General features: G+C 37.3%; 3 protein-coding genes across 4 annotated transcripts; 1 reads left to right on the top strand and 2 right to left on the bottom strand.

Moving 5' to 3' along the window:
- Window positions 1-22,841: 22,841 nt before the first annotated feature.
- On the bottom strand, window positions 22,842-29,612 carry LOC135155506 (uncharacterized). 2 transcript variants are annotated; one of them, XM_064104756.1, is made up of 2 exons: window positions 28,994-29,612; window positions 22,842-26,810 (listed from the first exon to the last, which is right to left on the bottom strand). In XM_064104756.1, the coding sequence occupies exons 1-2, from the start codon at window positions 29,456-29,458 to the stop codon at window positions 25,893-25,895; spliced, it is 1,383 nt and encodes a 460-aa protein (XP_063960826.1). In that variant the 5' UTR covers window positions 29,459-29,612; the 3' UTR covers window positions 22,842-25,892. The 2 variants fall into 2 exon arrangements, with proteins under 2 accessions (XP_063960826.1, XP_063960828.1); XM_064104758.1 differs by having other exon boundaries at window positions 23,226-26,807.
- A 30,933-nt stretch (window positions 29,613-60,545) lies between these two features.
- LOC129267690 (uncharacterized) lies at window positions 60,546-84,370 on the top strand. Its single transcript, XM_064104755.1, has 7 exons — window positions 60,546-60,746; window positions 70,196-72,909; window positions 74,627-74,720; window positions 75,662-76,083; window positions 76,416-76,523; window positions 78,505-78,732; window positions 80,978-84,370. The coding sequence occupies exons 2-7, from the start codon at window positions 70,243-70,245 to the stop codon at window positions 81,029-81,031; spliced, it is 3,573 nt and encodes a 1,190-aa protein (XP_063960825.1). The 5' UTR covers window positions 60,546-60,746; window positions 70,196-70,242; the 3' UTR covers window positions 81,032-84,370.
- An 8,692-nt stretch (window positions 84,371-93,062) lies between these two features.
- Window positions 93,063-103,612, bottom strand: LOC135155505 (uncharacterized). Its single transcript, XM_064104754.1, has 2 exons — window positions 103,476-103,612; window positions 93,063-93,950 (listed from the first exon to the last, which is right to left on the bottom strand). Exons 1-2 carry the CDS (start codon window positions 103,497-103,499, stop codon window positions 93,129-93,131), a joined length of 846 nt encoding a protein of 281 aa, XP_063960824.1. The 5' UTR covers window positions 103,500-103,612; the 3' UTR covers window positions 93,063-93,128.
- Between the last annotated feature and the right edge of the window lie 40,567 nt (window positions 103,613-144,179).

Below are 144,179 nucleotides of genomic sequence, written 5' to 3'. Positions count from 1 at the left end.
TAATGTAAAATTCAATAAGTCTGTAAATATTGTTTTAAGCATGAAGTTGGGCATGAAGTACATCATGGATTAAGAGGTCACTTTTATGGTGGAGTACTGATTGATTGTTCTGATAAACACAATTTTTCTGTCCCTTTTTCCTTCTTCTTTCTTTCCCATTCTCCCTCCCCCGTTCTTTATTTTTTCCTTCATCCCACGCGGCATGGTGCATTGTTCCGTTGAAATCCTTCATGGAGAAGTTTGCCCCCCTCCCCGCGCCACTGGGTGCAAGAGGTGTATTATTAGGAAAAAATCAATTCGATTTCTTTTTTTAATTTGATAATTATGGTGATCAGTGCACGAGTACACACTTTGATAGACGTGGACCTTACAATCTGATGCAGTAATAAATTATCAATGCTAACCTTTCCCTTCAGGCCCTTGGTTTCCTCAATGGATACAATCTCGTGACCTTCAAACATGGCAGACATCTCTTGGTGACTAGTTTGACACCTCTCACACAGGTACTTGTCGCAAGTTTTGCAGAAGGACTCAGCATCCCCTTGCCGTCTGCAAGCAGTGCACTTTGGATGCGTTTCAGTCTTGCAGCCATGGTCCTGGCGGTAGTTGTATACGATTCTGTTGACCGTCACGTTAGCGGGGAAATCATCAACGCCTTTCGTAGGAGTAAACTTGGTGATTTTCCTACAGACAGGGCATGCCATGTGACCAAGATGTCTGGATGACTGCAAATATTCACTGAGGCATCTCCTGCAGAATGTATGTCCGCAGGTAGGCAGCATAATCGCATCGACGAAGATACCTAGGCATACAGGACATTTCAAGTCTTCCTGCAAGGAATCTGAGGATTTTGCTTCTGCAGCAGCCATGTTATAACAGTATTTCACCTTTTCCTTGATAACTAACACGTTTGAAACCTATGAAAGATAATAAAAAGAGCTATAAGTTCTAGTTCTTAGTCACGATGTCAGTTCTCAATATCATGCACGTAAAACCCACATAGTGAACAACACAACCACTGCCAGTGTTATAGCGCAACATAATTTCCGGGTAAAATCCGGGGGGGGGGGGGCAGTCAAATGCTTTGTTGTACGCATGCATGACCAAATTATGTCCAAACATCCCCTATCTCTGTGTGCAAAATGGCCATCTAAACAAGCTTTTCGCGGGCTTGATTTACACATTTTGGCCCCTAAACAAGGTGTCGCAAGAATATGACCCCTAAACAAGTTTTGTACAATTGGGAAGAACCCGGGAAAAAGCTTGGGGGAAAAAATGCCCTAAACACGTTTGGCTCGTAAAAAACACCCCTTTAACGCGTTTTTTGTTCACGCATGTGTACAGCAATATATTAGACTGCCCCCCCCTCCGGGGGTAAAATGCAAATTAATGCGACTTTAATGCTGACGTATGTATCCAAATAGAAGAGAGTTTTTGCTCTGCAACGCACGACGGATTCAAGAACAGAGTAAATACATTTTATAAACTATATCTTTTAAATTATGACAGCAATCTTATATGACCTGAAACTCACATGAGATGTTCAGTGATACTTGATTACTCTTGTTTAAAAATTTTATGAACTAGATCAATTCACTTTCGGAGTTATGATGGTAATTCAACAATTCCCCCAACATGGCCAACGTTCATTGACCTTTGACCTTGGTCATGTGACCTAAAACATGCACAGGATGTTCGGTGATACTTGATTACTCTTATGTCCTAGTTTTATGAACCAATACACTTACAGAGTTATGATGGTAATTCAACATATACCCCCAACATGGCCAAAGTTCATTGACCTTTGACCTCGGTCATGTGACCTAAAACTCGCAAAGGATGTTCAGTGATACTCGATTACGCTTATGCCCAAGTTTTATGAATCAGATCTATACACTTTTGAAGTTATGATGGTAACTCAACAAATACCCCCAACTCAGCCAAAGTTATTTGACCTTAAATGACCTTTAACCTTAACAAGCATCATTCCAACCATGTAGCAACATACCTCATATGCCTAAAAAAATTATTCCAAATTATTATAATAATGTCTGCATAATAATCATAACCATGTAACAAACCTTGTTCCGATGTACATAATTTTATTGACACAGCTTACACACAGACAAAAAATCCCCGGGTCATTAAATGTGCTTACATTTTAACAATTTTATAGGATCTCTCCTGTTATGAAAATGAGACAGGATATTGTATCGGATGTCATGGGCGGAAATCTCTCCTCAAAGGTGGAAGGACACAATCTAGTTTGCATGGATCTTACACACACATCCTCACACACGTATGTGTGTAAATACAGTATATATATATACATATATATATATATATATATATATATATATATATATATGTATATATCGAGCTGTGATTGGCTAGATTGGTACCACGTGACTTCCCTTCAAACTGTTATATTTTACTTATGTACAATATAACTTTCGATTTTGGAGGGTAATACCCGTGTTAAATGAATGGGGAGAATATCTATTGATGGCGATGCGCGATTAGTCTGCATTTACTCCGCGCATGCAATGCGCTGAATCTTGATTTTTTTTTTTAGTGATGTCACCTTTTCCTGACCCGTGCAAGTTACATTATGGACGGTACATTTTGGATGTCGTGTGCGACGGTACGAATGTTTGACATTCAGCCTCCCATTTGCTAGCGTACAACAAGCTAAGTAACGGTTGTTAAATTTACTATGATAAATAGTTAACGTTCTATCATACAATATTACTGGACTATAGGAACTCCAAATTTAAAATCATACTTCGTGCAGGTTTATTTCACCTCGGCCTCGGTGAAATAAACCTACACTGGGGATAATTTTATATTTGTCTTAATATATTGTACAATAGATTGTACTATTTATATAAGAGATATATACATACATATATATATATATATATATATATATATATATATTTATATATATTGAAAAGTCTATATAAAAAATTGTTTCAAATTATGATATCTATATTTTGATGTTTATAGATGCTCTGAAATCTTATCTTTGAAATGTCATTAAAAAAAATGATTTGTTCATGTTTGAGCGAACACGGGACGGTTTTGTCGGGGGTTCAAAATGAAGCTTGCGCCAAAATGGCAGAAATTAGAAATTTGATGATTAGACTTCTTGCTAATCAGCAGACCTTCTCTAAATCTTTTCATTACCTTTGCCTTAATTTTCAAATTATGCTGTCAGATTTCATTTACAAATTCATTTATTTACTTGAATTATTATTTTTTGGTCATTTAAACTTTTTTTTCTTTGTCGAAAATTGGTGAACAGCAACAATAGTTTTATCTTATAAGTTTTGGGGCTGACGAAAAATTGAAAGTTTATCCAGAGACCAGGATGAAACTGCCGTTTTCATTTACCATTTTACTACTTGGATGTGCTTATGCATGAAGGGCATTTGACAATGCATTTTAAATAATGATGATGATGATAATAATAACAATAATAATATGCAACATTTATATAGCGCTTAATACAATGTTTCTAAGCGCTGCATAATTTATCACCCCTGCTTTAGCTAATCAGGCGCTCGAGCATTTAAGGAATTTCTTCCTACCGGGTACCCATTTACTACACCTGGGCGACGAGTGGCAAATGTAAATAAACGCCTTGCCAAAGGATGCGAGCGCTGCGGTGGGATTCGACCCCGGGACCTTGTGGTTCAAAGTCCGGATACTTATAATCCACTGAGTCACGACACCTCTACATTGTTCTTGAATCCGTCAAGCGTACACTCCCTAATATAATGGGTGATTTCAAGTTCAGTGTTGGCCTTTTGGTGTTGGTGTTAGGTCAGTTTTTACACGATTATAACACCAAACAAAATGAAGATGGTCCCGGAAAGTCACTATTAAAGTAGTTGTTGAAATGCCAATATTGTGATCTGGTCCCCGTAACACAAAGCTTAGCGATGAAGTAGCAATTATAAAAGAAAACTTCTGATTGGTTCCTGGTCAGTATAGTTTGAGCAAAATGCGCGTGTAATCTTGATATTGATTGGTCAGTTCATTTAGCGATTGATCGCTAATCTTTGTGTTACTGAGTCCTGGATCAGTTTTGCAAAATCTGTTTAAGTTTTGGAGCTAGGGGAAGCAATCCAAATTCCAACACCAGCACCAACACCAAGGCCAACACCGGACTTGAAATCACCCAATATATGTTCTTCCCCCACTCCTTACGTGGAATCGAGTCCATGGCTCCGTAACACAAATGTTTGCAATTAATCGCTAAATACCAATGACCAATCAAGATCATCGTTGCATGCAACTCTGTTTAAAATACTGACCGGGAGCCAATGACTGCGGTTCTTTCATATTTTGCAATTCATCAAAAATCTTTGTGTTACGGAGCCCAGGGCCCCGTTGTACAACGAGTTACGATTGATCCGATCAATAGCAACTATGGAAAGCCAGCAAAGTCAACATATGAAATGCATGTTTGTTCAAAACAAATTCTAGATATGAATGCATATCAATAAATTCATTAATTTCTTGACAATTGGGGTGTTTTCCTTTGATTACAAAGGACATCTTGCAAATTTCCTGTAGAAAAAATTATGACACTGATGGATTTCCATAGAGTTACGATTGATCGGATCAATCGTAACTCTTTGTACAACGGGGCCCTGGTCTATCGTTCAAACTTCTTCATTAAACTTGCATTCGTTGTTTTCCAATTTTTAGGAGCTGTCTGTCTGCAACTCGTGTAGTCTATATAGATTCTAAACGTCGGTGTACTTGTTATTTCTCTCCCCTTGCTTCATTCTCCCCTGCGCGCCATCCCCAGTGATCGCGCTCTTTCACGCCCCTGAGGAAAATCGTGTGGCTGTTTTCATTTCGGGCGTAGAGGTCGAGGATTGTGTTATTGATCAACTGAAAAGCAGAACAGTCCTGGCAAAGGACTACAACTCGTGCAGAGATGGAATTCACAAGAGGTTGTGGCATATGGCTAGGTCACAATAACCTCAACCACCTTGGTAACTGGTTGCAAGGGTACACCGGGGAAGACTTAGTGGGACTAAAGAAGATATCCATACAGGCTCCAGAGTTCTTTGGGAAACTGGAACGGGAATTCGGCTTTAAGTCATTATTGGATATGATACGTTTCAAGAAAATGCCCGATGGTATAGTTTAGTGACATAGACATTGAAACAAACGCATAATGAAAAAGAGCTAATCTGGGCTCCGTAACTCAAACTAGCGATCAATCGCTAAATGAACTTACCAATCAATATCAATGTTACACGCGCATCAAGTTTAAAATACTGACCAGGGACCAATTAGTGCGGTTCTTTTATATTTGCAATTCATCGCTAATCTTTGTGTTACGGCGCCCTGGTCCCTAAGCACACATTAATTTGCTTTTCGCCTCCCATAATATTAATAATAATAACATTCCTCTCGATCAGAGTGAGACGAGGAACCAGTCATTTTGGAGTGGGATTTACATTGTTTGAGAGTGCATTCTGGACAGAATAGTGTTTTTTTTTTTAATAGACATTTTCATTCCAAAGAAAAGAAGTCTATAAATCAACTCTCAAAATATTTAATCCTACCCCAAAACGACTGGCCCCTCGTCTCACTCCGACAGGAGTGTGATTCGGCATCATTTGGGACCAGATTAGCTCTTTTGAATTTATAAAATAAGAGAAAGAAGAGTTTGCACTTTTATTGTTCATGTAATGTGTGTAAACCGTTGTAGAATGAATCACTGGGAAGAACTATCCACTCAGCGTGTTAATTCATCCATTCAATCACGCATTTCAAATGTTGAAAATGAAATAAAGTAAATTGAATTGAATCGAAATGTTTTGAAGGGAACTTTTGTAGAGTGATTCACTTAAACTGTTCATGCATTGTATCAAAACCTAAACCTTTGTGAAAGAGGAATACACTTTGTCATGTTACAATTAGTGCTCAGTCTTAAAAGGAACTTGTTCTTGAAGTGTGTGCATATTGCATTAGATAGTATTCTAGGTCAATGCAATTCGTTTGATGTTTTATATGAATCCTGCGTTTTCGCTATTTTTTCTAATCAAACATGATAAAGTAAGGGATTGTTACTTGTGTTATAGTTATGATGACAGATTGTATCTTTAGAGTTTGGTAACATTATGATGATATTTTTAAGGAGATTAAATAGATCAGTCAGGTAAGTCCTGGGCCGTCCTTATCCAGTAGACCCGCCAATAGATCATTTCGTAGTTACTTCATGGGCAATTTTGGTCAAATGACCTTTCATTTTTTTCATTGCGATAGGCAAATTTCAAGGCAAAATGTCATGTAAGTATGCCTTACATAGCAGTATGCAGAAATTGAATAGACCTGGGCAGTGTTTCATCAAAATTTTCATCCGACAAGTTGTCAGATCTGACATCTTTCTCTGATGTTGATTGGCTGAGAGGTACTGTTACTATGGTAACTATCGGATAAAATGGGACTTGTCGTATACAACGTCCGACAAGTCCTTTCATGAAACGCCCCCCCCCCGGTGACTAGAATAGCACACCAATGAACACTCTCCGAGGGTATATATTGCATTTCTACTATGAATGCCTTAGCATATTATAACAATGTACTTGGCCATAACTGTGAAATACCAGTCGCCATAGTGGTCATATTGTTGTTTTTTGTGGATCTAATGATAAACACGATTTAAAAGAATATATGAATAATCAAGACATCAAAGTTGGTGCTGATCTTATTAAATATTAAACAACCGCCATGTCACTTAAGTACCAATGACCTTCTTCTGATCATGCGCAGAATGGAATCATGAAATGGCTTATGTTCAACAATAATTAACCAATCATGCCAATATTGAAGCCTGCAGAAACTAAATTTGCTTGGCGAAAGGGTACTAAGAAATTAATTGAATCGATGCACTGCAAAAACTCTGGTGTTGATTTAACACCAGCCCGGAATCTATATTCTGTCTACACCAGAGAAGTGTTAAACAGCACCAGTTTCGTTTTAATCTAACACCTGATAGGTGTTTATCATGTTTATACAACACCAATTAGTATCAAAACAGCATCGGTTTGATTTCAAACTGGTGTTGTTTTAATACTTCTCTGGTGTGGACATATATAGATTCCGGGCTGATGTTAAATCAACACCGGAGTTTTTGCAGTGTGGGAATTCACCTTATATTCACTACTATAATGATGTCAACTGATTAGGCCTAAAGGTCGAGTCCACCCCAGGAAAATGTGGATGTGAATCCATGTAGAAAAATCTAACAAGCATTATGCTGAAAATTCCATCAAAATCCGATGTAAAATAAACAAGTAGGCCTACATGGTTACACTTCGTAATTCCGAAGGTTCTTCATTCCGAAGGTTCTTCATTCCGAAGGTTCGTAATTCCGAAACACGTAAATTGCCTATACCTCGAAGTTCGTTAATCCGAAAACGTAAAAGGGTTCGTTAATCCGAATATTTGTAGCGTTATTCCGAAGGTTCGATAATCCGAAAACGAAATAAGGTTCGATGTTCAGAAGGTTCGTTAATCCGAAAACGAAATTAGGTTCGTTGTTCCGAAGGTTCGTTAGTCCGAAAACGAAATATATTTCGTTAATCATTTCGTTTTCGGACTAACGAACCTTCGGAATTACGAACCTCATTTCGTTTTCGGATCAACGAACCTTCGGAATTACGAACCTCACTTCGTTTTCGGACTAACGAACCTTCGGAATTACGAACCTCATTTCGTTTTCGGACTAACGAACCTTCGGAATTACGAACCTTCGGAAATACGAACATTCGGAATAACGAACCTTCGGAATATCCGAACCTTCGGAATAACGAAGCATCGGAATTACGAATGTATGCGGGCTTACATGACATTTTAAGTCTCGGTGATTTTTCACAAAACAGTTATATGCACAACTCAGTGACATGCAAGTGAGAGAGTCGATGATGTCCTTCACTCACTTTGTTTTTTATTGTTCGAATTATACAATATTTCAGTTTTTACAGATTTGACAATATTGACCAACTTGACTGAACCACAATGTGCATGTTTAAACAGTGGTATATCACATGTTCAGGGAGGAATAAAACGTTGTTTCACAATGAAGAGAAAATTGGAATAGTTCATATTTCACATAATATATAAAATACAAAATAAATAGTGAGTGATGCCATCAGTCCCCTCATTTCCATACAGACCAGCATGTGCATACAACTGTTTTGTGAAATTAAGCAATACTTTAAAATGTTCTTATTTTACATCCAATCTTGATGAAATTTTCAGTGTTATGTTTGTTGGATTTTTATCTTTTGATTCAAATCACCCTTTTCTTGGGGTGGACTTGTCCTTTAACTATTTGAACAGTACATTAATAAAGTCAACACAATATTAAAAAAGTAAGCTTTCACCTATAATACATTGGATCTTGTGACCAAACCTTCTTTAATAGTGTTTATATAATTCTTTCCAGTCGATAGTTACGATATAAAAATATGCAACGTATTGGACGTAATTGAATATAACTAGGGCCATATACCAGTACCGAAAATAAAATTATGAAGAATGAATATTCAAAGGTTATTTCTTGATTGTAATATTTTATTGTAGATCAATAGTCATTAATATTACAGAATAGGAAGTCAATGGCTCGTATTCTGAAGTCGGTTTAACTTAGACCATTGTCTAACCCTGTGCTAAAATTATGGGAAGCCAAAGGTGTCAAAATTTTTATTAAGTTGTCTGTTTCTTATATTCACTGTGCTCTTTCCTGATTCAACGATGGTGAAGACAATTATCTTTATATATTTTCTAGACAATTATGAATGATTTGAGAGCCAAATGAGCTGAAATATTATATATCTACTGTTAGTGATTTATGTAACGATTGGATATCCATACTTAAACCACAACTTTAAACCTGAGTTTAAATTAAACCCGACTTCAGAATACGGACCTACGTATTTAAGCACATAAATTGTAAAGCGTTTTAAAGAATATGCAACATAAAGAAATTAAATAATGTGAAATTTATTTAAAAGAGCACAGTCAAAGGAAAAAGAAAATATTCAAAATGTAAAATATAACATCGAGAGATAATATGAACAATGTGATTGCTAAAGAATACATTTATTGCTTATAGCAGCATATTTTTGTTATCGTTCTTACATTTGAATGAACAAAGTAAACACATATTATTATTATTATTATCATCATCGTTATTATGACAAAAATAGTAAATATTACAAACGTGCATTCTCGAGTGATTACCCACATTACAAAAATATGAACAATATTAACTTGAAGATTATTGAAGTCTGTGTAAACATTCTAAAAGTTAATCAAATACGAAAATAATGTGCATATAGGATCTAAATATACATTTCATGCGATAAAATAAAACTTTGTTAAACAATACAGGATAAACAACATGTATACAGTGATGGAAGTCTATGTACATAGTGTAGAATCTTTTGGTTAGATATACACCATGCGATCAAATCACACCATGCGATCAAATCACACCATGTGATCAAATCACACTTTGTTAAACAAGTATATACAGGGAAAACAACATTTATACAGCGATGGAAGTCTTATACATATCACAGTGTAGGATCTTTTGATTAAATACATACTCAAATCAAACTTTGTTAAACAAGTATGTACAGGATAAACAACATGTATACAGTGATGGGAGTCTTATACATATAATAGTGTAGGATCTTTTGGTTAAATACATACCATGCGATCAAATCAAACTTTGCTGAACAAGTTTTATATACAGAATAAACAACATGTATACAATGATGGAAGTCTTATACATATAATAGTGTAGGGTCTTTGGGCTAAATACATACCATGCGATCAAATCAAACTTTGTTAAACAAGTTTTATATACAGGATAAACAACATGTATACAATGATGGAAGTCTTATACATATAATAGTATAGGATCTTTTGGTTAAATACATACCATGTGATCAAATCAAACTTTGTTAAACAAGTTTTATATACAGGATAAACAACATGTATACAATGATGGAAGTCTTATACATATAATAGTATAGGATCTTTTGGTTAAATACATACCATGCGATCAAATCAAACTTTGTTAAACAAGTTTTATATACAGAATAAACAACATGTATACAATGATGGAAGTCTTATACATATAATAGTATAGGATCTTTTGGTTAAATACATACCATGCGATCAAATCAAACTTTGTTAAACAAGTTTTATATACAGGATAAACAACATGTATACAATGATGGAAGTCTTATACATATAATAGTGTAGGATCTTTTGGTTAAATACATACCATGCGATCAAATCAAACTTTGTTAAACAAGTTTTATATACAGGATAAACAACATGTATACAATGATGGAAGTCTTATACATATAATAGTGTAGGGTCTTTGGGTTAAATACATACTATGCTATCAAATCAAACTTTGTTTAACAAGTATATATAGGATAAACAACATGTATACAGTGATGGGAGTCTCATATAATAGTGTAGGATCTTTTGGTTAAATGGGTTAAATACATACCATTCGATCAAATCACACTTTGTTAAACAAGTATATACAGGATAAACAACATGAACATATACAGTGATGGAAGTATTATACATATCATAGGAATTCCAATTGAATTTTTTGTTGAAATTGATATAAAATGCGTCCCAGAAAAAAAGAGAAAAAAAGGTAATTCAATATCAGTGCTATATCAAATGCAGTCAATAATTATTACAAAAATAATCCTAGCATTTATGGAGTCTCTTCTTTTATTTGACACAACCTATATGATATCTGCTATTCATATGCGTGAGGATTTGTTTTCCTTTGGGGATATTATAAGACCCCCCCCACAAAAAAAAAAAAGTTTTCAGATGGGATTTGAATTTTAAAGAAAAATCACAATGATAGTACGGTCCGTATCCTCTAGTATGATATCTCAATAAAAACAATGCGTAGGAATATACATGTATAGAACAAAGTGATGTTTCTTTAAAATTACATTTGAAGAATTAACTTTAAATTAAAGCGACTTTGTTTTAACCGGTTGCCTACCGTTGGAATAGGGGGTTCTTTTTTTTATTGAGTAATACATTTGTTTTAATATTATTGATCCAATGCTTATACTACAACGATATTATTATTTTGTTATATATTACATTCGCCTTGTAAATTTATATCTGATGCAATTAATGCAGAAATAAAAGTAATCAATCAATCATTGATAAAGTTAATACAAAATTTCAAAAGTATGCTTTCACCTATAATACATTGGTTATTGTGACCAAACCTTTTTAAAGGGAAAGTTCACACTGACAAAAAGTTTATTATAAAATAGAAGGAAAAAAATCATAAATAATATTGCCGAATGTTTGAGAAAAATCCATCAAAGAGTAAGAAAGTTATTAGAATCTTAATTATTTCATTTGTGACCTCATATGCGAGCAGCTTTCTGACATATGGTAAAAAAAATAAGTGAAATGTCATGTTCTCAGAAACCTGAATTTCTTTTACTGTACCTCCAGTATATCAATACACGAATCATTTTGCACCCGTTTCTAAAAAGAAATAAAAAAATAGTTATCACGAACCATTACAAAATTGAAATGAATGCATTTTATATTACATAACATAATCAGCTGCTCGTTTATGATGTTACAAATCCAAAACTTTAAATTTTAATAACTTTCTTGTTCTTTAATGGATTTTCCTCTAAACTTCACCAATATTTTTTCTATCATTTTTAAGCTATTTTTACAACAAACTTTTCTTCATGGTGAACTTCCCATTTAAAAGTATATTCCATTCATTTCAATCGATAGTTACAAAATGAAAATATGCAACGTATTGAATATAACTAGGGTCATATAGCAGTGCCGAAAATAAAATTATGAAGAATAAACAATTCAAAGGTTATTTGTTGATTGTGATATTGTGTATTAATAAACATTAATTATTACAGATTTGTTTAAACACATAAATTGTGAAGCGTTTTAAAGAATATGCAACATAAAGAAAGTAAATAATGTGAAATTTAATTTTAAAAAGTCATGGAGGAAAATATATTTAAAATGGTAAAAATATAGCATCGAGAGATAACAGGAACAATGTGCTTTTAAGGAAATGAAATTTCTAAAGAACACATTTATTGATTAAAGCAACTTATCGTTATTGTCGTTCTTACGTTTGAATAAACAAAGTAAACACACATTATCATTATCATGACAAAAGGAGTAATATTACAAAAATGTATTTTCGAGTGATTAACCACATTGCAAAAATATGAACAATATTAACTCAAAGATTATTGAAGTCTGTGTAAACATTCTTAAATTTGATTAAATACGAACATAATGTGGTATAGGATCTTTTGGTTAGATACATACCATGCGATCAAATCAAACTTAAACAAGTATATACAGGATAAACAACATGTATACAGTGATGGATGTCTTAAACATATAAGAATTCCAACAGAATTTTTTGTAAAGTGTAAAATGCGTCCCAGAAAAAAAGAAAGATAATATAATTACAGTGCTATATCAAACGCAGTCAAAAAGGAATACAAAAGTAATCCTACAATTTTTAGAGTTTCTTCTTTAATTTGATGCAACCTAAATGATATATGCTACTCATATGCGTGAGGATATCGTTTTTTGGAGGGAAAAACCCCAGATTGTCAGGATCAGAATTTTAACGAAAAAATCACAATGATTTCACGGTCCGTATCCTCTAGTATGATATCTCAATCAAAAAGTGAGTAGGAATATATAGCAAAATAATGTTACTTTAAAATAATAGTAACATTTGAAGAATCCACTTTAATTAAATCGGCTTTGTTTCAACCGGTTGTCTGCCGTGGGAACAGGGTGTTTTGCCTCCATGGCGTACGACAGACTCAAGAACACAGAAAATACATTACAAATGTCCGTCAAATGACACAGAACAGCTGGAAGGACTTTGTCGAAAATGGTGTACCGTTACCATGGTTACAGGAGTTTTGTCCTAAATTTCGGAGCTGACGGCAAATTGCAAATATGTCGTTTGTCTCGACGAAACTGCTGTTTTGATTCGCAATTTTCGACCATGGAATCTTGGTTGTTGATTGTTATGAAGGGCATTTTAAAATAAAATCTTACGGATCTCGAATATCCGTCATGCGGCGTATATTAGAGCTAAAACTGCCATTATAATCACAAGCGTGCATAAAGCGCACGTGTTGCTTAAAAATCTCATTTAAAGGGATTATTAGAAATTCATTATAAGTTCGACGGACTTGCTTGGTTGAGATTCGATGCTATGAGCTAACCAAGTGCAATGATTTATTATCCAAAATTTTCAAATTTTGTGCAGTGAGTGGTCATCGAGCCAGACAGCTGATGATCTGGGGAAATATATAAATACAATCCAAGCTACCAGACTATGCAGCCCAGATCTATAAATCAGTATGTATGGGAGAAGGAAAGTTGGGTCATATGCAATAGATTTACCAACTAGAAGAAACAATTTTTTTCTCTATAAAACATAGGCATGATAATTGGTGTCAGTGTGGGTTTAACAATCATGAAACCGTCATGGTAACAGGACTCGCGAAAATTTCGAAAACCAGAAGTGATTGACGGCATGAATTCGATCAAATTCATGCTGTCTGAATTATTATCAAATATTTTTGTTATTATCTAGGCCTGTGTTAAACGAACTCGCATGACGAAAACAATGTAAGTACATGAGCAGTTATATTAATTGCAGTAGCGGATCAAGGATTTTCCAAGGGGGGGGGGGCATTTTCCCAAGGAAAATTTGACAAGCAAAAAATAAATTAAAAAGGTCATCATTTAAAAATAAAGGTATTTTTATCCCAAGTAAAATTTGACACGTAAAAAAAGAAGAAGAAAAAAAAGGTCCTCACTTGTGTATGAATGGCATACTCCAATTACCAATATTTGCTGTGACTCTCGATCGGGGGGGGGGGGGGGGGGGGGGAGGGGGTTGGGGGGTTGGGAGGGCTACACTTGTGTATGAACGACATTAAAAAATTGATTAATTATGACTCTCAAAAGGGGGAATGGCACGGGCCTGGAAATGCCCCCCCCTGGCTTGATGTTTTTGATCTTTTATGATGGAGGAAAATTCATCATTCACAATCAAAATAATACATGTAAAATGACCTTATATTTCGGGGTGAAAACCCCCCTTTTTTGGCTTGTCAATTTTTTGGGGGGTTAAAATGATAACTTTTTTTGCTTGTAAAATACAGTGGCGGATTCCGGTGGGGGGGGGGGCAGGTGCGCGCGCCCCCCTAATATTTATATATTTGCATATGAGTGTGTGTGTGTGTGAGTTTGTTTGTTTTGTGTGATCGACCGCCTTTGGAAAGTTGATTCATGATTTTGCCCCCCCCATCTGAAAAAAGGATCGACGCCCCTGTGTATATATATATATATATATAGTAAAAAAACCTTGTATATCAATATACTAAAGTATTGGCCTCATTGCAATAAAAGGGTTAGTACACGAGATTTTGAAATCGCACATAACATGCATAATTTGTGTTACTTTTTGCTTGTTTCTTAATAAGTTTTTTAATCTCCCTATATATATGTTTTAAAAAGATCATATGTTTAAATTGATGTATATTTTCTGTTATAATGAAATATGTTTAAGTGGACTTCAGGTAATGGTCGTACGCAGCAAGAGGGAGGGGGGGGGGGGCAAATTCCCGATCAGTTGTTGTGAAAACACATTTTTTCCTTAACATTTCATGAAAACTATGAAAAATATGTGCAAATGTGAGATGTGCACCAAATACTTTTATTACACTTAAAAAAAAATCGCCACATTGAGCAGCTCGGTCCGTTTACACTATCGTTTTTTTTCAAAAATATGTTCGAGCCTTGCCCCCAACCCCCGGAAATATCTGCGTGTGGTCATGCAAAATGGCATGACTTGAAATCCTACATTTTGAAAAGAGCATTTGACAGGGTCAGACTTTACCCCCTTTTCATCATTTTCTTTTATGGTGCCGGTGATTAAGTGCAAAAATATGTGCGCCGCTCGGCAGTGCGCCCCCCCTTTCGCCAAAAGCTGGATCCGCCTATTAAAAAACCAATTTTCTTAAAGGTAAATTGTGACATTGGTTTATTTCAAAACCTTCTTTTAGATTTCACTCTTCGCTTTTCAAAATACTCATAAACAAGTTCTGAGTCCATAAAATGTATTGCATTGGCCAAAAGAACTGTTTTTATTCTCAAAAAAATATATAAAGAAGAAAAATTTTGCCAAGTGAGCTTTCTTTTGATGCAGATTTTGAAATTGATATAAAAAATGAAGAGCGCCACCTTGAGACCAAATGACATCAATACCTGCTCATGAATATTCATATCCATCGCCTCTGCGCTTGTCTCACGTGCCGATCTGTATACCGGCTATACAGTACAGTATCGGATTGAACGGCGGAGTCTGTTTGCGACTTTTTCATTCATATCCTGTAGGAGCGTGTGCATTCGCGCAGTCCCTCGATAAATTAAATAACTTGGAAACAACCAAGGAACTTTTTTAAATGACCATCATAATAATTGTGATGTTATGCACGTTGTTTTTCAAATCGCGGAGAATAGGTCCTACGTACATCTTGATATCTGGGCAGAGTACCAGGTACCGAGAGACGGCTTCCTTCCCTTTCCTTGCTTTTCATCTTTGCTTCGTTTCTCTAGCTGTATTTTTTTTTCTTTACTTGTCCAGGGTATGAAGGGAGGGAGAATTATGGTTGCTTGTGAAAGGGCTATTCTTTTTTTTTTCCCCGTTTTTTATTTCTATTTTATAATTATATTTACATACGCATTTTTGTTTCGATTCCGATTCACTGAATTGTTATCAATTTCTTCAGGTTCTGTATTTTGATTTGTTCATTATTATAACGTGTTGTAACATTTTTTTTAAAGGAAAAGGAAATCATTTTGTATTGAACTAGCTTTGCCGCCATTCTTCATTATTTTGCTTTGTGCGTTATATAGGCCTATAAGATGCTCTTTCTCTTCCAGTGATTATTTGTCAATATACTGCCTCAATGTATTTATCACTAAAAAATGACAAATACCGCGTGGCCTATGCCTTTTTTTTTAAACAATATATTCTGGGGCGGATCCAGCTTTCACTAATAACGGGGCCGGGGTGAACAATATTTTCATCCACATTTTTCCCGATCGATCGGCAGCTCAAAGCTAGTTTTTGTTGGAATCTATAGTCGTAACAGTACTAAACCCTATAAAAAATGCGAGCGTGAGGTATTATTTTCGGACTGTGTATTGTGTCCTGAAAATTGATCTGAGCAATATGATCATTAAACAAGATGCACACTGACGGATAAGGTGCTCAAAAATTTGAATAAGTAAAGGCCTATTTAGTTCCCTTGTTCGTTTTACTATAAGACCTTCAACAATGTTTCCGTGTTTTGTATTACATTGATCAGTTAATATTTCTTTATGTCTCATACTATTTCGATATGAATTATACCTTGTCATTGTACTTGTTACTATGATTTTATATACTAATAACTCTGAACTTGTGAACCTGTTTAACCATGACTGAATGAATAAATCAATAAATGAATTGGTATAGATGAATAGATGTTCCATCGAACAGGCAATGCGAACACAAAGCGCGGGCTAAATTGTTTTTATACATGTGTAGTGACATGATTGGCTCCCACCCCTCCCCAAGTCTGAATTCCCCTCACCTTTTTTTATTCATTCTTCCTCTTATATTTTGCCCCCCCCCTCTGCTTTCGTTCATATTACTTTGCGCCGCCAATATCGGGGGGGGGGGGGGGGGGGCGTAACGTCGGCCTCCTGGATCCGCCTATGATACCGGTGCGTAGGTCTGTATGTTATAACCATGTAACATCGATCCCCCTCCAAGTTTCTCTTTGCATTTTTCTTTTCAACTTGTTATGGTAGTATACTGAACAAGAACAAGTATGACGTCTCCTAGGTGCCTCTCCCTCCACCCACTCCTCCTCGGTCCGCTGCATGTGCTCGGATAATAAAATTACGTACTTATCATGGTGATATATATATAATAAAATTGCAAATTTTATTGCAAAAACTGCATTACTCGTGAATTTGTGTTTAGCATTTCTGATGTCTTATTAAATATATATATATATATTCGAGGACATACAGCTAGGCGGAACTATTTGGGGGAAGGGGTCTTCCATCTCTGTGTGATTCCGAAGTTCCGATGATGGTTCAGAGAATGTACTTCATGCAAAATCACGTTTTGGCATGACCTCTCAGCGCTGGGCATATCGACGGACAAAAAAATGCAAAAATGTGATGGATCGAAATGGTAAAAAATATATATTTTAAAGAAAACCATCGTTATAAAATGCAGTCATACCAACATATTTTTGTTAATACCAGTTTGAACTTAGATAAAAATTATAACCCGAGGCTATATTAGCAGCAGGGGCGGCGGAACCGGGGGGGCGGCAGGGGCACTTAACCCCCTACATAAAAAAATCCCAGTAGGAAAAAATGCCTTTTTTAAATGGAGAGTGCACTTATTTCAAAATGATGTACATGAATGTCCCTTTTCAAAATAAAATACCCTTTTTGAAGTCAAACGATACATTTTAGGTTGGAAATCACAAAATTTTTGGCTCGCGCTTCGCGCCCACATCATTTATTTTTTAGGAAGGCACTCACTTTGTTTTGGTTACAACTTGTGCTTATAATGTTCAATTTTCAGGTTTAAATGTCACAAATCTTCAGCTCGCGCTTTCCGCTCGCATCAAAGGTACACATTATGTTCTTGGTTTCAAACTGCTTAGAATATCCAGTTTTCAGGTTGAAATATTACAAATTTTCGGCTCGCCGCGCTTCGCATCAATTATTATTTATTAAGACACACAATTAAGTTCTTGGGTTAAAAAAGTGCTTAGAATGTCCAGTTTTCTGGTTGGAATATCGCGCTCGCGTCCATTCTTCAATTAGATGCACATCTTTTTCATAACAAAATTGCTCGGAATGTTTGATTTTCATGTCTTATTAGTCATGTTAGTACAAGCAATGTCTAGAATTTATAGCTCGCGATTTGCGCTCTTAACACCTCGCAAGAATGCTCTTTTAACAATAATTTGCGCGATTTGACCAAAAAGCGGCGAGTTTCACAACTTCAGATTTGAAAATGTTCAAACTGCTTGCTTGCTACGCTCGCTCCCGGAAAAATAAAGCCTAAATAGATATTTTATCAATCAGAAAAGACTTTAAAAAGGTTTTGCTCAATTTAATTACTACAAAACGCACAACTACTTAACACAGATGATAATCTCATGGTGAAAATATAAGTTTGCATAAAAAATGCAATTTTTTGCATATAAGTGCCTTTTTTCGCTTTGTCCCCCCCCCCCCCCCCAAAAAAAAAAAAAAAAAAATTGAAAATACGTTCCGTCGCCTATGATTCCGTCACCTATGGCACTCGCTGGTATTTGAATATATCATCATTTACACCCTCTCAAAGAAAGCAGACTTACTTTTGCCCTTTATTTTGCCCACAATGGAACTTACAGGAAAGCATATCAAACAGGATGCAAATGGAGGTCTATTCAGCCGGACGTTATTATACGCTTTGGAGTTTGGATTCTTGTTTGCCTAGAAAACGTAAAGTATTTCAAGAGTTTTTATATTTTCATTACATCTTTGTCCTTATTTCTCTATATCCGTAGCTCTACCATGCGCGTATTCGGGGGCGCCAAAATAGGGAGAAAAGGGAAGGAAAGAAAAGGGGTTGACGAATTGCTGTTTGACATGGGAGGGGGGGGGGGTGGATGCGCCGAATTGATGTTCAACCTAGAGTATGTATATAGCGGGTGCCGAATTTATGTTTTGCTTAGGGGCGCCGAATTGATGTTCGACCTAGGATGTGCCAAATTGATCTTCATCCTAGGGGGGGGGGGGGGGCGAATTAATGTTTTACCTCGGGGCGCCGTATAGATGTTCAACATAGGGGCACCGAAGGGCACCGAAATGATGTTTAACCTTGGGGATGGGGCGCCGAATAATTTTTTTCTATATACGGTTGTCGAGTTGCTGTTTGACATATAGGGGCGCCGAATTGATGTTCAACCTAGGGGGTGCCGAATGGATATTCACCACACGCCAATTTGATATTTGTCTCGGTGCATCAAATTCTGGTTCAATTTACCTAGGGAGGGGAGGGGGTGCCAAACTCATGTTTGCTCCCATCAATTACCAATCATGTTCATGATTACCAAAAGTGCCTAGAAAGTCCTAATTTTAGATCAGAATATAAAAACAAATTCATCCTACTCTTCGCATTAATTGTTTAGTAAGGTGGCGATCCTGTTCATGGTAAGATAAGTGCTTAGAATGTCTGACTTTGTATCAAAATATATAGATTTTTATTCAGCTCGCGCTTCGCGCTCGCATAAACTGTTTTGTTACTGATCATCCTTTTCATGATAACCGAAAATGCTTACTCAAATGTCCAAATTTTAGGTAAGAATATGAAAAAAATTTCATCTCGCTCTTTGCGGACGCATCAATGTTTAGTTAGATGACAATCCTGTTCATGATTACCAAAAGTGCTTAGAATGTCCACATTTTAGGTCAAAATATCAATCACTTTTTAAGCTCGCGCTTCGCACTCGCACAAATTTACGAGGTCAGAATATCAAAAAATTTGAACTCGCGCTTAGCGCTCGCATTAATTATTTAGCTATATACTCATCCTGTTCATGGTTATAAAAAGTGCTTATGATGTCCAGTGTTGGATTGGGAATTCAAAAATTGTCAGTTCGCACTTCGTGATCGCATAAAATGTTGATAGATACTCATCCTGTTCTTGATTGCCAAAAGTGCTCATAGATTTTTTTCCCCTCAAATTTTAGGTCAGAATATAAAAAAAATTCAGCTCACGTTTCGCGCTCGTATCAATAATAATTGTTTAAATAATTCATATACATATCATGTTCACGGTTGCAAAAAGCGTAGAATGTTTGATCGGAAAACAGATGAAAATATCCCCCTCCCCTATTGGCGAAAGCTGGATCTAGCCCCGGTTAAGAAATTACAGCTCCCGCACATAATTTTAGTATGGTCTACCACTCTGATGAAAAGTTGAACTAAATTGAAACCCCAAAACGCTTAAAAATTCTATGCTTTCTGGTCGCATTTATTCTTTTCAAGAAGTGGATACAACTTTGATCTTTTTTTACATGGACACACTATGGACACATTAAAAAAAATGGTCTTCGATTGCCTTTTTCACGTGGTTGTGGAATAAGACAATTCAAAATGCATTTAGGCACTTTGATTGCCTGAGTGGTCGGGTCGGGGTGCAATTTTCCGAAAAGTTCACAGGGGCGCAAAAATAGTGACCCCCTCGTGGTGCAAAATCCTGGATATGCGCATGTCCGTCGGGCATCGTTTCCACTTTTGTACCTCTTTATCTATACCGGTGTGATACTATATAAGTCCATGGATCAGTTTACTTCCATTTCGTCTGATGCCAAATCGTCAAATTGCCAACTCGCCTACTATCATTAAAGTCTACCATAATTATGTTCATCCACTATCGTCTAGTAACCAGTTGGTCCAATAGCCATTCAGTCCATATACCATTTGGTCTAATTGGACAACGTGCTATTGTGCAAAATGAATGAAAATGAATTGGATACTGGACCAAATAGTTGTTCGACGAAATATTGATGGACGGAATGGATATGGACTAAATTAAATCAGACCATGTGGTGAGTGCAAGTTGGCACTTGGCAGTCGACGACTTGGCAATTTACCAATGGACCTACTAGGCCACTAAATTGAACTTGTCCGAGTGTGCCATAACACCTAAACTGCAGGCTTTCTCATATCCGATACCCCCCCCCCCCATCCCCGCCGCCCCAAGAAAGGGAAGGGGGGCATGGAGGAGAGAGAAGAAATAAAGAAAGAAGTAGATTGTTGAAAGGGAATCAAAATAATATGAATCAAAGGGAATGTAAACGCAATATCATACTCTGTTTGAATCGCTTCTCTTTCATGGAATTTATATTTTGAATAGATCGTTTCATTTCAGTCTTTCTCATTATTTTACTTTCAACCCTGTATTTCATCAGCTTTACTATCAAAAGCCTGCGTAGCGAATTACAAAACGTCCCATCCTTGTTTCACCACCCATGACATTACGTAATTATCATTTTATTATTATCATGTAATGAAATTCATACTGTGTTTACACGCTGCATCTGCTGTCAGTTTGACTACCTTGTAAATATTTATTTACAAGGTAAAGCTTATTTCCAAGGTAATATTTATTTACAAGGTAAAGCCTATTTCCCCACTGGAAAATAGCTTTAGAGCTTTCGTGGGTCATCCTGTGTAAGCCTGTTGTTTTTAATGCTACTGTATATATATTATGGTGACTTGCGAAATAAAATCAATCAATCAATATTTTTTGACGATATCCAGTTGAAATCAGTGGCGTTCAAAATAATGGGGAAGGATTGGGGCTATATGGATTCCCAAATTTGTCACGGCCAATACAAAAAGAAAGCGAGAAGGGGAACTAATATCTGAATATTATGTCAAAATCTATCACCGATAAAAAATGATTTGTGCCCGACACATATATCTGGCCCCTTAATTCATATATTTTACGTTTATTATTTACGCCAATAGTTCAAGCAAGGTTCCTAACATCTTTCTGTATTTTTCGATGTTTACACAATTCCTAGCCTTGGGTTGGGGGTTGTGTGTATTCCTTATGTTCGCATTTTTTAATGTTATTTTTCTATTTATTTCAATATTATCCTCTCCAACTTTATTATGGTATGACTATTCAAGGAATTATAATTACTCGTTTGCTTGCATGCTCCATGACCGCTTTGCCTTCACTCCGCGGGGGGGGGGGGGGGGGGGGGGGGCTCTTACATTGACGAGTGGATACCATGCGCGACCCCAAAAACACGTAAAAAGGATGTCTTTTTGTCAAAAACACAAAAATATTAAAAAAAGGGTATCTATGTTGCTAGGAAAGCTACGTGTTTAGGGTAATATTTTCGGGGATGATGAAACAAAATTAAAATGTTTTATAAAGGATGTCCTTTTTGCCCCAACACTACGTGTTTAGAGTCCGACTTGCGCGAGTTGTGGAAGGTGCATGGGGCCGTACTAAACCAAAATAATGATGTGTAAAGGTAAAACCAACGACCGACGGACCCGACATAACAATAAAATATCGCTGTACTTGTTTAGGGGTTCATTTCGGGAATACTTGCCAAGAGTATCGTTTTGTTTCCAATACTTGTTAAGGGTCGGTTTGAGACGCCAATACTTGTTAAGGGGTGCAGTTTGAGAATATGGAAAATACGTGTTTGGGTGCTTTTCGAGACCCCATGGTCGCGCATGGTATCCACTCGTCAATGGAAGTGCCCCCCCCCCCCGGCCTTCACCTCTCTCAGTGCGTATTCAGAACTATTACTGTATTCTCATTGATCCCCCTGTAGTTGTAAAAAACCCATAAAGGCAAAATATTATATTTTCATCGGCAGCACATGTGCATTAATTACATCATCATAAATTAAGTACATCAGGGTCCATGATCAGAAAAAGCGTATACCCATTAAACCTCGCGAGATGGGGCTTGTCCCAAAATAACAATTTTATTTTTGTCTCGTTTCGAAATTTCATTTTTATTTTGGCTGCTATATGCTTCAAGCACATATTTGCTTACTGTATATAGTTTGCCTATGCATTTTACTCATTATATATATATTTTTTTATATATTGTATTTCTCCAGTCACTACATATACGATTGTCACTTGTATTATGATCATGTCTCAAGCATTGTAAATTTGTTTTGTATATTATTCCAATAAATGCAAAAAAATCCTGCAAAAAAAGCCACATCACCACATAGTTGAACCATTCCAACTATTTATACGATCAATACGATCGCCTCGACTGATCTGATACGATTAATTATTCCGCGATTATAATTAAGGCCCTTGGAACCGGGGGTGCAAAGCACCCCCAAGATTTTACAATGGGGTGCGGCGTGCATTATTTTCCATGTAGGCAGCTCCCCCTGGAATTCTGGTATAGGTGTCGAATTGGATAAATGTAGGAAAATTACCAACATTTTGTATTGGAACCTTTTTTAATGTTTTTCTTTTGCTTTGTCAAATTTTCCTCAGCACCGCCACCAAAAAAAAAATCGTGACAGTGTGAACTTGGCACTTTTTTTTCAATCATAAAAAATGATTATATTATTTTCCCGCATGAGTTTTGAAATATTGACACGTACGCCAGAATCTCTTTGGTCCTAATATGAAGCATAAATTTCCACGTCTATAAAACAACAGTTATCATTCGTTTTTCCTATAGTTATAGCAGGGAAATGGGAGTTACAATTCCATTGATAAATAAGTCTAAAATGTTATGCCAATCAAGATGCAAGTCCCGGATGCAAGTAATGTCTTTGTCCTGCTCATGTCGCAGTCATTCACATTTTTTCAACGGTTGAACTGCTCGTGCACACTCTGTATGCGTATAGGCCTTTCCCGGAGGCCTTTCTTCCTCTCATTTGTTGCTATAAAATTTCATCTTTTTATCAATTCTTTCTACTTGTTTACTGTCTATGAAGGGGTAGCAAGTTGATCTCCCATGGGGTGCCCCTATCTATTGCTGCATCATTTGTATCCATTTCTCTTTGACCATCCATTTCTTGGGAAAATACATCAATTGGATGATCCATTTATATATGCCTATCCATCCATTCTTTCAGTCATCCATCCACCGGTCGTGCTGATGGTTTGATTATAGCATGGACGTAATAGGTCCATGATTGTATAAAGTATAAAGCGCCCTACTATATCATTATAGGCTACCCCCACCCCCTCCCCATACTACATAAAAACTCGGCGACCCATGTACACATTTCAAAGCAGACGTAATGTACATGCACAATTCCCTTGTACATGTTGCACCTTGCTGCTTCTCCAGGTTTGCTTAGTCTTCTTTCACATACGTTGTTGCACTTTGCCCCACGGCGTGCCTTGTAAAGTTCTGTTGTAAGACTCTACATGCTGGTCGGCCCTGGAAATCACAACTCTGAAGCACGTGCACCGCGCAATACTCAACTTCTCATTTTTCCATATCTCGATGCAAGCTTTCTTGTGTGGATGCAAAAATAAGAGTTTTCCCAGAAATCTTGTCCCTGACGTCATGTCTGCCCCCCCTCATTTTTTGACTCATGACGCCTTTACTCTGCTTGTTCGACCTTGAGCCGTTGGTCCCCTGGTTGCTTGCTCACAGGCATTCGTGCTTTCTTAGCAGTCAGGTAAAAACCTCGGCAACAGAAATAACAGAAATTAGCAACTTGATGCGTACGTTTGTCACATTCATGCTATCACGGTCTACACAATGTAGACTACACGTACGTACTTCGCATCAACAGGTTTCTCAGCTCACCTTTTGACCTCGCGAGTTCAATCTAAACAAACGAAGAGTAGTCAAGTGTTGCATTGGGATTGTATCTTCGTTATGTTTTACTATAGGCCTATATTTAACCCCGCATTGGGGTTGCATATTCGTTATGTTTTACTATAGGCCTATATGATTGCATCTTCGTTATGTTTTACTGTAGGCCTATATTTAACCCCGTATTAAACAAACCCTGTTTTATATCGTAGAACCTGCTCTGAAAGTAATCGTTTTTCTCTTCGCCCTTTCCCTTCATGCTTGGCTGTAGACAGAATGGTGGTAGCCGTCTGTTTAGAGTTTTAAATATTTTTGGTCTAACTTTTTTTTCCAATTTCTCCTCTGTACTTTGCGAGTGGATCTAAATAATCTGAAACTGACTGAAACATTCAGGAAAGATAAAAAAACACCAAAATATCAAATTAGGGTATGTTGTATCCATATCCCTTTATGATGGCTCTCCTGATTCTCTTTCACCAATCCACTTCTTTCTTTCTTCTCTCTCCTCCCTCCCCCTTTCCTTTGGGGAGGGCCAGGGAGTCAGTATACAGAGTATAGAGTATACATACAGTGAGCTGCGCTATAGCGCCTCGCTGTAGTTCCCGTATATGTATCACGCCAAGCTATACATGAAGGGAAAGGGGCATAAAAGAGCTACAATCCACATGAATAAAGATCAAACTCGGAACTCGGCCCTTGCCCATCTCTGGGATTCTCGTATCTCTTTTAGTCTTGGAGTACTTTCAGATTCATGACATAAGAGTCCGAAAGTAAGCCGTATTGGGCAATCCTTTGCTTCGTCATTCACGTCAGATAATCAACGTGTCTGAATCCTTTTTCACGCGTACGATACATTTATGGATATAGCTCAATATAGTATTCTTATCCTGTGTGTGCTATCGCAAATAGTGGATTATATCTGAAACTAATGCAGAGCGCAAGCATGTCGCTAGCCGCCTAGCATCGGCTCATTGAGCTTGCACGCACCGTTCGATGTTTGCTTTCTACTCAGCTACACACACAGAGTACTGCACTTTGTTGATACGGGGATTTCTTGATACTGCGCATGCGCCATGACGTATTTCATCAATATGCATGAGTCGTAATGAATATGCATGATTCGAACGGTGTTCTAATATCAATTTATTTTTTAACCCGAGAGGGCGTCAATAAGAAAGTTCAAACTTATATCGATTAACCGATATTTGTTATAATATATGTTTCACCCCTCAATATCATGAAAATATAAAAGTTATGCAAGTTTCTTTTCCGTGATAAAATAGAGCAATAATATAGGTATTTAATGAATGTAATAATTTCAAAATTGATTCATTGCCCTTGTCTGAGATCAACCAATCATACACTATACCTTTATTAAGTTCACTTTCTTTCGGGACAGATTTCCGCCAATGAAATACAAAATACCGCTAGAAGCGAATGCGAGCATGTCTCGTGAGAGGTAAACTAAGTAACACCAATCACTCCATGCACATCTGAAATTAGGTGCATTGAACCCAACTCTTTTCTTCAGGTTCAGACCAACGATATCATAGAGCCTGATCACCATGTTATTATTCTTACAATCAACACTCGCTACATACACCCTGTCTTGCTCATCCACGGCAGCGTACAGGTAGACATCATCTGGAGCTTGTAGAGACTCACCAGCGTTCCCATCCCTGTCATAGACCGTCACCATGCTTGCATCGGTAAATCCTTGCATGTTCCTTGTCATGGCATTACATGAACTTGTGACGATCAAACCCGAACTGGTGACAGATGCCTGACTTACAATGTGTTTTGTTGAAATATTGTGTTTGCAAGTGGATCCTGTGGAATTATATATGTAGAATCGTTTTAGAGCGTTAGTCATGATGATTTCACCTGACAAACCTCTGCTTAATCTCAATCCCGTGCCCAAACTGCACATTCCGCCCTCAACTGATTTCTTCTCTCCATATCTGGAATAAAAGTGTACCCCATTTCCATCCGATATGCAAAAAGACGAGTCTTCCTGAAACATTATACTCTCAAACCACATATTTGGTGGCAATATCTGGCGCCGACTCTGGCTACCATCGGAATCAATGGTATGTACACCACTTATATCTCCGTTAGAAGAGTACTTGTATCCTATAGCCACACTGTCACAATAGTACTTGGTCATTACCTTCATCTGTCCCGGTAGATCTACACTTCGAATGACTTCTAACTTGGGACTTGAGCTTAAGGTGCCCGATCTGAGGCCAATGCGAGGATCCCCAAGTTTGAGCCTATTCTGCTGAAGTGAAGAAGAAAATGGAAATTGATGTAATTCTTTCATCAAATTCTATGTGTATGAAATCTGTATTGAAATAAATAAGTTGCCTCAATGGTTTTCCCACTTTTGTTCAGACAAGGTTTGAATAAAAATAAATTCATATAATAAAAAAAACATGTGGGGTATATGATATCATCAGCATTGTATGTTCATAGAGATATGCATTTCATTGTTTCATCAAAATATTGCAAAACTTTAATTTGTCATATCTTTGTTATTCTTTGTCCATTAAAAAAAACTTTTTAAGTGCTTAATTATTTTGTCTGATTTCATCTGTTAAAGACATTTTCAGCCTCGAGAACTCCAATATTTATAATCCCATAGACCCTGTATTCTAAACCTTCATTTCCTAAGACCCCCCATTTCGAGTTTTCGTGCACAACCCCGTCAAAGAATCGTTTGACCCCCCCGTGCAGACCCCGGCCAAACTGTAAAAAATGTTCTTATCTAGCATGTTAGCGATGAGGTTAGAGAGCGATAAAATAGTGACTTTTTGATTCATAGAGAAAATCAATCAAATTGCAAATCCGCTTTGTGTTTAAAAGAAATCTTCGTTCTTCTATCAGTTTTGATTTTTGAGTTTTGATCTAACTTTTTAACCTTTTCAGGACCTTGTTGTAAAGCAGTGTTTTTTATACTGATCTTGTGTTTTTCCTGAATGAATATATTTCAATAAATAATTAAACATTTAATAAATGATTTCAATAAATTATTTGATAAAATTAATCGTTTCTCTTAAAATTACCAAGTGAATGTTTCATCAACACATAACCTACTCTAATGAGGTAACTGGGATTGAAGCCAATGAAAATTAGTTCAAATAAGTGAGCAATCGAGTGTCTCGTCTATTGGTGATTATGATTAATTTGTTTTAAATTACATAAAGAAAAGTGAGCGAATAGAGAGCTGATGTAAAAAATATCCGTAAATACTAGTTCTATTTTAAGCATGGATTCTGGGGTCACTCCGGGGGGAGGGGGGGGGGATCAGTATAAAAGTATGATACGGATATGATGCGGTTGAGACCCCCATTTTCAGCCTAAAATTCCGTTCCAGAGCATCACCAATTCAGAAAGCCATAGAAATTACTATTTGTCCCCGTTCCGGAGACCCTCAAAATTGTGATTTGTTATTTCAATGCACACCGATTATGAAATACTCAGCCGATCGAACAGCGCAGAGCCATAGCGTCGGGTCCCGGAAGCTCCCCGCGTCCCAAAATCGTTAGCTCAAACTTTTGGACATTTCAACAAGAAATGAAAATTAAACACGATGTTTATTTAACCAAATAATTAATGGGAGCATGAAAATTTATGAAATTTCAAACAAAAATATGAACATTCTAAGCATTTTTATAACCAGAATAAAGGTGAGTTCCTTTATATTATAATAATTGAAGAGACCGCAAGCGCGAGCAAAAAAAGTGATTATCTAACCTGAAATGTATTATGTTGTACTTCAAAAAAGTATTTGATTTCGAAAGAGCGCACATTTCATTTTGAAAAAAGGAATCTTTCTGAAAAAGGCATATTTCACTTACGGGGACTTTTTTAAAATAAAAACCAGCAGAAGCTGTTAAAAATGACACCCTTCCCTAAGAATCCCGTTATCTTGAGGTTATTCACATGTGACCAGCAACACATATCAGTCCCCAACATTCTTAATCCATTCGAAGGCAACAATTGCTCAGAGAAAATAAAAATAAAAAAGATGTTTGATCCAAGTGCCAATTCTTGATGCAATACATGCTTTGAGACCACAATACATACATATATATAATCCTCCGTTGAAACTATTACTGCGTAATATCCTGTTATCTTTTTTTAATTACAACACCGTTTTTGTTACAAAAATAAATCAATTTTATTTTCGGAAAAACGAACCTTCGAAATTACGAATCTTATTGCATTTTCGGACTAACGAACCATCGGAATATTCAAACCGATCGGAATAACGAACCTTTGGAATAACGAATGTCTCCCGCCACTGGTTGCCAGTAGTGTCACTTTATTTGGGGAAAATCAATTCTTTGATAATTGTGGTGATCAGTGCACAAGTAGACACTTTGACCTTACAATCCTGACAAAATTATCTTCATTTTGTTTATGGATGCAGTAATTCTAGGATGAATTACCATTACTAACCTTTCCCTTCAGGCCCTTGGTTTCCTCAATGGGTACAATCTCATGACCTTCGAACATGGCAGACATCTCTTGGTGACTAGTTAGACACCTCTCACACAGGTACTTGTTGCAGGTTTTGCAGAAGGACTCGGCATCCCCTTGCCGTCTGCAAGCAGTGCACTTTGGACGTGTTTCAGTCTTGCAGCCATGGTCCTGGCGGTAGTTGTCTACGATTCTGTTGACCGTCACGTTAGCGGGGAAATCATCAACGCCTTTCGCAGGAGTAAACTTGGTGATTTTCCGACAGACAGGGCAATCCATGCAACCAAGAGGTCGGTATGACTGCACATATTCACTGAGGCATCTCCTGCAGAATGTATGCCCGCAGGTAGGCAGCATAATTGCATCGGCGAAGATACCTAGGCATACAGGACATTTCAAGTCATCCTGCAAGGAATCTGAGGATTTTGCTTCTGCAGCAGCCATGTCACCTTTTCCTTGATAACTAACAAGTTTGAAACATATGAAAGATAATAAAAAGGGCTACAAGTTCTAGTTCTTAGTCACGATGTCAGTTCTCAATATCATGCACGTAAAACCCCGATAGTGAACTTACACAACTCAACCACTCCCAGTCAGTGTTAACGCAACGTAATTTCCGGGTAAAATGCAAATTAATGCGACTTTACTGCTGATAGATCCCTCCCAAATTAGGCCGCTGACGTATGTATCCAAATAGAAGAGAGTTTTTGCTCTGCGTCGCACGACGGATTAAAGAACACAATAAACATGGTAAATGTATTAAAACTGCCCGTCAAATGACAATGAACAGGTGGGAGGTCATTGTCGAAAATTGGTTATCTGGAAGAGCAATTTTGTCCCAAGTTTCGGAGCTGACGAACAATTGCAAACTATGTCCTCTGTCCAGAGTCAAGGACGAAACTGCTGTTTTGATTCACCAATTTTCGACAATGATTTCTCGGTTGTTTGTTGTCATGAAGGGCATCTCACAATTTACATTTTATAAGTTCTTGAATTCGTCGTGCGTCATGGAGCAAAAATTCCCTAATTATGTGCGTTCAGCCATGATCGAAAGGAATGCTACTCTTTTCAAGTCTATATTTGCATAAAATGATATAACAACAGAGCCAGAGCAAAGGCGTGCGGTAAACTTGGTAAATTGCCAATGTCATAGTCGTTTATTTTTTTAATCATTGAAGTGGGTTTTCCCCATAGGTTTTCCCCAACCAACGTTATAAAGAAATCTTAACTTCATTTCTTGAATTATAATGTTCTACAGAAATTGTTTTTGTTTGATGTTAGACTAGTGAGAAGAGGCGTAGAAGACCTTGTAAGTCCCCGTAAGTCCCCACCCCATTTGTAAGTGAGTATTACCAGAAAATAATAGTAAAATAATAAAGGGAATAATCAAGCTAATTATGAAAATAACATTGTTATTATTATTTGTGCCAAGCGTTGGTTCATATTTTGTTCAATGTCTCGCCTCAGTTTTTGAAATAAAAAATTATAGATTTATTTTTAATTTTAAGCTCTCGATTGGTTTAGGATTGGAACCCTCAACATTGCCATTGCAAATATAAGGATTATCCCAATCTTTAAAATTGTTAGGTATGAATAATATGAAAAGGAAATCGCTAAAAATAGTTTAAAAGTTGTAAATTAATGGCCTGGATTCAACGTAATTCTATGAATACTCGGCCGACCGACACTCGGGGACACTCATTTTGTTAAGCCCCAGTCACATTATAGACCCCGGACCATCGCGGATATGATCTGGGGTGGTCCGGGGATCGAGGGATCAGTGTTGGCGCTTTGGGCATCCTTGGAGGTCCATGGTGGTCCGTGTTGGTCCTTGAAAGTCCGGGAGGCCAACATGGCAGTTTTTGACTGTAATAAACATCCGGCGTCATCCGTGGACTGCCGGCTAGACAAGCAATCCGGGATGGTCCGTGTAGCTGACGTGTTGGTCCGTGTAGCTTGCGTGTTGGTCCGTGTTGCTGACGTGTAGATCCGTGCATGTAGTTGCCGTGTAGGTCCGTGTAGCTGCCTGGAGTATATTTAAGCCCCAGTCACATATAGACCCCGGACCACCCCGGATCTGATCCGGGGTGGTCCGGGGAGAGATCCGTGTTGGCGCCTTGGGCATCCTTGGAGGTTCGTGGTGGTCCGTGTTGGTCCTTGAACGTCCGGGAGGCCAACACGGCAGTTTTTTACTGTAAAAAACATCCGGCGTCATCCGTGGACTGCCGGCTAGACAAGCAATCCGGGATGGTCCGTGTAGCTGACGTGTTGGTCCGTGTTGCTGACGTGTAGATCCGTGCATGTAGTTGCCGTGTAGGTCCGTGTAGCTGCCTGGAGTATATTTAAGCCCCAGTCACATATAGACCCCGGACCACCCCGGATCTGATCCGGGGTGGTCCGGGGAGAGATCCGTGTTGGCGCCTTGGGCATCCTTGGAGGTTCGTGGTGGTCCGTGTTGGTCCTTGAACGTCCGGGAGGCCAACACGGCAGTTTTTTACTGTAAAAAACATCCGGCGTCATCCGTGGACCGCTGGGTTGGCAAAGCCATCCGGGATGGTCCGTGTAGCTGCCGTGAAGGTCCGTGTGGCTGCCGTGTAGGTCCGTGTAGCTGCCGTGTGGCTGCCTGGAGTATCCTTGGCAGTCCGTGTTCTTTTTTCCCATCAAATCTTTACAACGCTATTTACTTTATGAACTTTTCAGGAGTTGTTAAACAGTTGACACAAACATGCTTAATTTATTTATGATTAAATGGATGATTAAACGATTCAGGATATTTTCTTACGCTTTGGAGATTGGCCCCAACCTAATATTTGTAAACTTAGTGCATGTATGAATAATTCTTTTTCTCCTTTTTTAATATTTACCCCAACCTTTGTCTGTTATTATTATTTCACATTTCATTTTCTTAAAATAAATGTTATGTACCTGTTACATCAAAATTGTACATTAAGTTTTATACTACTGCCCTGCATCGACAGTTATGCGTCATGACCTGGGCCTATCTTAATTTTTATTATGTTTTCCATTGACTTTGTAAATTTCTCTCCTTTATTGTGATTTCAATAAAGTGATATCAAATCAAATCGAAATTAAATTTGTCGTTCAAGATTTAAAGTACTTAACAACTACTGTTAAAACAGTACACTGTGTTGTATAAAAAACAGTGTTTTTACTGGTTAAGGAAGTTTTAAGTTTTGATATCTTTTTTAAAAACAACATAATATAATGTTGCGACAAGAATGAGAAGAAAAAGGAATAAATAAATATATAAATAAATATCAGCACATTATTATGATCAGATTTTAATTGCCGTGCTGGTCAATATAGCTGCCGTGTTGGTCCTTGAGCTGACGTGTTGGTCCGTGTAGCTGACGTGTCTGTGACGTGTAGGTCCGTGTTGCTGACGTGTTGGTCCTTGTAGCTGACGTGTTGGTCCGTGTTGCTGACGTGTTGGTCTGTGTAGCTGACGTGTTGGTCCGTGTTGCTGACGTGTAGGTCCGTGTTGACGACGTGCTCTGCCGGCATGGTCCGTTTAGATCCGTGTAAAGATGCCGTGTAGATGCCGTGTTTACAGTCATCAACGTTCAATCCGGGGCAAAACGATCCCGGACCTCCCCGGATCATGCCGGCATTGCCGTGTTGATCCGTGTCTATATGTGACTGGGGCTTTAGCAGTCCGTGTTTTCCCCATCAATGTTATACAACACTGTTTACTTTATGAACTTTTCAGTAGTTGCTAAACAGTTGACATTGGCATATGCTTAATTTATTTAAGATTAAATATTCAAAATTGAATTTCTTGTTTAGGATTTCAAGAACTTGACAACTACTGTAAAAACAGTTAAGTGTGTTGTATAAAGAATAAAACAGCGTTTTTACTGGTTAAGGAAGTTTTGAGTTTTTATATACTTTTTTTTATAATTCACTCAGAAAACAATTACGATGTTGCGACAAGAATAAGAAAATGAATGAAATAAATAAAACAAAAATCAGCTCATTTTTATGAGCAGATTTTCATTTGTCGTGCTGGTCAATGGTCGTGCAGCCGTGGTGTAGTGGTTCTGACTCTCGCCTTGTAAACAGAGGGTCGTGTGTTCGAATGCCACCGTGGTCTAGCGTCCTTTGGCAAGGCGTTAATCCACACTTTGCCACTCTCGACCCAGGTGCTAAATGGGTGCCCGGTATGCGAAAGATATTGTATGTTTGATTTTGCCAGCACCATAATGAGGCTGCGATGAATGCAAGGAATGCTCCCCAGGGAGTGGAAATTGTGCACTTTTCGTGCGGGATTGAAATGAATCCAATGACCAGGGTAATAATATGCTGTAACGCGCTTTGAGCCATTCTGGGAAAAGCGCTTTATAAAAATTGGCTATTATTATTAATATAGCTGACGTGTTGGTCCTTGTAGCTGACGTGTTGGTCCGTGTTGCTGACGTGTAGATCCGTGACGTGCTGGTCCGTGTAGACCAACACGTCAGCAACATGGACCAACACGTCAGCTACACGGACCAACACGTCAGCAACGCGGACCAACACGTCAGCTACACGGACCAACACGTCAGCTATATTGACCAGCACGGCAAATGAAAATCTGCTCATAAAAATGAGCTTATTTTTGTTTTATTTATTTCATTTCTTTTCTCATCCTTGTCGCAACATCGTAATTGTTTTCTGAGTGAATTACAAAAAAATATAAAAACTCAACTTTCTTAATCAGTAAACATGGTGTAGGGTGGCTACTGGAGTTAGATTTAGGGTTCACTACACAGGTGTTAGTGCTATAAAAACACAGAGAAGTCTCTCTATTCAAGGCTAGGCTGGAACTGCCCAAGAGCACGTGGCTCACTTTATTTCTGTCTCCTCTCCAAAATCATAGACATCGAATTAACATAATCATTAACCAATCAGCAATCAGTGTGTAGGCCCTATACTGTATAGTCAATGTGTGTGTAACAGAACATACAGAGAATCAATGAATTGAAGCATGTACCGGTAATCCAGGTCAACTCCATGTCTTAACAAAGAAGTGAAATTCACAAAGACTGAGCAGATGAATTGAATTGCATCTAACATTCCAACTTGTTTATAAAGAAAGTTCTCTGACCTATAGAATACTGAACTGCATCTAACCTGTACATGAAAATATAAAGTTCTCTGAACTATGGAAATAAGGCTCTACATAATACTCTCTCTTACAGTAAAAATGTCCTCATTTTTCTTTAAATGGTCTATCTTCCCCATTTCTTTTTCTTTTAACCAACCTCCTTTTAAACCAAAATCAGTCTTGTAATGTATTATTAAACATCATCATACAGTGTACACCAGACAAATTTTAACCTTTTTTTTTTTTTTTTTAATAACAGCATTCATGTATTAAAAAAAATATCGTGGAAAGGTTCTTGTAAAAAAAAAAACGACTTTGCAAAAATATTTGATTTGTGTATTTTCTTTTAAATCATGAAAAATACTAGTAAACTAAGATGTTTGAGACCTAGCATACACAAATCCTCAAGATAACAAGTTCCTGAATAGAAAACAACAGCTATTCCCAAAATATGAAAATAAAATGCATGGAAATGAATCCCTGAAAGAATACTGCATTTTCATGTTTTCATTTTTTTTTTTTTTTTTTTTTTTTTTAGAAATTGGGAAATCTATTTAAGATTTCATTGTCAGAAGAAATTTTTTTTCTTTTTCCAAATGTTGAAAAATAACTCAATTCACTATGAAAGTTGTCATGAAATGAGATACGAAATCATCTTAAACAAGTATCCCCTTCAATGCAATCAAACATATGTACTGTGTACTGATAAAAAGTTGATGTTCCAAAAAAAAACTATGTGCAAGGGCACCATATTTATCATTTTGAACTTACCACGAAAATGCAGTTAATAAACATGTTTTCAAAAACACAAACAAATTTGCTATGACCAGGTAGCTTTCGCTTTCTACTATACTACACAGGTCAATGACCATTGTCAGTTCTGCAAACATCAGCTCCAAATTGGAAAAAAAAATATTTTAGTACAATTCAAGCTTAATGATGAAAATCTTATTGTTCAATGCCTTCAGAACTTGCTTTATACTAACATATGGATATTGAAATTTGCAACATCATACCATTGTACTCTGACGCTACCCTCCAAACTACACCATTGCAAGGCCACAAACCTTAAAACAAGCACTGTACATTCAACTCTGCATTTGCTAACTGCACCAGTGATAAATGTTTCTTTTGTAAAATCACTGTTAGCTGGCAAAGTACTAATCGCTGGTAGGTCATGTACAGTAAATTCTGCATTACAAGTAAATTCAAAATGTGTAGATATCCGTTTCCCCATTTCAAAATCCTTGATAATTTTCTAAAGAAAACTTTACTTTTCCATAGTGAATATTCCAACTTCTATTGTATTTTTCACCCAAAAAACAAAAACAAAATGACAAACAGTTAAATTTGTGCAACATTGCAATGGTATAAAATTTGGCCTAAAAAAAAAAGGTGAAAGGACCTATTCAGCAAGCCATATGTCTCTTTGGTATCTTACTAATGATTTTTTTTTTTAATGGCTTTCTGAACACTTGTCCTAGATGTGAAGTGATTTCCTTTCACAAAGCTACAAACCATGACAAGAACTTTTTTCTATTTTCCATGTATTAGAAATGGTTTTATACAGGTATGAGTTATTATATTTCGTTAAAAAAAAAATTGCCCTTTGGGGGATATTATGAATTCCAATTCACAGGGTCTGTCTAATGGAAATTTTCCTTTTGGCATTGTACACATAAAGACACATAGAGCAATTCCCATCTATATTTATAACTATGATGGCTCGATTTGAGATCAAATGTGCTAAAAACAGTTTCTCTACATTTGCTATGTATAGTATATTATATACCACTAAATATACCGTAGTCTCTACTGAGACTTTGTCTTGCTTCACGTCATCGTATACGCACTACAGTAGTGATGGTAGACAATAGACATCATGCCATGATACACAAAGGTACCACCGGAATCAAGCCTAATTAAAGCTGGGTAGCATACTATTATGTTGCAAGTTTACTTCCTTCTACCCTCCATCCTAAAAGTAATCATTTTGGGATAACATTTGTATTTATCTAAAAAAAATGTTTGTGCTATATTGTATTCTAAAGTAATGTTCAATAATTTTCATCCTGAAGTGATATTTTTCCATATCCAACAGCCGTTTTCACGCTTTCTATCCATATTCTTTGATTGACAATCATCATCCTTATTTTGATGAGAAAAAGTTCACGAAGACATTTTCGTATAAAATAACAGGTACATCCAATCAAGTTTTTATATCACATCATATGTTGAGGACGTTCATAATTATAATGTTAATAATTTGAAGAGTGGCCACCACTTTTAGGGGGATTAACCAAAATTAAAAAGAAGCTTTTATCCAAATACTATAAGTTGGCAATGTCAGGGATTACAAAAAAGAAAAAAGTATACCCGTTTCTGTAAATTGCAATAGAAAAACAGTTACTAAAGTAAAACGACGACTTCTCAGCCAATCAAAGTTATTCGCTTTTCCTTTTTGGTTTGGTGACATCACGAAGTATCATAGTCCTTGAATCTCTTAGGCGGTTTTAATAAGCGTCCACTTCGTGATCGTCGTGGCGGTTGCTCAACATTTGCCTGACATGGCGGTATCGGTAGTTGTTCTCCATCCTCTTGGGGGAAGGGGATGGGTATCAGGTTTCCCTCGTCTGCCTGGGGGGCAGGCATTGGTAATTGCTCTCCATCCTCTTGGGGGAAGGGGATGGGTATCAGGTTTCTCTGGTCTGCCTGGGGGGCAGGCATTGGTAATTGCTCTCCATCCTCTTGGGGGAAGGGGATGGGTAGTAGGTACCTCTCGTCCGCTTGGGGGGCCGGCATTGGTAGTTGTTCTCCATCCTCTTGGGGGAAGGGGATGGGTATCAGGTACCTTTCGTCTGCTTGGGGGGCTGGCATTGGTAATTGCCCCTGGTTTACCTGGGGGGCTGGCATTGGTAAGTGCCCCTGGTCCGCCTGGTTGGGTGGAATTGGTAGTTGACCCTCATATGCCCGGCGGGGTGGAATTGGTAGTCGACCCTCGTCCGGCTGGCGGGGTGGAATTGGTAGTTGACCCTCGTCTGCCCGGCGGGGTGGAATTGGTAGTTGACCCTCGTCTACCCGGCGGGATGGAATTGGTGGTATTTGTGGTTGCCACCAAATATCAAAAGAGTCTGCAGGCCTATTGGAGGATGTAGACCTGTTAAGGGAGGAAAATGGTATATTAAAGGGGGGAGAAAGTGTACCGAAGGAGGAAGTAGCTTTACCGAAGGAGGAAGTAGCTTTACTGAAGGAGGAAGTAGGAGTTCCCATCCTTGACCTGAACGGCTTCAAACGATTGTGGTGTACAATCTTTACATCTCCGTTCCTAGAAATCTTGTAGTTCAGTCCCTCAGTACATGATGATAGAACTTTATATGGTCCCTTCCAATTCGGCTCTAGCTTGTTCCGCACGTTCACCGGATCGTGTAACCAAACCAGGTCACCTGCGGAATAATTGATAGTCCTATTTCTCTTGTCATAATATTCCTGTTGGGCTACCTGTGCTCTCCTAGTATGCTCCTTCACAAATCTAAAGGCTTTAGACAGACGCTTATTCAGTGAATCTGTATAACCTTCTGGAGTAGAAGTAGGATGTGAGGTAGCTGCTGGCGTTGGGAAGTTGACGTTGGCTGGAGTCCTAGCCTCTCGTCCATGCATTATGAAGTAGGGTGATAACCCAGTGGTAGAATGCACACTAGAGTTATATGCCAATTGAAGTTGGTGTAAATGGCTATCCCAGTCTCCACCTTGGTCTGCAATGTACTTGGCTAGTTGATCTTTCAGGACTCTATTGGCTCTCTCCACAAGACCTGCACCCTGAGGGTGGTATGGGGAGGACCTTGTTTTCTCTATTCCCAGACTTTTACATAATTCTTGCACAAGTTTGGATTCAAACTGCCTTCCTTGGTCTGTGTGCAGGCTTTCAGGCACTCCATGTTCTTGGATGTAATCTTCAAAAATGTGCCTTGCCACTGTCTGTGCTGTCTGGTCTTTCATAGCGTACACGTTCAAGTATTTGCTGAAGTGATCCACTACCACCAGCAGATATTGATATCCGTTCCTAGATCTTGGGAGTTGTGCTATATCAGCAAACACCTTCTCTAGAGGACGTGTAGTGGTAATGGTCATCAGCTTTGCTCTGTATTGTGGATTTGGAAGGCGAAAAGATTCACATGCCTTACAGGTGTTAACATAATCCACTATATCCTTATGCATATAAGGCCAGTAAAATGATGCATGAGCTCTCTGCAATGTACGTTGTGCAGCAAAATGTCCAGACGAAGGATGACCATGCAAATTATGTAGAACTCTCTGTAATAATGATTTTGGGATTACAGTTTGGTAAGTGTATATCTCTCTAGGCTTGTCATAGGTCTTCCTACATAAGATGCCTTGCTTAATCACAAGACGAGGGAGCTGCCAAAGTAGTCGTCGCATACAAGCAGATTGTTGGCGACGTTCTTTCCAAGTAGGGTGATACCCATCTTTGACATACTCCATAACCTTAGAGATGTCTTCATCTAACCGTTGGTGTTGAAGTAGGTCGAGGTCAGAAATCAAATCACCATGTGGTCTCTTCTCGATGTCAGGAAGATTGTTTGCCTGAGTTTCATCACATTTAACTGATGTAGGTTGAATGTATGTAGTTCGAGTACCAGTAGTAGATGACGGTAATGAAAGAGGCTGGTGAACCGTCTGAGTACCAGTAGTCTTGGATGTAGAGGGAGGATGAATATTTAGATCAACCTTCTCCTTGGATGTTTTCCTCACCGCATCGCACTCAACAGATTCCTGTTTCGTACCGTTTCTTTGACCATCTAAGCGTCTTGACATAGCATCTGCATTTTGATGAGAACGACCACGTCTATGTTGTATGTCAAATGAGTAGGCATTCATCTCAACAATCCAACGCGCTCTTCTTCCCGTTGCATCATCCTGAATGGGGGCTTTCCTATAACCCAAAAGAGGTTGGTGGTCTGTCACAATATCGAAGTGTTGACCTCGAAGATAGTGCCTAAAATGTCTAATAGCACATACCATTGCCCACAATTCACGGTCATACGTAGACCACTTCTGCTGGGCTCTTGTCAGCATCTGACTGAAGTAGGCTATGACTCTCTCCTTTCCTTGCTGTACTTGTGAGAGGACAGCCCCAACTGCATCAAGTGAAGCATCTGTAGATAGGGTGAAACCATGACTAAAATCAGGATATGCTAGAAGAGGGGGACTAGTCAAAGCAGTTTTTAAGTGACAGAAAGCAGCGTCACACTCTGCGGTCCAGATGAAGGGTGTGCCCTTGTGAGTAAGCCTAGTCATTGGAGCTGCAATCTGTGAAAATCCAGGTATAAAGCGTCTGTAGAAAGAGGCTAAACCCAAGAATGATCTAACATCAGTGGCAGTCTTTGGTTGTGGCCATCTAGTCACTTTCTCTGTATTACTAGGATCAGGGAGTACACCTTCTGAGCTGATTACATATCCAAGATATGTAACTTTCCTCTTGAAGAAGTGACATTTTGACGGTTTGAGTGTTAGTCCAGCATCACGAAAGCGATTAAACACTTCTTGTAGATTGTGTAGGTGATGATTAAAATCTCTTCCCACAACAATGCAGTCATCAAGATATACAAGACATGTAGACCAATGTAAGCGGTGAAGAACAATCTCCATTAAACGTTGAAATGTCATGGGAGCGTTCACTAACCCAAATGGCATCACGTTAAAATGGTAGAGTCCACTGCCCGTGGTAAATGCGGTCTTCTCTTTGTCAGCAGGGTGCATTTTGACTTGCCAGTATCCACTGGACAAATCAATTACACTGAAGAAGGAAGACGCAGATAACGCATCTATGGAGTCATCCTGTCGAGGGATAGGATGTGAATCCCTAATGGTAATGGCATTCAAAGCACGATAATCCACGCAAAATCTATAAGTATTATCCTTCTTGCGTACCATGACAATTGGACTAGCCCATGGGCTATGGCTTTCCTCAATGATATTGCGCTCGAGAAGATCATCAACTTGTCGTTGTATCTCTACTCTCATAGATGGCGATGTTCGATAGGCTCTTTGTCTGGTAGGCGTCTCTGTAGTTGTATGGATTCTGTGATGGAGGAAGTCTGTTTCTCCAACATCTTCTGGACCAGAGCTGAAAATATCACTGTAAGACTCAAGCAACTCTAAAGCTTGGCGTCGTTCACTCTCTGTCAAATCAGATTCAGCATCAATAAAGTTGGTGTGACTTTTAACTGTATCACTGACGTTATGAAGAGAGGAAGAAGCTGGAGGAGTTTTACAAGTCCCTGGTTGTATTGCACTAACAACATTGTACTCCTCTTCCTGGTCGCCTATCAAAGAATGAAATTGGCCTAAGTGTGTATCTGACTGTAACTCTAAAGGCATCGAAGAAGGATTAACCAAGCGTACTAATATTATCCCATTCTGAGCACTAGATAAAGATCTTGCTCCTGCTACTTCAAGCTTCTCATGAAGTGAGGGTTCAAATATCCCATCATAACCATGTGGAGTAAGATCAGCTTGCAATGATGTTAACTTCCCCTGTGCGTGTACCTCACTCAGAGGGGGTAGTGTCACTGTTCCTATCAAAGATACATTACAATGTAGGGGAGCTTGATGTTGACGATAATCAGCAAGGGGTATCTGAAGTCCAGGCATACTGAAGGAGGAAGTTGCTACAGATACCGTTGCCTCATGTCGAAGGAAAAAGTCCCAGCCGAGAATAAGGGGATGTGAAACATTCCGGGCAATGTAGAACTTGTGTTGAAGAGCCTTGTTACCCAGATGCAGGGAGGAGCAAACAGAACCTGTTATGTCCAGTGAATTCTCTGTAACAGAAGTAGCAGAAATTACTCCTTTCTGAATAGGACTTCTGTGAGGTGGAGGAATTGAATTAAAGAAGTCAGTACTCATTAACGATATGAATGACCCTGTATCTAGGTAGGCTAGAATATATGTCTTGTCAACAAGGACAGGGATATAAGGAGATGGATGGTTGATTTTGGGGCCTGTTGTTGTAGTCTGAGCTGACGACTGACCCTCATCATCAGCTAATGAAAGTTTTCCGATTGCCGGGAGAAGTGGACTCGACGAGGACTCTCGTCATGACGATAGGAAGTACGTTGCCCTGGATGTGTCTGCTCATACTTGTACCTCGAGTCATCATATCTAGAACGCCTGCCACTCTGGTCTCGAGGGCGTGTCTCATCATACATATATCTCGAGTCATCATAGTCAGGATGCCTTCCATTCCGATTTTGAGGGTATGTTTCCTCGTATCGGTACCTCGATTCACCATATCTCGAAGTAGGACGCCTTCCTGGGCTCGGCGAGCGTCGGCCAAAATCCCTTCTTGAAGGACGATAAGAACTCCCAGGACTTGGAGAACGATGGGTATATGGGCTTGGAGAACGACGGGTATATGGGCTTGATGAACGATGAGGATATGGGCTTGAAGAACGATGGGGATATGGGCTTGAAGAACGACGTCCCCCAAAAGTAGATCTAGGCCTGTATCTATCTGGCATACCACCATCCCGACTATTCTTTAGTTCCTTGACCTGCAAATCTATCCTGTCTATCTTTTCCATTAATTTGTCCAATAAGGCATCATGGTCTACACTGGCGACTTGCGGTTTGAAAGGAGCTTCAGTCGATGGAGGATGCTGCATAGGGCTTTGGTGCAATGCTCTTTCCATCCTTACTGCAATCTGTAACGCCTCCTCTATTGTCTTTGCACCATGCTCTCGAACCTTCAACTGAAGAAATGGGTCAAGACCTGCAATGAAGCGTCTTAGATTCTCTCCATTTCTTGCTCTCTCTTCATAATCCGGAAACGCCTCTAATACAAGTTTCTGAACAATTGCAGCATAAACTTCTAAGGGCTCCTCAGTTGCTCTGGGTCTAGCTGCTGCATTTGTCCTAAAAATGTCTAGAAAACCTTTTCTGGAGAAGACTTGAGATAGTCTTGATTTTGCTGCATCATAGTTATTTTTCACATCTGTGGGCATACCATCCCACAATGAGAATGCTGCGCCACCTAAGCGGGTTGGGAGAAACACTTCTTTCTTCAGGCCAGAAGTCGACCCCGACGCATCTAAAGCGACTTCAAATCTCTTTACCCACTGTTGAAAATCAGTTTCATGTTCTCCTGTAAAAACTTCAGGGAGCTCCAGGCGAAACATCATGAAATAGTAACAGCGAGATTATAGGCATAAGTAAAAGTAAAAGTCTCACCAGAGTAGATGACAATTAGTGTGAAGACATAAATCCTATTCCTATCTCTGCAGAAAATACAATGTTCCAGAGTAGAGGGATCCAATAAGTTTTCACAATGATGGAGTAAATCTACTAATCACTGTAATGTATAAAGTATCCACTGAAGTATATGCACAGTCACGGAGTATCCAATGATGCACGAAGTAGAGTGATTCCACAAAGTATCCAAAGTGATGAAGGGAGACAGCTACTAAAACATCCAAAATAATCACGATGAAGGGAGAAAATTATAAATGACCAGCAAGAAAACACTGTAGAACACTGTAGAACACCGCTGCTACCAGATGTAGGGTGGCTACTGGAGTTAGATTTAGGGTTCACTACACAGGTGTTAGTGCTATAAAAACACAGAGAAGTCTCTCTATTCAAGGCTAGGCTGGAACTGCCCAAGAGCACGTGGCTCACTTTATTTCTGTCTCCTCTCCAAAATCATAGACATCGAATTAACATAATCATTAACCAATCAGCAATCAGTGTGTAGGCCCTATACTGTATAGTCAATGTGTGTGTAACAGAACATACAGAGAATCAATGAATTGAAGCATGTACCGGTAATCCAGGTCAACTCCATGTCTTAACAAAGAAGTGAAATTCACAAAGACTGAGCAGATGAATTGAATTGCATCTAACATTCCAACTTGTTTATAAAGAAAGTTCTCTGACCTATAGAATACTGAACTGCATCTAACCTGTACATGAAAATATAAAGTTCTCTGAACTATGGAAATAAGGCTCTACAATGGTAAATACGTTGTTTTATTTTCTTTTTATACAACACAGTTTACTGTTTTTAAAGTAGTTGCCGGAGTAGTTGTTAAGTACTTGATATCTTAAACAACAAATGTCAATTTTGATTTTTGAATATATAAAGCATATATGTTTATGTCAACTGTTTAACAACTACTGAAAAGTTCATAAAGTAAACAGCGTTGTATAACATTGATGGGGAAAGAGAAGTCGCACTGCCAAGGATACTCGAGGCAGCTACACGGACTTCCACAGCAACTACACGGACCATCCCGGATTGCTTGTCTAGCTGGCAGTCCATGGATGGACTCCCGGACGTGGACCAACACGGACCACCAAGGACCTTCAAGGATGCCCAAGGCGCCAACGCGGATCTCTCTCCCAGACCACCGCGGATCAGATCCGGGATGGTCCGGATTCCCCCAACTGTGAGTGGACAAGCAGGCAGACGTATGACTCACATATGGAAGGGGAACAGCAGACTGGATTCAGTTCAACGCCTAGAGAGCCGATCTCCTACTGCAAAACCTGTGGTTCATTTTACACCACCATAGTTTTCCCCAACATATGCAGGATGCTGGAATAGCAAATGTTGATGCTATGATTGGCAGACGACCACATCTGGTACCGGACAGATTTGATGGACGCATCCCTGTCCAAGATTTGTTTGCATCACTTTGAGGCCTGTGCTTGAGAGAACGGATGGACAAAATGAGAAGCAGTTCAGTTTCTTGCTGCAATTGGGCCCTGCTGTGAAGTTGTTAACCCAACAACCTGGAATGCTTGGAGACTTACGACGAGTTGGTATACAGGCTCAGAAACAGGTTTGGCTTTGGAGGCAAAGCTGAGGTATACCTTGCGGAGTTGATCGGCTTGCCCGAGGGCATTTCCTAGATGTCATAGTAACACCAGAAATAAGAGTGAAATAAGAAATAAGTGCTGAACCTCACTCATTTGATGGTGTTTTTAGGCCTAGTTTTCTGAGAATGGAGGGTCAGAGGAGTGATGTGAAGCGGACAACCAGGTACAGCCGAGCTCTGGAAGAACAGGAGTGTGAAGTTGCAGTATTTTTTTTATAGTGCTGCCACAACAACCAAGAAATCCTACTATCGAAAGTAAAGGCTGAAAAAGACAGGACGAAGGAAACAAAAGTCGGGGCCAAGAACCAGGAACCATAATGTACTGAGACTTGATAAAAGAACTGCTGATAGAAAATTATCTGAGGAGAGTCGGATTTTGGACAGACCAGTCTTGTCCAACATGACATAAATACTGGTACTGCAACTGACAGCAACGAGTCGTTTCCTTTATGTATAATGTATTTAATTATGTGTATATTCATGTATCAGATAATAACGATTTAGCGATAAGAAACACAAATTGCAATATTTTCTTTTAAGAGAACGATCGATTTATTTGTATGTATTGATTGCATTTTTTGTATTAGGTAGTTTTTATTGACAACTTCAATTCATATACAAAATAAAATACGTTTGACAAATAAAAGTCTGATGTCTTTACAAATTAATGAATACCTTGACAACTCATAAATTGAACACAATTTTTTTTACTTGAGTGTTACAATAAAACACAATATCAGATATCCCCCAATACATAATTATAAATAACACTGATGATAATGACATGCATTTGGAATAAAGTTCTACAATGAATTCATCATATTTAACTTTTTCCCCGAGTGTCATATATTTACATAAAAAACGAGATTTTCCAAATGGGGTGGGAATGATTGTTTTCGTTTTATTCAGGCAAGTTTTGATCTATGTCGTACCATAACTGCCTACGGGATTTGAAAGATAATTTCGCCACCCCAGCAAAACGTACTCCACAGACCTGCAAAAAGGGGGAATGTTAACAACAACCTTAATAAGTTAGACATGAAATATATATATATATACATTTTATTTACTTTAAATTAGTTTATGCGGTACTGCAATCTCCGTCCAATCAAATAATAAGAACGCATCAATTCTTTGTATTTTTCAAAGATTCAAACAAATTCAAATAAATTTTCAATTTACGAATTTGTATAGATTTCTATTTCTTTTTTTTTCATTAATGAAAAGCTGTATTATACTAGTAATCTTTTACAAATGATCGATTACAGAGTTTGAATCCTGATCGATTACAAAATTGTTCGTTCCACCAAGGTGGGTCCACGCTCTCCAGCAGCGCTTCTCAACCGATGGGCCGCGAAGCTCTCTCAGGTGGGCCGCAAGAAGCTCAAGAGGAAGCCGGGGAAAATAAAGTATATTTCACAGACCTGTCCAAAAATGTTATGTTCGATCGGTCTACGTGCCTGGGTCAAACAAAGCTAAGCACGCTTAGGTATCATATGCATGTTTCAATGTAAATGTACATGGCACATTGTATGATGGTTTCGATCTAACTTATGTGAACCTTACACGTACAGTACCTTGGAATGTGCTTCAGAGCTTCATGTTCAAATTTCACGAAACATGCTTTCATCAAAACTGACCATTTTTTAAAGCAAAAAGGGTGAGGGAGGGAACAAATCTACTGTTGAAAAGTCTCAGAAGGTAACTGTAAGACAATGTGACCCAGAATTTGGATTCATCATGACTGGCAGCGATGCAAAACCAAAAGCAATGCGTGTCCAATGTGCTGAAGTATTGTCAAATGATGCGCTTAAACCGTCAAAGCTTCAGCGTGTCCAGATACACCTAAACACAAAACATCCGAAGAGTGCAAGAAAGCCAAAAGAGTAGTTTGAGGGGATACAGGCTGGATTGAATTCACAGCAGAAGATCATAAAGTTACGCAGTAATATGCTCATTATTATCATTGTCTATCTGTGAATCGAGACAAGTAATCATATCGCTTTTCTTAAAATTTGGTAGGTGGGCCTCGAAAAAAATCTGAGAGTCAAAGTGGTCTTCGAGTAAAAAAAGGTTGAGAAGCGCTACAGTGATGTCACTAAAATCACTAAAATCAAAATTCACTAAAAAAGCATACAAAATATAAAATTTAACCCATAACTCACCAACTACTCAAATCGATTTATCACAATGTTACTGACATAGCACCAAAGAACATGGTCCAGGCAGTACAGCTTTACTACACTAGCAGTGTGGGGGTGTTAAAATTAAAAACTTTTTTTCTTTCAGTAATTCTTGAATAAATCTACGCATGACTGTTGATATTTTTTGTACGAAATGATATATCCCTATATTACTGACATAACACCAAAGAAATGTTGCAGTCGTACATAATTTATGAAACACCCAGCGGGTTTGTCTATTTCAGAAATTTCTTATCAGTGTATCATTTTTCTCAAGGATCTTTCATTAAACCTCTTCGATTTGTATTTAAAAAAAAAATAATAATGAACAATAATGATAATAATTGTAGTAGTAATAATAAATAGTAATAAAAGTAATAATTACAATAATAGTGATAATGATAATAGTAACAATAGTAATAGAAATAATAATAATATAATAGTAGCAAATAATGAATAATAATTGTGATGATAACAGTAACTGTAGTAATAAAGAATTAATAACAATGATAATAATAATAAAAATAATGATAATAATAATAATAGTAATAATAATTACTATTGCTTTAATTATTATCATTATGAAGAAATCGAGTAGAAGGAAGAGAGACGGAGGGGGAAGTGCCTTTTTTTCAATTTCTAATTTGATTTGTTGTGTTACCGTATTTGCCTATGGGATATGAAAAAATTTCGCCATCCCAGCAATACGAATTTCATAGACCTACAAAGGTGTTTGAATATTACAAGATATTTGGTATAACATTTCAAAATTATGAGATGTATATGTAAATAAATTTGCCTAATTTAAATTAGTTAAAGATGAAATGCTAGTTTTTTCTTAACAAATCATTGAAGCATATTATTATGTTTTCCCTAAAGGTTCAACAAAATTTTATTAAATTTTTCTTTTTGTGTAGCGGGGGAGCGGATTTTCTTTGGTAGTTGATTAGATCTGTCGTTGTGTTGCCTACAGGATTTGAACATATTTCGCCACCCCAGCAACCGTGGCACAGGTCAGACAAAAAGTTTTTTTTTCAGATTGTACAAAAAAATTAATGAAAAGCTGTATTTTATTCTCTTACAATTGATCGATTATAGAGTTAGGATGCTGATCGATTACAACATTCTTCGGTCTCCTGTGATATCACAAAAAAAAGCGTATACCCAGTTGTTGTGTGTCCGGACGGGTTGTGTGTCCGGACGATCAATTTTTGAAAGTCATTTGGAAAAATTTACAAGCGAAGTTTGAGCAATTTTCAGTACAAAATGTTAGGAAATCTTATAAAGAACAAAATAGAAGATGACTACAAATATTGAAGTCATATTCTTAGTGTAATACAAAGACAAAAAAGAAGGCTTCAAAAAAATAAAGTGTCCGGACACCCGACCCCCCATCCTACAAAATATGAAATTCAACCCAACTACTCAAATTGCAATTCTGAGTGAGTTAGGGATTCATAAATTCCTCTCGCAAGCATCATCATTATGCAAATTGGATAATTCTGCTCAGAAAGAAAATAAATGTTTTCATGTTTGTAATTGGGTGAGTGTGTAATGAAGCTACTGGAAATTAAAAGTTGTGAATAAGTTTTGAGTACGACCGGTAGGTACCCTTTCTTGTGCTAAATAGTATATTCTTGTGTTACAGACCTAGCACCAAAGGATATTGTCCAGTCGTGCAGGTTTACGACACTCCAAAGCGGGGTGTCAAATTTAGAAACTTCTTTTCTGTAAGCAGGGGCGGATCCAGGATTTTCCAAAAGGGGGGGGCACATTTTCCCGAGAAAAAATTGACAAGCAAAAAAAAAAAAGTTTTCCCAAAATTAAGGAGATTTCGTCAAATTTGACAAGCAAAAAAAAAGGTCTTCACTTTAAAAGGGGGGCACACTTCTGTTTTAACAGCATCTTTACATTTCAAATTTTAATTGTGCCTCTCACGAGGAGAGGGGGGGGGGGGGCACGGCCTGGCTGTGCCCCCCCCCCTGGATCCGCCAGTGTCTGTAAGTTTCGAATGAATCTACGCATGATGGGTGGCCATTTCTTTGTAACTGACCTAACACTTTAAGGAGGATGAAACATTTGGAACAAGATAGCTTGTGTGAAAACAGAAAAAACAGATCAACGAAAGTTTTAGAAAAATCAGACAAATAGTGAGAAAGTTATGAGCATTTGAATATTGCGATCACCAATGCTATGGAGATCCTAACATTGACAATGCGACAAAGATGTGTGATGTCATTTGTGAACAACTCTCCCCATTACTTTAGTACATATCTGTCTCTTTTATCACATCTATCAGTAGAGTATGTGATAGGAGGGCATGTAATACAGATTTTCAAAGAACACATCATGGATAAAAAAGAGTTTGTATCACCATAAGAAAAAAGCAAAAAGAGACAATTTGGGAGTATTTTGTAGTCCATCAAATGGAAAGTTGTTCACATGTGACATCACACCTCTTTGTCGCATTGCCAATGGGAGGATCACCATAGCATATTAGTGATTGCAATATTCAAATGCTCATAACTCTCATTATTTGTCCGCTTTTTCTCAAACTTTCTTTGTTCTTATTCTTTGATTTTTCTGTTTCGACACAAGCCTACTTGGTCTCAAAGGTTTCATTCCCCTTTAAAAAAACATATTCCAGTCCGAGTCATAACTCTACGAAACACCCAGCGGGTACGTTTATTTCAGAATTGTTTTTCGATGTAATTTTTTTCCCCAAGACTCCTCCCTCCCCCCCCCCAAAAAAAAAAAATGAAGATCAATAGAAGGATTTTGTGCAAATGCATCAATATATTGGTGAAAGTTTGAGTATTATTAGAATCTAGTTTTTTAATCGGTGACGTCATTTATCAGCAGCTGCCCCATCAGGGCCGTAGCCAGAAGCATTTTGTTGGGGGGGGGGGGGGGTTACCAGCTAAATTTGCCAACTAAATTTGGCGTGACAGCGCCAACGTGAGCACAGGGGTGTCTGATGGGGGATGTGTTTTTCCCCCCTACAATAATCACATGCTAAAAGATTTTGAATTTTTAGAATTGAATTAGTGGCATTTGGTGAATACTTTAAGGTAAATTACATGTATACAAAGATATACAAAGATATTTGCACTGTAAAAATAAACATTTTGGATCAAAATAGAAAGGCTAGTGTGCCGTAGTTGCTAACTTGCAGTATAATGATATACCCTATGCATTAATATCAAAATCAAAGATTTGTTAATTTTTGATTGACCTTCTGTGCAAAATGTCTCAACTAAAATTTCAAGAGTGCTACTGCTAACATGTATCTCTTTCAGCCATTAAAAATGTTACAGAAATTATTGAAGTTACCTTTATCTTGTATGTTATTCTATATCATATTCAACGTCTTGGTTTTGATGACCAATTAAGTTGTTAGCAAGCGATTTAAGTCGGCAGTACCTGTGAGGTCCTTTTTACAGTTCAGGAGTAGCAGGTTGTCCAGTCGCCGGTCTCCCATGGTTGATCTATAAAAATTCTTAATAAACTTCATATGGCTGAAGGTGCGTTCATCCTTTGCAACACTTATTGGTGCTGTCATGAGAAGCTTGTAAGCATTCCAAGTGAGAGGAAGAATAGACTTCTTGTCAAATGCCAAAGTGGCTGCGTCAGCAACACTTTGCAGATCTCTTGCCACTGCCATGTCATGGAAGCATTCTAGTTCCACTTTCATTGCCTCGCGATCTACTTCTTTTGGAAAGAGTTTACAAAAGTCAACAACATCTGCCATAGTTGGAGTTGCTGGCGTTGGAGGCAAGAGCAAACGTGATATTGGCTTCACTTTGTCAAGTGTTGGCTGCATTATCTCCTTGAATTGCAGTATCAGTAAAATACGCTCTTGAACTCTTTCCTGTAGAATGCATGGAGTGATAATGCTGCTGCAGTTTGAGGAGCGTCATCAAGCCTTGCTGGTGGGCGTCTAACGCGATGGTGCCTCTGGTAGTCCTTGTCAGAAGCTTATTCAAACTCCCCTTTATTAGCCAGTGGAAGAGCCTATTTGGTTGAGTAACTCCTTAATTTGTTTATGAATAGACCAAACCTAACTGCTAGAGTAGGCAACCCCTCACTGTGTTTGATAGCTATTGTGTGTGTGCACTGCATAGGGCAATGCAAGCAAATGTTCAGCAGACTGCAGATAAGCAAGCATAGGGTGCAGCAGCACCTTTCAGCAGCTCCTTGGCTGGGAAAGCTTTGCTGGTGGGCGTCTAACGCGATGGTGCCTCTGGTAGTCCTGCTCTGGATCAATGCCCGGGGGGGGGGGGCACTCGACCAAAAAAGTGGTAGGGGTGTGCCGCGGGCGAGACAAAAAACGGGGGCCTTGGAGCGGGCTTATTGTAAAAAGGAGGGTCCTCGGAACGGGCTTCGGAACTACAAATGTTTGTGAAAACGGGGGTCCTTGGAACGGGTCGCCTGCGTGTGCATCCCAATGGAACGGGCATACATGCAGCTAGAACGGCGCACGGGCGCCGGCTGCGCTAGCGCAGAGGCGATGGTCGGACAGCGCTCTCCGGCCGCTTTTCACCAAAATTGCGGCTCATCGTAGCAGATCAATGCGACCGGAACGGCGTAACGGAAAATATGCGAAGCTTTGGAGCGGATATCTTTCTTCTTTTTTCTCGATAAGAAGAAAATGCTATGCTTTGGAGCGGCTTTCTTTATTCTTTTTCTCAATAAGACAAAAATGCTATGCCTTGCGCCAATATATGTAATTTAATAGTCGGCTATGTTCAGCCTTGGTTCCAATAAATGATAGAATGACTTTACGCAAACTTAATCTGATGTGTTAAATTCCTCTACTTTGGCGTGGTGGCAGCGGTGGAATCTTTACCCAGTCAGTTGAAGTAAGAATTATAGGCCATATCTGGCTACCACATCGACAATCAGATACAGTGGTTGTAGTGATATTTGCGATTGTCTGGCTGTTCATCACTTACGATCAAGTGCTTCAGTACACGGTAAGCACTTTGGATAGCCCCACGTATACATAATTACGATGGCGCAGTCCGCGGAATTAGCGCCCGCACATAGGCGCTTAATGAAGGACGAGACATATGAATCCTTCGTTGGATGGAGGCAGTCCCTGCTCCATTTACTTCAGACCTATTCTAAATTTACACCTTTTCTTGTTCGTGATTGTTCATGGCATAGGAAGTCAAAGTTGAAGCCTTTTCGGGGTTTTCATGATGATCCTGTTGACTTGCCGAATCGGATATCTGCTGCACAAAAAGCAATATTGTTAGAATGTATGCTTGGCCAGATCTCGATTTATTGCCCTGTCATTTCGCGAGGCCAAATCATCAATTCTTCAACATCTCTTGCTCAAATTTGGTCTATTATATGCATTCATTTTGGGTTCAGCGACGATTGTTGTAACGTCAGTGGTGATGGGATTGACAATGATTGTGAATATGAGACAGATGCAGATATGTCTGTTAATAAAGAAAGTGAATGTGACCCAGATGTATGTGAGCTAGTAACAGGCGAATCAGGAAATGAGTTCATAATGTACAATGAGAATGTGCAGTATGACTATGAGTATGAGACAGGCGTGTGCGAGCTCAGAGTTAGTCAACTTGCTGAGGAGAGTTGCGCAAGCCTTTGTGATTTTCTGATTGAATCTGATCAAGTCAATGAAGTGTGACATTTGGCAGTGTGTCCAGCAATATCATGCTATGTTATTGGTTGCTCATCGAAGTCAGATGAGATATTTGACATTCCAGAGTATGTCCATGGTTGTGGATTCCCGGCTGGACCAATAAGTGTCCCCCATTCTGAGCCTAGATTGACGAGTGCTGACACGTCAGTGAATGACTTTGTTGATCGTGTTGACTTTTCGGGTGACTTTCTCACCAATCCGGGTTGTGGCTCATCAGAGATAGATGAGGATAATAATGCCTGCAACGACGAGTTACACAGTGAATCTTGTAGCAAGGATGACCTGCAGTCCCATCGTGCCTGTCGCGTCGGCATCGAATGCGCACGTGTATCCAGAAACGTTAATCTCAATCAAGCCTCTAGCATTGATACAAGTTATGCTCATGACAGCCGTCTCGATGATATTAATGCAGTCAGTGACACGGTACCTATATGTTCTCAACCAGACGGATCAGTTTCTCAGTTACATCTGTTGCAGGATGTTGTTCCAGACGCTGTCGTACCAGGGTTTCATCCAGTCCCGAGTGATGAACTGCAAGTTCAAGTGTCTTCATCAGTTGGCCCATCCAGAACCATGGACCCAGTTCACATGGTAAAGACGCTCAGACTGATCCCAACAGATGATGTGAAACATCCTGCTCAAGACATTCCCTCGGACATGGCCACCAGTCCTTCCCAAGTGACTCTCCTTCACGTCCCTAGAGAGAGGGCCCTAGCTCCTCCCAGTCGCCCTCCTGATGCCCCCGCAACAACGACCAGTGCTTACTTATCCCACACCCTCTACAAAGATGGCAGTGATCACTCCCGTCTTAAGCTTTCGAGGACACTTCATCCTGTTAGCAGTAGCCGTGAAGCGTCAGTCTCTGCACCGGTCGGTGACTTTCGATCTACTTTGGATGACGCCCCTGTCAGTTGCCCCGATGTCCATGCGCCCCATGGTCGCCCACCGGATGAGTGCTACAGCGGTCTGGCGATCCCAATCATCTCTTTTATCACATTGAAGACCCGGAATTGTTTCCTTAGCCGTCCGCTGGCTAATGTGTCATTGCTCCATCCTGACGCGTTTATGGACAGTCATTCCCACAGACTTGTCGTACCTACCTTGACATTTTTGGCACCTTACGTGATGCAACCTGACCAGATGGTGCCTCCCTTACATTCCAACGTACAAGGTCCTGAATTAGCTCCATTCCAACAGCAGACTGTTTACCTCCCATTGGGAGGTAAACAGTCTGCTGTGGCTCCCAACACCTCCCCCTGCCCCTCCGTTCCCTTACAGCCCACACCGTGTCCCATTCTTGCTGTGTAATTGGCCATTCATCCTCAATCTTTGTGAGTCTTCTGCTGAGCTCATAGGACTATTTCTTGACTATGCTTATTTGGACTCGTAACTCTTTTCTTATGTCATTTGTACGCCTTTTGTTTTGAATGATTTGGTTTTTTTTATTTTTTTTGTCAGCATTTAACATGACTTGTGATACACTTGATATTTTCTTGTGCGTGCCCCCCTTTTCTTTTTAATTTTCCGATTGCTGTCCATGTAATGTTCCCATCATTTTTTTTCTTTGCATAGATTTGGTATGCTTATAAGACAATAAAGGACGTTAGACTGGTATCAATATGATTTTGGTTTTGTAATATGTTCCGATGGTTGTTGATGTTTATGACGAATGTGATATTTTTATCATTGCCCGCTGTTTATCATTATGTAATACTGCATTTTTTTTATGTCAATCAGGTTATTGAAACTATTTGTGATTGCAAATCATATCAAGTCATGTTACTTTTGACGCTTGTTGCCTTATATGATGTTTCAATAGTCTGTCGCCGTCCTTTGAAGAATAACTTATTGAGTTTTGTATGATATTATTTGGATATTTGTCTTTAAGCTTAGTTTGAAGCTCAATTTTTTAGTGTTTTATTATTCATGCACTTGGGACAAATACTTTACACATACCTTATGCATACTTTATGCATTTTCCTTTGAATCGTTATATTTATGAACGGCATATGGATAATATTTTGTAAACGAGTTTTGGCTATTGCTCTTTAACGGTATTTGTTTGTATGCTCCTTTACAGGGATGCCAAAATCATATCCTTTTTAATCTCTTGGTATATTTCTTTGATTAGTTTATAGAATAGTGGCAATGGTTTTAAGCACTGTCAGTTTGAGTCAAAATGTTTAAGTATTTTCATATAGCTTACATATGTACGGAAAAGTTTTGCATCTTGAAGAGTCACAATGTTTAGTATTTTCATGTAGCTTACATATACCCAGAAAATTAGAGACAAAGGAGTTAATATGGCAGAAAGAATTACAAAACGTTAAATGTATACGATATGAGGCTGTCGGAAGATTGTGTGTTGTTGTGTGGTAAGGGAGCCATGCCTTTAATTTGTGTTTAAATTTGGACTACTTTTGATGACTGTTGTTTGCGCAGAGAAAAGTTAGCAATACTATGTGATTGCCCTTTTGAGTCTGTTTCATTATTGATGACTATATGCGCAGAGAAAAATTAACATGTTGTATTACTGTTTTAATTCAGTTGAATTTGAACTAATATTGGTGAATGTATATTAACAGAAAATGAAACAAGCTGCGCAATTGCTTTATGTTGAACTAATATTGATGAGAGTATATAAACAGAAAATGAGACAAGCTGCGCAATTGCTTTATAGAATAAGTTTCAGTGGATACATATGTATGTTTATGTTTATTATCATTATTATTATACTACATGCTTGAACAGCTTTAGTAAAACAGATTTTGTTATTTACATGTATTTCGTTGATTGCATCAAATGTGTACAGCATGCATATTGTTATTTTCATTTGAAGAGAATTCTTGGTACATGTATTTCTTGGATTGTCACACATATATAGAGATATGTAATTTGTTAGTGAAAAGGTGCAAAGATAGCGGTGTAAAAACTTTCTATTGTTTGGAATCGAAGTCGACCAAGGCTTTAACTTAATCGTTTTCAACAGAATTTAGAAATGTTAATTGTGATGTTTTGGATTGTGTTATAAGTACATTGTTTCAGTTTTGCTTTTTGCTAGAGGTTTAAAGTTGGAGTTATGTACCATTTATGATTGTACACTGTAATCTATAGTAATTATAACTCAATATCTAAGGTAGAATACCTCGGGTATAATTAAGTTTCCTACTACTATATGCATGTGTTTGTTAATTTAGGAATTATGATTTATCGATCAGTGAGGGGAAAAGGAAAAATGGATCACGCCAATATATGTAATTTAATAGTCGGCTATGTTCAGCCTTGGTTCCAATAAATGATAGAATGACTTTACGCAAACTTAATCTGATGTGTTAAATTCCTCTACTTTGGCGTTGGAACGGAAATTTGAGTGTAAAAATGGGGGTCCCCTCCGCGGCACATACCCACTATGCATTATATACTGAGTGCTCCCCCCCCCCCCCGGGGATCAATGTCAAATTTCCTGACATGAATCTGAGCATCCATATGGCATTGGTGTCACCATTCAAGCGCTCAAGTGACGTGACCCTTGTAACCCCGTTTGCCATTCGTCGACAGGATCATGATCAGGATCGAACGCTTGAAACACTATAGGTGCTCTTTTATCTTGCATTCTAATAAATTGAAATTATATAACAGCTATTCTTTAAAAATAGAGGGTAGACTATTTTTTTTTTCTTTGGGGGGGGGGGGTAATCATTCACTATCAACAATCAGATATACATTGCGATAAAATTGTATGTGAATCGCACTTAATTACTTCGGAAATGAAGGGTAGGCTTCAACACCTAAAGTAAATCTGTAATGCTTTTGACTAATACAAAAAAAAAACATTGACAGGTGCATTGGTATAGGCCTATTAACAAGCACAAATAAATTAATCAACCAAAATAATAAAAGAGATGGGATCATGAAAAATTTGTAAAAATATTAAGCTGCTTACGAGCGAAGCGAGGGAGAAAGGTTTTCTATTAATTTGTCCTCTACGTCTTTCTTCCTTTTTTTCTTTCCCCATTCTCTTTTTATTGCACCGCAATAAAGGGGGGGTGGGCGGTCGCGTTCGGCCCATGCATGGATCCACCTTTGCTATTTTGTTCTAGGCCTGTATGCAATTAATATATTTCATATTTTCATTCAAGTTTGTATAATGTCTCCCTTGTAAAAAAATGTTGCAGCGATGATTTTCTTACAATCACTTTTTTTTTTCATTTGGACTCTGATTGATCCATGAAGACAAATTTGATGAATATTCAATTATAAAAAAAGAATAATAATGGTTTATATGGGGCAGGGGCGGCGGAGCGAATTTGAAAGTGGGGAGGGGCACAGGGAAAAAAGGGCACTATCTTAAATAAACTAAGAAAACAAAAGACAAATGACAGTGGCGTAATGAGCCAAATATTTTGACACTTTTATAACGAAAATACAATTTGTGATAGATTTTGACATAATATTGTCAAATAATGTCATATTTTACCCATCCCTCTCTCTTTCCTTTTTTTTTCATGAAAAATTGGAGGGGGAGAGCCCCCCCCCCCTCCAATCTGTACGCCACTGCTTATCTACCCCACTCACTCACATGACTCAGTCATGAAGGCTTAAGGCACGTATGATTATTACAATTTTTTCCTTCACAAGCAGTAACATATAAAATTTAGAATATTGTTTTTCTTGTTCTAAAGGGGAACTCGTTAACACATAGGTCTTCTTATGTGAAAGGTGTACAGAACAAGTTTGTGAGCCCAGCGCCACTTTAGTTAGGTAAAAAGGGCACTTATACAAGATTAATTAAAAAGCTAATGGCATAAAACGGGTCATTCTCAGGTATAAAAGTGGCACAGAACACGTTCGTGAGGGGCACTCTTCTTGGATAAAAAGGGGCACTGATTCGAGAAAGGGCCCTTGATCAAAGGCAATATAAGGGGCATACAACAGGTCCTTCTCAGGTGAAAGGGGCACGTCAGTACACGTTCGTTAGGGGGCATTTTTCTTGCATAACTCCTGAAAAGGGCACTTTTTCAGTGCCTCAAGAAGGAGGGGGGGGGGGCGCCCCCGCCCCCAGGATCGCCGCCCCTGTCATGGGGTTTATGAATGACACCATATTAAAGCTTTGCATTTAATTTGTTCATTACATATTCATGAAGACATGCATTTAACTGAAGCAATGGGGCAATGCCAAAGCCTTGTTTTAAATGTCAAAACATTGTAAATCTTTGTCCGATTTTTAAAGACATTTTCGGTGTTTATTTTTTTTGGGCATTTTCTAATCTCTGAGAAGAACTTACTTCAGCTGGAATACCTGAGCAGGCAAATAATAAACTGTAAGTAGGAAAGGACAGAACAACATGAATATGAGTGTGGTGTATCCAACATGTATTGTAATTTCCTTTCTAACATTTGTAATAATACAAGGAATAATACCATTTCTGTCAAAAAAAATTGGCCATAAAACTTTGTTCGGCCGGTGTAGCGGCGGATTCGGTTCCACCGGCGGATACCGTATCCGCCGGCAGATATCGTTCTAAATGGCCGATATCGTTTTTAATCGGAGTTGCCGTGGCCGAGTGGTCTAAGGCGCCTGGCTACACATGTAAAGTCCGGGGTTCGATCCCCGGCCGTGGCACCTATGCCCGTGAGCAAGGCATTTAATCTACATTGCTCTTTTATCCTGCTTTCAAATAAATGGAAATGCTATGTGCATTTAAAAAAAAAAAAAAAAAAAAAAATATCCGCCGGGTTTGCGCGGCTTGAAGTTTGCAGATTTGGTTCCTCGGCGGATTTGGTTCTATTGACTATACGTGTAATTCAGACAACCTCGGCAGCGCGCGCATGCGCGGCTCTGGCAATGTCGATCGCAATTGGGGGGGGGGGGATTTTTGTCCGCCTTTAGTGAATTTTTATTCAGGGGCGGATCCATACAGCGTTCGACATAGGGCTCGATGGAGGTGAGGATTAATAGGAGAAATAATGTCTCGATATTTCATGTATTACATAGACCTGGCACATACGCCAAAACTTTGCTATTTATTATTATCAGATTTTGATGAAATTTTCATCATTTTGTTTTTTTGAATTTGTATACTATTTTCAGTCCGCAGTATGCATCGATCTCTTTAACTGTGCTTTTTCACACCAATGTTAGTGTTAGTTTGCCAGACTGTTTGGCGAAAATGTGCACCCCCATACAGTGCGTATAAAAAAAACGGGACAGTTTTGAAAAATCTATAAAAAATTGTTTCAAATTATGATATCTATATTTTGATGTTAATAGATGCTCTGAAATCTTATCTTTGAAATGCCATTAAAAAAAAAATTGTTCATGCTTGAGCAAACACGGGACGTTTTTGTCGGGGGCTCAAAGAGAGGCTTGCGCGAAAATGGCAGAAATTAGAAATTTGATGATCAGACTTTTTGCTAATCAGCAGGCTTCCTTTTTACCTTTTCATTATTTTCGCCATGATTTTCGAATTATGCTGTCAAATTTTATTTACAAATGAATTTATATACTTGAATTATTTTGTTTTTTCATTAAAACTTCTTTAACCTTTGAATTTTCCTTCATAAGTAATAAAAGAAGACTTTTGTCAACCCGAGGAAGAAGATTTGCGTTATTAATCATGTTAATTGGGAGAACTTGTAGTTATTCAAATCGTATTTTATTAGGTGAAAAAAATTACGTTATGGTACCTTTATAATAGAAAAACATGAATCCTATTTTCAAGGGGTCATTGATTCCTTGACCAAGTTTAATTAAGTGCTTGACAGGGCAAACAGGAAAGGATTCATGTCTTTCAATGGCAATGTATTGAGTAAATTTTGAAGGAGCTAGATATGGCAGATCGGATAAAGTGTATTTAAATAGTTGTGAGCGAGCAAGCAAAAATTTACACTTTTTTTAATATCCAATTCTGTGATAGATTTTGACAAAATATTTAGAAAATAAATCATATTTCACTTTCTATCTTTCCTTGTATTCCCTTTCCACTTTTTTATTGGGGGGGGGGGGGTAACACCCCGAGCCCCCACCCATCTGTATGCCACTGTTTAAAAGCACCATAACCTTTGTAGCACACAATGGAAGGATTTAAAAAATACACGCTTTCCCATACTTCGGTTTAAAAATTTAGTTTTTGCTTTTAGAATGAATATTGAAAGCTAAAAGAGAACATATTAAAAAGAAACAACAGAACAATTCAGGCAAATAAACAGATTCGAAAATGAATTTTAACAGCATAATTCGAAAATTATGTCAAAGATAATTAAAAGGTTAAAAGGAAGTCTGCTAAATAGCAAGAAGTCTGATCATCATATTTATCATGTTTATCATGTTACGCCATTTTGGCGCAAGATTCCTTTTTAACCCCAAACAAAAACATACCGTGTTCGCTCAAGCATGAACAAAACTATTTTTTTAATGACATTTGAAAGATAAGACCTCAGAGCACCTATTAACATCAATATATAGATGTCATAATTTGAAACAAAAATTTTATAGACTTTTCAAATCTGTCCCGTTTTTTTTTCGATACGCGCTGTATAGGCATATTGGTTTTTGAAACTACAAATGTTAAGAAAAATTTCAACAAATTAAAACTTCATATTTCCAAATAAATGATGCAAATAAGTGTATGAAAATAAAACAAATTATGTTATGCTGTTAACTCATATTATTGCTTGTAGAATGCTAATTTTGGGTGAAAACATAAAAACATTTTTAACAAAAAAAAAAAAGAATGTCAAAACATGATTTATTTCTTATGTAGTTTATTGTAGGCCAATTTTTAATTTATCATGTATTTTTTTTTCCTTCAATATTTTTGTTAAGGAATCTGAACTTGGGCTTTTAATTTACCTCTCAGTCATCTAATTTTAAGATCAATATGGCCGATCTTTAGTGAAATATAATTTCTCCTTTATATCTTTTGTTTCTCTTACTATACCCCCTTCTGGTTTTTCATCTCTTTATTTTTTGCCTTTCTTTCTGTCCCTGCTCATTTCGCCCCTTTTGCCTCTTCTCCAGTTTCCTAACATTTCTGGCACATTATGAATATATCTGGGGCGTATACGCGTGGGTGATATAACACCAAAAAGGGAGAAATAGAAAGAGGAGGGAAGGGAGAAAAAAAATATACGAGAAAATGTGGAGGAAATAATAATAATACATAGGAATTTCGCAAATCAAGAATTTCATTTGCAGTGATCATTATCTATACTTCCCTTTAAAAAACTTATTACAAAATCCTGCCATTGTTTGCCTTTATTTAATACTCTGTATCAATCATAATTGATGCATATTATATCCAATTTATCCCTAAAATTGTGATAAGAAGGATTTAATAGGTATAAAATAAATTACAAATGCATGTTTTTTATTACAAGACGTATTTTTTTAAACAGTGCACACCTATATAGTTACCACTAATGCATATAGCATTTCCATTTATTTGAAAGCAAGATAAAAGAGCGTTGCAGATTAAATGCCTCCAGGCTCACGGGCATAGGTGCCGCGGCCGGGGATCGAACCCCGGACTTTCTATGTAAAGCCAGGCCGCCTAGACCACTCGGCCACGGCACCTCCACGTATGTGAGTGAAGGATATCGCGATAGCGCAAGAACGATATTTTCCGAAGAGAGTGGCCTTTTTTGGTACTGAATCCGCCGGAGTAGAACACGATCCGCCGGCGGATTTGGTGCCTAGAACAGTATCTGCCAGGCGCAGGATCCGCCGGTACACCGGCCGACCAATCATCTGCGCAAGCGCTTATTGATCAATCTTGTAAGTTGTAGTGTTCATCGTATTCGGAGTCAGCAAGATTTGGAAGATTATAATACTTGTTTCTTTTCTTAGCTGTTTACTTTTCACGATGTAAGTATACAAAATTGAGTACAACTTATTTTGCCCTTATTTTTCTAGGCTTTGACTTACACACTCTTTTCCTAGGCTTAGAATATAGACTTCTTTTTGATCACCTATGACGTTGCTGTTGTTACTAAACCGTCGGTAGCACGTAGTCCCGGGCGTGTTAATTGACGTTGGGCATCGTAAGGCTTATGAATATGACTGAGGTGTATTGTAATTCTCTCTGTTGTGTGGGGAAATAAGGTTGGCAATGTTTGGTTATTTTCTCTTGTTCTTGGGGAAAAATGCTTGATTTTTTTAACAATGTCAATGACAATCTCCAGTACATTAGTATTCATCATATTTTGGCTCTGAATTAGACTTACGCCTAGTCTTAGAAATTAGACTAGTCTAGAGGTCTATTTTATTTTTAATTATTTTTAATTTTTTGTTTTAAGATTAAGTTCTGGAAATTATGATGATGATAAACATTACAAATTAAACAGTCCACCGACTGGTGTATAGACTTTATCGCAAATAGATTCACGCAAAGGATAATGGGATCGAAAAGGGAGCAATAGCGCCGCTAGTGTCCGGATGCGACCATGCGAACGCAAGCAGCCGACAATAAAGTGAACGATTTCCATAGTGTATCAAAATACGATTGACGCCCGCAGCCAACTTTTTGCTTTCTTCAAGTAAACGGCTCGTCATATTTGTTTCAGAAACTAACATCACTTTTCTTCTTAATTATGGGTGGCAGAGTTAGATGTGCTGTCTATAGCTGCAAGAATTACCAAAGATTTTATGAAGACAAGTGCAATTTTGTTTCATTTTTGCGCACTGTCTGTGCGTATTCTGAGCTGTGACTGTGCAAAGTGCACTTGTTATATGCACGGACCTGTGGCGCGGACTGCGGGCACTCTCGGCCCAGGGATAGTGTACGTCCGCGAGGCAGTGGATGAAACTGCATGGTCCCGGAATTCCAAGGAATTAATAAAATAATGATCAATAAAACAGACTGCAGCTGCGGTAGATTTGATTACTTTATTCTAGTTATATATTTTAGTAATATATCAATGGATTGTCAAGAATGCATATTTTATAAATAATTATCTCAAGTACAGATCTATACATAATTATTACATGTAATTCAGGATCATGGCCGGACATTCTGAAGTTTTATTAGTGGCCTGGTCTTAAAGGAAACCAAAACCCAAGAAGAGAAGAAATCTTATTGGAAAAAGTAAAATGAGAGGAACAATTTAAAAAAGGTTTCATCAAAATCGGTTATGAAATAAGCAAGTTATGGGAGTTTGAAAACTCTTGTTGTACTTTCTATGGGCATCCTCAAATTGGCAAACGTGCTTCAAATGGCTGATTTTGTGGACAACTCTCCATTTGTTTTGTACACAAATTTTCAGATTTTCCTCATTATCTTTCAAATTGCGTCTTGCCTCATTCTGAGCACAACATATGTCATGGGAAAATATAATCCACACCATATATGTCAAGGTCAGGAGGAGATAATGTGAAATATGTAAAATAAAGGGGAAAATCTGAAAATATGTGTACCAAACAAATGGAGAGTTGTCCACAAAATCAGCCATTTTGAAGCACGTTTGCCAATTTGAGGATCCACATAGAAAGTACAACAAGACTGTTTAATCGTCCATAACTTGCTTATTTCATAACCAATTTTGATGAAACTTTTTTAAAATTGTTCCTCTCATTTTACTCTTTCCAATAAGATTGCTTATCTTCTTGGGTTTTGGTTTCCTTTAAATAATACTGCAAAGACAAAATAATGAATTAAATAGAAAAAAATGTGAGAATAGATGAAAGTATAATGAGAGAAAAATAAGGAAAAAAAATGAAATGAGGAAGGTGATCTGTGAGAGAAGTAATCTGCAATGAAATTAATTGAAGATGCCAATTTTTAAATAATATAATTTGTCTTACTAAAACAATGGAATATATATCATTTATATGAATTAAATATCCATCAGCTGCTTAGTTTTCAGACAAAATAAAATTACAGAGGGAGGCCATGAAAAGGCTAGGGCCTATACGGCATCGATATAGAATGTTTTAAATTCAGGGATTTATCTAATCTCAAAAGCCCATTTGCAAAGAACTATATTTCTCCCAAAATAACAAAAACTAGCTAAATTTATTAGTTACATGAGATAAAATATATTTATTATGGTCTACATTATGATTTATCCTCAATATGCTTTTATGGAAAAATAGCCTCAGGCTCTCTTCGGATCCCCGACATGCTCTTTTTCTAAAGTCGATCGGCATTACATGTATGCCCGCAATCACCATGCTCACTTTTCCCACCAAATCTTCCCAAATTTAGCCCCAGAAAACTTGGAAAATTTGGTGAGCATTGAGTTCATACTTTCACTGTGCAATCATGATACAAAGATTGTTCTATAAATCCACATTCAAGTATCCAAAATAATTTCAATATGAAAGAATCAGACTTTTTAAAAAGCCTGGATTTTTAGTGACACTACACAAAATATATGGCGTTGTATGGCTTCCCGAAAGCCGATTCCGTGTTTGCTCCCTTTTCATTCCCGAGATCCTTTGCGGTGACATACGCCCTCACGCGAAGAACGCTATTTGCGATAAGGTCTATTGTCGTATAGCAGTGTATAATATTACCGGACACCTTTATTTCAGTGCTTTAAAATGACAACTATAGCCTATAGGAAATACAATCATGAAGAAATCGCACTTGCTATTCCAAATATGAAAATTATGATAAATTTATTTTATATTTACCAACCGTTTTCTTTGCATTGTGATCGGATTTCCCTAGGAAATTTGTAGTTCAAGGGTGAAATCAGTTTGTAGGGTCGAATTTCATATATCTTTGAACCTTGGTGCGCCCAATGCGTATTAAGGGATAACAAATATTTCACTATAAATGGTAAAAATGAGACGTTTCTTACCAGCCCGATCTCCTGTAGATCCCTCAATCCTTTTGTCAACAAAGCAAAATTATACAATACAGCCTGACCCCTGAACCGCCTCGTTATGACGTACTGTACATCCGGTTAGCGATGCCATTTTGAAGAACAATTTATAGGGCTTATTATATTCACTCGCGTTCGTAATCACTCGCGTCGGGTTGGTAATCACACGCGTTTTTTATTTTTGGCGAATTTTTTTTTTTCGATGCGATTTTTTTTCTAACGGTGTCTTCAATGGGACAAACGTACTGGAAAAATAAAATAAAATTGAAATTCGAGTTTCGTTTTATTTTAAGCTGGTAAGTGCCTTAAATAAAACGTTCTCGACCACTGTTTTAAGATAACAAGCAAATTTTGACTACTGTTTTAACATAATCACATTCCACATCTTAAATCTTAGAGCCATAGGCGGCGGAAGCGGGGGGGGGGGCTCCCCCTAAAAAAAGAGAGAGGGGGGAGAAAGGAAGGGAAAGAGGGAGAAAAGAGAAAGAAAAAAAAAGACAGACAGAAAGAAAGAAGCAAGGAAAAAAGGAGAAAGAAAGGAGAAAAGGAATAAAGAAGAAAAAGGAGGAAAGGCTACTCTCGATTTAGCTTTGCCTTTGGAGGATTTTCCTGAAGTCTGTGGTATTCTTTATAAAGCATAGCGAGGTGCTACAATTTCATAATATCACTTTTTATTTGCTTCTCCCTTTCTTTGTGAATTATTTTACACTAACGTAAAAATCAGGGAGGAAAAAAGTGCTGAAGAAGAAAAGCAAGAAGGAAGGAGGAGGAGAAGTAGAAGAAGAAAAAAGAAGATGGAGGACATAAGGGGGTAAAAATGAAACTAAAAAGAGAAAATTGAGGGGAGGATGTAGAAGAAGAGAAAGAGAAGATAAAATAAGGGGAAGACTGAGAAGAGAAAAGGAAGAAGTGAGAAGGGAGATGAACACTAAGGAGAAAGGGAAGAAATTGAGAAGTAGAAGAACAGGGAGAAGAATAAGATGACATAATAATGGGAATAAAAAGAAGACTGAGAAGAAATAGAAGTAGGAGGGGGAGTAAAGTGCACTCTGGTTATAAAGAAGTCCGAGGGACCAACAAAATTGTTCCTTTATACAAATAATTGTGTGTGTGTGTGATATAAGTTTTTTTTATATAATGATGGTGCACTGAACAAAATTTAAAAATGGTAAAATGGATTTTCATTAATCTTGCAGCAGGACGTTGCAGGGTGAAAAATATGAAAAAATTTGGGGGTTATCAAGGACAAGAAATCTACACTGTATTGTAATTTGTATTGTAATGTATTTACAAGTGTATATTTGTTGTTGATCACAATGTTTTATTTATGTTTATGTATCCAGCCTACTGTGACTCCCTGAAGCCATGTCTTCTGTTTTCCAATCCATTATTTCTGACTCAATCTGAGTTACCTCGTGCTTGGAGTTGTTTAAGGGGCCTGGATAAATGACGTAGCCGACAACTTCTGTTTTCAGGAAGGCACCGGGACGGTACGGTACCTTGGCTTTGATCGTCGCGCGAATTTTTACCGTGAGAGCGCGCACAGCCACAGGGGCGGATCTTGACCAAAAGCTTCGGTCTTTGTGTCTATTAATTATTATGTTGGTTGTTCCGCTGAACTCCGTTGGCTCCACTCACCAAATACAGAGAAATTTAAAAAAAAATTAAAAATGTTTGAAAAAAACTCCTCGAAACAGACTGCTGCCAGCTGTCTGGGGCGGATCAAGCTTGTTTTCTATTCTTTAATTGCCGGCTTAAAACGAAACTCAAATTTCCCTGCATGTCTGTCCCATTGAAGACACCGTTAAAAAAAAATCGCACCGAAATAAAAAAAATCGCCAAAAATTCAAAACGCGAGTGATTACGAACCAGAACGCGACGCGAGTGATTATAAACTGCCATTTATAGATACCAAATATTATTTCACAAATACTAAGATTTAATACGTGATTATAAATAATTAGTAGTATTGTATTAATTATTTATAATCACGTATTCAATTTTAGTATTTGTGAAATAATATTTTTTATCTATAAATAATAATATGCGCGTCCGGAATCAGTGTCCGGTAATACAATGCGTGACTATACTATATTTGGCAGGTCTGGTGTGGAGTAAGCAGTGCCATTTTGAAATATTCTACAAAGTTACTAAGTGCAGCTGAATGACATTGACAATTTTCTTGCAATTTTACTTCCCACCAATAGAGGGCCTACACAAGAAAATGCTCAAAATTACAGTTTTTGTCTCACCTGCGAAGCAGAGTGAGACTATAGGCGCCGCTTTTCCGACGGCGGTGGCGTCAACAACAAATCTTAACCGAAGGTTAAGTTTTTGAAATGACAGCATAACTTAGAAAGTATATGGACCTCGTTCATGAAACTTGGCCATAAGGTTAATCAAGTATTACTAAACATCCTGCTTTAGTTTCAGGTCACATGACCAAGGTCAAAGGTCATTTAGGGTCAATGAACTTAGACCATGTTGGGGGAATCAACAGGTTAAGTTTTTGAAATGTCATCATAACTCAGAAAATATATGGACCTAGTTCATGAAACTTGGACATAAGGTTAATCAAGTATTACTGAACATCCTGCATGAGTTTCATGTCACATGACCAAGGTCAAAGGTCATTTAGGGTCAATGAACTTTGGCCAAATTGGGGGTATTTGTTGAATTACCATCATAACTTTGAAAGTTTATTGGTCTAGTCATGGACCTATTACGAATGGACATTCAACGAGAGCATTTTATGACCACCACCTGTTTCCAGCTGTCAAAATCGCTGTCTAACCCTTAACTTTCTCTTTACGCGGTTTTTACGACGACCGCCCGGGGCGATTGTTTACACAAGCTCCTTTCGGCCATTGATCGTCACCGATCGTTCACTGGCCCTCTTTCGTCCAAAGACGGTCATGTTTTAGCCCCGATTGCCAATAGTGAAAGTCCCTACATTACCTAGAATGCTATGCGCAATTCATATCCGGTTTTTCAGTACATTATGTTAGGCTGTCTATAATGTGCGATTGTCGTCTGACCATAAAAAAAAATCCCGTTAAATTTCATCAATCCTGTGGAATTTTATGCCCAAATGAAAATCAACTTCTGACCGAAGGTAAGCGCTTCTATCGACATCAATACTCTCCGAAAAAGATGCATTTTTAACGTTTTTCCGCAAATTTCTGCGTCGAATTTCAACTGCTTTTTTGCCGTAGATATACGGATCTGCAAGGTGATGTCAATGCATTTCATGTGCGGTTGTTTGCGATGTACGTAAAAGATATGTTTATGCACGCCTGTTTTCTTGTTTCTGCTATCATTTTCATAGCGCTAATGTTCGCTGCTGTGCGTTGCTTTTGATAAAGTGAACGAACAACATCGCAATGGGTAGGAGCAGCGTACAATTGATTTCCGCTGTCCATCAGTGAGAGCGTGTTTTACGACCGGCTTGATGGGCGTCAGCTGCCAGCGCTCTGTTTATAAAAGGATTAGCGGTGACGGTCTTAGGCCCAAAGGAGGGGATTCGTTGAATGTCCATTTGTAATAGGTCCATGGTCTAGTTCATAAAACTTGGACATAAGAGTAATCAAGTATCACTGCACATCCTGTGCGCATTTCAGGTCACATGACCAACCGCAAAGGTCAATGAACTTTGACCATAATGGGGGTATCTGTTGAATATCATAACTTTGAAAGTTTATGGTTCTGATTCATGAAACATGGACATAAGAGTCGTCAAGTATCACTAAACATCTCATGCGAGTTTCAGGTCACATGACCAAAGTCAAAGGTCCTTTAAGGTCATTGAACTTTGGCCATTTTAGAGGTAATTATTAGATTGCTGTCATAACTTTCAAAGTTTATAGATATAGTGTATAAAATGTGGATATAGGGGTAATCAAGTATCACTTACAAGTTTTAGGTCACATGATCAAGGTCCAATGTCAATGAACGTAGTATTGTATCATTATATGAATGGTGTTTTTTGTGAATAATTATTTAAATGGTGTTTTTCAAAGTCAGCACTGCTGCTATATTGAATCGCGTGATGCAGGTGAGACCGCCAGAGGCATTCCACTTGTTTGTTGATATTGTTCCTTAAAAAATCCTAATAGTAGAAATGTCCGGGGGGGGGGGGTAGTCAAATGTATTGCTGTACACATGCCTCACCAAATTATTTCCAAACACCCCCTAAACAAGTTTTTCTCTGTGTGCAAAATAACCTCCTAAACAAGTTTTTCGCGGGCTTCATTTTGGCCCCTAAACAAGTTGTCGCCAGAATATGTCCCCAAAACAAGTTATGTACAATCGCGAAGAACCCAAACATTTTTCAGAGGACAGAGACGAGGAAAAAGCTCCGGAGGAAAAAGCTTGGGGAAAAAAACAAACCTTAAACATGTTTGGCTCCCGGGTTGGGCTAGCCTCTTGTCGAGGCCCTGTCGGCTGCTTTCCGAGCAAACATGGCTAAGCAAGGGATATAGCGAAGCAGAGTGCCGCGAGACAGGGCCTCTTGACATCTGAGTCGAATTTCACCGACTTTCTTTTGTTTTTTATTGTTTTTACCAATATTCCGACCAAGAACTGGTCGGTGAAAATCATCCAATTAGAGCGCGGGCCGCTATGACGTCATATTGAATATTCATGAGCTCATCTTGAATGGCGACCCGTGGATTCTTGGCGAAGAGTGATGACGGAATATCGAAGAGCATTGAATATGCCTCTAAAATGCTGAATATTGACCGATTTAAGGATTTGCAAGTCGATGAAATTAAATCTGCACTGAAAGGACAAGATGTTTTGTAAATCTACCCACAGGATATGGAAAAAATGTAATATTATTTCATGCGATTCCACTCTGCGTCGATTATCGATCTCCGCTGTGCAGTGAGGGAATGCTGGAGTGGAGTTGCTTCCCCTTGACTCGAGTCTGATCAGCGGCTGACCAGTATCTCCCGGGAAGTTTCGGGGCGGTGATGGGTCTGTTACGGCCAGTACTAGTAGTAGCAGTAGTAGTTCCACTACTTGTAGCATTTTGCTGGTTATATCCCCTTTAGTGTCCCGCAATTAAATGAATCCCCTGCAGAATAGTGGACTACTATAGTATTCCGAACCCCGGACGAAACAGCTTTGAAATTTCATTGGTTTACTAGGTGACCGGTAATATCATGACTCATGTATATTCATTAGGAAGACGTTCCTCATGAATATATAATTCAGCTCAGATGTCAAGAGGCTAGGGTTTGGCTAGTCTTAAAAAAAAAAACTTTTGAAAAAAAAAACATACCCTAGTTGCTAGATACTTTTGACCCCGTGACTGACCATTCACCAGTCTTTCAAAACCACCCCTTTTTTCTGGAAATCTGTTTTTTTGATACCCTTAACGAGTGCATGCGGGGCCTGCGTCCAAAACTGAAAAAATACCCCTTTCAACATGTTTTTTTGGTCACATGTGTACAGCAATATATTTGATTGGCGCCCCCCCCCCCCCCCCCCCCGGAAAAATGCCAAAATAAACATGATAAAAAATGGAAGAAAAATAGAATCCTAATAATTGCAAAAGTACCGCAACCAATGCCAAATGGTATTGGTTGGCAATGTCGAGGGTCAGATTAAAAAAAAATTATGGTGCAATCTAACGTTACACATGATTTGGGGGTTTTGATGAAAATGGCAGCATTTTTAGGCCGTTTATACATTAAATGCCTATAGTAAAATGCAATATTTCACAATTTTTACAGAGATTTTTGTGGTGAATATGCATAGATCTGTCTTTGCAAAGTTTGTGGTTGTTGCATAACTTCTTTTATTAGATTTGCAGATGCGCGTACGAGTAGACAATAGCAGGGAAAATATAACACTATAGAGTCTGTTTTGGATATTTGAAATTTTCACAAATTTGCATACCGGTATGAAATTTACCTCATTGAAATGAACAAAACCCCATAAAATAAAAATAACTAAAAAGGAATTTAATGAGCAAGCCAATACAAATATGGTACCGGTAATTATTTAAATAATGGTATCGGCAAGCAAAGGGTAAAAGAATATGGATGTTTGAAATATGAGTATCAGGGGTCTTAAAAATTTGAACATTTACACTCATAACCTGTGAGCAATTCATCTAATTTTTAGAATCGTGAAATTTCCTGTCAGATGCAAAGTATAGGGCCTATACTTTTGAATGTGTAGGGAACGTATCTTCAAAGTTATGCCCCTTTTTATACCAACAAGTGTGCTATCATTGGATGTGGCTGTCGTAAAACAAATGAGGTGAGTTCAAGACCCATTGCCCCATATGCCTTGGCCTAAAACTGAAGTTATTGAATGATTTTTATATCTAATTAAAAAGAGATTTTGTGGGCTACATGTATGTTGTTTACTTTCCAGTCAAGTACCTTACAGAAATATGCTCAAAATTGTGTTTTTTAGCACACTGGTTAATAATACAAAATTTTCTTCCTCACAACTGTTTTCTTTGCATTTCAGGTTCTTTGCAGTACTTATGTGAGAGGCCGGTGTCCAACTGACTCGAGATGGATGATATCTCCCTGATGGACACATCTTCGGATGATGAGCTTGACTTCAGTACCCCTCTCTGGAAGCGCATCAACAGACGTCAAGTTTCGTCATCGGGAAGTCCCAGAGATGGAAAGGACTTGTTATTTGCCAAGCCATTCTTTGAAGAGGCGCATGATAAGTTGAAGAAAGGGCTGACGACTTCAGGGTCTTCGGATGGGACAGCCTTTGGGGAACGTGGAAGTCCGCTCTCGGAAGTGACTAGCAACATCTCCTGGGGTCCTCTAAGTCCAACATTCCCTGGGAAGCCGACATTGGATAAAGGTAATCCATTTGCAAGGTCTGCAGATTGTAAAACAGGTGGTCCCAGTACCAGTAAAGCAGAAAGCTTCAGAACACCTTATCAAGAAGAAAGTACTAAATATCCTGTTTCTGAAAAGGGGAAACTTGGCAAGACTAAACTGACATCAACGGACACTGCTTCGGAACGGTTACAAGCTCTTAGTCATCAGGTCAGTAAAGAACCACAATCAGACATCTCCGGCAAGTTTGCGAAAGATGGGCCAGACACTTCTGAAAAGCAGCACCTGCCCCTGGAGATGGGCAGCACTCTGTCTCCCAGTCCTTCCAAAGGAGGATGGAAAAAGATACATGTCAGTCCTAGGGAAACGTCAAAGAAGTTGTTGAACTTGCCCATTTCTCCTTTGAGACACGTAGGGAAAGTTAGCCCAAAGTGTGCCTCTCCAGGAACAAGTGTTCATATACACTGGGATAAGAACAAAAAGATGCAGTCTACCTCACTAGAGCCCAAAGGCAGTAGCAGATACAGTCCTAACAAACTTCGGATGCATTTTAGTCCAAGTTTCACTCTCAGGTCACCTTCAAGCTTCAGTATTAGAAGTCCAATTTCGATCCCTGACACACCAAACCTGGAAAGTCAGGACAGAAAGCAAGATAGTGATGATGGAAACATAAGGAGTTCCTCTCCGAAATCTCAACATGGCCATTCTGGAAACCGTGATAGGCATAATGTTCTTTTGAATGATCTTTTGTCTGAAGATGATGACTTTAAATTAGATCAGGACTTGCCTTCTACTTCATCAGCTCGTAGCCTGTTTTCATCCCGCTCACCACGTTCAAGTCATGATGTCATGAGTCCAAAGAAGACCTTGCACACTCCAACAAAGAAGGTGAAGGAAATTTGGATGCAAAAGCTGAAGGGCTCAGAAAGCAGTGAGAGAAAGGAAGCAAGACAAAGGGATCCGGTGTGGGACTTTGCTGACAAGTTTTCCTCTCAAGAAAAGTACTCTGATGATTCCTCAAGGACGTTTGATCACAGAAGACAAGGAGTGGGAGTGAATTCAAGACAGGACAATTATTTCAACAAAGTGACTAGTCCTGAAAATAAGGTGAATAGAAAGTATCAGCGATGTATCAGTTCGACAACAAGTGAAGATGATGACCTTCCTCTTATTTCATATGTTACAAGTAAGAACAGACAATCTGCTTGTGATAAATCACCTGCCGACTCTGCGAAACACATGCATGATCCATTGGTTACCTCTCCGTCAAGAACTTGGACAAGCCCTCCAAACAGGAGTTCATGGGCCTCTCCAACCCATTCTAAGAAGCCTCCGGTCATTATTTCTCCTTGGAGGCCACAGTCTGGTGTCAGCAGTGGGGTGTCACACAGAAAGAACACTTGGAATAATGATGCGCAGACTGCTAAAGGTATCTCTAGCAGCAGTTCTATAGGTAGGGCTAATGATGTTAAGAAGGATGGAATGGCACAGCATAGATCAGCAATGGGTAATGATGACAGAGGGAAAAGAAATGCCAAGGGTAAATTTGCTTCAGCAATGACGAAGAAGAAGAAGCTGATGGCATCATTGTTTGCTGATTTTTCAAGCGATGAAGACGAGGATAACCATTTGTCCGCAGATAAGAAGCGGAAGAATGAGGATGGTGCCTTTGGACTTGAGAGTGTGGAAGAAAGGACCAAACGGAGGAAAGTCAATTCAAATAGTGCTTCTGAAGACTTTGATGGTTCAAGCAATTCCAGGGATCAACAAAGAGTTGGACATCGCACAAATTCAAGCAGAATTACAGACGGTAATCATTTATCAAATTCTAGTAAAAGTAGTTCAACAACTATATCACCGTCATATCCCAACCAAAAAAGCGTGTCAAGAACTTCTTCAAAGAAAAATCCTATTCCTTCCACCAAAACATCAGGTCAAACATCTAGTGATGAGGTAGCTCAGTCAAGGTACTCAAAAGGCAGAGGTGAGAAAACGGAAAAAGGACAAAATGGTCCTACTAGGAAAGAAGGCCGCCAGATAACCTCAAGTAGATTCCATACTTCTGATCCTTTGGATCTACCTTCGTCAAGCGGCATTTCAGAAGGCGCGGTGAACACTGTGAAGGATGACTCCGACGATGAAGTAGTGGTTCTTGATTCTTATGGGTATGCCTCCTCACTGGTAGGAACCTATAGCAAGACAAGAAAGAGCCACAAGAAGAATGCAGCACATAACAAGAAGAAGGATGCCAGAGGTTCTAAAAGCTCTTCCAGGAGCAGCGCTACAGGTAGTCTTGCAGATGAAAGGAATACAGTCTCACCTTCCCTTTTGCGTCAACTCAATCAGATGGATTCGGATGAAGCCATGGCGAGAAGACTGCAGGTAAGAATACCTACCATTTCTCAGCATAACGAAACCTGACTTCGGCTTCTTAACCCTAAACTGACCGGGGGGGGGGGGGTTGAATCAACCCCCCCCCTCAACATTTTCTGCGATCATTTCGCCGCGCGAAATTTTTTTACCGCGCCACTCACAGAGTTTATACTTTCAAGTCTCACGCATCTTTTGAGACCAAATTTGCGACGCCCTGGTACGCGGTTCCGAAATTACGCAACATTTTGTAAGTGCATGTCAGACCAAAAATTGTTCCAAAACGTGATTTTGTGTACAAAGTCAATGCAAATTGAGTTTTCTCATCTTATTCTTAAAGATATGATTATTTTTGCTTTAAACAGCTGAAATCAATTGATTTTAGCATAATTATGCTTCAAAAAGGTTGTGCAATAAATCTGGTGAAAAAAAACAAAGAAAAACAAAAGGTTGAAAAACAAGGAAATACATAAGAAATTCATAAAACAATATGATACATAAGAAATTTATTTCCAAACTGAAGTTTTTTTCAATTGCGATTGTTAAGAATGCTACAAGAAATATTTTTACCAAAAATTAGCATTCTAGGAGCTTTATTTAGTGAATTAGAGCAAAAAGTATGATTTATGCATAAATTAGCATAATTAATTCATATAAAATAGAATCTCATTATTTTGGAAAATTTTACCATACAGCTTTGTAGATTACATCGCACACTACCAGCGTGCAAATTTTTGCGGCGCTCGCGCGATCGGCGGTCGAGATCTCAGGGGGGGTTGAATCAACCCCCCCCCCCCCCCCCCCCCCCCCGGCCACAGAACAGCCAAAAAAGCCCGGCCTAGTTAGGGTTAAGAAATGTCTGTGCAGTATTAGTTGACCAAAAACTTAACAGCTCCTCTCATAGCAGCTTTCCCACATTTTCAATTTTGTCTCTACTGAAATAAGCCAGTTCACGATTACATGTAGCTTATGATCAACTTTTCTCAAATGACTTTTGTTTTGTGATTTTTCATTAGGATGAGCACTTACATTTTCAAATGAAGATGTTGCGTAAGCTTTCCCGGCAAAGCATTCAAATTCTAAGAACGAAAGACATTGCATGTAGACCAGGTGGGTGAATCATAAAGCTGTTTGTAAGTTAAGAGCGACTTTAAGAACGACTGGTGAACCTTTCTTTTGCGCTAAATAATCACCAATGAACATGATGGTGAACATCATTTACCACAAGGAAGGATCACCAGTCATTCTTAAAGTCGCTCTTGACTTACGAACAGCTTTATGAGACGGCCCTCCGGTGACTAGAATAGTACTTCAGGGCGAAGTTTGAAAATCTGTTAGTTTTATTATCTGCTTTTGGCACATTTGACTACTGTTTGAGCTACTGTCTGTGATTATGAAGACTTTGCTACGATGCAGCTTGGATGTGATGAAAATATCTTTAAAGGAATACATGAATAACCATCAAATCACAAATGATGCATGTCAGTAAACTTGAAACCACTTTCATTCTTTACAGCTGTGATCATGTTGCTAGTTATGGAAGTTATTCATTTTTGTTAAGATTAATTATATTTTTTGGTAAACTTAATCTATGATTTATGTCAAACATAATCGTTAGGTATGTTGTGTTATGACAAAAATGTATTAATATCTATGAATTGCATATATGCAGGAGAAGACAATTTGCATTATTTTTTTTCAAAATTACATTTATTAAAATAATTTACAGGAGGAGTATGATGCAGAAATGGCTCGGTCTGTCCAGCAGCACGGATCGTCTAACAAATCAAGGGAAGATACACATCATCGAGCAGAATCGACAGGTAAGCTATTGGCTGCAGAAGTAATTCACACTACCCTTGAGTGAGGCACTCGGATTTAGCAAGGGTAGAGGTGTCTCTTGAGAATAGAAGTTGCTTATGAATTGAGGGGCTCAAGAAAGAACAAGTAAGATGGCCCTCTACAAATAAATGGAGATACTTTGGAACTGGAATTTAAAATGAAATGGGGTTCTTGAGAACCGACGCCTGAAATGAGGGGCTAACATGTAAGAATGGGGAGAACGAGATGGTCAATGGAAAAACTCTAAAAGTATATAAAATATGTACTTGGGAACAGTTAGCAAGGTGTAAAAAAGGGGGGTCTTAAGGCCGCACATGACCACACTTCCAGGTTTGATTACCCAGTGCCATGGCATAGTTGCTCTTACTCTCACCTTGTAATCCAAGGATCGCACGTTCGAATCTCACCGTGGCTAGCGTCCTTCCATCAAGGCATCAATCCACATTTTGCCACTCTCCACCCAGGTACTAAATGGACACTCAGTGTGTGTTTCATAAAGTTGTTCTAAATAGTGACTTTAAGAATAACTGGTGAACCTTTGCACTAAATAATCACCAATGAACATTTATGGTGAATATCATTTACCACAAGGAAGGATCACCATTCGTTCTTAAAAGTTGCTCTTGTGGAGAGCTTTATGAAACGGAGCCTTGGTACTAAATGAAAGTTGCATAGCTTGCTCATCATTGAGAACACTTCACATAAGTGGCTGGTATACAACACAGGGAGTGTAGGATGTGCATGCCTTCTGTAGTCTTTTGAATCTGATGGCCAGGTTAAAAATAAATCTGTAAGCGCTTAGATACGTAGAGTGTATGTTTTAAGCAACTTTTAACCGGTTTGTTGTTGGTGTTATTAATGTTCTTACTATTAGTAATAAAGATTCCCATAATCATTCAATGTTTCATTTTTTTTCTATCAGCTACCCATTCAGCCAGTGACAGAAGGGAACCGGTAAACGAACCAGATGCTGGAACCTTCGCAAATTTCAATCCTCGTCATAACATCTCCATCGAAGTCTCCTCCGATGTACCAGTCCAGATCGGCAGCTTCAACTGGAACTACGATTTCCAGCCTGCATCATCACTCCTAGACCTAGGCAGACCGGATCGCCCACCGCCGTCTCATTCACCTCCTCCCCTGCCCAGGAGAGGGCGTCCTGACCATCGCCAACGACGTGGCAGTCGGTCGCGCAACTCCGACGCTCGTGTGGACGAGGGAATCCCTAACTTAGCAAACGTGAGAGGGCGCTTTTACGAAGACCATGGACTTGGCATGGAAATGTTATTAGATCTCCATCACGACATGGGTTCACGCTGGATGCCATATCCATATATTGATGATGTAAGTGTTTGCACTTAATGGCCAGTATTCTAAAGTCAGGTTTGATTCAAACTCTGGTATTAATTTGTAGTTTAACTATGAATAGCCAGTTAATTGTGACATTAACCTCTAACAGTAGAGATTCAATGTATCAGCCCATATTACTCTTAAGTCACCTTAACTGTCTAAGATTATATTATCTATTATATTCTTATGTTTCTCCATTTGAACTGCCCTTTTTATTTTTTTCCATTTGTGGTGTATGTGCCCTATGGTAAAATGGTGTTGCCATAAAAATGTCAGTTTGTAGCCCGAGTCAGTTTTAGTTTAGTGATGGTCTTTCCTCTTTTCAGATTAACCTTCCACCGAGGCCTGGTCGACAGCGAGTACGGGGTGGAGGTCGAGCACGAGGTCGAAGGAGAGTTGCGGTTGGCGATCACAACAATGGCAATGACTATGATGTAAGTTCCAATGTTCTCAGCTTGCAGATGCTATTTTGAAGTCCCGTCTTACAATGAGTGGCAATTGACCCGATCAACCACAACTATGGAAAGCTAGCAATGTCAACATCTGTGTTGCGTGTTTGTTCAAAGTATTTTTTAACTATGATGTATATTCATACATTTATTGTTTTCTTGAAAATTCATTGTGCTCTTTTTAATTACCAAGGACATTGCTTAAATTTCCTGTAGAATTTTTTTTATGACAATGATGGATTTCCATAGAAATGGGATTGATCGGATCAATCGTAACTCTTTGTAAGACGGACCATGGGCCTCATTTCATTAAGACTACTAATAACAAATACACAATTTCTATAACACATTTACCATCAGCCAATCAGATTGAAGGATTTCAGTAGCTTTTAACTATTACTGCAAATTTGTTATTCTAGGGCAATTCCATAAAATAAGTACATCCGACCCCATATATGTGGGTCCTTCATGAAATTTTCTGTCTCTGATTTCTGGTTCTTTTGACAGTCTGTTATGCTCTCAAATGATCATGACTATGAGGCGCCGATTGTACCAATATTATATAGAACAATTATTTGTTATATAATCATTATTTATTAAATAATAACTATTATTTATATATAATTTACATTTTATTTGTAAATAATTACTATTATATAAAATAACATTTCTAATTATTTATATATAATTCCAAGTAATACTTCATTATTTGTAAATAATAATAGTTCGACATTCCATTATTTATAAATAATGATTATTTGTTTTTCATTATTTATAAATAATGATTATTTGATTTTCATTATATATAAATAATGATTATTTGTTTTTCATTATTTATAAATAATGATTATTTGATTTTCATTATTTATAAATAATGATTATTTGTTTTTCATTATTTATAAATAATGATTATTTTTTTTTCATTATTTATAAATAATTTTTATTTGTTTTTCATTATTTATAAATAATGGAATGTCGAACTATTATTATTTACAAATAATGAAGTATTACTTGGAATTATATATAAATAATTAGAAATGTTATTTTATATAATAGTAATTATTTACAAATAAAATGTAAATTATATATAAATAATAGTTATTATTTAATAAATAATGATTATATAACAAATAATTGTTCTATATAATATTGGTACAATCGGCGCTCATACATGACTTGGTCAGTTTATGAAGTGAAGTAAGACTTGAGAAAAAATGGGGGTAGGATGTACAAAAAGGTTGATTCTTTTATGGAATAGCCCTTTAATAAGTTTTATGATGCAGGCCTCAGCAATCAAGTACATGTTTGCAATTGAGTATATGAATGTAAAAAAGGCCTAAGTCCATTGGAGGTCATTTCGAGAAAATAAATAAAAAACTGGATATTTATATTTTGCCAAAGGACATCACAGAACATCATAAAACATATTTCAGTGTACATTTTTGATGAACATTAGTATTCACGTTACTTGTGGGTGGGACTTTTTATCCGGTGGACTTGGGCCGTTTTTAGAAACATATGGACTTGGGTCATTCTTACATTCCTATACATGGTACAATTCTGTAGAAAGTAGTAGAAGTAATGAGAGAGGGCGCTATGATATGTATGTAAGAAAAGCCCAAGTCCTGGACTTTGGCTTTTCTTGCACTCATACCAGATTGTCCTCCTTTATTTAAGGCATTTCTGAGATGATTTCAGATTTATCATTTGTACACAAGATGAGGAACTATTTCCCATATTTAACTCAATTTAGCCATAAATTAGACTTGGGCCGTTTTTATAATTCAGATACTCAATTAATTGCCAGACTTATGATTGATACTTGGACCCAAATTTGACTTGCAGTTGATCGCAAGTTTCTTGCAACACCCTATTAAACACACTTAACACCCTCCCGAATGCTATGTCTAATCATATTTCGAAACAATGAAATTACCTCATCCTGTCATTCTTCACTGCAATACAGGCCCTCCTCCAGCTCGCGGAAAATCTTGGACCGGCCGTTGACAAGCGGCTCAACCAGGCCTCGATAGACAGGCTTCCAACCTTCAAGTTTGCCAAGGACCAGCACTCGGGCTCTCAGGAGGAGAACTCTTGTCCCATCTGTATGGATGATTACGAGGAAGGGGCGGAGCTCCGGAGGCTGCCCTGTTTCCATGGCTACCATAAGAATTGCATCGACATGTGGTTGAAGGTAAGCTGTAGTATAAAGCCGCCTCATTAAGAAAAAAATCAAACCATACATTGTAAAAAAGCCGGTGTGAATTGGACACCAGCCTGGTTTCTATATCGGAAAACACCAAAGGGTTGAGACAGCACCAGACTGGCGTTAGGCTAACACCAGATAGGCATTTAAGCAACACCAATTAGTGTTAGAACACCATCGGTTTGATTCTAAACCGGTGTTGTTTACAGCACTATTGTTATGTTTTCTGATATAGATCACTGGCCGGTGTTAAACTAATACCGGTGTATTTTGCAGTGTAGAAATAAAACCATAGTGAGTAAACATTCTGCTGGGGAGGGTTTTGTGAAGAGTTTATTTGGTGGTTTCACGGAATAATTCCCTCTCAACCAATCAGGTGCAAGGATTTTAGTAGCTTATAACAGTTGTCTATGAATTTTGTTTCATGAAATTCTCCCCTGATGAAAGACAGTCAAGCTACATGTAGGTTGTGGGTGCAGATACTTGGTTTGTTGAAACCAGGGCTGCATGATATGATGATAATATAATAATACCATGATATTGAAGCATCGATTACAATATTGGTTCCATTTCTATTGAAAATGATAACTACAATTTGCAGTGGGCTATTATTATTATTGTGGAGGCGCGATAGCTCTGCTGGTAGAGCGGGGATTTTGAATTTCGGTGACACAGGTTCACTTGATGTACTAGTGCCCTTTGGTAAGGCATTAATCTTGATTACCAGGTCCCTTGGAGAGGACCTTTATAAGCCATTGGTCCTCTGGTTACTTGCTTGCAAGCATTCATGCTTTGTTAGCAATCAGGAAAAATGTCACCACCTTTACCTGTAATTCATGAGTAAATTTTCAAATTATTGTAAATTTTTTTAATTGATTCCTTTGTGTAATAATTATATTATATTGGATGGCTCAGAATGGAACACCAAAAATATTCCAAGAGTTTGGGCAAACAGTCCATGAATCGCAGATGAGTGGAATATTGGCCCTAACAAGTGGAATATTTTTGTTATACCATGAAATAAGCCATCCAATATAATTATTATCATCTATCCCACCCCACCCCCAAACAAAAAAGAGAGAGAAATTTGATTGAACAAGTCATACCACTCTTAAAATTGAGGCATTATCAGTTCATTAGGATCAATTTGGTCATTGACATACGACTTATGTGTAGTTTATTATGACGTCATCGAGTGTCATTGTACTCTATGCTGCGCATCGCATTGCTTTCATTGTTGTACGCGTTGTATATTTCACACATTCCCGCATGCGCACAAGACTGTTGAATACACTCTCATATTCAACAGCAATTTTTGTACAGGAACCTATGGTATATGCGTTGGATTTCGGTCCTTTTTAGGGATGCGCTCTGATACTGCACGGGCAATTGATGCAGACCAAAATATGCGTTTTTAATACACCACTAAAACGCTCTATATGATAATAATAATAGGCATTTATATAGCGCCATCTATCTTGAAATATTCTATTCCGAGGCGCACAAGAAAAGAAAGAATGAGAAAGTTTGGATGAGTATCAAAGTGCCAATAACTAATACTGTTAGAAAAGATAAGACTTCAGTTTAGATTTGAAGGTCTCCAGTGATAGTATAATTCTTAATTTTAACGGCAAATGTTTCCAGAGAGAAGGTGCTGAGGCAGAGAAATCTCGCGCACCATTTGCTACACGTGTCTTGGGAGTCTTAAGAAGTTGCTGGTGTGATGATCTTAGGCTACGAGCTGGAGTATAAGGCATGACAAGGTCTTGTAGATATTTCGGTGCCAAACCATTTAACACTTTTCAAGTGAGAAGAAGTATTTTAAATTCTATACGCTTCCGGATTGGCAACCAATGTAACTTTTGGAGAATTGGTGAAATGTGTTTGATATTTTGACGTACCAGTTAAAACCCTGTCAGCTGTATTCTGAGCATACTGCAGTTAGATGAATATCTAAATACTGAATATAGATGATAATGCTCAATATTCAGGGGTGTGAGAGTTCAGATTTTTATCTGATTTCAGATTTTTTTGTTTTGATTTTCAGCTTAATTTCAGCTTATTTTTGGCCTTCCTCTGTACAAAAAGTATGGGAGCTCTTTTTATTTCAGACTTTTTCAACACTCTTCAGCTTTTTTTCAGATCTTTTTATTTGTAACCACTCACATCCCTGAATATTGTCAGCCACTCTTGGTCAGTAGTAAATCATTGGTTCTGTATTGTTGCCTTACAGAAAAATCAAGACCCAGTGTGTCCAATATGCAGAGTGGATGTGAAGATCGAGTAGCGGTGGACAGCATCTGACAGCCTCATCATAGAGCTAGCATCAGAGTACGAATAAATCCATGTGGTGATTTACCTACCTGTTACCTATCCTCCAGATGCCTAGGGTCTCCACGGAACATCTCCACCTTTGCCTATCAGAGGCCACAGCTCTGGCTTCTGTCCACGACCTCCATCCTGCCAGGGTCCTTTCTATATGTCCACTGTTCGTCGCCAAGTTGTTTTGGGCCTGCCCCTATTCCTTTTCCCTTCTGGTGCCCAGGTCAATGCTGTGTAGCAGATGCTTGAAGGTCCCCCCCCCCCCTTAATGTCTGCCCGATGAATTCTTGGGAGACCCTACATGTGGTGATTACTAGTATGTATGAGCTTTAATACAGGATGATCATAGTTTCACTTTGTGATACTCCTTTATATATCTTATTTGAAACGGCACCAAAATGGATTAGGGAGAACTTGACAGGTTCATATAACCCTTTAATCCTATCATCTAAAGGGGGAAAAATTGATATCATCTAGGCTTTAAGTCATTTTGCCCCCCCCCCCAACAAACTGCTCGGTTCAGGAATTGAAGCTAGAGACCTATATAAAGTGCATATCATTTGAGGTATTGGATAGTGGGGGCTGTGCTTTGGTTTAGATTCTTCTAAAAGCACCAAATTTGGCTTAGATGCCGACCATGACATATTATTACGATATTGAAGGATGCCCTCTGGGTTTGCCATTTTGGCCTAATCCAAAATGGCTGCCAGGTGAAGTGGTGGAAACCCATTATATTTTTAATTCAAAATCTGTAGAAAAGTAGAATAATATAATGTTGTGTGCATAGGGGGTTTATAGCTTTGCTATGCTCCTAAGAATTTAAGAATGGGTTATTTCATGGAGTCAGAGCAATGAAATCCGCAATGTTTATGCTGACATTATTCATAATGTCATGATGAATGTTCATTTAGATGTCGTTTTGCTTTTGATGAGCGAGGTAATGTTACTTTGCTCCAATAATAATTAATTTTAAGGTTTCATACATGTTCCATAGAGGCTCCCCCTCCTATTTTTCTAAAACCCTGTACAAAAATGTAAAAATTACCACTTGTGATTTTTTGCCTGGTCAGCCCCCCCCCCCCCTACTTTCAAAACCATTCCGCAAGTCATATTTCTGACATAGTAGCAATGCTTTTCCTTTGAATTAAATGAGCATTGAATTGAAGATGATGATCCACAGCATTTATATTGCCCCATATTTCTGTTTAAAACTGTGTTTTGATATTCAAAGTAATAACGGAACCGGGGGTGTTTCACAAAGATGTAAGTGTGACTTAAATTCTCAGTTGCATTGCTAGATAAAATACAGTGCTGCAATAAGATTGCTCGCTAAATGTCATGTGCGTATTGACACTTTTTAATGTCAATGCGCATACTGGGTCCCGTCTTACAAAGAGTTGTGATTGATCCGATCAACCACAACTATGGACAGCCTGCAACATCAACATTTAAAATGTATGTTCAAAATGTTTTCCAGATATGAAGTATAATTGATAAATTAATCGTTTTCTTTACAATGTGGTGTGTTCGCCTTTGTTTACAAAGGACAGTTTGCAAATTTCCTATAGAAAAAAATTCTGACACTGATGGATTTCCATAGAGTTACAATTGATTGGATCAAACGTAATTCTTTGTAAGATGGGGCCCTGAAGTCACACTTAAGTCTTTGTGACTCTCCAGTCGCTCTTGCAAGTTCTAGGGTTCACTCAAAGTGACGTGGACCACATTGAATGTTGCAAGGCCATTTCCTGACTTTGCAACATGAAATACCCTTTATATAAATGTCCTCTGTATGTAATCACTGAAATACAAATAGTTGTTCCGTGTGGAATCTTAACAATGCAATATATTAATCAGGTTTTTGTCTCACCTGCATAGCAGAGTGAGACTATAGGCGCCTCTTTTCCGGCGGCGGCGTCAAGGTAAGGTTAATCAAGCATCACTGAACATTCTGCATGAGTTTCACGTCACATGACCAAGGTCAAAGGTCATTTAGGGTCAATGAACTTTGGCCAAATTGGGGGTATCTGTTGAATTACCATCATAACTTTGAAAGTTTATGGATCTGATTCATGAAACTTGGACATAATAGTAATCAAGTATCACTAAACATCCTGTGCAAGTTTCAGGTCACATGATTAAGGTCAAAGGTCATTGAAATTTGGCTAAATTGGGGATATTTGTTGAATTACCATCATAACTTTGAAAGTATATTGGTCTAGTTCATAAAACCTGGACATAAGAGTAATCAAGTATCACTAAACATCCTGTGCGCAGTTCAGGTCACATGACCAAGGTCAAAGGTCATGTTAAGGACAATGAACTTTGGCCATGTTGGGGGTATTTGTTGAATTACCATCATATCTCTGTAAAGTGTATTGGTCTAGTTTATAAAACGTGGACATAAGAGTAACCAAGTATCACTGGACATCTTGTGCGAGTTATAGTAGTTTTCAAGTCAGCACTGCTGCTATATTGAATCGCGTGATGCAGGTGAGACCGCCAGAGGCATTCCACTTGTTTGGCTTTAACAGGCCAGATTCTATGGCCCGTATTCTGAATTCGGGTTTGATTTAAACTCTGGTTTAAAGTTGTGGATAGCCAATTGTGACATAAATCTCTAACAGTAGAGGTTCATAGTATAAGCTCATTTGACTGTCAAATCATTCTTAACTGTTTGGGAAGGATGAATAAGATAATTGTCTTCACCATTAAGAATTAGAAAAGAGCACAGTAAATATAAGGAACATGCCATGTGAACAAATATAGACATGTTTGGCTTTCCATAATATAGCACAGAGTTAGACCATGGTCTAAGTACAGAATACGGGCCTATATGAGTCTTATGACTGATATCACTCGTATAAGAACATGCACGCCTACGACAAACCAGTTCCATTAATTTTCTCTAGCGACACTTGTTCCGATGGAAAATCTGCACATTAAGCCAAACATGAAAGCTAACCTCCACAACTAAATAAACCCTAATTCTTATATTTACATTGTTCTGAACCAAAAACTAAACTCAAACCCTATGCGCTCAGAGATATTGAGACCAGGGAAACTGTTATGTCACTGGCAAATGATATACTAGAAATGAGTTACAATTGATAGTAAGATTGATTGTATCTTTGTGTGCTTCATGGCCTTGTTCTTGGAAGACCTCATGACCCCTATGAACTAGACCTGTAACTTACATATCAGCCTCCATTTTATATAAGAAACTCTGCACTATTACCGTAAGCATTTCTTTCCTTGAATCCAATGTCACCAAATTGCATAAAAAATTTACACCACCACATGGAATTGTTTGTTTTTTGCTTTTATTGTTGGATGCAAAACTTTAGACAATACATGCATTAAATGTGTTAACATTGTACATATAGAGTATACATAAAAATCCATAACATAAACACAGACATAATAAGTACGGTAGTACCAGCCAATGATTTGAATTTAGAAGTAAAAATTTTCTTTTAATAGGATGTAATCAATGACCATAGGGGACCGTCATCGTGAGCAGTTAAGCTTGAAATTGATGGTGGCCTCATAAAAGAGGAAAGTTCATGACATTGATTATCAATTACTAGTCAAGTGGGTGCAATGCAGGTGCAGTAAGATAAAACTATTAAAGGAAACCAAAATCCAAGAAGAGAAGCAATCTTATTGGAAAGAGTAAAATGAGAGGAACCACTTAAAAAAAGATTCATCAAAATCGGTTATGAAATAAGCAAGTTTTAAAAGTCTTGTACTTTCTATGGGGATCCTCAAATTGGCAAACGTGCTTCAAAATGGCTGATTTGTGGACAACTCTCCATTTGTTTTGTACACAAATTTTCAGATTTTCCCATCTATTTTCCATATTTCACGTTATTCCCTCCTGACCTTGACATATGTGATGTGAATGATATTTTCCCATTCAGAAGGAGGCAAGATGCAATTTGAAAGATAATGAGGAAAATCTGAAAATTTGTGTACGAAACAAATGGAGAGTTGTCCTCAAAATCAGCCATTTTGAAGCATGTTTGCCAATTTGAGGATCCCCATAGAAAGTACCAACAAGAGTTTTCAAACTCCCATAACTTGCTTATTTCATAACCAATTTTGATTAAACTTTTTTTTAATTGTTCCTTTTATTTTACTCTTTCCAATAAGATTGCTTCTATTCTTGGGTTTTGGTTTCCTTGAAGTTGCAAATGTAATATATGAAGATTTTATGTGGATTTACTATTTGATTGTATCTCAGGTATCATACTCTTTATGAATCGGTGGAGTGTTTCACAAAGATTTAAGTTTGACTTAGGGGGTGTTGCAAGAAAATATTTGCAATCGTTGGCAGATAATCTGTTTTAATATTACAATTGATTGATCAATTTCAACTGTAGCAAATGAGATTACACTCACTATTTGTTTCAAGAAGCAGATAAGCAATCAATTACAAATTTGCAATTAATTGCAAGACTTAAGATTATTTTCAGGATCTGAATTTGCCTTGCAACGATCGCAAGTTTTTTGCAAAACCCCATTAGTCGCACTTAAATGCCAACGCGTACATGATATGCAATCGTATTGATCAATAATCAGTAGTGCACGTTCTCTTGGCGTGATCTGACCGATGCGATCATGCCTTTTATAACGCAAGCAACTAGGCATTTAAAGGAGAATGAAACCCTTGAAACCAGCTAAATCCATATCAAAGAGAAAAATCAAAGAAACATATTGTTGAAAGTTTGAGGAAGATTGAATGTATAATAAGAAAGTTATGAGCATTTGAATATTGAGATCACTAATGCCATGTAGATCCTCCCATTGGCAATGCGACCAAGATCTGTGATGTCACACACGTACAACTCCCTCATTACTTTAGTACTTATTTCAATTATATTCTCACTTTTATAGAGTCTATCACAAGGTGAGGTGTTCTCTTTATGAGAGGACAAGTACAGAGGTTTCACAACATTATATCATTGATGAATCGTTTGTCATATGATTAGAATGAGCAAAAAGAGATGTTTTGGGGTATATTTTCAGCGTCCAAAAGGGGAGAGTTGTTCATCTGTAACATCATAGATCTTGGTCGCATTGCCAATGGGAGGATCTCCATAGCATTAGTGATCTCGACATTAAATTGCTCATAACTCTTCTATTGCTAGTCCTATTTTACTCAAACGTTTGTGGATCTTATTCTTTGATTTTTTTGCTTTCACAAAAGCTAACTTGCTCCAAGAGTTTCATTCTCCTTTAAGTTGGACTCTAAGTCAGACTTAGTTTAATCTTTGTAAAAAAAACCCACCCCATTCGACTTGAATGAATACAGTCAATATTACAATCGATTGTAGCCTGCCTTACATGGGTTGCCATACATCAGTTGTAAAATTGATTGTCTTCCTGATCATTGTTCTTCCCAAAGTTATGCTGTTGAGGGGAAATAAAATGAACAAGGACACTAACTGCTGTGAAAGTATTTTTCTCTCCTCTGACCTCATTTTTATCTGTGCTATATTTTACATGAATCTTTATTTTGTAACCAAACAGGCTGTGACAACAATTCTTAAAACAAACATCTATTGTTAAACCAACATTGTTGGTTTTAAAAAGCCACGATGAGGCCGGTTGTGAAGAGTGGGGAAATAAACATGTCGATCGCAAATTCAACTATACAGTGCGTCCCACAAAAAAGGAAACCCGTTTTCAGAGATTGATATCACAATTATTAAATATGCTTTTACTATAAATTTGATGCTCATAGCAAGATTGGAATCTCATCTCCAATTTGAAACCAACAGCTTAGCAAACCGTTCACGCTTGGCAGATAAACAATAAATATTGAGACATATCAGAAACGATTTGCGCAGAAACTCACATGTGAATCTGAATCCACTCACATTTCAGGGATCAGTGAGAGAATCTTAACAAAGAATACAAAATAAATGCCAATGAGCCAATCGTTGAATAAGCAAGGCCGTCGTTTTACGAACCAATCTTGTCCAAGCTTTCTGCGCAACCTGGTTTTTTAAATTAAATTTTCAAACTCGTCTTGCTCATTATTAATGTGTGAAATGTTCGTCTCATATTAGGTATCAAAATAAAGAAGAATAATTGAATTATGATTATGTAAATGAAATATCATAATTCATTTGACTTCATAGAATGAAGACATGGGAATCCCGGTTTCCTTTTTTTCTGGGACACACTGTATAACCTCTGTTGCTTAAAACATCATGATAAGCACCTTTTGCAACACTTGCTTGAAATACAGGGTGTGTCTACCTCTTAAACAATATTTTCCAAAATATGTGCTTCTGAGGGTAACCGAAGTTTCAAAGGTCAGCTATCAAGAATACATGATTTCTTCTTGTAATTTCTGCTCTACATCACTGAGTAACTCATCAACTTTAATTTGACACCTACCTTGCGTCACGGGTCACAGAGCTATGGCCTTTTGAATGCGAAGGGAACAACACCTACTTATTTTCCATGTTTGGGGTTTTAATGTACATGCAGGAAACACTTTGTTGTAAGGTTTTGGTTTCATCAGAGTTTTTCCGATCAAATTTCAGTGAAATGCTATCCTCTATGATAACCTTTTTTTTTTTGAGTGACTGGCATTTACATATCAACTGCCTAGCTTCAATCTCTGTGGAACATGTCATTTATCTCTATCTACCTTGAGCATCACCACCTTCAACTTTTTCACAGTACCCACCCTGTCGATGCTGCATTGATTGCATTGCTCCTCTAGCCACTGAGCGGAATTGTGACGCAGAACATCTTTCATAATCTCATGCCCAACATGTGCCTGCAAGTCACCATGGATGTGCTCAACCAAAGTTGCAGCTAGACACCCGTTATGTATTTTCATTCGCAAAAAGAATTAGCAGAAGGGATATCATTTCACCGAAATTTGCAGGGGAAAGCTCCCGGGGGGCCACTTCCATTGACGAGTGGATACCATGCGCGACCATGAGGTCTCAAAAAGCACCCTAAACACGTATTTTCCATACTCTGAAAATGCACCCCTTAACAAGTATTGGCGTATGAAACCCTACCCTTAAGAAGTACTGGAAAAAAAAAGCGATATTATTGGCAAGTATTCCCTGAATTGAACCCCTAAACAAGTATAGCGATATTTTATTTTCAATGGTTATGTCGACCACAGACGTCGGTTTTACTTTTACCTACATCATTGGATTTAGTACAGCCCCACTCGCGCAAATCGTAGGCCTACTCTAAACACGTAGTGTTGACTCTTGGGGCAAAATGTACATCCTTTATAAGACATTTTAGTCTTGATTGTTTATACCCTCGCAAATTAGACCCTAAACACGTAGCTTTTCTATCGAAAATTTTCATTATTTTTGTGTTTTTGACACCCTTATTACGTTACGTACGTAACGTGCCCTATCTTGAAAAAGACATCCTTTTTACGTGTTTTCTTGGTCGCGCATGGTATCCACTCGTCAATGTAAGTGCCCCCCCCCCCGGGGGGAAAGCTCTGATCGATGGAACCAAATCCTTTATTACAACAAAGTGTATGTACATTCAAACCCCAAACTTGGTAAAATTAGGTTTCGTACCCTTTGCCTTCAGAGGTATTACTCTGTGATCCCCGACAATTATGACGCAACCAAGGGGTCAAATGAAAGTGGGTTAGATACACAGTTATGTAGAATAAAAATCACAAGAATAAATCATGTATTCTTGATATAGCTGACATTTGAACTTCGGTTATTTTTTTAAAAAGAAACAACCTGTATAATGATCCATGACGTATTTCTTTCTTAAACTGGGGGTTTGTGAGGTGTCAAGTTTTTTTTTCTCACACGGTGTATTTATATATATATATCAATGAAAAAATATGCCATAGGATTTTCAAAGAAATTGTTGAGAAATGAGCAAAACATGAAATTCAAGATATTGGGTCTTTTTCCAAGTAATGATAACTCATACTGTCCCACATGTGCATATCTGTATATGTTGGTAACCTTTAAGTTTAAATTGTGTGATTTCAGAAGTTTAAGTTAATGTAACTGTACCAGATATAGATCTACATCCCATCTACGATGACAAAGTGAGAATATTTAAATCAATATTTACTGCAACTAATTTCATTCATTGCTAAAACTCCCATTCCACAGAGAGCAAGACCTCTGTTTGACCATTAAACTTGCTTGATCTTTCATAGGTCTTTCAATGAAATTGTAAAGATCTCCGAGGTCTTTCATAAATCTTGATTGATCTTTAAGTGATCTTTGTGGTCTCCCATGATTTTCAATTTTTTTTGGAAAAAGTTCAAAACATTCTTTCATTCCCCCGTTCCACAGAAGGGAGACCTTTGAAAGACCAAAATATTGGCAAGGTCTTACAGCTGTCTCCAATATCACTGAAATTTGTCTTCTCTGTGGAACGACTCCAAAAGACCCCTAAAAGAACTACGAAAAACTGATTGGCCCATTCTTTTGAACTTGAAGACCTTTTTTTTTCTTTTTTTCTTGTCAAATTTTTTGGTGAACGAATTTGCCCCCCCCCCCTTTGGAAAATCCTAGGTACGCCACTGCTGATTGATACTTCTTGTCTTACTGGGCTTATAGTTATCCTATAGAGATCTTTCAATGGTCTTTCAGAGATCTTTTATGCAACAAGTGATATTTCAGAATTCTTTCCATGGGCTTTTCCTGGGCTTTTCCTGGTCTTTCAATGATCTTTTAATGATCAAAGGTCCTTGAAAGGTCTTTAATTCTGTGGGATGGGGGCCTAAGCTAGCAGCGTTAAACCCCCTGATCCCCCATTTTTTTTCGCGGATGCTGTCCACTGTACGTGCAATGGCTGTGAGCCACCCCCTCCCCCCAGGGACCTGGGAACGATTTTTTTTCAGTGGGGGTGCTGAAATCTCTCAAAGGTGGGGGGGGGGGGGGAGGAGGGGACACAATTGAGTTTTCCATAATTACACACACACACACCTCTAAGTGCACCACACACACCCACCAACCCCCCCTCCCACACACACACACATATATATATATACATACATACATATATGACAGTCACTTCTTAGCTCTCTTCTTATAAAAGAACATAGATATATAATTAGATAACTCGAGCGCGAAGCGCGAGCTCTTTTTTTTTTGGGGGGGGGGGGGAATTTCATGTTTTTTGTCCTGAAAAATTGAAAATTTTGAGCAATGTTTGTGGTCCTGAACATTAAGATGCGTATGTAGCAAATAATAACTGCAAACGTGATTAGTGCGAGCAGATATTTTTCATATACGCTCTAGTCTGATCGAAAGGGAAGTGTTAAAGGACTGTTTGCAGTTACCCATTAAGGCGATACATATATCAACAATCAAATAATGCGAGCGCGAAGCGCGAGCTGAAAATTTGACATTCCGACCTAAATACTGGACATTCTAAGCACTTTTTTGCAATCATGAAGAGGATAGGTATTATATAACTATATAATTGATGCGAGCGGAAATAGAAATGAGATTTCAGACCTAAAAACAGGACATCTTAAGCACTTTTCTAATCATGAACAGGATAGGTATATAACTATACAATTGATGCGAGCGGAAACAAAATTGAGATTTCAGACCCCAAAAACGAGACATTCTAAGCACTTTTCTAATAATGAAGAGGATAGGTATATAGCTATACAATTGATGCGAGCGCAAAGCGCGAGTGGAAATAAAAATGAGATTTCAGACCTAAAAACGGGACATCTGAAGCACTTTTCCAAGAATGAACAGGATAGGTATATAGCTATACAATTGATGCGAGCGCGAAGCGCGAGCGGAAATAAAAATGAGATTTCAGACCTAAAAACGGGACATCTTAAGCACTTTTCTAATCATGAACAGGATGGTATATAACTATACAATTGATGCGAGCGGAATTAAAAATGAGATTTAAGACCTAAAACAGGACATCTTAAGCACATTTTCTAATCATGAACAGGATAGGTATATAACTATACAATTGACGCGAGCGGAAACAAAATTGAGATTTCAGACCTACATGTATAATTGGGACATTCTATTCATGTTTTGTATATCAAGAAAATGATGGGTAATTGGATATATTCTTACATTAATAATGTGAGCGCGAAGCGCGAGCAGAATTTTTTTGATATTCTGATCTGAAACTCCATACTGAATTTAATATGGTATGAACAGATAAAGAAAAATCAGACGAACATAAGAATAAAGATTTGATCAAAATCCGACAAGGAATATCAAAGTTATTGCATTTTAAAGATTAGCATTATTCCGGTGTTTTAAGCATGTCTTCATTAATATTCAATGAGCAAACTGATGTGTCATATCCCCACTTGTTATTTTGTATTTTATTATATAAAATTATGTTTATTAAATATTTTCCCTTCAAGAACTAAAAAAATTGAATTGACAACTGATTTAGTCCATTAGATATTCTTCGCTGCAACTTATTTCATTATAAGGGAGACATATCATTAACACTGGTATGAAAAAATGAAACAATTTTGATTCCATGTAATAACACAAGAAACAGGATAGTGGGGATGTGACACCTTCAACCCACATGGGCAGAAATCCCAGAGGAGACAGGGGGACGTGTCCCCCTACCAAAAATAGTAGGGGGACACAATATCGAATGTCCCCCCTACTATTTTTGGTCTTTCATGGAGAAAAATACATCACTTCACAATCGAAATAATACCGTTTGGACTAAATGACCTTACATTTTGGGTGAAACACTTTTTTTCTTCTTTTTTTGCTTGTCAAATTTTCCAGGCCCTGGTCCCCCTACCTTTGGAGACAGATTTCCGCACATGTCAATACACCTATTAAATATTCATGACGACATGCATATCACCATTTTCATAAAATATTGCTAAACTTTAGAATTAAATAACTTAACTATTTGTTATCAGATTTTCATAAAACTGTATTTGATATAAATATTTTTAGCCCGGAGTAGCCCCAAAACAAGCTGCGTATCTGAATAAACATGCGTGCGCGTGTTTAATGTTAGACTTAATATCTGGGCATTGTAAAAAAAAAATTAATTATAAAAATCAATAATGCGAGCACGAAGCGCAAGCAGAAAATATTTGATATTCCGATCTCAAAAAAGGTGAATTTAAACACTATTTTAAGTACTGTGTCAGAAAATTTTGAAGTGGGGGGGGGGGGGGGAGTTCTACAAAACGTCGTTCATTTTCATTACATTTCTGTCATTTATCAACTTACCTCTAGATTTCCAGGAGGTGCTGCCCCGGGGGGGCCACTTACATTGACGAGTGGATACCATGCGCGACCAAAAAAACACGTAAAAAGGATGTCTTTTTCAAGATAGGGCACGTTACGTACGTAACGTGATAAGGGTGTCAAAAACACAAAAATATTGAAAAAAGGGTATCTATTTCGCTCGGAAAAATATACGTGTTTAGGGTCAAATATGCGGGGATGATAAAACAAAATCAAAATGTTTTATAAAGGATGTCCTTTTTGCCCCAACACTACGTGTTTAGAGTCCGATTTGCGCGAGGTGTGGAAGGTGAGGCCGTACTAAACCAAAATAATGGTGTCTGAAGGTAAAACCGACGACCGACGGACGCGTGACATTACAATAAAATATATCTGTACTTGTTTAGGGGTTCATTTCAGGGAATACTTGCTAAGAGTATCGTTTTGTTTCCAATACTTGTTAAGGGGTGTATTTTCAGAATATGGAAAATACATCGCTGTACTTGTTTAGGGGCTCAGTTCTGGGAATACTTGCCAATAGTATTTGTTTCCAATACTTGTTAAGGGTAGGGTTTCACACGCCAATACTTGTTAAGGGGTGCATTTTCAGAATATGGAAAATAGGTGTTTAGGGTGCTTTTCAAGACCCCGTGGTCGCGCATGGTATCCACTCGTCAATGGAAGTACCCCCCCCCCCGGGGGTGCTGCCTATGGAAGATAATACACGCAGCACCCCCGCTTCCCAGGTCCCTGCCCCCCCCCCCTCTGGAACAGATGCAGACTAACTTGTCACCATGCAGTAGCAGAATGGCAACCCCACCTTCATCACCGTCCCATTTAGGGAATTACCTCCGTCTGAACATTATTGGTGTATACCGTTCCACCGACGTCAACTTCTGCCAGCAAACTGTTAAATTCTATCTGCCACTGCCACACACGAAAGTTGATCCCTGCAGGAGCAGTAAAGGTTTCTTTCCTGACTTCGGTGCTTTCTTTCTCGATATCGCTTCCTATCTGTGATTCTAGCTCGGTGATATGTTGCAAGCTGCCTTCGCCAACTTTTACTAATTTCGAAATTTCTACAGCCGCCGAAAATTTCACAGAATTCGATACCTTAGCGATGGGGCTCTTCTTAGTGAGCTTCATGCCGTGTGTAAGACATAGCTCCAATGTGACGTCACGCTTACCCTGTCTGTTGTCAACGTGCCACAGAATTCTTTTCTCCAACACCACGTCGATAAATGGAACCAACTTCCAGAGCTGATCATCAACATCCCTGCCTTCGAACGTACACAAATCACTGTCTCTTTTCCCGTATTTGGCAAGTTTCGCCTCAGGGTGCTTAACGTTATAAATTCTGAAGTAGTCACCATGTTTCACGAAATGCCAAAGCTGATCGATATTATAGTTTTTGTTGTAGCAGCAAATGCACGAGTCACCTCTGCCATATTTTGCCAACCGGAACCCATCATGCTTGACATTGTTTATGTAGTAACGTTGCGGACGACCGGGGTCAGCCTCCAGTCTCCAAAGTTGATCGATGTTTCTTCTCAGCTCGTAGGTTCCAATGTCACCGTCATTTTTCCCCGATTGAGCTAACTTGGCGTGGTTGTATTTCTTGTTAACGATGAAAAATATTACTCCGTCCAGTGTCGGTTCCTGTAAGTGTAAGGCAAATGACACAAAAGATATACCGATGTAAAGAGAAATCAAGGCCAAGAATTGTTCAAGTCTGTTTCAAATAATGATGATGATAATAGGAGTAATAATGATAATAAAACATTTTTTATTGCTTACTTTCTGACCAATCAAATTACAATACAGCACCAGGGTTCAAGCCCATGCCTCTAATCCAAACCCTGATTTACCCATGTCGGTGACATTCCAACATCAATGACGGGTTGACCTTGATAATAGTGACAAAATCAAGGTGGATTCTTTTATTAAAATAAAGAAATATAGTGATTAGTTTTATTACCTTAACTTTAAGATCAAGTGGCAAGAGGTAAGTACTAGCCTATGAAGCTCAATATTTTAGGCATTGGTGTTATTGTCTTCAAGGGCATCGGATAGATCATTCTGAACCAATAATGTACAACAGAAATTTGCGAATTGATATACTTCGATTAATTGCTCTGTATGCATGGAAGAACTCGATCCATAAACGCATCTTCTGGTGGTGTTGGTTTTGTAATCTCACCATCACTCTGAAAGCATGTCTTCACATTCAAAAGCATGGTAATCGTATAATTGAAATCACTTTGAACGGCAATCGATCCAGCAACCACTATAAGTTTCCTATTGCAGCCCACATAATGAGTATTCCGACATGTCTGAAGAGGCCGTTTCGACGTTGCTCATTTCTATGATGAACTCTCTTCAGCTATATACTCTTTGCCTGCACATCCCAGCCATGGCGTAATTTCCTTCAGCAAGAAATTCATCCATATTGTGCTGCACTCAACCCAGGTGAGGTGCATGAATAGGCAGGAATTTATTTCTTGAAATGCCACCGCGTTGTAAACGGCTGCGGGGCTAAGGCCAGGGTAATAAAGGTCCTTTGGAAGCGCATAGGGACGTTATGACATAATGTGATCATGGACCTGGCCACGGATGATTATTTATTGTTACTGGGGGTGCTGTGACAATGCTCAGTATCCCCAGTAACAATAGACTAATCCTCCGTGGATAGGTCCCTGAATGTGATATGCGCTATACAAGAACTGCGTTATTATTATTATTATTATTATTACTATAATCATTCTGGTTTTCGGCCTATGCCTTAACAACTACTGCCCTTGCAAAACTTGTAAATCAGTGGTCGTTAAACATTGATAACAATTTGATTTCTGGAGTTGCGTTCATAGATCTTCGGAAGGCCTTTGATACCGTGGACCATGAGCTGCTTTTAAAGAAATTAACTTGCATTGGTTGTAGTAAGAGGACTATCACTTGGTTCAAATCATATTTATTTGATCGACAACAAGTGACACAATTCAAAGGAGCCAAATCGCACCCTTCAATCGTCAAATTAGGCGTGTCACAAGGGTAAATTCTAGGTCCCCTTTTATTTTCAATATATGTTAATAGTTTACCTGAATGTATTCATGAAGGTATTATAGATATGTACGCTGACGACACGACACTTACCGTCAGTGCGAATGATGCGACAGTTTTGGAAGAAAAATTAACTGTTGCATTAAACAAGGTCATGGCATGGATTAAAGATAATCAGCTCGTCCTCAACACTGAAAAAACTTGTGTCATGATAATAGGTTCTCGTGCTAATCTCAGGAAAATAGATTCTTTGATAAATAGAGTTCAATTCACCAAATGCTTAGGAGTTTTGATAGATGAAGAACTGAAATGGTCAAAACAAATTGAAAATGTATGTAAACTTACTCAGAAAAGCATTGGCATAATAAAGAGAGCGAAAAGTTCTTTGCCTGTGCAGTCCTTAAAGTTGCTTTATAACAGTTTAGTGTTGCCAAGATTTGATTACTGTTCTGCTGTATGGTCGAATAGATTTCAATCCCATACAATTAAGCTGCAAAAAAAATCAGAAGAGGGCTGCAAGAATTATATTGAACAAGACATACGACACACCGTCGGCTGATTTGTTCACAAGTCTTAAATGGATGACACTAGACAAACGATTTGAGCTCAGTCGCGTTTTGATGATATTTAAATGTGTTCATAATTTAGCACCTTCTTACCTTCAGGTAAACTTAACCAATCCAAATGATGTACATGAACATCATACCAGACAGAGAGACAGTGGATATCTACGCGTGCCCAAGTTTCGCACTGATTGTTATAAGTGTAGTCCAATCGTATCTTCAATATTTGAATGGAATAAGCTTGATAATTCAATTAGAACAGCTCCTTCTGTCATTTCATTTAAGAGAATGTTTAAAAGAACTTGTAATTTATAAATAAATTGCGGAACATCCACTGTTGTGCTTATTTTGTGTTAGCATGACCTTGATGATTTGGTGTATATTATCAGTATTTTCAAGATGTCCTTCTTAATTAATTTGATTTATTGATATTTTATTATACGTCAAACGAGTGCCCGTCTGCGTTTTGTTTGCTGCTAAGTTTGTTAATGTTTCGTTTTACATTCAAATCCTAATGTGAATCTTAAAGGAGAATGAAACCCTTGAAACCAGCTGAATCCATATCAAAGAGAAAAATCAAAGAAACATATTGTTGAAAGTTTGAGGAAGATTGAATGAATAATAAGAAAGTTATGAGCATTTGAATATTGAGATCACTAATGCCATGTAGATCCTCCCATTGGCAATGCGACCAAGATCTGTGATGTCACACACGTACAACTCCCTCATTGCTTTAGTACTAAGTTTCACTTATATTCTCAATTTTATAGAATCTATCACAAGGTGAGGTGTTCTCTTTATGAGAGGACAAGTACAGAGGTTTCACAACATTATATCATTGATGAATCGTTTGTCATATGATTAGAAAGAGCAAAAAGAGATGTTTTGGGGTATATTTTCAGTGTCCAAAAGGGGAGAGTTGTTCATCTGTGATATCATAGATCTTGGTTGCGTTGCCAATGGGAGGATCTCCATAGCATTAGTGATCTCGACATTCAAATGCTCATAACTCTTCTATTGCTAATCCTATTTTACTCAAACTTTTGTTGATCTTATTCTTTGATTTTTCTGCTTTCACAAAAGCTTACTTGCTCCAAGAGTTTCATTCTCCTTTAATGCTGTAACATTCTGTACATACGTTATGCATTTTGTAAATATGTTTATTGTTATTCAGGGCCCCATGGAAGACCACTACTTATTGGTGAATGGGCTACCCTGTCAAAATATCAGAAAAAAAAAGAAAAAAAAATTATTATTATATAATTTGATGGTGATAGGTGGGGATTTTAACGCACGTACAACTTGGGCCCGAAGATGCTCATGTACTATTTCATTAAAAAAACACAGTAGGAATGACATGCTCCTCAAAGATTTTCTGGAGCAACACAACACCGGAATGGTAGGCTACGTACCCACAAGCGGCCAAATGGCCAGCATGCTCAAATCAATTATATCCTACACTGCAAAATTAAGCTCCGGTGTTGATTTAACACCAGCCCGGAATCTATTATGTCCACACCAGAGAAGTATTGAAACAACACCAATTTGGAATCAAGCCGAAGCTGTTTTAATACTAATTGGTGTTGTATAAACACCTATCTGGTGTAAGACCAAAACGAAACTGGTGTTGTTTAACACTTCTCTGGTGTGGACATTTATAGATTTCGGGCTGCATGGTGTTACATCAACACCAGAGCTTTTGCAGTGTAGTCATAAGGAAGAGCATATCGGTCTTTTGAAGGTATTGTGTCCGAAAATCATCTAATTGTATTATGTGAATGTCAAATAAGTTATCGAAAGTGTAAAACTCAATCTAAAGACCCCGTGAAGAATATTGATAAGTCTCAGGTAAATCAAAATGACCAGTTGAAAGATCGATGTACACTGTGGCTGCTTGTGAATAATAGGTTTTGTACACTTTGTGATGAATTATATAGATGACAATAGTGAGGTATCGGAAGCATACAATAAACTCATTGGCCCGTATTCTGAAGTCGGGTTTAATTTAAACTCGGGTTTAAAGTACGTGGTTTAAGTATGGGAAGCCAAATTAAAGTATCAAAATTTGTATTAAGTTGTATGTTTCTTATGTTTAATTTACTGTGCTCTTTCCTGATTCATCGATGGTGAAAACAATCATATATTTATACTTCCTAGACAATTATGAATGATTTGAGAGCCAAATGAGCTGAAATATGATATCTCTACTGTTAGTGATTTATGTAACAATTGGCTATCCATACTTAAACGACAACTTTAAACCTGAGTTTAATTTAAACCTGCTATCAAAATACGGGCCATTGATGCTAATCAATTGAGATTGCACTCCAAACTCTCCCAAAGAAGACTAAGAAAATGAGTGATGTCTCACGCGATGAAAATGTAGCTCGCACTAGGGATATAAAAGGCTTAAACCAAATATCACACAAGGCCTACTCGAAATAGTAAAACGAATCTTGAAATTGCTAAAAAGGTACATGATGAGGCCTATACAATGGCCCTTGAAAACAAAATTAAAGAAAATGAGTGATGTCTCAAACGATGAAAATGTAGCTCGCCCTAGGGATATATAAAAGGCTTAAACTAAATATCACACAATGCCTACTCGAAATAGTAAAAAGAATCTTGAAAATGCTAAAAAGGCACAAAAATGATGAGGTTTATACAATGGCCCTTGAAAACTAAATTAAAGACAAAGCTGAAAAGTGTGAAAGTCTTTACGCTGATAAGAAACATGCAGCATGCAACATTGCATCTTTTGAAAGATAATTATAACAAATTAGAAGGATGTTCCAGTTACTATGATAAAAGATGACACTTCTGAAGAAAGAAGGGGTTATTGGCTAAATATGTAAGGGACCTTCTATAGGCTCACCAGTTAGGGAAAGACCCCCCTTTCAACCACAAAGTTTGTTATCCCCTTTCTATTAAAACAGGACCATTTTCTAAGGCAGACATTATTTGTTGTGCTCTGAAAAGGTACAAGTCTCAAAGTCATTTGGACCAGAGAACATTCCTGCTGTTATATGGAAGAGTCCCTTATTTCACGAAACTTCTAAAATTATGTAATGAGACTCTAAATGGTAATAAACCAATAGCTTTCTCTTTGTCGTCCATTATACCAATTCCAAAGAAAGGGGATCTTTCATCACCATCAAACTACAGTGCGTATCAAAAAAAAGTTTACACTTAGACAAAATCCTATAAAATTATATATTTGTAATATCCTGAATATTTTTCCACATTTCAACATTGGTACAGATCCATTTAAGCAAATGACGATATAACTGTCGAAAAATATTTTCGCTTGAGTGAGCACCACTTACTTTTGAAAAGTTAGTGAAGAATGATTTGCGCAGAACTTTGAAATAGTTATGCGAATAAAAGTAGACCTTAATCATGGAGAAAAAGGGGAATTTAGCTAGTAAAATTGATTTGATGATATCTTTTACCTTTATTTAGTTGCTTCCTTGCCCAAAACACTTCGAAGAGTGCATTACGCCCCACCCCACTCCCCCACACACCGAGGCCATCGTGACGATATTTGCTTTACACTAAGCTGTGATTTACATGAAATGGCTTAGGCTTCATTTTCATTTTGTTAATCATTGTCAAGCTTGGGAAAAGTGTGGAGAAACAAGTATTAAATGAAAAATGAAATGTAAAGTAACCCACTTTAAATGATACAAACTCAGTGAAAAAATGCTGGAGATGTCTGATATAAACTTTTGTTCAGATTCAGTTATGTCCTTAGATCCAGCTGGCACAAAAAAGGTAAAGGTTGTGCTTACTAAGTGTTGACATTTCAATTTGGATGGCAAAATTGTTATAAAGTGCTTGAATGTATCCGTTTTACTTCAATTGACTAAAAGTGCAAGGGAAATTGATGAGAAATGTTTCGCAGGGTAAGTTTGAATTCGCCCTTTCCCTATTACACAGCGTGAAAACGAGCATTTCTGCGCAAACAGATTTCTGCGAGCTTTACAAAAATGGACAGTGCTCACTCAAGTGTAACATTCTGTCAAAACTTTTACTTTCATTAGATAGATGAGACCCAAACCCCAGATTATATGTGAAAAAATTACCCACATGTTGTATATTTTTGAATTCCCAGGGCTTTTTCAAAGTGTAAACTTTTTTTTGATACGCACTGTATAGAGGTATAAGATTATCACGAATATTGCAGCTAAGATATATAATTCAATGCCTCTTGGTGGAGGAGCCGTGGTGTAGTGGTTCTGACTCTCGCCTTGTAAACAGAGGGTCGTGTGTTCGAATCCCACCGCGGTCTGGCGTCCATAATTTGGCAAGGCGTTAATCCACACTTTGCCACTGTCGACCCAGGTGCTAAATGGGTACCCAGTAGGATATGAGGGTCTTTGTAGCTTATACTGTGTGCACGTCACGTCGTTCCGATGTATTAAGCGCTATATAAAAGCAGATTATTATTATTATTACATTAATTGTTTGGTTCCATATGTTGACCCAATATTAAGGAACAACCAAAAATGGTTTCAGAAAAGGAACATCCACTTCCTCCCATATCAATAAGGCGAATCATTGAACAACTAAGAATATCTAGGGAACAAGGTACTATCATCTTGGTTTAAAGACTCTAACCGCCCTTTCACACTGTAAAAATATCGTAATTTGAATGATTCCAGTGAAAAATAAGGCTAATTGACGAATTTTTAGCACGTGTGAAAACAAACCAAAACATGATTAGAATAAGTTATAACGAACGCTAATCACAATCACGAATTCAAATTCTACTTCGGAAATTACGTTACGAATTTTGCGTGTGAAAGGCTTGACCTCCAAAACATCTTTTTTGGAGGCGGAGCTTACGTGGCCGTTCAAGCACTTCCGTAGAAAATGTAATGCTCTCATCGTATAGACTCTATTTGCGATGCAGTGCTTTGATTGACAAGTCACCAAGGACACATACCTCCTTCGCTCGGGAATTCGAATTCAAATCACAGTGAGCGTGTGAAAGGTCCGATGGTTCTAAATACGAATTGCAATCATTACAACGATGATTCAAGATTAACGTGTGAAAAGGCCCTAAATTGCTTTAATGTTACTTTTAAACATGTTAAATGTAGTAAATTTCTTCTCCAAATATTGTTTCTTTACGTTCCTTTTGTAGTAATTAAACTATTTGAATTTTTTTATATTAAGATTTACTAGAACTGCTTGGTTTATGCAAAAATTATTGTATAAAGCCTTTTCTGTATTGAAATGAACTTAAAATACTGTCAGTCATCCAAAGATTAAGTTTTCTCTCACCTTGCTGTTTCTTTATTTTTTAGGGGGAAATGTTTACTATAAAAACCTGACAACAGATTTGAAATAGTTGTAAGCTTCATTCACATCAGTCATATCATGTCCCAGCAGAATAAACCAAGATCGTTCTTCAGGCATAGATACTCTCATTATTTACACTTCTCACAAAAATATCAGAGTTAACTCTTTGGCTTGGTGATGTACATGTAATTCAGTTACCTGGAATACAGGTAGATTATCAGTTATATCACAATACATAGTCCACTTTGAAATGGTGTACTACACTGGTTCGTAACAATGTTGTCCAACAGATTTTGATGTCACACTAGTAATACGTGTGGGCTAGTTATAAGAGGTACGCGATAATTGCTGAATAACGTATTAAGAAATTCAGTTACTTTATTATCAATGTTATATTTCAAAAAATCACCCATGATGTATATCATTTTGTTATCTTTCAACAGGGGTAAAATCATAGGCCCGTATTCTGAAGTCAGGTTTAACTTAGACCATGGTCTAACTCTGTGCTAAAATTATGAGAAGCCAAGTGCCAAAATTGTTATTAAGTTGTACATTTCTTATGTTTGATGTGCTCTTTCCTGATCCATCGATGGTGAAGACAGTCATCTATTTATACTTCTTAGACAATTATGAATGATTTTAGAGCCAAATGAGCTGAAATATGATATCTCTACCGTTAGTGATTTATGTAACAATTGGCTTTCCATATACTTAAACCACAACTTTAAACCTGAGTTTAAGTTAAACCCGACTTCAGAATACGGGCCAGAGAGTCAAATGCTGCATTAATTGCAGATTAACAATAGGAGGCTTATACACCACACCAATCACAATATTTTTCCTGCTGGCTGACTAATTTCAATAAAAAAAAGACTCATTAAAAGTTCCATCACTTACAGGATCACGTCTCTCAAAATACGAAAAGGTGTTCTTCATAAATGCCAATTACTCCACCACCTTTTTTTCATATATAGAGTTAAAGTGATTGGTTAACATTGGTTTGACTTTTTAAAAATCTGAGCTAGAAGGTCACACTTGTCACCTGTGTCTGTGATATGTTACAAAAATGAAGCCCAGAAAAAATTGCGTTCGAAAATAATTATTTAGTGCTTCAAAAATTGAAATATAAAGTGACCGAAAACACCATCTTAATTTCATCCCATACACTTATGTGTACTATTTAGGCGTCTATAAGACGCCTATTTACAAAATCGCGGTTTGCCTTGTAGTTTTGGCTTTTCATTCTCAATAATGGTTGTTTTCAGGGTTTATTAGTTCTAATACATGCACTTGTACACATGTTTCATCTTGGTTTGAGAATTTTTTAAATCAGCTGCTCACAAAGTTAAACAAAACCTTTAACTGGTTAAAGCCAGGCATGTTACAATTATCGTTTAGCCATGTTTCAGATAAACCAATAACGTCAAATTTAAATTTAAGCAAGTCTAGGGAATCATTGATCAAAGTTCTTATTTTGTAATGCTCCTCGAATTGATAAGTTGTCCACATTACCCTTTGTAATGTTTCCATAATAATCCGTAGTATTTCAAACGACTGAAGCAACCTTTTTCAAGGCTCTTTCACACTCACTATAGCCGCATTTCTTTCCCCCAACTCCACACTCATTGAAAGGCCTTTTGGACATCATTCTGTCTTTCAACTACTGAAAATTTACTCGCTCCGTCGCTCGCATTTTTAGGATATTGTAATTAAGTAGTTTTTATCTCAACAAAACCATTAATTTGAAAATAGCCATCGAAAACTTTGTAATAGATTTTAAATGATGTCATCACCAAATTAGCCCTTGAAGTGACAATTGGACACTTGAGAGGCGTTTTTTTTTAACACCGATCTGTCTTCGAACTACTGAAAATTTACAAGCTAGCATATTAATAAAAATTGCATTTAGTAGTTTATATCACAAGACAATTACAATGCCGCCATCGAAAAACAATCGTCATAGGCCGTTAACTGAAAGATTATAATACTATGTACATACATGTATAACCCCTGTTTTGGGTGTCCCAAAATTTTGAAATTTCAGGTCATATTGCTATTTGGACCGGATGTTCTTTCTTTCATCGATGTTAAGGCAACTTTTGAAGAAAAAAAATTATGTAAAAGGGCAATATTATAAGATTAATGATACAAAAAGAGCAGGAAAACTAAATACAGACATTTATAAAATACAAAGTGCTCTAACGAGAATGTAGCAGATTATAGATGATTCTAGTAACTGAAGAGAAAATTTGCCTACCTTGTTGACCATCATTGCTGCCATCACGCCCTCTTTCTATTTGACTCGATTGCTTTATCCGCCTTTCTGTTTGCCTTCTCCTGCGCCTGTCTTTCCGTCCTCTTTACACAGTGCTCTGACCGCGAAGGTTTGTGAATGAAATTGACTTAGCAACTCTCGATATTTATCCTGTTTGTAGCGGGCATGCGTTTGCTTTGGCAACTAATAAAATTAGAAAAAATGGCTATTAAATTTACACAATTTGTCCTTCCAAGAAAACAAAGTAAAGGAGTTACAAAGCCCGCCCCTTCCTCTTCCAGGAAAACTTATCGGACGTACATGTATTGCAAGCTCGCCCTCCAGAAATGACGCTGATTGATTGATTGTGTGGCTTGGTAGGTGGGTGGATCGTTGGTTGCCATGAGCTGATTGGCCGAGATATGTCAGCCAATCATAGAGTACTAAACTTGAGAAAAGTACAACACTCTCCAAAATTGAAGGACGAAAAATAAACCAAATCAATTCCTTACCGCGTTGGCAGGCCAAAGTTGCCACCTTTCGCAATTATCACGGACGCTAATATTAGGGTCCCCTTACACAAAAGTTGACGCTTAATCATACACTTGATTTTTAAGATTGATTGTACATTATAGTCAATAGAATCAAACGTAGAAAACTGCTCTACAATCAATGCTAAGATTTGTGTTACAGGGGGGTTACAGGCCCTACAGATCTGCTTTTCGTGTGCAAATTCTTTCCCGCGACACCCGCGCGCCATACATGCTTGTATTACGACTGATGGCTGGAGATATTCGAAATGCAGGACCTAAAATAGAATATGACATGGATAAGAAAGTGGTTTTTCAAACAAATCGAGTATATATTGAGTGAGGAAAAACTTATTAAATTAAGGCTTAGATATAGATCATTACAGTCCATCGAATCGATATTGCATTCAATGTGGATTATTGGTGGATCTCTGGCAATTGATTCCATGGGTCAGATCACCTCTCTAGCCGAACCCATTTCGCATATGTACACAACGTATGCAATACGTTTGCACGCGGGTTTCTTTTGTTCACTCCTTCTACACAAACGATACGCATCTAGCACACGATGTAAAGGGTATTATGTTTTACTTTCCCCAGAAATGGGGGTTAGATTCAAATTCCGGGGGGACCACTTCTATTGATGAGTGGATACCAGGCACGACCATGGGGTTTCGAAAAGTACCCTAAACAAGGGAAGCAAGTCTTTCCCAGATTATGAAAATGCATCTTTTAACAATTATTTGGCTTGTGAAACCCTACAAGTATTGGAAATATATCCCTTTTTCAGTATTTTAATCATCGTTTTTGACACCTTTATAACGTTACATAGGCCTATACGTAACGTACTTACCCACTCTTTCCCTTTTTACGCGTTGTTAATTGCGCCTGGTATCCACTCTTCAATGAAAGTGGGCCCCCCGGGCGGCCTCTCGAGCTCTGGGAAGAACCAAATGTGGATTTGGAAGGTCGTCCTAAATCGGATATATCGCTGTTACCATAGTAGCAACCAGAATTTTGCACACGAAACGCAAATTGAATGTTTCCGTTCCAGATGCGAAACGAAAACAAAAATCTCATGTCACACAATTTGCATTGCAGGGCAGAGTTTTAAGACCATGACGACGGGCCCAATAGTCTCTTCTAAAATCAACTAACGTCGTAAATAAGCGTTCGTGTTCTTCCAACGAAAGGTCGGGAGTATCAATTCCACGACTCCAGTGTTGCCGTTATAATGAAGAGCATTAAAATTAGTCATTTCTCAGCTGGGATTGCTACAAAACAATGGTTTTGCCCTGCTTTTTCTTGTGAGTAGCCAGTATAATTTAGCGAACAATCGTATACTAAAATTCAAATGAAAAAAAGGAAGAGAAGGAAGATACATGCTTAAAACGATTTTTTTAAATAGTTCACAAAAACTCTATTAGGCAAAAGACAAGAAAGGTCGACGAACAAAATCAAAGCACTATCGGAAAAGGAAAAAGTAAAGGGAAATATTGTGTGAAAACTGATTAAGATTTGGAGATGTTAAACAGAAAACGGTCGTTTAGCAACAATGCATGTCTGGACCGGAATATTTAAATCACGGGCGTAAATCCCATAGGATGGGGGATATATCCCCCACACATTTCGGAGATGGGGGTGGGGGGAGGGGGTGATGGTATGACAACCATCCCCACACTTTTCAAGACAGAAACGATTTTTTTTTTAATCATCAAATGATTGAAACTACTGTTAATGCGTGGATTCATCTTTTAATTCGGTCAAAGTACTTGATTTTACTAATCTTGCATTCTAAAAATGCAAAATCTAACCGAAGTCGCTCCGCTTTCAAATAGGTCTTGCAATTAAGACTGAAATATGTTAGTATAATGTACACATTTCCATTATACGTTACCCGTGATGTAATAATTACCGTCACACCACTTGAAAGAGGTTTTGGGTCTTCTGCTGTCTTCCAAGAAAATTTGCTTGCTCGCTTCGTTAGCTCTCATATCACAACAAATCCATTGCAATCTAGAACGTGAAAAAAATGCGATAGGCTTTTAACTGAAATATGGTAGTATTATATGCACGGTTATATACCTCTGTATATACAGAGCCCTTGGTGTGGGAGTGTCCCCCAATTTGTTGAATTTCCAAGTAAATATATTGCTATCACCCTCCCCCCCTGCTCGGACCGGATTTACGCCAGTGATTTAAATCAAAATTTTGGAAAATGAACCGGTTTTCGTTTAAACGTTTTTAAATGAATAATTACAAAATATTCTTCTTTTGTCTGCATGATAATGGAAATATGACTAACTTTTAAACTAATTCTGAGTAAGAAGAAAAAATAAGAGGATGATGATGATGAAGAAGAAGATTGAAGAAAAGGAAGAAGAAGAAGAAAGTTGGCTCGTTTAACGTGATTATGAGTGATTATACCGCTAATGTAAAATTGAATTCTGGCTACGCTGTTAATTTGAAAGAGGAGAAAATAATAAAAGATTTACTTCATTTAGAAAAAAAACAAGCAATATTGATGTATTAGGATTTCATTAAAGATTAATTCAAATAGAAGCTCCATAATATTTATCAATCTTTGACCCATTTTTTTTTAACTTAAGTACACAATGTGTTGGTGTACCTGAAGACTCGAAATAATAACCACTCTAATATAAAAGGGTAAAGGGCGTCCTGGTGGGCAGGGGGGCGATCGCCCCACCAATGAAAATATTGGAGGGGGGGCAAACATATCGTTTTGCCCCCCCCCAATAATTCCGCATGTGCAAAAATAAAATAAGATTGTAATGTTACACAGAAATCAGCAAGCAAGATTGAGATACACAACTCATTCTTTATTTAAAATCGCTTTCAAAATGTCCGCTTTTTCAGATTGGAAAATAAAAATTTTCAGCTCGCGCTTCGCGCTCGCATCAATTCTGTAGTAAAAACCCATACTTTTCATGATTAAATTGTGAATAGAAGTCCCGTTTTCATTTCTAAGCCTCAAAAGAACCCCCGCTTCGATTTGCAATATATCTTGTTCTTTATTAAGAACGTCCATTAAACTGTCAATTTTTTTTCAGATCAAAATATCAAAATTTCAGCTCGCGCTTCACGCTCGCATCTATTGTTTTAAATACCCATCTTAATCCTTGGTACCAAAAATGCTTAGAATCTCAAGCTTTCGGGTCAGAATATAAAGAAACTTCAGCTCGCTCTCGGCACTCGCATTATCTGTGTAGTGAGATATGTATCCTCCTCATGAGTTACTACAAACAGTCCTAAACAGGTACCTTTTTCCAGTTTTCAGGTCAGTATACAAAAAAATTTCAGCTCGCGTTTCGCGCTCGCATTAATTTGTTGGTGAGATATGTGGCTCTTTCTCATGAGTTATATATATATAGGCCTGTGTGTGTGTGTGTGTGTTTCGTGTGATCGAGCGCCCTTGGAACGGGACCGTTGATTCATGATTTTGCCCCCCAATCTGAAAAATGGATCGACGCCCCTGGGAAAGGCTCAAGGAATGAAGAAGCAAACTATCACCCAAAGAAAAATTATGTCTTTAGTCATATCTCTAAAATAATAGAAAAGGAGATTCAAGAGCAATTACTCCGATATCCCCTTTGATCTCATCAATACTAAACAGCATGCGTTCCTACCGAACCACTAAAAAAAAGTAAATACATACATACATACATACACACATACATACATACACCCGTAGTTAAACAAACATGAGAACGCTGCCTCATGCATTACCAGGGGGAATCCTCAGTTGTTTTCCACCAGTCACTGGGAGTTTCGGCCCGTTAGAAACAATACACTCTCTTGGTGGTGGGCCAGCAGTGCAAAGCACCACCTTCCCCGCTGGTAACAAGAAAAAAAGGGAAAGAAAAAGAAAAAAAAAAGGGGGAAGAAAGAAAAAAATTAAGGACAAAAATAAGTTGCTTAATAATTGCTGGTCACCCTCTTCCTTTGGACATACTTGGTCCAAATCCAAGCAGAACCCTTCTCTGCTGCCTCAGAAGCAGCCCTACAAGCATGCTTATTCTCTCTATTTGAGAAACCCAACTCCCGAAACCACCTAGACAATGATTTTGCTACAAACCCATGACAACCAACCTCAAAGGGGAAGCAAAACACCTTTCAGCCCTTGCCTGTACACTCTGCCACAAGTTCAGAATATCTTGTGAGCTTGCGCTCAAAGGCATAGTCAAAATTATCCTCCCAAGGGACGGTCAACTCTCCTAGAACTATTACCTTTGCAGAGTCAGTCCACAAAACAATATCGGGGCGGAGAATTGTAAACACCACATGCTGTGGGAAACTCCCTTTTCCGTCCAGGTCGACTCTCACCTGCCAATCACGAGCTGAGGACAAGATACTGGGCCTCGTAGACCTTGCCCTTAATCTTGGCCTAGCCCCCTCCTTCACAAAATCAATATGGGGCATACCCCCATTTGCAACACCCTTCCCATAATTATGAGATGTCACCCTTTTTGTAACCGCCTCTTCAACAACCTTCAAGACCTGGTTATGCCTCCAAGTATACATCCCACAACACAGGCTAACCTCGCAGGCACTAAGTATGTGCTGAAGGGTACCTCTCCCTCCACAAGCACTACACTTATCAGGCTCGTTATACCACTTGCTGAGGTTAACAGGCGTAGGCAAAAGATCGTAGGTCGAGCGAACAACGAAGGAGATTCGAAGTGGCTCCATCTGCCAAAGTACTAATGCGAGCGCAGAGCGCAAGCAGAAAATTTGTGATAATGTACGTGATCTGAAACTGGATAATTTAAATAGAGAATAAGATGCGTACCTGAATAAACATGCACGCGCGTGTTTCAGTTTTTGACTTAGAATCTGGGCATTCTAAATATATTTTTATCATGAAAATCAATAAAGCGAGCGAGAAGCGCGAGCTTAAATACTTGACATTCCGATCTGAAAAAGGGTCAATTTAAGCTCTGTATTTCAAGCACTTTGTAGGAAAATTGTGAGATGGATATAGATCACTGTTAAAAAAGAGCTGATGTGTTTCATTATTATTACTTTGAGTTTTGACATAGGACCGGGATATTCTAAGAACATTATGTCATCATATAAAAATGATGACTTACTTCCTATTTCTCTTCCTAAGCCCGAGATGAAACTTGTCGATACTTCATTATTAAAAAAGGGACAATTAATATCTTATTTATTAATCTAATAAGCCTAACGATAGCGCGAAATCTGTTAATATTATGGCTTGAAAACTGGACATTTAAAGCACTTTTGTAAATATGAATAAGATGCATGAGTTAATATATTTTAAACAATCAATGTGAGCGCAACTCGCGAGCCAAAATTTGTGATAAACTGTCATGAAATGGGGATTTTAAGTAGTTTTTTAATAGAATTAATATCAAGATATACATATCTCATCAATCAAAATGCGAGCGTGCAACGCTAGCTGATACGTTTTGACAATCTGACCTGAATAGGGATATTTTGAGAACTTTATGGAAAACAGGAAAGTAATAGGTACCTGACAAATCAAATTTTGCAAGCGCGCAGCGCGAGCAGAAAATGTTAATATTCAGACCATATAACACAAAAGATTTTACAGAGCACTTTTTAAAAATCAATTTGTAAATCAAACAAAATAATGGAAGTTCGATTTCCGAGTTAAAGGTTTTGTATATTGACTTCAAAATCTGATATTTTAAGCTCCATATTGAGCAAGATATATCACCAAAAAGGCAATGCGAGCGCGAAGCGCGAGCGAAAATTTTGTATAGTAACATGAAAGATTTTTTAATTATTGTATATTAATTTTCCCCTCATCTTATTTTATTCACCCGTCTTCCTCCTCTTATGTTTCCCCTTCTATATTTTTCTCCTCTCTTTTTCCTCCTTTTTCTTTTATTTTCTTTCTTTCCCCGTTTTTACTTTTTTTATTCTCCGCCAATAGGGGCGGCCCCCTGGATCCGCCTATGGTCTTCAAGACCGAAACTGCAGGAGGCCATGTGGGAAATGGAAAACCTTAAACGTCATGATAGATTTTTTGTCATTTTTTTTCATAACAAAAAGAGGACAATCATCAACATTTTGTAAAATGGCGTCTTCTTGGAGGTTCAACAGTCTAATTGAAATAAAAATAAGTAATTGTGATCGAGTATTTCAAAGATAAAGTTGCCATTCATACCTTACGGATTTGTTTACAGGTTCTCCAATACAGGCTCTTTTAGTCGTCCGTCAATAACTTCTTAAGTCCACCCCAGGAAAATGCTGACTTGAATAAATAGAGAAAAATCAAACTAGCATAGTGCTGAAAATTTCATCAAAATCGGATTTAAAATAAGAAAGTTACGACATTTTAAAGTTTCGCTTATTTTTCACAAAAAGTGATATGCACAACTAAGTGAGTCAGTCGATGATGTCCATCACTCACTATTTCTTTTGTTTTTCATTGTTTGAATTATACAATATTTCATATTTTTATAGATTCGACATTAAGGACCAACTTGACTGAACCATATAGTATTAAACAATGCTAATTCCACATGTTTAGGGAGGAATTAGTTGTTGTATCACTTGACAATTAGGAGAAAATTAGAATATTTCATATTTTATATAATAAAACACAAAAGAAATAGTGAGTGGATGACGTCATAGTCTCCTCATTTGCATACCAGCCAGGATGTGCATATAACTGTTTTGTGAAATTAAGCGAAACTTTAAAATGTCATAATTTTCTTATTTTACATCCGATTTTGATGAAATATTCAGTGTTATGCTTTTTGGATTTTTCTCTTTTTATTCAAATCAACTTTTTGTTGGGGTGGACTTGTCCTTTAAGCAAACTGGAGGCAAATGCATTTGGGATAGAATATGACTTCATTTTCCACGCAATAATATTGTCATTTTAGAGCTCATGCGTGGTACTTCGTTTTGAATGCATTTAAAATGGTTTATTTCCTAAGTATGTTATCGATTGCAAATTAATTGAAGAGATTTTGAATGATTCTCCGTCAATTCTCTATCTCTTATCTTTCTTCCACCCTCTCTCACTCTCTCTTCCCTTCTCCCTTTCTATCTTTTTTTTCTCTCTCTCATCATCCCCACCCATTTTGCTTTTTCAATTTCATGTTTTATTTCTTCAAACTTCACAGTGGCTTCCGTTGTTCAAGAAATAAGTATTTACCAATTTTGTTATATATTGTACGGGCCTCTTAACTTTCTTTTTTAAATGGAGGGGGGGGGGGGACTGACCATAACAAATACAATCAGATGGTAATTTTTACGTTTTTTGTTAACAGTTTTGAAACAACCCAGGGGGGGGGGGCTAATTAAGTCCCCCCTGACTTTTAACTAATCCATCGTTTTGGGATTGATCAATTCGCCGGAATGAGAAGCATTATCAAATACTGCAAGTTTTAATCGGGGACGCAAGCCTCGTTTGGGGGAATTTTGGAAAAACGCAGAATTTTTGAAAACTAGAAAACAAGATTTTTTTTAATTTTTGACAATTTATCGGGTTTTTTATAAGTGCACCTTAATGCTAAAATTTTACGAATTGTCAGGAACAGAATTTGATCGTTAGGCTAACTCGCATACATGATGGGCCTAATACATGTATAATGCAGACTCTCAATTTTCTTTAGCAATACTAACTATCATGATTATGTTAAGGTTCAAAATAATGTTCTTGCTCATTTTTTTCACCGAATGATATTGTGATTATGAAAATGGTTATGCGATATAATTATTTATCATCTTTTGTTTCGATAAAACCCCCATGAAATACCTACATACTTTAAAAACATTATTATATATTATATATATTAGTAAAGCAGCTTCTGGTTTGGTGTAACTTAATTGGGAGAAACTTTTGAAGAAAAATACATTCGAGTATCTTTGATCATTATACAAACCAGACATGAATCTCTTCTTTCACGGATAGTTTTATCGTGGGTCCTTGTCAACAGGTGGAGTTCACATCCACTACGCAAAGGCTTTCTGGAACGTACAGAATCTTTTGTCAAAAGCCCTTCATCTTATACCTTATACCGAGGTTTTTTTACCTGACTGCTAAATAAGCACGAATGCCTGTGAACAAGCAACCAGGGGACCAATGGCTTAAGGTCCTCTCCGAGGGACCTGGTAATGAGGATAAATGCCTTACCAAAGGGCACTAGCGCACCACTTGGGAATCGAACCCGGGTCACCGGAATCCGAAACCCCCGCTCTACCGACTGAGCTATCGCGCCTCCTGTATGACATAGCAGTCTTTGTAAAAAAAAATTGGTGAATCAAAACCACAGGTACGTCTGTGACTTTGGACAAACGACATATTTGCAATTTTTCGCCAGCTCCGAATCTTTTTACAATCTAGGACCTCCCAGCTGTTTATTGCCATTTGATGGGCATTTTCAATACTTTTACTTTGTTCTGGAATCCGTCCCCTTTGCAACTGCGAAAACTCCCCATTAAAGGTCAAGTCCACCCCTGAAAACTTTAGATTTGAATCAATAGAGAAAAATCAAACTGGCATAACGCCGAAAATGTCATCAAAATCGGATGTAAAATAAGAAAGTTATGACATTTTAAAGTTTCGCTTATTTTTCACTAACCAGTTTTATGCACAACTCAGTGAAATGCAAATGAGAGAGAGTCGATGATGTCCCTCACTCACTCTTTCTTTTGTTTTTATTGTTTGAATTCTAAAATGTTTCAATTTTTACAGATTTGGCCATAAGGACCCATTTGACTGAGCCATAACATGTTAAACAATAGCACATGTTCAGTGAGGAATAAAATTTGCTTCACGGGACAACGAATTGAAAATTTAAATATTCCATTAAAAATACCAAAAAAAGATTAAGTGGGTCATGTCATCGGTCCCCTCATTTGCATACCAACCAGGATGTGAATATATGATATACATTTAAAATTAAGCGAAACTTTATAATGCCATAACTTTCTTATATTACATCCGATTATGATGAAATTTTCAGTGTTATGCTTGTTTGATATTTCTCTTTTTATTCAAATAATTTTTTTCGTTGGGGTAGACTTGTCCTTTTACTTTGGTAAAGCATAACGGCAACTGGGCATGAGGGGGCGTAGTTCAAATTGATTCATCAAAAGCATCGCTGAGTTTAGTCTCCAAGGGTGGCTTTTATTTTTGGTTTGAAAATTAAAAGAATATTAATTTACCACTCCCCTATTACTCTGCGGGCAGGGAGGCGAGCAACGGATGAACTTTTGCTTTAATGATTTTAAAATTTTATTTGGTCAGCACTCTAGCCAATATTCATACAGTACTTTTTGCCAGCAACCTTGATTTTAATATTGTATTTAGAACCTTATTTTTACGAAGCGTTTGCCTGGTTACAAACAACCCTAATGCTACTTGTTGATTTTTAACCGCATTATTTTTCAATGATCTTCAACTTCACTTCTGCGCATTTCGTAGAACGGATATAATTCAAAATGTTCCCTTAGTACGATATTATGATAGTTCCTTCTTTTACATAATTCTTCTTTACATAATAACAATAGAAAAAAGTACTAGAATGTATTTTTGTAATTGCTTCTAAAATAATGACAAAGAAAAAAAATGAGAGATGTGGATATGAGGGAGCCAAAAGTAAAAGCAGAGCTTGTTGGTTAATAAGTTAAAAAGAAACTAATTGAAATGGTGTCATATAGTCTTTTAATGAAAAGTGTCGGTAAATAGTAATGTTATTAGTACTTTGTTTTTATGTATTTGAAGCCTTTTCGAGGATTCATAATCATGCATGATGATGGGTTATTTTGCACAATTGTGTTTCATTCAGTTGGTAGCGTAATAATCGAGATGAGAATGAATGATTATTTTGTATATAGCAAAACCGGGGAATGGTTTTCAGAGTATGGGAGGGGGGGGGGGCTGACCATGCAAAAAATCACAATCATATGGGCATTTTTACGTTTTTATACACGGTTTTGGGAAAAAAGTGGGGGGGGGGCTCGTGTAGCTTTGAAATTAGGATAAATTTATCCTCATGCAGCTTTGAAATTAGGATAAATTTATCCTCATGCAGCCTTGAAGTTAAGATAAATTTATCCTAGTGTAGCCTTGAAATTAGGATAAATTTATCCTCGTGTAGCTTTAAAATTAAGATAAATTTATCCTCGTGTAGCTTTGAAATTAAGATAAATTTAACCTCATGTAGCATTGAAATTAGGATAAATTTATCCTCGTGTAGCCTTGAAATGAAGATAAATTTAACCTCATGTAGCCTTGAAATTAGGATGAATTTATCCTCGTGTAGCCTTGAAATTAGGATAAATTTATCCTCATGTAGCCTTGAAATTAGGATAAATTTATCCTAGTGTAGCCTTGAAATTAGGATAAATTTATCCTCGTGTAGCTTTAAAATTAAGATAAATTTATCCTCGTGTAGCTTTGAAATTAAGATAAATTTATCCTCGTGTAGCCTTGAAATTAAGATAAATTTATCCTCATGTAGCCTTGAAATTAAGATAAATTTATCCTCGTATCAGCAGGATGAACTAATCCTTATAATTGAAATAGATTTGTATGATATATTTATTTGATCTGTTATTCCTATTAAATGGTTGTATTAATTGAAATTCTGTTCCCGTTTGTTTCTTTTATTGTTAAAGACTTGCAAACATACATTGAATTGCCAATAGCCATTAAATAGAGTGATTGAAGAGAATGTGTAGAAGAGAGAACAAGTCATACAAGTGGTTGTTAAGTGCAAAAATGTGAAATAAATATTGTGGAATGAATATGATGAACATTTGAAGAAAAATAAACAAAGATTCATTCATTTTGAAAAGATTTACTCTTTTAGATAATAAGTTGTAACATATTAGTATAATATTCGATAAAGAGAGCATGGTTATATAAAAAGCGTTGTCATGGTCATGGTTGTACTTAAAGCCAGCTCATGGTCGAGACGTATGCCCTCTTGTATACATCAATACAGAGACTTTCGTTGACGAATTTAGACTAAACCTGCCACTCAGGCATAGTCGCCAAAATTATATTTGTAATCATTTTGATGTATTCCATAATTATCTGTTGGAACTTAAAATTTGATATACAAATTATTGTCAGGAGAAAAATGGCTATGCTCTAATATTTGATTAATATTGTTACTGCACTTGTTAATATTTGAATGTTTGCTCGAATTAATAAAAATTAATTATCTCTCATCTTTAATTGTAAACATTTTGTAAATATTTGATTGTGCTTTGTATTTATATGATTGTCTCTCTAGTTAGAGACATCAACTTGAAGGAACCGATTATAACACAGAGCTTTTTTTTTTATTGTTTCCGTAGATTTTTGTATGTAGTTCCCATTCTCCAACTAGGTTACGACCATGTAATGTAAACTCCCTAATGAAGCCGTGGTCGGTTTATTTTCAATTAGTATAATGCCAATTCGTCCAACTACAAACTCGTCTACTGTCATTTGGTCTACCATCAATTCATCCACAATCCACAGGGTCTAATTGTCATTTCGTTCACTCATCATTTCGTCTAATAACCAGTTGGTCCAATATTATTACAATTTGGTCTAATTTGGCATAATGAATGAAAATAAAAATGGATATTGGACCAGCTGGTTATGAGACAAAATTGTCATAGACGAACTAGCGATTAGACGGAGTGACGATTTGCTGTTAGTCGAAATGTTGATGGATGGAATAGCATGATACTATTTATGATGGGTGGACGAATTGGCAGTGACAAATTAATTTACAGTGGGTAGAAGGGTATTAGAATCTTTGCAATGGATGGAGTGCAGTGCATTAGCGTACCTACGGTGGGGGGGGGGGGGGGCAGAGGGGGGCAGACTGCCCCCCTGACGAGTCACAACCCATGGAAGGGACGTATCCCTGCCCCCCTGACGAGTTACAACTGATCCCTGACGAGCCATAGGTGGCTCCTTTGAACTTGATGACCTTTTTTTTTTGCTTGTCAAATTCTTTTCTGGTACGAAATCCTTTATTTGTGGTTGAAGACCTTTTTTTTTTTTGCTTGTCCAATTTTTTGGTGGACGAATTTGCCCCCCCTTTGGAAAATCCTAGGTACGCCACTGGTGCAGTGAAAGTGGAGGGCAGAATAATCTCGAAAGGACCGGCAGCATCTGGACTAGGTCGACGTCGGGTAGTATTCCCCGTCGTACAAGGAGGGTATAAGTGACTTTTGTTATTGATTTTAGACTATGCCTGTAGCTCTGAGGCAGAGTCACAAAAATGAGTTACTAAAAATGTTGCCCGTGCTCATAAAAACTAAACAGTTACACATGATCATATATTGTCTATATAAAAATGGTTACGCTTTTATATTTGATTCGTGTAGATGTTACATTGATAAATCTTTGTTAGCTCATATAAACAAAAATTGTAAATTTACCTAAATTTTTATTTGTAATCATTCTGTGAATATTCAATTATACTTTGTATTTTATGGTTGTGTCGAGTTAGAGACATCATGATGGAGGAATCGATTATAACAGAAACTATGTATTTCAGATTTCTTTATATCATTTACAAATAAATGTATTTCATTAATGCTATGAAAATCTTATCTTATGTAAAAATCAATTAAATTGTTAAAAAGTAGACTGGGTTTTGTGGTTCGAAAGTATAGCTCTTTCACAATCAGGAAATTTGTCCGAATTAATTATTTTACTTTGTATAGAAAAGTTGGTCAATAATCAATCAATGTAAAAAAATTAATGAGGAGTTATTTTGCACAGCAGAAGGGGAATTTGTTTTAAACATAATGCAAAACTATTACAGAGGAAACTTACCAGAGGAACGATCTGAAATATTTGAAATACTGACCCCATAAGGGAACATTTTGTGCATGCACTGCATAAAATTGTGAAGATGATATGGCTCTCAATCATCTCTAAATTATGGATCTCGAACAAACCAAAATCCATGCCAAAATATCTGATATAAATTTCTAACTTTTACAATGACATACGTTCTAACAATATTAACTATTAAACACAGTATTTATAATAACCGGTTATTTTATATTAGTTATATTTCAATGCTATTTTCTTAGTCTTGTCTCAAAAATAAATTTCTTATGAAATGATATAAAAATTTGGATTTAAAAAAAAAATCAAATTTGCACTTACAATTCTGTTACCACTAACTTGTATTTTTTCCCCTGGATTATAAAATAATCCAATAAATAAAACGGTCGATACTTGCGGTGTTGGCTTATGATCGATAACACGTAATCACTTATAATCGATATGTACTGAAAATGCTAAATGAGCAGTTACTAGTATATTAAAAAAAAACTAATTTATGATTTTTCATTTTCTGTTGTTACATTGGCCCGTGATAGATCGAATACGTGAACAGTATCGAAACTGATATTTCAACTTTTCAAGATAGAGTACCTCCACAGTGTATGCGCCGATTTGTATTTGATCACATGAATTGTAGAATATTTTCAATTTTTACAGACTTGACGATAAGGAACTTTTCAATTAAGCCACAAAAATTTGCAAAAATTGTCATTTTACGTTTATGGAGGAAACAAAGCATGTTTCCCATGTTTCTCATTACAATATCCCTGGTTGGAATAATAAGTAGCTAATCAGAAACAAGGATTTTGTTAGCGCTCTTCCGTCCGTTTCAGAAACGGTTATTATTTTCGATTGGTCTAGTGCCAATTCCTCTAATTACCAACTCGTCTACTATCATTTGGTATACCATTAGTTCGTCCACTATCCGCATGGTCTAATTGTAATTTCGTTCACCAACCATTTCGTCTAATAACCAGTCGGCCCAGTAGCCATTCCATGTATAAAACATGGTCTAATTGAACTAAATGAGCTACATGAATGAAAAGAAAAATGGGTATTAGACTAACTGGTTATTGGACAGGAATGGTCATAGACGAACTGGTGATTATACGAGGGCCGGATATATAGACAATTTATTTCGACGAAATTGTTGTTTGTTTGTGGCGGGAATGGCATTAGACTATAACAATGAATTTAGACAAAGACACTACAAGAGGAAGACTGGACAGTTAATAGAGAGCGTAATGAAACGCTTAGAAGAGCGGCTACACTTCGTAATTCCGAAGATTCGTTATTCCGAAGGTTCGTAATTCCGAAACACGTAAATTGCCTATACCTCGATGTTCGTTAATCCGAAAACGAAAAGGGTTCGTTAATCCGAACATTTGTGGCGTTATTCCGAAGGTTCGTCAGTCCGAAAACGAAATAGGCTTCGTTATTCCTAAGTTTCGTTGTTCCGAAGGTTCGTTAATCCGAAAACGAAATAAGGTTCTTTATTCCGAAGAATGAAATAATCGGTGGCGAAGCCGGGAAACCAGGAAGAGTAATCGTAGTGGAGGGGAGGGGGGAAGAAACACCGTTGCTGTTCAATTGTTATGAGGATGGGGAGGCGTATCGCCATTTTTGGATGTGAATACCAAAATATATGACAGAGGTGGTGGAGGGGTGAAGGAATAGACGGATTTTACATTAAAGTTATTTTTTCTTCATTTTTTTCTCTAAAATTAGCGCTGATTATATCTTAGAGGCTCCTGGAAAAGAAAAGGTGGAATTGTTCACATGCGCCGCCCTTGTGCCCTCTCCCAAATAAGCGCGACATATTGTGGGTGTCGGCAAATATAAAGTCTAAATCACCTTACTTTGTCTGTTTTCATGCTTTCATGTAGTCTAGATTCTAGACGTCGGTGAACTTGTTATTTCTCTCCCCTTGCTTCATTCTCCCCTGCGCGCCATCCCCAGTGATCGCGCTATCCCCTCTTTCACGCCCCTCATCAACTTGCATTCTTTCGAAGGTAGTCCGAACAGACGGGGGCTGCTTGGAAGAGAACACTCTTCCCGAAACCGGTGGGCAGGCTCACGAACAGATCATGTCCACGGAAGAATGCACGAAGAGCATGAACTTGTTGACTACGAAAGCCGTTAGTCAGTCCGAGTTTCTCAGCTCCATATCTCAAAGCTTCTGTGATCTCGTCGTCAGAAAAACACCGAGAATTGTACATGGACATAATTCTAACACGTTCCGATAAATTGCAATAAACAGAAATTACGATTGAATAATGATTTTCAGGTGATAATATGTCAAAGCGAGGGCGAAATCGAAAAAACAACAAACAAGCCAAACAAGCGAAATTCGTGTAACCTCGATCCGAGACGTCAAAAATATTTTGATTAATTCAACTTTCGCTTTATTTTATTTTTGTGACCTATATAACCTTTATACATTCATATAATAATAATATTAATTATTAGCTTCATCATATAAAAGATTATTAAGCATCAAATGCAAATATGATTAGTTATCAGTTAAATAATAATTAAAACAGAATTTTATAAAGACTAACACTTTCCACCCTCCGTCAAAAATTACGTAATGTTCGTACATGTAAGTGATTGTCACATTCAACCGTCCAGTCAGCGGAGATCAAGTTAGCTCGGAGGTGTGGTCAGTTTCCGGAGTTTTCGGGGGACGGTCGTAAAATTGACAGAGTTGAAAGGACTGTGATGAGGGTAGGAAATCGTGGGGCTGTTTTCATTTCGGGCGTAGAGGTCGAGGATTGTGTTATTGATCAACTGAAAAGCAGAACAGTCCTGGCAAAGGACTAGCTTTCATGCTGATTTACCAGAGTACGGATCTCAAACAAATTAAAATCCACGCCAACATAAAATGAGTTTTTTGATCTCGCCAATTAGTTCATAAGCGCTTTAACACTATCCAATTTTAATACAGTATTTATAATTACTATTTATTTTATACTAAATATCTTGCAATGCCATTTATCTTACTTTTGACCACAAAATAAACTTTTTATGAAATAAAATAGAAATTTGGGTTACAAAATCAAACAAATTTGCATTTATATTTCTGTTACCACCAACTTATATATTTTTCTTTGATTATAAATTAATCTACTAAATAAAACGGTCGATACTTACGGTATGGCTTATGATCGATAAACGCGTAATCACTTATAATCGATATGTATTGAAAAGGTGAATTATCGGATGGTCTAATACCACTTGATCTACTTATCAGTTCGTCCAACTTCATATAGTCTAAACTCATTTCGTCTACAACCAGTTCGTCTAATATTAAATTCGTCTAATTCCCAATTGGTCTAACATTCAATTCGCCTAATTTCCATTTGGGCTAATAACCAGTTGGGCTAAGTTTCACTTGGTCTAATATCCAATTCGTCTAATTCCCACTTGGTCTAATATCCAATTAGTCTAATGAGCAGTTGGGCTAAAACCATTTAGTCTAATTTCCAGTTGGTCTGACAACACTTGGTCTAATTTCCACTTGGTCTAATTTTCATTTCGTCTTATTGTCACTTGGTCTAATGACCGTTTGGTCTAATTTCCACTTGGTCTAATATCCAATTGGTCTAATGACCACTTGGTCTAATAGCCAAATGGTCTAATGAACACTTGGTCTAATAGCCAAATAGTCTAATGACCACTTGGTCTAATCGCCAATTGGTCTAATACCCAGTTGGGCTAATCGTCACCTGGACTAAATGAAATTAACACTTGGTCTAAATGTCCATTTATTCTAACATTTAACACCATTCATTATTATTTATTTGATCTAGAATTAACAAATATGAGACGTAGTTTAATAAAATATGAGACGTAGTTGATAAATACCATGCATCACTTAATACATCAGTATTTCTAATTATTTGTAATCTTTTCTGATAATATGTGTACATTTTCGTTATGCAGGACCATTATTTGAAACAGCCTGCGAGCTGATTAATGTTTTATCTTGTTGAAAGATGTTTCAATAAAATAAATATAATACATGTCGCCAGGATCCGGAGGGGTAGAGCCAGGGTAGGGCTGGCGGGCGCAAAACATGCACCGTGAAGGACTATTGATGACGAGATAGTCGCTCATCAAATTAATTATTCTAATCAAATATAATTCTTATAATTAGGCCTACTATCGATTATATAGATGATTTATTCCGCCCCCACACGAGTAGAACGGGAAGGTTGTGACGACGAAGGGCATGGGAGGGGGGAGGGGTTATGGGGAGGTGTAGAGGATAGGGGGGGACACATGCTTGGGTTGGAAGGGGGTTTGTAATGTTTTGCTTCCGTGTTTTTTATTTCCTTTTTTTCTTTCTTTTTTTGTTTTTGTTTTGCTTCTTGGCTATTTTCAAACTCCTTTATATAACAACATAGGGTCGGGAGGGGGGGGGGTGGTAGGTAGGGTTCAGGGCCAGATGCTGATGTTGTTAGAGGATATGAAATATTTGAGGAATGAGGCCAAGGTGGGGAGGGGGGGGGTTATGGAAAATCCTTGTTAATGGCTTCAATTCGACTAGGTTATATTAATGATTGGCTTTGTGTATTTGGAAAATTTGTTATGTTGTGAATATTTTGACACTAGAAAAAACATTGAGTACGTTGAGTTTTATTAGGTTTTATTGTAACACTAAAGGAAAAAAGAGAAAATGTAAAGTGTTAACTATATGAGTTTACAATGTATTCATATATTAATTTGTAAAGATATATTGTATTGACGTATGTATTTTATTTTGTATATCACATGTATGAATTGAAGTTGTTGACAAATAAAAACTTCTTAATACAAAAAATGATGAAAATTATATCATACTCATAATCATTACATCATCGCATGCACATTTACAGAACAATAAGTTGGGGACCTTGTAGCTTATAATGGTTGAATGGCGGGGTTTCATTAGAATAACATTATTATGAAGAAAGGAACGAAAATATAATGTAATTGATTGTGTGGATACGTATCTGGTAAACATGTTTATGCCTCTTTTAAATCATTGTTATGCCCCATTACGGACGATACTTGAACTTGATGGCCTAGTTATGCAGTTTGGGGGATTCCAAAAGTTACAAAGCCAATAGATCATGTAATTTTGTTATGAATATTTTCATTCTGTTTTTTGTTCTACTTCTTCGCCTCCTCCTTTAAACGGATTGGCAGGGTTCCCAGCCCATCAAGGAAATCAGGGATTTTTAAAATGTTTTTTCCAGTCATGGAAAAATCAGGGAATTGCCTCAAATCAGGGGGAAATGCCTCAAATGAAGGTAAAATCAGGGAATTTTGATCGGCCCAAAAGTAGAAAGCACGATAGTCAGTCAGACTCTGTTATATTTTGTTGTATTAAAACAACATTCATTGAATGACAAGTTATGGTGTTTTTTTAGTGTAGCCTATTGTTCTACAGTACATCAAGTAGGCCTACTGGAACATATAATTAAAAGTGAATAATAGGCCTACATGTATATAAAAAAATAATAATACATGTAATTCACTGCGAAAACTTAGAAAACATGAGAAACTGGGAATGGGTTTAAATAATTATCAGGGAATTTTTAAACTTCTTCAGAGAAAAACCAAGGATTTTTGTTTTCTTGAAAAGCTGGGAACCCTGATTGGGTTAAGCCAACCGGTAACTATCTACAGTAGATCATATACATAGATATGATCGTATAATGGCGTTATTTTACAGAAAAATAACAAAATTTATTGTTTTTCCCTAAAACCTTCAAAAATCCAATGAAACAGACCCAAAAAAAAAAATCCCCAAAGTTTGTTTAATCCCCAAATAATTTTTTTTCATCTCCACAGGCTTTTGAAAATCCCCATATTTTTCAAAATTTGGGGATGGAATTAGTCACTCTAGTCTAACTGTACTCCAATATCAAGGGGCGCGCGTGTGAAGATTCGAAGCCGGCGCGCGGAAAGTAACTTTAAAATTTTCACCAGAAAATTGAAAACAAGTCACCATGCAAACTTTACAAATTAGACCAAGTGGCATGTAGACGAAATGAATGTTAGACTATCTGGAAATTAGACCAATTAAGTGAAAATTAGCCGAAGTGGAAATTAGACCTAGTGGAAATTAGCCGAAATGGAAATTAGACCAACTGGCATTAGACCAACTAGTATTAGACCAACCGACTATTAGACGAACTGGTATTAGACTAAATGCAATTAGACCAAGTGACAAGAAATTACATTAGACGAAATGGCAATTGGACCAAAAGAAAATTAGACCAAGTGACGATTAGCCCAACTGGGCATTAGACCAAGTGGCTAATAGACCAAGTGGTCATTAGACCAAGTGACTATTAGACCAATTGGCTATTAGACCAAGTGGTCATTTGACTAATTGGCTATTAGACCAAGTGGTCATTAGACCAAAAGAGAATTGGACTAAAGTGGGTTTAGCCCGAATGTTGTTAGACCATCTGATGATTAGACCAAGTGATATTAGACCATCCGTCAGTAAACCATTGAAAATGCTATTAAAATGAGCACAGTTATATTTAAAAAAATCTAATTTATGATTTTTCATTTTCTGTTGTTGCATTGGCCCGTGATAGATCGAATGCGTGAACAGTATCGAAACTGATATTTCCACTTTTCAAGATAATGGGCCGTATGCATAAAGACAAGCAATTGCTTATAAGCAAATGCTTTAAGCAAAAGGGCAAGTTCAAGCTATTGCTTAAATTCGTATGCACAAGCTTTTGCTTGTGCTGAAACCTTTTGCTTGCACTGCCTAAGCAATTGCTTATGTGTTGGACAAAGGATCGTTACGGTTGTGCGAACATCGCACAGTAGGACAACGACGCTTCGTGCCCAACCTGGCAGCAGTATTTTTTTATTACGCAAATAGGGGGAAAACAGCGCAGAGCATCAGGGGGGTTTCTGTGTAGATCGATGGACAAAAATTGCCGTAAAAAGTCTAAAATAACAGGAATTTGATTAGATATGAAATCACAACATAACCTCTGGAATATGGAGCTTGAAACGGTATGAAAATTTAATTCTTAAACGAGAATGCCCTGAGTAAGCAAGAGCTCAAGCTGGTCCGGAGGTGCTTGAAAAAACGCAAGCAATTGCTTATCAAGACAAGTAAAAGGTTTGTTTTATGCATACGGTTTTAAGCAATTGCTTGTTTGGTAAGCATTTGCTTACGAGTAGTAAGCAATTGTTTGTGCTTGTAAGCAAAAGCTTTTGCTTATAAGCAATTGCTTGTTTGTGTGCATACCGATTCAAGCAAAAGGCTAGCACAAGCAATTGCTACTTTTTATGCATACGGCCCAAAGTATGTCCACTGTGTATGCGCCGATTTGTATTTGATCACATGAATTGTAGAATATTTTCAATTTTTGCAGACTTGACGATAAGGAACTTTTTAATTAAGCCACACAAATTTGCAAAAATTGTCATTTTACATTCATGGAGGAACCGAAGCATGGTTCACATGTTTCTCATTACAATATCCCTGGTTGGAATAATAAGCAGCTAATCAGAAACAATGATTTTGTTAGCGCTCTTCCGTCCGTTTCAGAAACTGTTATTTTTCCGATTGGTCTAGTGCTAATTCCTCTAATTACCATGCAACTCGTCTACTATAATTTGGTATACCATCAGTTCGTCCACTATCCGCATGGTCTAATTGTCATTTCGTTCACCCACCATTTCGTCTAATAACCAGTCGGTCCAGTAGCCATTTCATGTATAAAATTTGGTCTAATTGAACTAAATGTTATTGGGCTACATGACTGAAAAGAAAAATGGGTATTAGACTAACTGGTTATTGGACGAGAATGGTCATGGACGAATTGATGATTATACGAGGGGATATATGGACAATTTATTTTCGACGAAATTATTGTTTGTTTGCGGCGAGAATGGCATTAGACTATAACAATGAGTTTAGACAGAGACACTACAAGGGAAAGACTGGACAGTTAATAGAGAGCGTAATGAAACGCTTGGAAGAGCGCCCTACAGCGCTCAGCTCAGTGAGTAATCAATCGCGTATCGCCATTTCTGGATGTGTACAAAAATGCATGAGAGAGATGGTGGAGGGAAGGAATAGAAAATTATTTTTTCTTCAATTTTTTTTCTCTGAAATTAGGGCTGAATATATCTTAGAGGTTTCTGGAAAAGAAAAGGTAGAATTGTCTACATCAAAGATACTACAAGGGGGAGATCGGACCGTATATAGACCGCGTAATGAAACGCTCGGGAAGGGCGCCGTACAGCGTTGATTAAGGACGTTCCACAGTTATGTTTATGCGCATCATGATCTGCACATATTTTACACTCCGCGCGCTGACGTCACAATGGATGAACAGGTGATTGATCAGCTGTAGGTATAAACTGGTTGTTATCCTTATCTGTACTAACTTCAGATCCGATGTGTTACTTTATGAAGCTAATAAACTGGAATTATTGCATGGACCATTTTTTTAAAATTCCTTTACACTTTCAAAATACTTTATTCTGTATTGCTGCAAAGTATGACGAATATGACCCCAAGTCTGAATAAAAGGTAGACTGGTTTGGAAATATTTTTCCTCACAATACAAAGCTTGTCGGCGCGTTTTAGGGGGTTTAGTAAGCATATTTGCTATAATAAAAGTGCTGATAGTTTGAAAACAAGCACATGAACCCATATTTTTTAATGTTTGCACCTCTAAGTTATACCTTCCTCTACAACTTGACAAAGTTTGGTGAAAATAACATGGGTTTCGAATAAATTGCAGCATTTCTTGTACTTCTACCAAATTTCACATTCTTTGAGGTTGAGTTTTTGTTGTCTTTCGTGCAATCTCTGAGAATTGAGAATGCTGTTAAACATAAAAGATCAAATAAATACCAATATAAATAGATTATCCATCATAAGGATACAATTGTTAATTATAATGCGAAATTCGATGATATTTTCATGAATTTTAAATGAGTAAGAGAGCTTTAAACTCTTTGTTGTGATCTCGTGAGGTCTAAAAATGCCAAAGTCTTTTGAATGCGCAATTCTTAAGAACATCCATTTGGGTGAACTTTGAGGCTATATGGCAAAAAATCAAGCACATGGACCCATGTTAATTTTTGCATATTTGTAATATTCATGTGCAAATTATGATGAAAATGATATGGATTTTGAATGTTTGGGAGCGAAATACGGGAACCATTCGCATTTTAGACGGTATTAGAGACTTTTGCATGTTTTCGGCGCATTTAGGCGATTTTCAAGCCAACTCGCAACACTTTGGACACTGATGATTAAAAAACGAGCACATGGACCCCATATTTTTAATATTTTAACGGCTTTATAATATATTCCTCTACAAATTTAGACAGTATGATGAAAATGACATGGATTTTGAATGTTTGGGAGCGAAATACGGGAACCATTCGCATTTTAGACGGTATAATTTGACTTTTGCATGATTTCGGCGCATTTAGGCGATTTCCAAGCCAACTCGCAACATTTTGGACACTGATAACTAATATACGAGCACATGGACCCTATATTTTTAATATTGCAACGGCGTCAGAATATATTCCTCTACAAATTTAGAGATTATGATAAAAATGACATGGATTTTGAATTTTTGGGAGCAAAGGTACGGACCCATTCGCATTTTAGACGGTATTATTAGACTTTTTTACGTTTTCGGCGCACTTTACGAGGATTTCAATATTTTCAAGCCAACTCGCAACACTTTGGACACTGATAATTAAAAAACGAGCACATGGAACCCATATTTTCAATATTTTAACGCCTTCAGAATATATTCCTCTTCAAATCTAGAGAGTATGATGAAAATGACATGGATTTTGAATGTTTGGGAGCGAAATACGGGAACCATTCGCATTTTAGACGGTATAATTTGACTTTTGCATGATTTCGGCGCATTTAGGCGATTTTCAAGCCAACTCGCAACACTTTGGACACTGATTACTAATATACGAGCACATGGACCCTATATTTTTAATATTGTAACGGCGTCAGAATATATTCCGCTACAAATTTAGAGATTATGATGAAAATGACATGGATTTTAAATGTTTGGGAGCAAAGGTACGAAATCATTCGCATTTTAGACGGTATTATTAGACTTTTGCACGTTTCCGGCGCACTTAAGGAGGATTTCAATATTTTCAAGTCGTCTCGCAACACTTTGGACCCTGATAGTTTACAAACGAGCTCTTGGACCCCACATTTTTAATAGTTTAACGGCTTTACAATATATTCCCATACAAATCTAGAGAGTATGATGAAAATGACATGGGTTTTGAATGTGTGGGAGCAAAAGTACGGAACAATTCGCATTTTAGAAGGTGTTATTAGACTTTTGCACGTTTTCGGCGCATTTTTTTTTTCCATTTTCAAGCCAACTCGCAACACTTTGGACACTCATAGTTAAAAAACGAGCACATGGACCCTATATTTTTAACTTCCCTACATCTTCCATATACATTCCTCTACTTCTTAGCCGAATTCGATGAAAATGACATGGATTTTGAATAAAGTGCAGATTAAACTATACTTTTTTTTTTTTTTTTGAGATTCACGTCTTTGAAGATTTGTTTTTTCCGAGTTTTTGCACCATTCTTGCAAAATGAGGGCGCTGCTGACTCCAAATAGATATAGTTTTACCAATTAAAAGACTTTTTCCTACTTTGGTATCTACTAAGTTACACATTCTGAAAGTTTGATGAAGTTTGAAGCGATATCGATAGAGTAAAGATGATTTAAACTCATTTGGTGAATTCGTGAGGTCTAAGAGAGGCATAATTCTCATGATTGCGCAACATTTCATTATCATTCAAATACGGCGATTTTGAAGTCCCGTAGAAAAAAATGAGCACATGAACCTATATTATTTTTTCCATTTCCATAATGCAAAGATACCAAAGTAACTCTCAGCAAAATTTTGTGAAAATTACATGGACTTCATTTGATCTGTGGAACGTCCTTAAGTAACGACCTTTTTTTACCTTTGTGGGTGCCACATAGAGATGTATACTAATTACGTTATTAGTATATATCTCTATGGGGTGCCATGAGCGTAATTACATCAGGAGGGCTAAAGATATTCGTTCGACCCAAAACCATTCAAATTTTTTCAATTTGATATTGCCGATTGACAAAAGTGTATGAATATGATTCAAAATGTAACACTGATTCTAGAAATGGTAACTACTGAACTTCCTTTGCCCAAATTGGGAAGATATATCAATGATTTGGAACTATTTTTTGACTGGCGGAAGAATTGGGGCTATTTTACTGTTTCAGTTGATGAATTTGATCCCATCATAGTTATCTTCATAAATGGCGATTTATTTTTAAAATGAGCTGGCTACGATACCCTTCTCTGGTCAGATATGGAATGTCAGATATATATCCTATCCAAAGATAGTAAACATTCGACCAACTAATTTCACATTTAATTTTTATGAATTTTTCAAAAGTGCATTTTTAACACACAAGTCTATGAGGAATGTTTTATGCGCGTGACACCTAGGTATACATAGGTAATACAGGCGAATTCCCTATAGTGGATGGAATACCTGCCCAATCTCCTCAGTAGCAAACAATTTCTAACTGATTTCAATATGTTTAGTCATCAAGTGGTGCAAAAAATGGATTTGAAGGCTTAATAGCAAGGCTATATCAGGTAAAGTTGTAGGTATGTGTATGTAAGCCTAGGAATGCATATAGACTGGTCAATGAGAGTGTAGGCCTCTTTATGTTCTGATTCATCATTGGTTTGTGCTAGTGTATGATCACCTACTTAATGTTAAAAAACCTTTACAAATTGCTCATATTAAAATTGTTCTTTGGAATGGGCCGGGTAGAGAGAACTTTGTGAACTTTACTGAAGAGAACTAGAGTGGTACCTTCAAGAAGGTATTTAGAAAAAGGCACAGAGTAAGGTAAGGTATCTAATAGTGCTCAACTAAGGAGGGAGGGGGTGGCTGTGTGCTCCAATCTTAGTCTAGCCACCTCCCCCCCCCCTCTTTATAAGCCATGCCATCTATAAAATTATATTTCTTTCTTTCTCTCTCTCCCTCTCTTTCTCTCTCTCTTTCTATCTATTTATGAATCTCTTCCTTCTTACATCTGATAGGCAATAGCCCTATAGGAAGATTTGATATAATACGTCAAATGGAAATGTACTAAAGTAATATGATCTCATTTTTTCATTGTTTCCTCATTCAATCTCATGTATATCTGGTAATTATGTTTGGGGAAGTTCTGGTATCCTGATATCTACACAAAATTTACATACACCTTTATATTACAAGGAGAATATTGTCATTGCATTCACTGTTGGGCTATATGCAGGTAGGATATGTATACATCCATATAGTGAATATAACATGTATGAGTAACACATTAAAATGGGTCATTGCATAGAAAATATGATTTTTCTTTCTTTCTATCTCTCTTTCTCTTTCTACCTATTTATGAATCTCTTCCTTCTTACATCTGATAGGCAATAGCCCTAGGAAGATTTGATATAATCATGATAATAGGTCAAATGCAAATGTACTAAAGTAATATGATCTCATTTTTTTATTGTTTCCTCATTCAATCTCACGTATATCTGGTAATTATGTTTGGGGAAGTTCTGGTATCCTGATATCTACACGAAATTAACATACACCTTTATATTACAAGGACAATAGGGGCCTATATTGTCATTGCATTCACTGTTGGGCTATATGCAGGTAGGATATGTATACATCCATATAGTGAATATAACATGTATGACTAACACATTAAAATGGGTCATTGCATAGAAAATAGGCATTTTCAAAGCATTTCTTTGTGCTAGTGTGAGTGTACAGATATAAAAGATTAGCAAAGTACCTATTAAAAAAAATAAAATTCATAGGTCATGTAATGTAGGTAATACAGGCGAATTCCCTATAGTGGATGGAATACCTGCCCAATCTCCTCAGTAGCAAACAATTTCTAACTGATATCAATATGTTTAGTCATCAAGTGGTGCAAAAAATGAATTTGATGGCTTAAAGGGATCGTTTAACATTGTGAGCAGCTGATTTAAAAAATTCTCAAACTGAGTTGAAACGTGCGTATGAGTGCCTGTATTTGTCCTCAAAAACCCTGAAACAGACCACAATTAAGGATGAAAAACTCTAATTTAGATACAAGTAGCAATTTATTAGCCTGATTTTGAGAACCGTCTAGTAGACGGGTTCAGCTTATGACCAGTTTTCTCCAATTCAAAAAGTCCGTTGGCTATTTTGACTGCCTTCTGTTGTGTGTATCTCCTATACACACACTATTAGCTGCACTGTACATTCAGTGTATACCTTGTACACACTGTATGTAGGTCATGCTGTGTTCATCTAGAACTAATGTGTTGTGGTGCACAGATTCCCTGTATACACATAGTCATTGAAACCAACTCCCAATTATTTCAAACTTTGGTTTACATCTCCAAGGTTTTAAAATTGATCCTGTAAATATAATACTTTGAAACTTTTGGGATGGTGTTTTTACACTATTAGCCTAATGTTTAGCCCATTTTCAGGAACCAAAAGGAGAATTTTTTAAATCAGAAAAAAGTGAAATGATCACTTTAATAGCAAGGCTATATCAGGTAAAGTTAGTAGGTATGTGTATGTAAGCCTAGGAATGCATATAGACTGGTCAATGAGAGTGTAGGCCTCTTTATGTTCTGATTCATCATTGGTTTGTGCTAGTGTATGATCACCTACTTAATGTTAGAAAAACCTTTACAAATTGCTCAAATTGAAATTGTTCTTTGGAATGGGCCGGGTAGAGAGAACTTTGTGAACTTTACTGAAGAGAACTAGAGTGGTACCTTCAAGAAAGTATTTAGAAAAAGGCACAGAGTAAGGTAAGGTATCTAATAGTGCTCAACTAAGGAGGGAGGGGGTGGATGTGTGCTCCAATCTTAGTCTAGCCCCCCCCCCTCTTTATAAGCCATGCCATCTATAAAATTACATTTCTTTCTTTCTCTCTCTCTCTCTCTCTTTCTCTCTCTCTCTCTTTCTATTTATTTATGAATCTCTTCCTTCTTACATCTGATAGGAAATAGCCCTAGGAAGATTTGATATAAAAGGTCAAATGCAAATGTACTAAAGTAATTTGATCTCATTTTTTCATTGTTTCCTCATTCAATCTCATGTATATCTGGTAATTATGTTTGGGGAAGTTCTGGTATCCTGATATCTACACAAAAGTTACATACACATTTATATTACAAGGAGAATAGGGGCCTAATTTGTCGTTGCATTCACTGTTGGGCTATATGCAGGTAAGATATGTATACATCCATATAGTGAATATAACATGTATGAGTAACACATTAAATGGGTCATTACATAGAAAATAGGCATTTTCAATGCATTTCTTTGTGCTAGTGTGAATGTACAGATATAAAAGATTAGCAAAGTACCTATTAAAAAAAATAAAATTCATAGGTCATGTAATATAGGTGCCATGAGCCTAATTACATCAGGAGGGCTAAAGATATTCGCTCGACCCAACCCATTCGATTTTTTTCAATTTGATATTGCTGATTGACAAAAGTGTATAAATATGATTCAAAATGTAACACTGATTCTAGAAATGGTAACTACTGAACTTCCTAGGCCCAAATTGGGAAGATATATCAATGATTTGGAACTATTTTTTGACTGGCGGAAGAATTGGGGCTATTTTACTGTTTCAGTTGATGAATTTGATCCCATCATAGTTATCTTCATAAATGGCGATTTATTTTTAAAATGAGCTGGCTACGATACCTTTTTCTGGTCAGATATGGAATGTCAGATATATATCCTATCCAAAGGTAGTAAACATTCGACCCTCTAATTTCACATCTAATTTTTATGAATTTTTCAAAAGTGCCATTTTAACACACAAGTCTATGGGGAATGTTTTACGCGCGTGACACCTATAGGTAATACAGGCGAATTCCCTATAGTGGATGGAATACCTGCCCAATCTCCTCAGTAGCAAACAATTTCTAACTGATATCAATATGTTTAGTCATCAAGTGGTGCAAAAAATGGATTTGATGGCTTAATAGCAAGGCTATATCAGGTAAAGTTAGTAGGTATGTGTATGTAAGCCTAGGAATGCATATAGACTGGTCAATGAGAGTGTAGGCCTCTTTATGTTCTGATTCATCATTGGTTTGTGCTAGTGTATGATCACCTACTTAATGTTAGATAAAACCTTTACAAATTGCTCATATTAAAATTGTTCTTTGGAATGGGCCGGGTAGAGAGAACTTTGTGAACTTTACTGAAGAGAACTAGAGTGGTACCTTCAAGAAGGTATTTAGAAAAAGGCACAGAGTAAGGTAATGTATCTAATAGTGCTCAACTAAGGAGGGAGGGGGGGGGGTGGCTGTGTGCTCCAATCTTAGTCTAGCCCCCCCCCTCTTTATAAGCCATGCCATCTATAAAATTATATTTCTTTCTTTCTCTCTCTCTCTCTCTCTTTCTCTCTCTCTCTTTCTATCTATTTATGAATCTCTTCCTTCTTACATCTGATAGGCAATAGCCCTATAGGAAGATTTGATATAATACGTCAAATGGAAATGTACTAAAGTAATATGATCTCATTTTTTCATTGTTTCCTCATTCAATCTCATGTATATCTGGTAATTATGTTTGGGGAAGTTCTGGTATCCTGATATCTACACAAAATTTACATACACCTTTATATTACAAGGAGAATATTGTCATTGCATTCACTGTTGGGCTATATGCAGGTAGGATATGTATACATCCATATAGTGAATATAACATGTATGAGTAACACATTAAAATGGGTCATTGCATAGAAAATAGGATTTTTTTTCTTTCTATCTCTCTCTCTCTTTCTACCTATTTATGAATCTCTTCCTTCTTACATCTGATAGGCAATAGCCCTAGGAAGATTTGATATAATCATGATAATAGGTCAAATGCAAATGTACTAAAGTAATATGATCTCATTTTTTTTATTGTTTCCTCATTCAATCTCACGTATATCTGGTAATTATGTTTGGGGAAGTTCTGGTATCCTGATATCTACACGAAATTAACATACACCTTTATATTACAAGGACAATAGGGGCCTATATTGTCATTGCATTCACTGTTGGGCTATATGCAGGTAGGATATGTATACATCCATATAGTGAATATAACATGTATGACTAACACATTAAAATGGGTCATTGCATAGAAAATAGGCATTTTCAAAGCATATCTTTGTGCTAGTGTGAGTGTACAGATATAAAAGATTAGCAAAGTACCTATTAAAAAAAATAAAATTCATAGGTCATGTAATGTAGGTAATACAGGCGAATTCCCTATAGTGGATGGAATACCTGCCCAATCTCCTCAGTAGCAAACAATTTCTAACTGATATCAATATGTTTAGTCATCAAGTGGTGCAAAAAATGAATTTGATGGCTTAAAGGGATCGTTTAACATTGTGAGCAGCTGATTTAAAAAATTCTCAAACTGAGTTGAAACGTGCGTATGAGTGCCTGTATTTGTCCTCAAAAACCCTGAAACAGACCACAATTAAGGATGAAAAACTCTAATTTAGATACAAGTAGCAATTTATTAGCCTGATTTTGAGAACCGTCTAGTAGACGGGTTCAGCTTATGACCAGTTTTCTCCAATTCAAAAAGTCCGTTGGCTATTTTGACTGCCTTCTGTTGTGTGTATCTCCTATACACACACTATTAGCTGCACTGTACATTCAGTGTATACCTTGTACACACTGTATGTAGGTCATGCTGTGTTCATCTAGAACTAATGTGTTGTGGTGCACAGATTCCCTGTATACACATAGTCATTGAAACCAACTCCCAATTATTTCAAACTTTGGTTTACATCTCCAAGGTTTTAAAATTGATCCTGTAAATATAATACTTTGAAACTTTTGGGATGGTGTTTTTACACTATTAGCCTAATGTTTAGCCCATTTTCAGGAACCAAAAGGAGAATTTTTTAAATCAGAAAAAAGTGAAATGATCACTTTAATAGCAAGGCTATATCAGGTAAAGTTAGTAGGTATGTGTATGTAAGCCTAGGAATGCATATAGACTGGTCAATGAGAGTGTAGGCCTCTTTATGTTCTGATTCATCATTGGTTTGTGCTAGTGTATGATCACCTACTTAATGTTAGAAAAACCTTTACAAATTGCTCAAATTGAAATTGTTCTTTGGAATGGGCCGGGTAGAGAGAACTTTGTGAACTTTACTGAAGAGAACTAGAGTGGTACCTTCAAGAAAGTATTTAGAAAAAGGCACAGAGTAAGGTAAGGTATCTAATAGTGCTCAACTAAGGAGGGAGGGGGTGGATGTGTGCTCCAATCTTAGTCTAGCCCCCCCCCCTCTTTATAAGCCATGCCATCTATAAAATTACATTTCTTTCTTTCTCTCTCTCTCTCTCTCTTTCTCTCTCTCTCTCTTTCTATTTATTTATGAATCTCTTCCTTCTTACATCTGATAGGAAATAGCCCTAGGAAGATTTGATATAAAAGGTCAAATGCAAATGTACTAAAGTAATTTGATCTCATTTTTTCATTGTTTCCTCATTCAATCTCATGTATATCTGGTAATTATGTTTGGGGAAGTTCTGGTATCCTGATATCTACACAAAATTTACATACACATTTATATTACAAGGAGAATAGGGGCCTAATTTGTCGTTGCATTCACTGTTGGGCTATATGCAGGTAAGATATGTATACATCCATATAGTGAATATAACATGTATGAGTAACACATTAAATGGGTCATTACATAGAAAATAGGCATTTTCAATGCATTTCTTTGTGCTAGTGTGAATGTACAGATATAAAAGATTAGCAAAGTACCTATTAAAAAAAATAAAATTCATAGGTCATGTAATATAGGTGCCATGAGCCTAATTACATCAGGAGGGCTAAAGATATTCGCTCGACCCAACCCATTCGATTTTTTTCAATTTGATATTGCTGATTGACAAAAGTGTATAAATATGATTCAAAATGTAACACTGATTCTAGAAATGGTAACTACTGAACTTCCTAGGCCCAAATTGGGAAGATATATCAATGATTTGGAACTATTTTTTGACTGGCGGAAGAATTGGGGCTATTTTACTGTTTCAGTTGATGAATTTGATCCCATCATAGTTATCTTCATAAATGGCGATTTATTTTTAAAATGAGCTGGCTACGATACCTTTTTCTGGTCAGATATGGAATGTCAGATATATATCCTATCCAAAGGTAGTAAACATTCGACCCTCTAATTTCACATCTAATTTTTATGAATTTTTCAAAAGTGCCATTTTAACACACAAGTCTATGGGGAATGTTTTACGCGCGTGACACCTATAGGTAATACAGGCGAATTCCCTATAGTGGATGGAATACCTGCCCAATCTCCTCAGTAGCAAACAATTTCTAACTGATATCAATATGTTTAGTCATCAAGTGGTGCAAAAAATGGATTTGATGGCTTAATAGCAAGGCTATATCAGGTAAAGTTAGTAGGTATGTGTATGTAAGCCTAGGAATGCATATAGACTGGTCAATGAGAGTGTAGGCCTCTTTATGTTCTGATTCATCATTGGTTTGTGCTAGTGTATGATCACCTACTTAATGTTAGATAAAACCTTTACAAATTGCTCATATTAAAATTGTTCTTTGGAATGGGCCGGGTAGAGAGAACTTTGTGAACTTTACTGAAGAGAACTAGAGTGGTACCTTCAAGAAGGTATTTAGAAAAAGGCACAGAGTAAGGTAATGTATCTAATAGTGCTCAACTAAGGAGGGAGGGGGGGTGGCTGTGTGCTCCAATCTTAGTCTAGCCCCCCCCCTCTTTATAAGCCATGCCATCTATAAAATTATATTTCTTTCTTTCTCTCTCTCTCTCTCTCTTTCTCTCTCTCTCTTTCTATCTATTTATGAATCTCTTCCTTCTTACATCTGATAGGAAATAGCCCTAGGAAGATTTGATATAAAAGGTCAAATGCAAATGTACTAAAGTAATTTGATCTCATTTTTTCATTGTTTCCTCATTCAATCTCATGTATATCTGGTAATTATGTTTGGGGAAGTTCTGGTATCCTGATATCTACACAAAATTTACATACACCTTTATATTACAAGGAGAATATTGTCATTGCATTCACTGTTGGGCTATATGCAGGTAGGATATGTATACATCCATATAGTGAATATAACATGTATGAGTAACACATTAAATGGGTCATTACATAGAAAATAGGCATTTTCAATGCATTTTTTTGTGCTAGTGTGAATGTACAGATATAAAAGATTAGCAAAGTACCTATTAAAAAAAATAAAATTCATAGGTCATGTAATATAGGTGCCATGAGCCTAATTACATCAGGAGGGCTAAAGATATTCGCTCGACCCAACCCATTCGATTTTTTTCAATTTGATATTGCTGATTGACAAAAGTGTATAAATATGATTCAAAATGTAACACTGATTCTAGAAATGGTAACTACTGAACTTCCTAGGCCCAAATTGGGAAGATATATCAATGATTTTGAACTATTTTTTGACTGGCGGAAGAATTGTGGCTATTTTACTGTTTCAGTTGATGAATTTGATCCCGTCATAGTTATCTTCATAAATGGCGATTTATTTTTAAAATGAGCTGGCTACGATACCTTTCTCTGGTCAGATATGGAATGTCAGATATATATCCTATCCAAAGGTAGTAAACATTCGACCCTCTAATTTCACATCTAATTTTTATGAATTTTTCAAAAGTGCCATTTTAACACACAAGTCTATGGGGAATGTTTTACGCGCGTGACACCTATAGGTAATACAGGCGAATTCCCTATAGTGGATGGAATACCTGCCCAATCTCCTCAGTAGCAAACAATTTTTAACTGATATCAATATGTTTAGTCATCAAGTGGTGCAAAAAATGGATTTGATGGCTTAATAGCAAGGCTATATCAGGTAAAGTTAGTAGGTATGTGTATGTAAGCCTAGGAATGCATATAGACTGGTCAATGAGAGTGTAGACCTCTTTATGTTCTGATTCATCATTGGTTTGTGCTAGTGTATGATCACCTACTTAATGTTAGATAAAACCTTTACAAATTGCTCATATTAAAATTGTTCTTTGGAATGGGCCGGGTAGAGAGAACTTTGTGAACTTTACTGAAGAGAACTAGAGTGGTACCTTCAAGAAGGTATTTAGAAAAAGGCACAGAGTAAGGTAATGTATCTAATAGTGCTCAACTAAGGAGGGAGGGGGGGGTGGCTGTGTGCTCCAATCTTAGTCTAGCCCCCCCCCCTCTTTATAAGCCATGCCATCTATAAAATTATATTTCTTTCTTTCTCTCTCTCTCTCTCTTTCTCTCTCTCTTTCTATCTATTTATGAATCTCTTCCTTCTTACATCTGATAGGCAATAGCCCTATAGGAAGATTTGATATAATACGTCAAATGGAAATGTACTAAAGTAATATGATCTCATTTTTTCATTGTTTCCTCATTCAATCTCATGTATATCTGGTAATTATGTTTGGGGAAGTTCTGGTATCCTGATATCTACACAAAATTTACATACACCTTTATATTACAAGGAGAATATTGTCATTGCATTCACTGTTGGGCTATATGCAGGTAGGATATGTATACATCCATATAGTGAATATAACATGTATGAGTAACACATTAAAATGGGTCATTGCATAGAAAATATGATTTTTCTTTCTTTCTATCTCTCTTTCTCTTTCTACCTATTTATGAATCTCTTCCTTCTTACATCTGATAGGCAATAGCCCTAGGAAGATTTGATATAATCATGATAATAGGTCAAATGCAAATGTACTAAAGTAATATGATCTCATTTTTTTATTGTTTCCTCATTCAATCTCACGTATATCTGGTAATTATGTTTGGGGAAGTTCTGGTATCCTGATATCTACACGAAATTAACATACACCTTTATATTACAAGGACAATAGGGGCCTATATTGTCATTGCATTCACTGTTGGGCTATATGCAGGTAGGATATGTATACATCCATATAGTGAATATAACATGTATGACTAACACATTAAAATGGGTCATTGCATAGAAAATAGGCATTTTCAAAGCATTTCTTTGTGCTAGTGTGAGTGTACAGATATAAAAGATTAGCAAAGTACCTATTAAAAAAAATAAAATTCATAGGTCATGTAATGTAGGTAATACAGGCGAATTCCCTATAGTGGATGGAATACCTGCCCAATCTCCTCAGTAGCAAACAATTTCTAACTGATATCAATATGTTTAGTCATCAAGTGGTGCAAAAAATGAATTTGATGGCTTAAAGGGATCGTTTAACATTGTGAGCAGCTGATTTAAAAAATTCTCAAACTGAGTTGAAACGTGCGTATGAGTGCCTGTATTTGTCCTCAAAAACCCTGAAACAGACCACAATTAAGGATGAAAAACTCTAATTTAGATACAAGTAGCAATTTATTAGCCTGATTTTGAGAACCGTCTAGTAGACGGGTTCAGCTTATGACCAGTTTTCTCCAATTCAAAAAGTCCGTTGGCTATTTTGACTGCCTTCTGTTGTGTGTATCTCCTATACACACACTATTAGCTGCACTGTACATTCAGTGTATACCTTGTACACACTGTATGTAGGTCATGCTGTGTTCATCTAGAACTAATGTGTTGTGGTGCACAGATTCCCTGTATACACATAGTCATTGAAACCAACTCCCAATTATTTCAAACTTTGGTTTACATCTCCAAGGTTTTAAAATTGATCCTGTAAATATAATACTTTGAAACTTTTGGGATGGTGTTTTTACACTATTAGCCTAATGTTTAGCCCATTTTCAGGAACCAAAAGGAGAATTTTTTAAATCAGAAAAAAGTGAAATGATCACTTTAATAGCAAGGCTATATCAGGTAAAGTTAGTAGGTATGTGTATGTAAGCCTAGGAATGCATATAGACTGGTCAATGAGAGTGTAGGCCTCTTTATGTTCTGATTCATCATTGGTTTGTGCTAGTGTATGATAACCTACTTAATGTTAGAAAAACCTTTACAAATTGCTCAAATTGAAATTGTTCTTTGGAATGGGCCGGGTAGAGAGAACTTTGTGAACTTTACTGAAGAGAACTAGAGTGGTACCTTCAAGAAAGTATTTAGAAAAAGGCACAGAGTAAGGTAAGGTATCTAATAGTGCTCAACTAAGGAGGGAGGGGGTGGATGTGTGCTCCAATCTTAGTCTAGCCCCCCCCCCCCTCTTTATAAGCCATGCCATCTATAAAATTACATTTCTTTCTTTCTCTCTCTCTCTCTCTCTTTCTCTCTCTCTCTCTTTCTATTTATTTATGAATCTCTTCCTTCTTACATCTGATAGGAAATAGCCCTAGGAAGATTTGATATAAAAGGTCAAATGCAAATGTACTAAAGTAATTTGATCTCATTTTTTCATTGTTTCCTCATTCAATCTCATGTATATCTGGTAATTATGTTTGGGGAAGTTCTGGTATCCTGATATCTACACAAAATTTACATACACATTTATATTACAAGGAGAATAGGGGCCTAATTTGTCGTTGCATTCACTGTTGGGCTATATGCAGGTAAGATATGTATACATCCATATAGTGAATATAACATGTATGAGTAACACATTAAATGGGTCATTACATAGAAAATAGGCATTTTCAATGCATTTCTTTGTGCTAGTGTGAATGTACAGATATAAAAGATTAGCAAAGTACCTATTAAAAAAAATAAAATTCATAGGTCATGTAATATAGGTGCCATGAGCCTAATTACATCAGGAGGGCTAAAGATATTCGCTCGACCCAACCCATTCGATTTTTTTCAATTTGATATTGCTGATTGACAAAAGTGTATAAATATGATTCAAAATGTAACACTGATTCTAGAAATGGTAACTACTGAACTTCCTAGGCCCAAATTGGGAAGATATATCAATGATTTGGAACTATTTTTTGACTGGCGGAAGAATTGGGGCTATTTTACTGTTTCAGTTGATGAATTTGATCCCATCATAGTTATCTTCATAAATGGCGATTTATTTTTAAAATGAGCTGGCTACGATACCTTTTTCTGGTCAGATATGGAATGTCAGATATATATCCTATCCAAAGGTAGTAAACATTCGACCCTCTAATTTCACATCTAATTTTTATGAATTTTTCAAAAGTGCCATTTTAACACACAAGTCTATGGGGAATGTTTTACGCGCGTGACACCTATAGGTAATACAGGCGAATTCCCTATAGTGGATGGAATACCTGCCCAATCTCCTCAGTAGCAAACAATTTCTAACTGATATCAATATGTTTAGTCATCAAGTGGTGCAAAAAATGGATTTGATGGCTTAATAGCAAGGCTATATCAGGTAAAGTTAGTAGGTATGTGTATGTAAGCCTAGGAATGCATATAGACTGGTCAATGAGAGTGTAGGCCTCTTTATGTTCTGATTCATCATTGGTTTGTGCTAGTGTATGATCACCTACTTAATGTTAGATAAAACCTTTACAAATTGCTCATATTAAAATTGTTCTTTGGAATGGGCCGGGTAGAGAGAACTTTGTGAACTTTACTGAAGAGAACTAGAGTGGTACCTTCAAGAAGGTATTTAGAAAAAGGCACAGAGTAAGGTAATGTATCTAATAGTGCTCAACTAAGGAGGGAGGGGGGGGGTGGCTGTGTGCTCCAATCTTAGTCTAGCCCCCCCCCCTCTTTATAAGCCATGCCATCTATAAAATTATATTTCTTTCTTTCTCTCTCTCTCTCTCTCTTTCTCTCTCTCTCTTTCTATCTATTTATGAATCTCTTCCTTCTTACATCTGATAGGCAATAGCCCTATAGGAAGATTTGATATAATACGTCAAATGGAAATGTACTAAAGTAATATGATCTCATTTTTTCATTGTTTCCTCATTCAATCTCATGTATATCTGGTAATTATGTTTGGGGAAGTTCTGGTATCCTGATATCTACACAAAATTTACATACACCTTTATATTACAAGGAGAATATTGTCATTGCATTCACTGTTGGGCTATATGCAGGTAGGATATGTATACATCCATATAGTGAATATAACATGTATGAGTAACACATTAAAATGGGTCATTGCATAGAAAATAGGATTTTTTTTCTTTCTATCTCTCTCTCTCTTTCTACCTATTTATGAATCTCTTCCTTCTTACATCTGATAGGCAATAGCCCTAGGAAGATTTGATATAATCATGATAATAGGTCAAATGCAAATGTACTAAAGTAATATGATCTCATTTTTTTTATTGTTTCCTCATTCAATCTCACGTATATCTGGTAATTATGTTTGGGGAAGTTCTGGTATCCTGATATCTACACGAAATTAACATACACCTTTATATTACAAGGACAATAGGGGCCTATATTGTCATTGCATTCACTGTTGGGCTATATGCAGGTAGGATATGTATACATCCATATAGTGAATATAACATGTATGACTAACACATTAAAATGGGTCATTGCATAGAAAATAGGCATTTTCAAAGCATATCTTTGTGCTAGTGTGAGTGTACAGATATAAAAGATTAGCAAAGTACCTATTAAAAAAAATAAAATTCATAGGTCATGTAATGTAGGTAATACAGGCGAATTCCCTATAGTGGATGGAATACCTGCCCAATCTCCTCAGTAGCAAACAATTTCTAACTGATATCAATATGTTTAGTCATCAAGTGGTGCAAAAAATGAATTTGATGGCTTAAAGGGATCGTTTAACATTGTGAGCAGCTGATTTAAAAAATTCTCAAACTGAGTTGAAACGTGCGTATGAGTGCCTGTATTTGTCCTCAAAAACCCTGAAACAGACCACAATTAAGGATGAAAAACTCTAATTTAGATACAAGTAGCAATTTATTAGCCTGATTTTGAGAACCGTCTAGTAGACGGGTTCAGCTTATGACCAGTTTTCTCCAATTCAAAAAGTCCGTTGGCTATTTTGACTGCCTTCTGTTGTGTGTATCTCCTATACACACACTATTAGCTGCACTGTACATTCAGTGTATACCTTGTACACACTGTATGTAGGTCATGCTGTGTTCATCTAGAACTAATGTGTTGTGGTGCACAGATTCCCTGTATACACATAGTCATTGAAACCAACTCCCAATTATTTCAAACTTTGGTTTACATCTCCAAGGTTTTAAAATTGATCCTGTAAATATAATACTTTGAAACTTTTGGGATGGTGTTTTTACACTATTAGCCTAATGTTTAGCCCATTTTCAGGAACCAAAAGGAGAATTTTTTAAATCAGAAAAAAGTGAAATGATCACTTTAATAGCAAGGCTATATCAGGTAAAGTTAGTAGGTATGTGTATGTAAGCCTAGGAATGCATATAGACTGGTCAATGAGAGTGTAGGCCTCTTTATGTTCTGATTCATCATTGGTTTGTGCTAGTGTATGATCACCTACTTAATGTTAGAAAAACCTTTACAAATTGCTCAAATTGAAATTGTTCTTTGGAATGGGCCGGGTAGAGAGAACTTTGTGAACTTTACTGAAGAGAACTAGAGTGGTACCTTCAAGAAAGTATTTAGAAAAAGGCACAGAGTAAGGTAAGGTATCTAATAGTGCTCAACTAAGGAGGGAGGGGGTGGATGTGTGCTCCAATCTTAGTCTAGCCCCCCCCCCCTCTTTATAAGCCATGCCATCTATAAAATTACATTTCTTTCTTTCTCTCTCTCTCTCTCTCTTTCTCTCTCTCTCTCTTTCTATTTATTTATGAATCTCTTCCTTCTTACATCTGATAGGAAATAGCCCTAGGAAGATTTGATATAAAAGGTCAAATGCAAATGTACTAAAGTAATTTGATCTCATTTTTTCATTGTTTCCTCATTCAATCTCATGTATATCTGGTAATTATGTTTGGGGAAGTTCTGGTATCCTGATATCTACACAAAATTTACATACACATTTATATTACAAGGAGAATAGGGGCCTAATTTGTCGTTGCATTCACTGTTGGGCTATATGCAGGTAAGATATGTATACATCCATATAGTGAATATAACATGTATGAGTAACACATTAAATGGGTCATTACATAGAAAATAGGCATTTTCAATGCATTTCTTTGTGCTAGTGTGAATGTACAGATATAAAAGATTAGCAAAGTACCTATTAAAAAAAATAAAATTCATAGGTCATGTAATATAGGTGCCATGAGCCTAATTACATCAGGAGGGCTAAAGATATTCGCTCGACCCAACCCATTCGATTTTTTTCAATTTGATATTGCTGATTGACAAAAGTGTATAAATATGATTCAAAATGTAACACTGATTCTAGAAATGGTAACTACTGAACTTCCTAGGCCCAAATTGGGAAGATATATCAATGATTTGGAACTATTTTTTGACTGGCGGAAGAATTGGGGCTATTTTACTGTTTCAGTTGATGAATTTGATCCCATCATAGTTATCTTCATAAATGGCGATTTATTTTTAAAATGAGCTGGCTACGATACCTTTTTCTGGTCAGATATGGAATGTCAGATATATATCCTATCCAAAGGTAGTAAACATTCGACCCTCTAATTTCACATCTAATTTTTATGAATTTTTCAAAAGTGCCATTTTAACACACAAGTCTATGGGGAATGTTTTACGCGCGTGACACCTATAGGTAATACAGGCGAATTCCCTATAGTGGATGGAATACCTGCCCAATCTCCTCAGTAGCAAACAATTTCTAACTGATATCAATATGTTTAGTCATCAAGTGGTGCAAAAAATGGATTTGATGGCTTAATAGCAAGGCTATATCAGGTAAAGTTAGTAGGTATGTGTATGTAAGCCTAGGAATGCATATAGACTGGTCAATGAGAGTGTAGGCCTCTTTATGTTCTGATTCATCATTGGTTTGTGCTAGTGTATGATCACCTACTTAATGTTAGATAAAACCTTTACAAATTGCTCATATTAAAATTGTTCTTTGGAATGGGCCGGGTAGAGAGAACTTTGTGAACTTTACTGAAGAGAACTAGAGTGGTACCTTCAAGAAGGTATTTAGAAAAAGGCACAGAGTAAGGTAATGTATCTAATAGTGCTCAACTAAGGAGGGAGGGGGGGTGGCTGTGTGCTCCAATCTTAGTCTAGCCCCCCCCCCTCTTTATAAGCCATGCCATCTATAAAATTATATTTCTTTCTTTCTCTCTCTCTCTCTCTCTTTCTCTCTCTCTCTTTCTATCTATTTATGAATCTCTTCCTTCTTACATCTGATAGGAAATA

This window comes from Lytechinus pictus, chromosome 9 (genome assembly GCF_037042905.1).
Source record: "Lytechinus pictus isolate F3 Inbred chromosome 9, Lp3.0, whole genome shotgun sequence".
Lineage (NCBI taxonomy): Eukaryota > Metazoa > Echinodermata > Echinoidea > Temnopleuroida > Toxopneustidae > Lytechinus > Lytechinus pictus.
Note: the sequence above shows the minus strand (reverse complement) of the source record. Positions and strands in the feature narration are given on the sequence as shown.

Coding starts and splice junctions, on each gene's coding strand:
- LOC135155506 (XM_064104756.1), bottom strand. CDS start 29,458: ATGGCTGCTGCAGAAGCAAAATCCTCAGATTCCTTGCAGGATGACTTG. Junction 26,811..28,993: donor CCAAGGGCCTGAAGGGAAAG/GTTAGTAATGGT, acceptor TCTTCACTTCAG/CAGAATAGGCTCAAACTTGG.
- LOC129267690 (XM_064104755.1), top strand. CDS start 70,243: ATGGATGATATCTCCCTGATGGACACATCTTCGGATGATGAGCTTGAC. Junction 72,910..74,626: donor CCATGGCGAGAAGACTGCAG/GTAAGAATACCT, acceptor AATAATTTACAG/GAGGAGTATGATGCAGAAAT. Junction 76,524..78,504: donor ACAATGGCAATGACTATGAT/GTAAGTTCCAAT, acceptor ACTGCAATACAG/GCCCTCCTCCAGCTCGCGGA.
- LOC135155505 (XM_064104754.1), bottom strand. CDS start 103,499: ATGGCAGCAATGATGGTCAACAAG. Junction 93,951..103,475: donor CAGCAATGATGGTCAACAAG/GTAGGCAAATTT, acceptor TTACACTTACAG/GAACCGACACTGGACGGAGT.